At 38.1% G+C, this 144,179-nt stretch overlaps 1 protein-coding gene across 1 annotated transcript; it reads left to right on the top strand.

The window, feature by feature from the left end:
* The first annotated feature begins 86,260 nt into the window (after window positions 1-86,260).
* MEOX2 (mesenchyme homeobox 2) lies at window positions 86,261-141,504 on the top strand. The gene is made up of 3 exons (XM_037386749.1): window positions 86,261-87,065; window positions 126,152-126,324; window positions 139,190-141,504. Exons 1-3 carry the CDS (start codon window positions 86,555-86,557, stop codon window positions 139,412-139,414), a joined length of 909 nt encoding a protein of 302 aa, XP_037242646.1. The 5' UTR covers window positions 86,261-86,554; the 3' UTR covers window positions 139,415-141,504.
* Window positions 141,505-144,179: the final 2,675 nt, after the last annotated feature.

The raw sequence follows: 144,179 nt of genomic DNA, 5'->3' as shown, positions 1-144,179 counted from the left end.
GAAGCCTGGGTCAAATGATTTTTCTGTAAATGTTTCTCTTTATGTCTATCTTCCTCTTTATACACGAGAGAAACAGAGAGAAAAGATCGTTAGGAAGTCATTACTGAAGGAAAATAGAATTACTGCTGGGAGGAGAGCTATTCTTCGGCTATCCCCTTGTCATGACTTCATTTTTTTGCTGTTCATTAAAATTGGAATATTTTACAGTTTCTAGGGTACTGTTAGGTAAAAAGTTAAAGCTGCACACAATGCCGAGAATTCCTCTCAAGAGATCAGGAAATGTTACCTTCTTGGCTACTGCAATGAAACCTGAAACTTTTGTTTTGGAGTTGCATTTCGCAGACTCCAGTCCTGTTTGATATTTGGTAAATGTATCAATCTGTCAGTTAGGCGATAGACCTTGGCAGCAGTTTCTCCTAATGAATTCCTATTAAAACTAATGCAGAGAGAGTAAGTTTCTGCTCATCATGAATAAGTAAGTGTACCCCAGTTTGATCCTAAATTAACTGGTAGCGATGTACTTGCAGTCCTTCCCAGCTGCTGACAAAGACCTGACTGAGCTGGCTAAGCCAGGCAAGGAAGAAAAGAACTTAAATTCTCAAGAGCTTGACTCATGGAACATAACTTTAAAGGAAAACACTGACTGGAGGTTTTGAAGGAAGTAGAAAGATTTTGACCACTGTTGCTTAACAAATATGCTGTTGTCTGTACTCTTCCTGCTTATATAGAACATTTGAATTTCTAAATTAGTTAAAATAAGAGTTTAATAAAAATCTACTTTTGGAACGGCCATGCATGCTGCAGAGTTCTGATAAAATTCTACCTACCTTGACTCAGACAAGGATTTCAAAGGTAGGTTCATTTGTTGTCAGTTAAACTTTTTGGGACAAAATTAATTGGGTTAATTTGGCACAGCCTTAAGTTCTCAGCATCTGAGAACAAAATTAATTGGATTATTTGGGTGCAAACCTAAGTTCTGAGAGCATCTGGCACTGTCTATACAGTAGAAAGCATTGTCTGAAATGGGTGCTGCTCTAAGCTGCATGGAACAAAAAAGCAAAGCATCTGACAGGATTGTGATACCTTAGGGAGGCTTTTTTCTCACATTCGCCCAGCTGGCAATCAGCATTGTACCTCCTGCAAGACAGAACAAAGCAACTAATGTCCCTCATTCATTTTTCCCAGAATAAGAATCTATCAATCTGAAGAGATAATATTCAGGTAAACAGGGATCTTCAGAATTTTGGCTCAAAAAATGTGATAACTGGAAAAGGGTACGTTAAGAGATGCAGGAATAGCACTGAAGGAGAAAAAGGTGGCTTTCTAAAAATAATAAGAAACTACCTTAATTCTAGGAGGTCTCAAACCCTTGGTGGTTTGAACTGGTCCCAAATGTTGTTTCCGTCACTGTCTTGTTCATGGGCAGCAAACAGTTGTTCATCTGCTGAACAGATTCACACTTTTCATTCTTACAGTTAAGAACAATTATTTTTGGAAATCCTGGGTAAGGATCCCCAAAGCATCTCAGTGGCTTTGGTTTACCATTAAATATGCTCCCCAGGTGCATTTTTTAAAAATGACAGGAGGTGTCCGAGTTACTTAAGCACTCTTGAAAACCTTATGCACATCTGCCTATCACTAAAGTGGGAGATGTTCTGTTCTCATGTACGACAGCAGGATGGTAAGCACAGCGGATATGGGGTTTGGATGAGTCACCATGACAGCTCCTCAGGGGACCCAGACCATGAATAACCCTCAATAAGCCAAATTAGGTAGCAGTGAGGGAGGACCCTGTAACCCAGTCTGTTGCTATGTTTCAAACAACCCAGTCTGTTTCTATGCTTCAAGCACATACTCCCTGTTAATACCCTGGGCCAGCTACATATTTCACAGTTAGCATCACAGAGGAAGCGTGGTTACTAATTGGATGTTACTCTCTCTGTCCCTTTTGGGTAGTTAGAAAGAAAGAAAACAAAATTTTGTATTGTCGACCCCCCCAAATTTTATTTCTGCTCTTAGTACAGATTTAATGACAGTCGACTCAAAAATATGAAAACATAAACAAATTATAATAAAGGAGCCATCCTGGGATTTCAGCTATGGTCCGTTTATCCACAGCATAAAGCATCACCTCCTATGCAAATTGCTGTTAACTTATAATTTCTTTTTAGGACCAGATCTGTAATATCTCCAATGCTTGTGTTACTCAATATGTTCTCATTTGGACTAACTGGACAACTCTGCCTGGTTTTCAGGAGCGTATCAGACATCAGTTTAGAGGCTTTTAGATACTTCAATACTTTATGACCAGGAAACTTAATATTCAGAGACCAAATCTCTCCCAGATCATGCAAGCTTTATCAGGTTTTATCTGATGATCCATTTTGCATTGTTTTTATCCATGTACAACATTTTCAAGGCCATATTTTAAAACACAAAATTAAACATTAGTCTTCATTTCTCTTTCATGGCCCTGAATGCCTGATTTCTCAACCTCACTCTTGTTCCAATCTATTTTTGAATCTCTTTGCATACTTCGATGATGTATTATTTATGAGATAGTATGAAAATGTAGTTTTAAAAATACCCACTCTTTTGGGTCATAAGGGTTTTTTCTTCTATTTCGCTTTTTGAGGTGGGTTTGGGTTGTATTCATTTAACAGCAATTGCTTGAATTGCTGTGCTTCTGTCACATACTGGACCTCACATCTCTAGGCTGACACCTGTTATTTTTGCAATAGCCACTTTTTATGTTCTTTGAAGTTGTGACAGGTGTTGCAAAACATAGGGGTTTTTTATATCATGTTGGCTTAGTTCTTATTAAAACCAGAAAATATCTTTTTTCAATTACTTGTTCTACTTTAAAAGACCTCCTCTTCCCATGGTACAAAGGAAATGGATATTTGTTTCAGGGTTCATATGTTAAAATTAAGAAGAATCCAGGTCTACTAGAAACACAGAAGGAATGACCCCTACTTTTCCTGTGGGTTTTTTTTTTTTTCTGTAGCTGAGTTGTTATCACACTGGAACATGAGAAGGGAGTCATTGTATCTTGGTTGAGAACACTACTAGCCTTTGGGTCAGTAAATATTTTCAGGTTTTTTACACTGTACAGTTCCTTCATAGCTGTCACAGTTCTTGCAAATTTTCCTTGAATAGTTTGCTAGGCATGTGAGCTTAGCTCAGAAATCTTTCAGTGTTCTTTTCCCTTAGCTTATCTCACTTTCTTTCAAAGTCAAATTGGAAAGCAAAGTGGGATGAAGTTGTTTTGACCCTATTCCTGCCTCCTCCTGATGAATAAAACTTGCTTTTATTTTTTTATTTCATTTGTTATAGATTTGATAGAAATAACAGAGTACTTGTTTACAAAGAGGAGTGATATCTGTAGTGTGGAAGAGAATAAGGAAAGTTTTCTTTCTGCAAGATCTGAAGCACAGCTAACCTAGAGGTTCATGTCCTCAGCTATAAATTCATAGGCAGATCCTTGGGGACTGAAAGACATTACTTTTTTTCTTTGTGATTTCCTCAGAGTTCTACTGTTAACTCCAGTCTTCTCAGAAACATGGCCTAATACTCCCTGGGTGCGTTCCCTGGTGCATTTCCCTTGCTTCTAAGTTCTTGAAAAATCATACCAGATCATGTTGCTGTAACATTTTAACCTTGCCCCACTTGGGAGTCAATATCTTGCTCCCAAACACCAGTTGACATGACATTGGTCTTGTTGACTTTCCAGTGCTATGAATTACTCAGATTTCTTTGACAGGCTTTTAGAATAATTTCAGAGCAATTTGTAGAACAATTGCTTGCCTTGCAACTGCAATTTAGGTGAACAGTAAAGTTCCAATTCCGCAAAGTACTTAAGCATATGCTTTAATTTAAGCTTTTTTCTACACATTCATAGCTTTAATACTTGTTTAGGTACTTTACTGAACTTAAGGCCATTGGTCAGCATTTGAACTGGTGAATTCCCAGAATATAAATAAAAATTTAGTGTAGTTTGTTGTGGTAATACAAAAGCTGTCAGTAAAGCTGTTAGGTGCTCACTGCTTCATTTACCTCTTCTACTTCACTTTATGGCACGTACCATAAATGAGGAAGGATATCAGAATTTAAAAGAAATGCTGGCCTCTTGACCTTGTTTCTTTTACAGTGAAGGCTGGATATAACTGCATATCTAGAAAAACAAACTTTTAAAAAAAGCCATTTGTATTGCTATACATGTTTTTTACAAATGGATGAATTTCAGAAAGATACCGTTACTTTCTTCAATTTGATTTCTAAGCAGCATTCTGCATACAAAACAACTTTAACTAAAAAGTCACTTCATGAACTAGTTGGTAGATTCTTAGCTAGCATGTGTGAAGGCTGGCTGTGCTCAAGTCGATATACCCTACCTCTCAACTAAACGTGCCTGTATAGTTTTTGCTTTGGAGCTGGATTGTGGCTGGGCTGGATCAGAGTCACAGAGGAACTGAGGGGACTGCCAGCACCTGTCTGCACAGGCATATCTGTAGTTTGACTAGGTATAATTCACCTCATAGGGCTGGAAAAAAGCCCACACATTTTTTAAATCCCACTGGAGCCTGACTTTGAGGACTTCCTTGATAGAGAGGTTTCCTGATACCTATATATTCAGAAATAAATTTTACTCATTTATGAATGCATATACTATACCTGTGTGTTGTTCTGAGGTGCTACCCATAGGTACCACATTCTTCTGATAGCTAAAGCAGTTAATTACACTGTTAACTAATGGAAAAAAACTAGGTGCCATTTAAACAGATGTTATACCTTTCATCACTAATGCCTGCTGTTTTCAATCCACTGAAAAACAAGGTGTTTTCTGCACCAGGTGATACAGAGCAATCACAGATTAAGCTGATATAAACTCATCTACAAGAAACAAATCTACATTGTGACATGAAATATTTAAAGTTCTGTAAGATTTTCTGGTGTGTTTCTGAAAAGGAAAATCTCTGAATGTGGGTTAGCAGTTTTGGGGAGGTTGCTGTGGGGGACAGGAGTGGGGAAAACTTTTTTGTTTGTAAAATGGTATGACACACGTTGCTGCAGCACTTTGATTTCAGCATTGGGAAACTGTGTTACATTTACAGCCTTCTCTGAAGAAAACTGTGTTTTATGATGTAGAGACAGAAACAGGTTCTAGTATTCTTCTTAATAGTGTGCAAACATTGTGGTCTCGGTAGTGTTTAAAGCAGACAATACTTTTTTTAAAAATTTGTGTGGGTTTGGGTACCAATGTTTCTTTAGAAAAATTAGTATTTTTGGGTTGTGAAGGAAATGCTATTTATAAAGGTGACTTTGAACTTAATCCTGTGAGGTGCTGAGCCTTTGTAACACCTATTAAAACAAAGAGAATTTTCTGGCTTAGGCTGGCATTCATTAAGTCAGCTTTTACGTTGCACTAAGGTTTTAATGAGATATCATTTTGAAGTGTAGTTTCTTGTGACTCTGAATTTCTCCTGCACTACACCCTGTTGTTTTGCAACCCAGCTGGCATATTCAGCCAGTAAGTGGAGTTGTTTCACCTGTGCATGGAGCCACTCTTACTTATACAGACAGAAAACCTACTTGGAGGAGCACCTGGACATACCTTTCCTTAGCTTTGCATGGAAACCAAACCTATTTAAATGCAGGAGCCCTTCACTGACCTGAAGCATGTGTTATTTGTACTTGCAACTATAAGCACATCTACTGTTCAGGTGTGTAATGACTTCCTCTGGCTTTTGCTGTCACAAGCAGTGGTCCAGCCATTAGTAGCATCTGTTCTTAACCACCATCTATCTACTTCTCATTACTGGCAGGAGAAACAGTCTTTACTTACATGTAGCCTTTATATGAGCAAAACTGCTAAAATAATCATGTGCCACTGGGAAGCAGAGCCCTCCTTTTGAAGAGTTAAAAGAAAAAAAAGGCAGAAATTCTTCAGCAGTGCTACGTATTGTTTTCTTTAAAAGAAAATATTAAATGAAAGCAGAAATCTCCATACACCAAAACAGTAGCTACAAATGAACAGCTTCTGCTACACACAACCTGTCATGTTTGTGAAACAAAGATACACCTTCTCTTTTGCAGAGTATGGTAAGTATAAGTTACCTTTCCATTTAAAAAAAATATTTTATATTTTAAATGGGTGCCAAGGCAATACTTGTTAACAGGAGAAAAGGAGAGGGTGTGAAGGGACAGGGAAGTATTTTCATACTGTTTTCATTTTCTAATACAATGCCCTTGGAAAGAAAGGCAGAGGATGACATAATAAATTTGGAATTCCAAGGTCACAAACAGGAATTCAGACAACAAATGGGAGGATTTAGGAATGTACATTGTAAAAATAAATCTATCAAATTTAAAAAGAAAAAATAGAAGTATTGAAATGTGGTGTTTCCAAATAGGTATTTTATGGTAAGTGCATCCCTTTCCCTAAAGGATGACTTGATAAATTATCTGGGTGTTTTTTTTTTTAATATTCAATAATGTGAATGCATATATTAAAAGATTTTATATTTGTCTTGTCTTTTTTTTTTTTTTTCCTTCCCCCCTTGGAAAGCTACCACTGCTCTCTTAATCTTGATATTTATCACTCCACAGGAATGCTTAATGTAGTTTTGAAGTTTCATATGATACAGTAGAATTTTCTGCATCTCTGTAGGTAGCAGTCAGGGACATATATGTAGCAGTGATAAAACTTTATTGAAAACTACATAACAGGAAGCTTTAGAGATGGAATGTTGAAACTCTTTTTTGGAAGGATTATTAGTACTTTTTTTTTTTTTCTTTTCTTCCTCTCTGCCTTTGTACCTGGGGTTTTGGCATTAGGATGACCTAAACAAAACCTGGAACTGCTGCTTCTTTAATGAGATTTTTCAACATTATTTTTTTGTATTAGATTGCCCAGACTACAATCATAAAAATCTACTGTATCGTATAAACTATGCACTGTTGTTAAAAAGTGGACTTTTGCTTTGTAGGCTACCGTACCTATTTGTTCCTGTTTCCTTAATATTGTTTTCTCCAGATGTTGGAAGTTAAAACACCCTTGTTATTTTTTCCAGTGTCACTCTTTGTTACTTTCCATAGGCAATGTTCACCAAAGCCAGGCAGTAGAGGAAATAACAGATGTGTTAGCCTCAAATTATGGGCATAAAAATAACCTTAATAAAATAGGTATTAAGTGACAGCATTTTACAAAAATCCAGGTCTAATTTACTCTAGCCTAGAAAGCAATAACTTAAGGGGACCTCAGACATGCATCCACGGACTGCAGATAGTTTGTAGCAAGCGACAGTAGCTTGAATGATGACAATCCCAGCTTGCTGTTGGCGGCGCGTTCCAGGAGAGGCTGTCAGGGTGTGTTTGTGCTAGACACTTTTCTGCCTGTAACACTATTGTTTGCTCATAATTAATATTCCATTAGAGACCTGCTAATTCTGCCAAGGAAACCCTCCCTCCACCTTAATAATGAATAGTAGTAACTACATAACTAATAATTAAAAGATCAGCCACATTCTGACTTTGAATGCAGACAAAATTGTCACCCTGGGTTTACTCTCCTTTTACCAGGCCTTTGGTTCCTGCTGTTCACAGAAAGCTGCAGATGGCTGCCTCAGCAGGAAGCCCTTCCCCCTTCCTTAATGGAACTCGTGGGAATGCGGGGATCCTGGAACCGAAGCCCTCCTTCCCTTCCAAACCTCCTCTCCAAACCCCTACTGAGTAAAAGGAAAAAAATCCCCACATCCCTGGAAACATTTTTGCCAGCCTGTTTTTCAGTAAAAACTTAAATTAACCACTTCACTCCTGATTATAATAAAGATTTGTTATTGAAACAGCTTCTCTTTAATGTACTGAATCATTTCCACCCGCTTATTGAAGTCGTCCATTTGGGTTGAATTATAGCGTCCCACTTCCATTATGTAATAATTTCAAATAAATGAAAACAGGTTTGAATTCTCCAACAATTAGCAAAGTTTTAGCACGTTCCCCCTCCCCCCACTCCTTCCCAGACACCCCTCCAAAAAATGAGATTAAAAAAACTCAAAACTTTGGCGAAGTCACATCTTAAGTTTTCAACTGTTGTTAAAATCTTCTCCCAGATTTGCTCAAACACATCATATGGGTTAAGTTATGGCTTTCCTTTCCATTTATTTTCAAGTGAAAAATAAAAACAGCTTAAGCATTGTGATTTGATATTAAGAATGAAAGAGTTAAATGCCTGAACAAAGCACTCCATTTATAATTTTTGTTAGGAGTTCCACACTGAGCATTAGAGTGAGGTGTGTCTTATAAAGAGGGTGTTTATATTGGATTTGATATAGTTAAGAGATTCAGTTTACATATAATAGTCTCCTCTAAGAAGCAGCATAAAACAGAATGAGTTCAGTGGGATTTGCTGAAGTATAAAATATAGTATAAAAGTCTAATCTTATAGACTAGTATCAAGCACAGAGGAATTAATCTCTTGCAAAACATCCACTGCAGAAAGGGAAAGAAGAAAATGGGGCCAAATCTTTAGCTGTTATTTTCAGCAATGGCCTTCAGGCCTCCAAGATGTCCTACGTTTGCTCTTCTGACTAAAGGTTACGTGGGCAAATCAAGGGAGTGCAATGGGGTCCATGGTTCGAGTGAATTGGAGTATGTTCCCTATTAAGAAAACCCATAACTAAAAATTGCCCGCTATATTTGTGGTGCTTTAACGAATTCAAATGGTGTTTGGCTTAGTCCGGAAGCAAATGTGGAAACATCACGATGCAGAAAGTGAAATAATAGAAATTTTAGGTGCGTTTGTCTGCTGTAAAGAGGGTGGCTAGTGGCTATTGCAAAGCCTTAGGTAATAACTTGGGTTCAGAATTTGGAAGTCTACAATAACTATGTTGCTTAAATAAATGATAGCTGGAATACATGAAGGATCTTTGTATTAGAATGGTGAGCAGTACAACTTAAAAATGTCTGTTAATAAAGGAAGGCCATCCTGGATGGCTCAGCTAATTGAAAGGATGCTGGGCAAATGGGGAAGAGTGGGGGAAGAACTGTTCTACATCTGACTTAGGCAGATTTGGCTTCAGTTCCACTTTCAGTGTGATACTGAAGGTTTTAGTTTCCCTGACGCCCGTAGAAAAAGCAAAGACTCTTGAACTGGGACGTTATAAATACTGCAGAAGCAAGGAAATAGAAAGCACACTGAAAAAGAATCTTAAATAGTAAGGACCATATGATGTACCCTGAAGGCCAGTGGGGATTAAAGCAATGGTTTCATTAGCTTTGCAGTAAGAACAGTTCAGGGAGGACTGTGGAGTGGAAAAATAAATATACATCTGCACTTAAATACTAGCCTAAAAAGAGGAACATATGGTAACCTCTGGGTGCCAGCTTATCTTAATGAAGGTTGCAAAGCCTGTTACATTTGATATAAAGTCTGAATGAAGACATATAAATATTACACAGCTTCTTAGAACTGATGGTATCACACTCCAGGGTTGTTACTTTGAGTTCATTTGCTGCCAATAGGGCTGTGATTCAAAATACTATCAAAGGCTGAAAGTTTCCAAAACTGCATCTGTGTATGTAATTGTTAAGGAATCTTTAGAAGTACATATTAGGAGTGAGAGGGCTTAATGGGAGGAATGGGAAGCTTCTGAAAGCAGTTGACACTGCTCGTGTCAGTTTAGAAAAAAAACCCAAGCAAGTGAGTACTGTTTGGTGACAGATATCAGAGCATCGCCAGCAGGAAAACGGGAATGAATAGAAAATCACTAAAAATAGAAGCACTGAAAGGGAAAACAGTATAATTTTTTTTTTCCTCTGAAGATGAATGTTATAAACTACCCAATAATAAGAAATAAGTGGCGAGTGATGTCGTCATACAATATTCTTGTCAAATGGTCAGCATTTGGGCTTCGTGGTTTTCAGAGAAGGATTTATTACCCAGGATGAGAGGAAAGTTCTAAAAAATCCACTGCATAAAAAAATGTTTTTGTGTATGATCTCATTCATTATGACTTTTACTATACAGCAGAACGAGAAGTGATCATAGTAGAGATACTTGAAAGATGAAATGTGACCAAATGTTGCTTAGATATAATAGATAAAACATGAATTGCATTTCAGGAAAGAAAAGTAGTTACCCTGGAAATACTTTAAATGTTTGCATGTGTAATGGTTCTCCAAGACCCAGCACACTAATGATGGGCCATTGCACTGAGCTGAAAAGGAAATCCATTCCCATACACTGCCCCTATCCAAGTCCATTAAGAAATAATGGTTGTAAGATGAAAGTCTTGTTAGGGTTTCAGTGAAAATGTTTGGCACACCAGGATGAAAAGTCAACAATCTGCTTTTAACGAGAGACACTGGAAAAACTTTGGTTAACATACCACTGAAAATATTAATTCTCCTTAATGGCAGGATGCAACACAGCTTTTTATAGTTTTTGATCCATGTCGTAAATTTGGCCATGACAAAGGAATACTCCAGCTTTAGCTCACTGGCAGGAACATTAGCTGTTTCCCAATACTAAAAGGTTAGTCCTTTGGATTCTCTGTAATGCACCAAAGGGCCAAATTCTTTACGTGGAAATAAAATGACATAGGCCAAAGAGTGAGAGGGAAAAAAGAAGCATAGTCATTGTGTAAGCTGTAGCAGATTTAATTTAGCATATCTTTTTTGCATCCATCATCTTGCTAAGGGGTCTGAATACAATACCAATAGGAACATTTATTTTAAGATGAAATGTAGAGCGATGGTGACAGTATAAATGTAGATGTTCCAGCCATTTCCCATCTGTTTCAGGTCAATACTCTAGTGGGAATGTCTAGCTCTCCGTGCTGTTTCTCTGTGTAATTGTATATTATCATATAGTAAAGGGGGGAAAGTGTTTCTTTCATCAGTTCAGTGCAGTGAAATTTGGAATTCCTTCTGAATCCAAGTCTCTTCTCTGAAACAATGCTCGATTTGTTCAGCATGTGAACCTAGAGTTGCCTCTTTAGTAAGGCTGATATAAAAACTTGATAATTTATTACTTCAATAGCAAAGGTGCCTACTAGCTAATACCACCTTTGGGCCTGGTACAATGCGATCCATTTCCTTTACAATAAATAGAAGCAAACAATGGAAATTACAAAGCAGAAAAAGAATTCTTGTTCAGCTACCTTGCAAATTCCATATACAGTGAATTTCAAATAGAAAACCCTGAAACTTTAGCACACTGTGATTGATCTATGCATAGACTAAATTTCACCTCTAATGGCTTTGTCTACAACAGAAATAAGACACCTTTAAGTAGCATATTGACTTAAAAATCTCCAAACAGTTTACAGAAATATCCTGTCCTGAGACCTATTTTGTAGATCAAGAAACTTAGGCAATCAAACCAAGTTGTTTGCAAATAGGTGGCTAGAATTAAACTGGAGATTCTCTGGATCCCAGCACAGTGCCGTAGTAACTTCTCCTCCCTAAGGGCTAAGTGTCTGCTGAAATGCCCTTTTTGATATTTGTCTTAAATGGCCCTTTTGGGTTCTTGTCTTGTTTTTCGCCCATGGAATTCCATATCCTTCAATTATTTCTGATTGGTGAACTAAATTACCACCTTCATTGATACCAGTCTATGCTGCAATCTGCTGAAAAGCAAAATACAGCTCCAGAAACTAAAACTAGACAGTGACTTCATAGTAGTCAACGGATTCTGGTCACCACAGGTCTCCAGCAGGAACACTGAGATTCCTGTGACTATAGCTGTCACTGGAAATCACAGAGACAATCCATTGAAGAGATTATACAATCCTAGAATTTGCAGATCTGTGGGTAACTGCCACGAAATCAAAGGGCATAAATATTAGTGCCATTGATTTACCCATTCTTTCATTTTTTCTAATTCTGACCTGGGGCTTGGAAGCACCATCTAAGTGAGACATTTGTGAAGAGACTATCATGTCCATGCATTAAAACTGCTGGGAATAAAGCAAGCCATCGTTTAATGTTTGGTCCCAGAGTCTAATTGTGATTCTACCCACCGCTTTTTGAAAAAGGCTAGTTAATCATATTATGCTGGGAGGCTTCTTTGTGATTCTGTCCTTAGGATCAAAATACTCCCTTATTTCTTACAGGAGCATTGGTTCTTAAAGATTAATAAACCCCTATAATGTACATGTGTGATAACTAAGATCTTATGTCACTGAACTTATCTGTCATTGTGGTATTTCCTCTCCATGTTTGAACTAAGACACAAAATTGTTTGATATTTTCTGCTTATGTTCATTTCCCCCCCATTATTTCTCTTATGAACTAGCACAATGCTGAAAACTTGACTGTGGAGAAAAAAAATCTGAGCATTTTCTATTAAATGAAAGAAAAAGGGAGAACTTTGGTGCTGCTTTAATAGCTTAATTTCCATGAAATATTGGGGGTTTTCTTTTTTTTTCCTTTCAAATCCTGCTTTTTGATTCAAATTGGAATTTGTAAAGCAACAATTTTTGTCTGGATAGTATTTTTTTAAATTTACTCTGTGCTGTTAAGAAAAGGGATGTAGATGGGAGAGAAGGAAAGAAGAAGGAAAAAATTGAGACTAATGTGAAAGTGGGATCATTAGACGAATCAGTAGCTAAGTCATTTATTAATGAAAGTATTATTCTGTGTTTTGAACAGAGTGGGGAACTTGGACTTGGCCCATCTTGTGACCTCCTTCCTGGCTTCCAGTTGACATTTTCTGAGAGACCTATGCTGTTCATAGTAGTAAGAGGGAGGAAGGTGTTCCAAGGAGTGAGAATATAATGCAATAATTAATAAAAGAGCCTGAAAGATGAGTAGGAGCCTAAGAAGATACCCCTTGGCACGTTCTGTTATTTACATGCATCTTTCCAGGTATCAGTGCTTCCAATCTTCTCTCTTCTTGTGACTTCCTGTGATTGCTGTCAAAAAGGTATAAATTATGAGTCCCTCTTACACTTCAATTGTGATATTTTTTTTTTCCTTTGGCTTCTTAGACTATTAAAGAAACAAAGGAAATTAGATGATAAAAATCAAATTAAAATAACTTCACTGTTTCCACTGTGAAATCTGTCACATTTTGCCAAGTAATTCACTTCATGTGGTACAGTATTTGATTCTGCACAGAGATTACAAACCTTTTGTATGTTGCATCATGATTACAATGCCTAACAGTAGCCTGGGAAAAGGTTTCAATGGGCAGAAAAGGACTTAAAGCTGGTGGTTTATTTTATTAGTTAATCGTTACTTTCTCATGCATGTTTTCTTTTTAACAAGTCTCTGGAACAAAGATAGCGAGGGAAGCACAAGCATTTTTTGCCGCCTGTTGTTCTCTCAGAGTACTATCAGGCTCATTGGTCTGTATCCTTGGGCTGGAAAGAAAGGCATACTACTGAGATTTCAGGTACTCTTTGAAGATTCAAAACAGGTCCTGGAAAACTGCAGCTGTCTGAAGGGGTTTGGAAATTGGCCTCAGTGGATAGGGCCTGGACGGGACTTCCCTTGGCAGCTTCAGCTCCCCGAGGCCAAAGCTAAAGCTGAGATTTCACAAATGGTGGCCTTTTATTTTATTTTTATTTTCATTTATTTTTAGTTTAAATGGCCCCACTGGGGACTGTGATCGGCATGCATGCTTTGGGCCTGCCTGGGCATTGTAAACTAGGACAGAGTTGGCCTAAGAACTGACAGACCATCACTGGTTTCACAATCAAATAGTTTAGACCCTACTGTTTCAACTTCCTTTCAATAACTGTTGAATTATTGCCTCCTGTTCACAGACACAGACTGGCTGACTCTGTTAATCTTTGCCATGTCCAGTTTCTCTGGCTGAGAGGAGGCAAAGTGGGGTCTACAACCTGGCTGACTTAGAGCTGAGAAATGAGATGTGGGCTCAGAAGCTTTTTAGTTAATTGTACAGGGACTCTGGCAGAGCGTGTTTTAGAGCAAGGATGTTGCATCACCCAAGAAATGGAGGAAAGAAAGCAACTGCTTTTCGCAGCCAGAATCTGTTATTTTGGCTAGTACAGGAGGGGCTTAGTATCCTGTTTCTTTTCTTGGCTCTCCATAAACATCTGGCAGGGATGCCTATGTTTTCAGTCCTCCCACTAAATTTCTTATTTTCTCTCCTTGGTCTGAGAACAGTTGCAGAGTTTGCCTGATGACTTCTCTAATCAAGCAAGTCAGACACTAATCACTGCCACCCTGCAGCAGCTATGTATGGACACTCTGTTTTGTAAAATGGCAGAATCATCTTGGATTCAGCCCATGCTAAAAGCAGCCATGGGGGAGTTGCTAAAAACCCTATTACACTTCACTCATTCATGTGAACACACTCTTACTAATCCAGAGAGAAAATTTCAGGGTTTAATTCAATGATGTCATTACTCAAAATGTATCTGATATTGCGTGGGACACAAGAGGTGTGTGAGAAGGGGCAAGGAGGAAGCTGGGATAAGGCATCCTTGGCCTTGCGCTGCTAGTGATGACTGCCATAGATCTCACCCACCCCCTTACAGCCCTTGCAAAAAATGTTTTGATTCTCAGCAGCAAAGCTGTGTGAAAGAGAAGCTGCATAAACAGCAAATACCCTGAAGTGGTACAGAATTGACTGAGTTAAAAATGCTGAAATGGTCCTGGTAGGTCAGCCACATGTCATGTAAAGGTCCCTGTCAGAGTGCCACAGGAAACTACTGCTAGACCCAGTGCAGGGCCCTGTGCGCGCTGCCAAGCCTGATGGTCCCTGACCAGCCTCCCCCAGGGCTCCCTCACTCTGCCCATGGCCCAGGAGCCTGCACCAGCACCCTGGGTCCGTCTGTCCCTGCCCCAGTGACACTGCAGCAAGGCTGGTCTCAGGCTCTCCACAGCCCTGCCTGGCCATGGGCCTCACTGAGCTGGGCCCGCCCAGCGGCCCATGTCCTGGCCTGGCCCATTCCCTAGGGAGGTGCCCAATGCCCGGGGCTGCCCCTGCTGCCCTCCAGCTGCCTTGCTCCCAGCTGTGGTGGTGGGACAGGCCTTGGCTGCTGGGCCCAGCCCTGCTGCCCTGGGGAGCCCCTGGCCCCCAGTGTGCCCTGACACCCACATCTGTGAGGGAAGGAAGGGGCGGGGGGGGGGGGGGAGAAATCATGCTATGTAAAGCAAAAATGGAATAATTCTTCCTGACTTTTATGTGAGGGACTGAAACCTTGAAGCCTGAAATGTGTCACATAATGTGGAGGTGCAATATTTATGTTTGTACTTAAGGCGACGGGGTGTAGGAGATAGGACATCTGAAAGGACCATACTTCCATTTGGCCCAGTTTCCTCTCACTACTTCTTCATCTATATCAGCACACTTATCTGTGGAAGAAGAGGCCAAAGAAAATTTCCTTAAACTCAATGAGAGCAATAATTTTATTACACAGAGTTAGTTTGACCTTAGAAACTCAATCCCATAGTCCCTGACTTTTCTGATATTTAATCATCTTCAGAGGTAAGCTGTTGTCATGTTTAGGGATTGAATTTTACTAAGTTAGTGTTCAGAAACGAGCCTTGTAAAGTCCTTGTCAGAAAGGCTGAAAGGCTTCTTGTTATTTTGCAGAATTTCTCCCTGTGTGTGCCTGTAGTCTGCGCTCGAGCTTACGCCTGATAAGCAGCTCTCCTTAAGTCTTGATTGAAAAGACTTGTTTTCCAGGCCCTGTATCATTTCTGTGACCCTCCTCTGAACTCCAGGATTTGATATCCTCCCCAAAGCACAGGCACAAGTACGGTCAAGTACTTGCATTACGAGTGCCGTGCATAACAGCAGCTGGATTACTCCCTTCTCATTGCTTAATATTCTCAGTTTTACACATCCGAAAAAAGTATTTTTTAGTCATCGTATTGCCCTGACATTAAGCTCTTCAGAATATCTTTTGTGGTAACAAAAATTCCTAACAATCTCAACAAGGCACAGATTTCAGCCTTAGTATTTAGATGTTAGGCAAGCCTGCAATTTTCCAGGTTTACAGCCTCATGTTCCACCTGGGGAATGTTAGAGCTTCTGTTACTACAGCCAATCTCATTATCTATGGTTTGAAATCTATTCAAAATAGATTGAAATGAGAAGTTCCAGAATAGCTATTCCAAAACTTCCAAAGGTGCGCTCCGTTCATAGGAGTACGTTGTATTTCAATCATTGCCCCAGGCCTGGAAGGAAAGTGGGTCCTTCAGATGCAGGGCTTCAGCAAAATGATAACACATTGGGTGATGTAAACCAGAAAGGTAACTCGATATGTTTGGAGTTTCCTTGCTCTTTTTTTTCTGTATTAATTAGTTGCTTGCTTTCTTTTCTCCCACTCCAAGAAGAAAGGAGGGCTGGAACCGAGTAGATGTAAGAAAAACATAAAACTAAAAGCTAGAAAAATAATTAATATCAAGACTTGATAGGGCTAGTTTTTGGATGAGCTGCCAGGTCAATCACTGTCATGCTTATGTACAAAGAGAGCAGAAATAGGAATTGATTCCAGCTTTGCCAAACCTCAGTGTTATGAGCCTGCAGAAATAGCTGAGGTACATCTTAGATTCCTATGTATAAAAGGTAGCTCATAAATTATTTGTTAAATACTTGGAGAGCCACTGACAAAACACAAAAAGAAATTTGTTTTACACAATTTTGCTGCAGCATAAATGTATTCCTGTATTTTCAAGATATTCTTCCTGTTTACTACAGAAAGTAATATAATTGTAATCTGGACCTCAAGCAAGCCCTAAGCCCTACCAGCAATTTTGTACTTTTTTTACAGCAAGCCTGTATTATCACACCTGTTTTGCCTTTGTTTTGCTATTGTTTTTTAAATATATTTATTCACTTGTGTGCATAATATAGTCAATATAGTGGGACTGAAAAGCACGTTTTCAGTCTGTGTGCTGTAGTACATAAGCACGCAATAGTTCTATATATTCATGTAGAACTGGGTGGGTCTGCAGCTTCAGGATTCCAAATGTCCAGGGATGAGTAAAATGCTGAGGAAGACTGCATATTCCCTACACTTGGTTCATGTTTAGCTATAAGATTGTGCAAATGTCTGTGCTGATATTTCAGCATTTTGAGAAAAAGGTTTAAATTAGTACTTGCAGCTGTTGCAGAATTTTCTCCAAACTGTAACGTGAATCAGTTCCCTTTACTTGAATACCTTGTTACTTTACAAGACAAACTATGCTGTATATAACATACATTTTGCACAATTTACTGCAGTTAGAGTTCCCAGATCTTCCAATATGGGGCAGTAGTTGCCAAATCCTGGCATAGGAGAGTCACTTATTTCCATCTGTGAAAATATAGTCCTCTTTCTCTGTGTAGGCAGAAAGAAGTTACTAAAACAAGCCACTGGGAATGTGGAGGAGATGGAGTTTGTTTTATTTTTTTATTTTTTTATTTTTTAAAAAAGTTGCTGGCAAAGAAGAAATAATGTGGTCCAGGAATGTTTCCATTTCTTACATTCTTTATTATGGTGAAACCTACACGTTAATCTTTCATGTGATGTAGTTTCTGGTCAAAACTGTGATTCATCCTTTAATTACTGGAGGTGTTTTTAACTCTTCTGAGTTGTTTTTCTAGATAATTCAGTGTTCAATACCACATTGGAATTTCTTCCCAATAGAAACTGATGTTTTGCTCACTAGATGCCACTATGATATTTTAAAAGACTTCTGGAATGTATAATTTCTCTCTTCTCTCTCTTTGCGGAACTTTGTTCCACCCTTGGATCATATTTATCCCACACTTGGAGGTATAACAGATATATGTGAGGCTTCTGTATCTGAAAATATTTTTGTTCTTGGGTATAGCAGTTTAGCAGCATTTGCTCATACTTACTGACAAAGACAACCTAATAAAACAAACAAAAATGATGATGATTTTGGCTAGATCTTTCATGGTTTTGACTAGATTCTCTCACTAAGCAAATAGAATGTTAGCTCCAAATTTCTCCTGCTTCCTCCCATCCTCTGACAGTCTTTTCACATATGCCCTTGTTATCTTTGATTTGCTTTGTTTTCTACGCTCAGTTCTATGTTCCTACTTAAGTCTTAACTACTCGGTCCTTAAAAAAGCATGGGACTGAAGTTATGTTGGCCCATTCTGCTCTATTTTGGGATATCTTGCCTACTTATGCTTAATATTCATACACTGCCTATCAGAATGAAACATAAATAACCATAATAATAATCCTATTGATTGAGTGCCTGCTTTTGAACAAAGCATTGTTTTATGGTTTTTTTTCTTTTTTTAAGTCTGCAAAACACATTGCCACATTTTCCACAGGCTCATCTTCTGCACCTATCAAACTGCAGCTGTTATACAATCAGTGTCCATTTGGTCAGCCAACAGTAGAAATGTTTTCATTGAGACCTACATTGAACTCAGCATAATAGCAAACAGGTGGTCAAATTAGAAGAAAAACAATTTTCTAAAAAATCAGTGAGTGAAGCAAACAAATATTCAGGTCCTTAAATGTTGATCAAAGAGAGAATAAAATTAAGCTTATATGGACACATGCTTTGGGAAGAGAGCTATTGAAACAGTCCATATCTTGTAAGAAGGGCTCAGTCACTGATGGAAGTTCAGAGGGAAAACCAGCAGGTAATTCAGATTAATATTATTTAGTCATTTTCTGCTTTCAGTATGTCAATGGAAACGATCAGAACTTTTGTAGATGTATGTAAATGTATTTAGCGGATAAAAAAAAATCCAAGCTGCAGTGTGCTGTCTGAATCTGGAAACTCATATTATGTAATAACATTACTTCTTGTTGACTGGCAGAGGAATAGCATGGTTTTACATCTATCTTCTCGTTGCATGAGCATTGTTGCTACATCAGAATATAAGCATGAACAGTCTTACTTTTATTGGACAATTTAAATATATATATTTCGTTTGATTGAGCAAGTTTTAAGCTTTCTTTTCTCTGAGTGTTGAATGTTAAGTGAAATAATTGTTAGAAAGGAAAACAACTATTGCGCAAAATAAATACCACCATCATAAATATAATCTAAATATCGCAGATAAGCACATTGCAGAAGCACATTTGTGCCTGTAGCATATCCCAGATGAAACAGCAAATCACTAACAACTGAAAAGAAAATGGCAACATATTAATAATTTCTAATGACAGTAAATAATAAAAATACATCTGTAAGGGTAGAAATAATGATCAGAGATAATAATTTTGGCATACAAATACAATCATTACTCAATAATTTTATAAATTTTTACAAAAATGGAAAATACTGTGTCATCCCAAAGAAGGAACATGAAAAAACCCTCATTTACTTAGGTATGGCACCATATTAAGAAGCTGGCATAAAACTGAGCTTTCACAAAGCTTCACTGATGTTTGTTTACAGAAAAAAACATAATGAAAAGTGCTTAAACCCAGTGCTTTGGCTGCAGTGAATGAACCTCCCCTATAGTAAGCCTGCAAAACTTATTATTTATTAAAAGCAGTGATAATTGCAGTTAACTATTTATTTAAATGTTAACATTAGAAGTGTTTAACAAAGGGAGAGGAACCAGGAAGCTCAGTTAAAATTGCAGATCTGTTCTGAAATCTCAGCATTGTTCCTTTTATTTTTCTCAGCAGCATGGGTTCAGGATGGAGTTGTTAGGTTTAAGTTAGAATTTCCTGGCTTTTTTTTTTTTTTTTTTTTTGGTTTGTGTTAAACCTCAGTATTTTTAAACATACTTTCACAAGGGATTCCACTGGTCAATTCTCCTGTTTTCCTTTTTCCCAAAGGTTTTTTTTATGCATATGTAATCATTTTTCAGATGGCATACAACAATTCGAAACAAGCTCTTTCCAAGCTATCAGTTCCAAACTAGAATAACCAAATTTAACTAGTATTTTCTGTGTTGTTGTTCCAGTGCTTTTTCTGAGTTCAAATCATACTGCCTTTTCAGAAAAAAAGAAGGAAAAAAAAAAAAAGCAAGCGCTTTTTTAATGCTCTCCAGGAGATCCAGCCTCAGGCTGACTTCTGCAGATAAGAAATGATATCTGGCTTCCTCTCCTGCTATCTGCATGCTACTGCTGTATCATGGTATTCCTCACCTTCAGTGGCAACATACAGCTGCTGCTTCTCTTTCCCTTTAGATCCACTCTTATAAATGGTACTAGATGAGAAAATGAAAAAAAAAAAACCCCATACTGCAGAAGCAGGTTTGTTTCCTTTTTTAAATTCAGTCAAAATATCTCCTTAATTAAAAGAAGGTGGATATGAGGAATCCATACCAAAATATTGAAGTAGAAATGTTGAACTTGAGTCAAAATTAATTTTTCCTGTTCGTAAGAAGAAGAAAACCAATTTGATTTATGTTTTTATTTATTAATTTATTTGTTTGATTCATTTATTTATTTTTTGTTTCCCCAGCTCACTAGGATGACTGTAATGATGAGCTGAAGTTCCCACACTTTCTTTATGCCAGACCAGGCCATCCTCCTGTGATGTGCTGGGCTCTTTTCTTGTGGCTGAGCTGCCTTGGAGCAGTCTTGCAGTAGTTTATGAAATGGAATGCTGAAGTACAGAAGGGTGACTGAAGTGGGAAGTTTTAAACCTTATATTTCTTGAATAATGTTTCTGTTTTCACTCTGATTCAGAATTCATGTCAAAATAAAGGAATTGGACTTTTATACATACTCTCACTGCAGTGAGAATATGCTGCCCTTATACAAGTATTTCACAGGCCCTACTTTCAATTACATGCATGAAATTCGTTGCATGAGGTAGCTAACAGGTGTTGCTTTCTCCACCCTGGTGAAATACTCCTTAGCGCTCCCTGGTGTTGTGAGGACAGTTGTCTTTCAAACATTACTTTGCAGAAGGGGTCATATCTCTGTCTCTGGTTCTGGCATTTGTTCCCTTTTTTCTGTTCACCTTTTCAGCCAGCTCTCCTCAACTGTAAGAAAGGAGGACTTATTAAAAGAGAGAAAAACAGTTGTAGCTTTCAGGAAAATCAGAAATATTTTTGAGACTATTGATAAAGCTGTAAGATTTTAAAGTGACTCCATTCCTATGGTATGAGATATTCGATCTTTTGCACTGCACGTTCAGAGTTACCGTAGGCACATTATTTTCTGTGGTGAATTTAGTGATAAGCTCTCAGTCAACTGGTACAGGTATGTAGCCACTTCCTAGAAGTGGTTTTGGAAAAGCTAATCTTAATTTTCTTTCCATAAACAATAGTAAAAATGAAATGGACCTATTTTTAACTGCCTCTTGACTCACAAGTTGTTCTATTATTCCTCTTTTACTAGTATATTAACCATGAGATCTAAAGCTATGTATTATTTAATGTGTCCATACTGTGTAACTTTTTCTCAAGAGAAATGTAATGGTATGTATTATTTAAAATCAGAAGTGAGTACACCATGTTAAGTTTCAGCAGCAGTTCTCACTTGAGAAGTGTAATCATATTCTGTGGTTAAAGTTTCTTGATAAAAGAATATATATATATATATATACATTCTTTTGCAGAATACATTTGTGGAATTTTCTTGCCTTTTATCATTCTGGCGTCTGTGTGCACCATGGGGATCTGTGTTTTACAAATAGAAATTACCCATCAGATAGATGGATAAGATTATCCCCAATTCATGTTAAAAGGAGCTAAGCATGCAGATCATTTGGATGTTTTCAAATATTTCAGCCAAAGTGGGTATGTGGTCTAACTTTATTACTGTGGGAAAGCCACAGGCAACATTCTCAGTTGTGTAAACTGATCCAGTAACTTCAGCTTTGCTGATTTATGTTAACTGATGATCTGACCCAATGTTTAAAGGATATTAAACATATCAGACATACAGTAAAAAATATTGATTGGCTGTTTCTTACAGAACTCAAACACAGAGAATGGACATTTAAGCCTTTTGTAGTCATTCAATATTTTAAATGATGGTTGAATGCAATAGAGGTATTCTAATCCATGCCGGCTAAGCATCTGACACAATAGTTCTGAACGCTGTTAAGATCATTTGGCTGTTTCTGTTTACTGTGGCATAGTATAAGAGTAATGGGAGAGCTGGCAGACTTAAAAGGCAACAAGGTTTCTATAGATAAACCCAAACATTTTCAGAGCACATAATTTATTGGGGAGTATCCTGCCCCCCAATATTTTAAGGCAAGAAAATTAGGAATACAAAATCACTGTCTAGGATAAAAATATAAAATGGTCCTGAATTCTTCCATTTCATTTCCTGAGCTGAACAGAAAGTTTCTGCGTGCTAGGTACATGCTTTCTATTAGGCATAGTGTTGCTTTGTTTTCATTATGGATGAGCACAATGGTGGTCAGGGGAAGAAGATTCCGTTTTTCTTTGAATCATTTAACACTTTTCCCTGTCAGAAGAAATGATCCTGGCTCAGAGGACTCATCAGTCTGACCAGAATTAGCAATTTCCAAACCATTAAGTCAATGAAGGGATTTGCTAGGTATCAATTCCTCAGCCTTTTAGGCAGTTTAAAAAGAACTCCATTCTGGCATCTTTCCAAATTTTATATTGTGCCTGGAATTTCAGCCTCCAGCTTTTCACTCCAGTTCACTGGAGTTTACCCAGTGATCATTTGATGTTGATGTTTTGCTTTGACACGGTGCTAACATGATGTGCTGAGGATGGAGAAAATATCAAAGAGCACAAAAAACTCTTTTGCTGTTTAAAAATATTTGAAACCAAATCTAAACTTTGCTGATAGCTAAATCCTTTCTTTTTGTGATTTTTGGATCAGATAGGCTTTTTATCCAAACTATTTATCCTAATCAGCAGTTGGAGGAGAGGAATGTTAAATAAACTATTTTATTCTGATTCTTTCTCTGGATGTTTACCAGGCTGTTGACAAAGGCCAGAGAATGTTTAATGACTTGGTGGGGAGACTTGAAACAGAAGTGGGGATCACACTGGATGCTCCTTATTTGCTTTCCTTCACAGTGCAACAAAAGGGAAATGATGACAGACCACCTCTTGATACCCAGTTTGATTAAGAAAATTTATCATGTTCCTTGTCATGAGTTCAAGTCTCCCACATTGAATAATATAAACATTCTCAAACAAAGCCAGAAATAGGCAGATAAGACTCAGATGTCTCTACCAGAGAATTTTATTCAGTCTAGAAACATGAATATGACCTCAAAATAACTCTCATGTAGAATAAGGAGGGTTTAAAAGTACTTGAAAGCCTTCTCTGTGCCACCAACTCGAGGCTTCCAGTTTGGTGAAAGGAAAAGTGGTCTCCTCCATTTCTGAAGTCTGTACATTCCTTGAGCTGACAGTAATCAGACACATAATCGGGAACTCATTATTTCCTGGAACTTTGAATTTATTTTCATTCTGTCAGTTCTCATATAGAAAATTATCCCCCAAATTAGAACAGCATTCTGGCAGTCACATTAGAGAATGTTACAAAGGAGATAAAAGTGGCATAAAGCAAAATATATTTAAGACTGTGTCATCAGATTTATCTCACCAAAGCAGGAAGATTATTTTTTGACATGAAGAGCTACATATAAACAAAAACTGTACACATTTGTTATTTAAAGAATTTGCTCTGTTTGTGATTTTGCACACTTCTGAGCTTGCACTCCAGGACATAACCAAAAAAACATTTCTTTAGTGGCTTACTCATGGAAATAATACATTTTAGTAGTGTATTCTGTATACACTTCTAATAAGCAATAGACACCTTTAAGAAACAAAACTCAGAACTTGTACTTTCATACAGAATGCCGTGTTTGTATGAGTGTTTCAAGGAAGGAATAGAGAGGAAATCTGAGATGGTTTTGTGCCATCTGAAATTGGGTTGCTGTAGGAAGACTGTAGAATGAAGATATCCTCTGTGTCAAATAGTGGCAATCTCCCCAACTGTGACACATCCATTTAGTGGAATCCTTCCAGCTGAAGCCAAAACTTTTTAGAGCTTCAGTACAGCCAAACTGTACTTTGAATTTTGGACAACAAGGAAATAGAGGAAGGATTAAATTCAATAAACAACTTGCAGAGGCAAATAGTTTTTCCAGCCCTAGAATCAGGGCTTAGTACCCTAGCCCTTCATCTCTGGAGACCTCATTCTTATTCCAGAGTAGGTAATAAATAACATGCTTGTTTAGTCAAGTGGTTATCTTCCATTTGCCAGCTTTTAGCATTCTTATTGTATATTGTAGACTGGGGCTTTTCACAGGTTGATTATCTTCACTTTAGAGTAAACTCCCAAGCAGAATTTTCAGCACACTCTGGTAGCTGAATAGTCTTTATAGGTGGGTGGTAGAAAAATAACCTTTATTTTTATGCAATACATATGGTAGACATGTGGCAGAAAACAGAAAATGACAGGGGATTTAAAACACCATCAGAGAAAATCAAAGGGATAAAGTCAAATGGAGCAGATGGGCTTATGATGTTAGTAAGAGTTGATATGAATCTTCAGATATAAATTACATAATAATTTTGCTTACTAGATCTCTTCTAGTTTAGATGTAGGATTTTTGCAATAAAAGGTATGTCTGGTCCCTGAAAATTCCAGATGCAGTAAAGAAAATCAGGCAATACTTGTTTAGGTAAAAAAAGCTCTGAAGGATGGATCATAGCTTAAATCTAGGGAATATAATTTACCCAGTAAAATGACTGAGAGTGCATTCATGCAAAAGTATGTAAGAGTATTTGGAAAGGTATTTCCACATGTAATATTGGATTGTTTTGTTTGGAAACTTTTAAATCTGTAACTATTCAGAACTTTGACCTAGGGGTGAGAGGTCAAACAATAAATACGGGTAAATGGTGAGTATTTCTGGTCTACAGATATTTCACCTTGAGATACTCTTCTTGTATGAATACCTTTGTATGTATATGCTCTCAAACCTGGGGTTTTTTTTGTCACATTCCTTAATTCAGTATCTGAACACCCTAAGTAAGTCAATGAGCAACAGCACGGGGTATTTGTTTTTGAGATCTCATTCCCATAGGGAAAAATATGTTTAAATTTGTTCTGGTAGAGCATCTTTTGATTTGTTCTATTCTTTTTACAGATACAGTTATGTTTTTACAAGTCCATCTAAAAGAAATGCGCTTTGACCTTGGAGCAAAAGGTGGTGAGATTTCTGAAGTTCATTACATGGTGAGTAGGTCCATTTCAGTTTTGAAAGGTCTGTGAGAAAATCTTGCCTAGAAAAACACTTTAATTACTGTAAAAAGTTACACTGTTCCAGAGGAAGACAGTTATTAAATATAGTCCTCACCCCAGACTTGAAGCAGTTTTATAAATGCCCTGAGACATGGACTTTGGAAGAGAAGGCCTGACTGAGATTGATGTAATGATCTGTGATAATGAATTTCCTCATGGTGATTTCATATTCTTTGCCTAAAACTTGTTTTAAGTTGATGCTCCGACCAAGACAGCATTTTCACTGTGTATTTAGATTTAAGATCTGTTGGTAAAAGACTGGGATGTAACAGGATGCAGAATGATGTTGAACTGTATAGGTGCTATGAAAATCCTAGGGAAGACAGCAAAGACATTACTTACAGAGCTTTTTGCTATTGGTCCATCCAGTTTACACTGTAATCTCCCAATATGACCTAATTGAAATCAGCAGTACCCATATCAGGGAATTTTTTTATCTGTCATTAGATCTTCATAAAGGTGTGTAAAATTTTACTCTCATCTTGAACAGTATTGTCTTCTGATATTTGGGATAATGACTGAAATTTTGCCTTTGTTCTTGGCCTGTTTTAATTGTCCATATTCCACTTTTTTAGTCTAGGCTATTTAGTCTCTTATCATGTTACCAAACATCAGTTAGATAGGCTATACTGGAAAATCTCATTCCTGAAGAAGCAGGTTGTTTTCTGGTAACAGATACTTCATGAGTCAGCAGTGACTTCCGTATTTCTCTCTTTATCCCTGGGTGGGACAGAAGATAAATGTTTGGAGTCTGGATTCTTATTTCTTCTTTTACATTTGTTGATAGTTCTTGGTGTTTTGAACTATAATATAGGGAAAGGAGTATGGTATCATGATGAGTTTAGTTGGAAAAGTATCTGTCTCACTTATTGGACGTCATAGGAAGCGAAGGCTTATTTGGTATTATAAGTTGTGTGGCTTCAAGGTATGGGTTGAGTTGGAGTTTGTGTTTTTGCAGGAACTGGAAACATAGGGGCATAGCAGAAATGAAAGTAACTTCCTGGTTTTCAAAGCAAATTTGCATTGGATTGAAGACAGATTTGAGGTCCTTAAGTATTAATACAGAAATGTTGGCTCTTGTAACAAGAAGAATTTAGGAAGGTTGCATTTAAATAAAAAAACAGATAAACTTCAGAAAATAAGATCAGTGAAAAGTGTTGATCAGATTGTAATACCAGAGGCCAGAACCTGTGGAAAATCACGCAATTATTATCCACTTTAGCCAGGTCCAAACTGGGCAATGTGGTTAGATAAAGAACATACAGAATTGTATAGATTGCAGGGAAACAACACGTCAGCTGGGCATCTGCATTGTAAGTACAATGCAAGGGGAATAGAAAACCAACAGGAAACTAAATTGTAGAAGACTTTTCTAGTTAAAGACTTATTCTACTGTCTAATACACTGTGCCTACAGCAGTAAACAAGCTTTTTCACTAGGTAGCAGTGCTGAATAAAAGAGAAATTACTTGTGCTGAATAATACATTTATGGTTATTTTGTGTAGTTATTTCAGTGGAGGTATGAATATTTCTGACATGATAGTGTTCTGATGACAATGTGAATAAGTGTATGCTCCCAGATTCTGTTGACATGCACTTTAAAGACATAAGGCAAACATTTAAATCAGAGATGGAAGTGTGTATGGGAACAATTTTCAATTTTATAACTCCATGCAGATTTGGTAGTAATGTTCATTATTCATGTGTGTGTAAAGCTACAAGATCCGATACACAACTGCAACATCAAGATGGCATGGCACAACCAATTACATTTGGAAGTTAGGAAAAATGTGTTCATGCTGCCATCTTAAGTTTTGGGAGGCATTAGTGAATCTAAGAAACACAAAAATCAAGTCAAGTCAAGTGATTTTGATCGGTAACAGGGAGTCTGCATCAATCCCTGCAAACTTGTGGGGTGGTAATCAGAAAACTTTGGGGACTAGGAAGCCTGCTGTGGCTTGCAGTAATTGTTACACTCCCACCAAAGTTAATGGGATATGAATATACATAACTGTCCTTTGCACCTTGGGATGTTTTTTGTGCTGCTGTTTGCTTCTAGGACTTTTTATTATTTTATTATTATTATTTGTAATTGGGGACAGTAAGTTTAAAGGGCATTACAATGATATTGGCATAGACTATAAAACTTATCAGATGTTCACTGCTTATAAACACAATACACTCCCTTTCTCACTCTTTGATCTTATAACTAGCAAAAAAAAAAAGGGGGGGGCGGAGTGACACTTAGAACCTTTTGTTTAAGGCTTTAATTTAGCTTTATAACACCATCAGATTGCATACTGCTGTATCTATTTAGTAGATCAAGAAACTGTGGAACAGGGAAGTTAAATGACTTATCCAAGTTGCAACAGAGACTCAGTGACAGAACTAGAAATAAAAGCCAAATGTCTTATTTCTCATATCTTTTGTCCAAGTCATCAGATTCAAGTTTAAAAATCAGACAAAACTCAGGAGCCTGGCTGCTCAGAACGCTGTTAAGTTGAATTCAGAGATTCTTATGCTTACAAGTAAATTTGTAATTCAGGTGCCAAGATAATAGATGAGAGGTAAATTATAATGCAATTCATACTTTTGCATGATTATTTTTATTGGAAAGTGCAGAAACCAAATCAAACTTTTCAGGGAAACATGTTAGTTTCAATGAATTTTTTTTCAGGAGAGGCTTTGCAGGTTCAAGATGGAATTTCTACTTACAGAAACCCAACCCAGAAACACTGGATGTGATGACAGCTAAGTAGTTGGGGTGCTTATCCTCAGTTTAGGCAAAATAAGCTCATCTAGGGACATCAGTTATTCTGGTGACAGTCTCTTGCTGTTTTCTCTCTAAAAAGACAACTCTAAAAGTTGTCTGTTTCGTCCAAATACTACATATGAAAATCTTCAGAAAATTCATTTGTTTTTCTATGAAAATATCCTTTCTCACCCAGGTTCTAATATAGATCCTTTAATAGTCTGTTAGTAACATGTTCAAAGTTCAAAGCCAGCAGTGATCTAAATCATCATTATATAGCATATACAAAAGATCTGAGCCATCAAGACCAGGTGTTTACAACAAAAAAATCATTACAGTAAATGCAACACATTTGCATTAATTTTTGACAGTTTTACTAAAGCAGCCAAAGCCTGAATAGACTTGGAGCCAGAATACCCTGCTTGATTGTAGAAATTATATTTTCAGGCCAGAGGTATGTTACAGCAGAAGGCAGGGGCTAAGCACCATTGTGATGCGGAGAGAGGAAGGAGTGGAGCTCTGCAAACCATATGACTGTATGTGACCCAGAGTTTGTGGTGTGCTAAGTGATGCTAACTGGTGGGGAAAAGGAAAGAGAGTACTATAGCCCTCCTGTGTTTCCACTGCAGTCTACTCCTAGGAAGAAGCCTGCTTTGTGTGTTTAATGAGGAATTCTAGCCTTCAGTACTGTTGATTATGTTTATTTTAAAAAAATTAAATGATTTCAAAAAAAGAAACTAATTGGATACTGCATCCACAAATCCAACTTTGTAGTTAACATATTGGGATGCTTGGACTGGAGCCAACTCTGTATTTTACTTTCTGATTTTTGGAACATTATGTCATGATGAAACCAGAGAAAGTGTGTAATAGATCCATCCTCTTGTTATCTGTGATCTTACTAGTTCCACAGCTTGCAAATCCTCCAAATTAGGTTCACATATCAGCACTTCAGTAGTCTTCAGTAACATCAGCTTGACACAATATAACAAGCTTTCTGATATTGAAATGAACAGTTGCCCTCTTAGCATTAATGGTATAAACTGGATTTCACTTTCTTTAATGACTGAGTAACTTTTGTTCAAATGTTACAGGAATTTCTTTCAAACCCTCCCCCTGCTTTCTTGTGTGTGTGTCTGTGAATTAAAGTTTGTCAGTGAACGGCCTTTTTCTCTGCAGAAACCTTGAGCCAGCTGAAGTCTTATCGCAAGTACAGAAGTCCTACTGACCTGTATGTAAAAGAACGTTGCAAATTTACTTCTTCAAAAGTTAGAAAATTATCATTATGATTTTATAGATAACATCATCTTGGTCTTCTGCATGAGAACTGCAATTAATGTTTAATGGCATAATTAGATGTAGATTAGAATTGTTAGAATTAGATACATAGATGACATTTTTAGGAGGCACACTGAGCGCAGGATGAACAATCCTTTTCCTGCAGCCTTTGCCTCGTTTACCGGACACCTTCTAAACTGTGCAGTGAGCGAGGCGCGGGACTGATGGACAATGGGCTCATTCACTGCAGAACACTGATTCATTTCTGCATCGCCTTTCACTCTGTGCAGTGAATGAAACAGGGGGTGGGGGCTGTTCTCTGTGGAAAAAATAGCATGCATTTTGTCTAATTAACGATTGTATCATAATGTACAAGCACGGGAGAATTGTAGTACAGTTGAAAAGACATGCTTGATGTGTGGATTTCTTAACTGCTGCACGTGTGATGTTAAAACTGCCAGAATGGGTGATTTCTTGTAGTTGTTTGTTTTTGTTGTAAGGTATTTGTGTACACATTTGGAAGTGCCTGTTCTTTATGTTCATATAGAATTGATAGTAATTTTAATGTGTGAGGTGATTAAATTTGAACAGGATTTTCCATGTCAGTTAGTCTGGATTATTCAAAATAGAAATTTTCGTAGGAAAACATACTTTATTATATTTTTTTTTTTAATTTTCTGATGATTTCACAGGTCTGTCAGTCTTCAATTTCTGCCTCAGCATAAGCTTGGCAATGACATATAGAAATTGTTGCTTTGGATCTTTCATGCTTTTCTTCCCAATAGGAAAGATGCTGTGCATCTGGACTATGTTTTCCATACTGCATGGCAGTCAGTCCCTGGGGATCTATGCTAACAGAGAGAATAGATTCTTTTATTTCACTTTGGATTTGACAGATCAGATAAAATACATTGATTCAGGGATATTGAAATAATTCAGGTAAAAAGCTGAAAAAAAATAAAGAGAAATTTAAAACTTTTGTCTTAATCATATAAAATAAGTATCAGAATTTCAGACTTTCCCCTGTGGTAGAAAGTTCATTTTTGATCAGCTATGCCATTTACAGATTAGGCAAAGCAGATGGTTATATTGCAAACTCTGATTAAGACATACCATGTTATTTTTATCTTTTTCTTTTTTTTTTTTTTATGATTTATATTCTATTTCAGGCTCTGTGTGTGGTCTGGACAGGGCCTCAGTAGAGCAGAAACTTCAAGACTTGTGCCAAGCTGTGCAATGTTATGGTGGTCTGATAATATGGGTTGTTGCTATTTTCTATTTTAGTAACAACTGTTTTCTTTTAACATTATAAAGCTGGCAATTGTTAGTGTTTTTAATTGAACTAGCCTTTAAGTGTGAATGATAGGTGGAGCTGGCACAAAGGATGATCCATAATGAATTAATAATATTAATAACAGGACTGGAGTTTATTTCGCCTGCAGAAAATCCCTTCGCTGTGACTAGCCAATAGATTCAGCATTTGTGTGTATGTGTCTCCATCACCACCACAAGCCTTAATACTTTGTATAGTCTGTTTCCCTTTAAATGCTGCTTCAGGCTTGAGTTCACATGTCTTTCCTTAGCTCATACTATTTTTGTAGCAGAGCCAACAGCCTGACAGCACTTTTAAAAAAGAATGAATGGGGTTAAAGTACCCAAGCACCGATACACTAGTTTTATGGCTGTTCCCCATAGTTTTGACTGCTGAGTAGTCAAGTATTGGTAATTCACAGAGAACAAACGACTGAAATTCAGATTGTTGTCTTCCTGTGAACTGCATCACAATTTTCTCAGTTTAACAGTGAAATATTTCCTTTCAAGAGTCCCACCTCACAATGTCACTGTCAGGAAGGTTACTCTGGTCTGAGTTATTCCAGCCCTGCCCACCCTAGATGGATTAATTTACAGAGGTCGCACTGGTTTCAAACATACATGTATCTGGCCTATGCTGTGGTGTGCCTACTGGCACAGCAGCTGCAGCTCCCTGAGCCAACACGTGTGAGAAGAGCCTTGGGAACCTTGTCCAGGCCAGGCCAGTGGGCTCATTATCCAGGCATCTGGACCCCAGACTATTACAGATGTGACATGTGCAGTAAAGGCTGCCACACAAATACGTGTTATGAATTTAGCTCGTTTTATTTTGTGTTACAGAGTTTTGAATTCATTCTGTTCCTTCATCTACAATAAACAAATACGTGTGCATGTACACACACACTACTGCCTTTATATGCTGTACCTACCTGCTTGCCCACTCACACTCTGATTAGCTTAACTGAACTTGCTCCTGTGAATGTCCATTATTCAGCTTCCGCATGCTTCACCTCTGTGAGGTTGTTATTTCCACTCTTATCTCATACTGGCCCTTCTGTCTTGCTGCTTGACTTCAGCAACGTTTACAGTGTTCCAGGAAGATGATTTTTCTCTTTATCTTTTTGTTACATGAGTACCATGACTATGTGTAGGGGGAGAAACCTGGCAGTTCAAGAATGGGAAGCAATTGTACATCATACACCCTGTAGCTTTTATATTTATATTGTATATTAATGATTGCTGTGAAATGAGAAGCCAAGCCTTTGAACAAAGAAATATATAACAAGCTGGGACAAGTGTGGTGAGGCAAATATTCATGTGGAACAAATATTTCTATAAACTGATTCAAGAGCACAGGAGAATTTTTAAGGGACTCATTTGCAGGACATAAATGCTGACCTTATGTAGTCTTTATGCATAGGAACCTTCCTCAAAGTTGCACTGTAAAGTACAGACTAGAGTTGGAGGAATTTGTTTATTTAGAGAGCTGACTCCTGAAGCCTTGTCTTACCTTAATCTCTGAACCGCTAGTATAAGGGATCTTTTGCAGATAGCCACACTGTCTGACTTTGGGCACTCAACAGAAGCACCCAGCCTGGAAGACTAGCCTTTCCAAACGCTTTCTATGTACTTAATGGAGGATATAGACTCATCTAGAGACCGCTTCTGAAAAACTGCCTGACAACTGCCTGTGCTTCTCTACCCGATGTGGAAGTATCAGGGAGGAAAACAGAATCCTAAGTCAGTAGGCTAAGGTACGTGGTGTGAGATGCCTGTATGATCCACACTGTCTTCTGTCAGTTATAATATATTTTTCCACGAGTTTAAATTACATGAAGATGTGGCAAAGTGGTTTTTTTCCAGCTTAAAAAGCACAGGCACATACAGCATTGCATGTATTTTCAATGAGCCCCCTCCAGTATAATACCTGCTGTACAACTGTTTGAAACTGTGAAGGAATGGATGACTTGAATCCATACATTACTCTAGGCAGAACACAGTACAGCTACTTTTACGTGTCTAGATCACCATGTGAAAACAATCCATTACTCTGAGGAAACTGAGTTTACTTAATTGTATTAATTATTTACAAGTTCATACATCATGGGACTCTGCATCCTAAAACAGTAACTGGATTTGTTACCGAATCTCTATTCCCTGGCTCCTTGCTTTTTCTCTAAAATTTTTCTTTAAAAAAACCTTTTGATTTCTGGTAACATTTTTTTCTTTCCTTGTAGGCTTTTTACTTGCTTCTAGCTCCTACTGTTTCTTAACTTGACTCTCATATTTCCTTTTGACTTTAGCATAGTGCTTTCTCAGTTAACCACATTTCCTCAGTATCTCTTTGGCCCCCTTTCCATGTAAGTTGAATATAAATAGGTACAGATTGCCATTCCAGTCATTTCTGTTCATAATCATTGCTTCTGGTGTCATGTTATATTAAGGTCAGATGCTCTTTGAACTGGTATTGTCTCTTTGCTTGTGAAGTACCTGGCATGTTTTCTCATGCTAGAAAAATAATAAAGTCAGTTTGCAGAAATTAGTTTCAAACGTTACCCCGTATTCCTGTCTGACAGGATAAATGGACCTCTTTCTCTACATTTAGATAGCCATCCAAATCCCTTTTGTCTCAGCCCTCTTGTGCATCTTCCTGTGGACAGCTCAGCAGATTCATGTGGACCATCTCCAGGTCAGTCCCTAGGTCTTGCTGCTTTACAGCTCCTAGTTAAGAAAGATTATGGAAAAAAGGGTCATTGTTGTCTCTGTTCCCTCTTGTTCAATTTGGAGGATGTTCTGGCATGCAGTAAGCTTCAGTGAATCCCAGTGATCTGGCACTGGGTCTGGGCTTTGCTTACTTCCTAACTTAGGCTTATAGGCCAGGAAAATGTTGTAATGTAGTTTCTTCTCTCCAGTTAGTCCTTGGAGATTCCTCCTCTTCAGATTCAACTGCAGATCTTCACATATTATTTTCTCTGCTGTTTTTTAGCTCAGCAGATTTCTTGTAACTTCCTGCCTAACGGGTCCATCTCCTCCTCTTCACTCCTTATATGAGCACAAGGTCATGGTGAGGTTGTTTACTCATAAGTCTGCTTCCAGAAACCCTTGTCCTTTCAGTTTGTAACCTTTTAAACCCTTGCAGGACTTTAAACATTTTTAGATCAGTTGATTCTTTTCTTCCGAGTTTTCAGTTTATGTGATTAATCTTTATTTTTCAGTGTGTGTACTTGAGTGCTACAAGATTCCTATGCAAACACAAAAGACAAGAAATAAATATCTTGTACAAAAGGCAACTGGATAGGAATGAGAAAGGATAACTTCAGTTTTAGCCTAACAAAGAAAGGAAAGAAAAAGGGAGATGTGATCAGGACAGCAAGGCTTGAAAGAACAGAAGCTAGGCAGCTTCAGGAGTTTCACAGTTGGGATTGATTGATTGATCCCAAAGGACAGCGTTGTAAGATTGTCACATTGAAGTTTGACACTCATGCTCTTTTCCCACATCTGTACATTTGTGGTCACAGTTGACAGTGGGTACAAAACTCTACTCACAAATTAGAGTTTGAGCTTAGAAATTAACTTTTTCTCTCTTCTGTGTTAAAGAAAGCCTGGAAACTTAGAGTGAAACATAGACGTTGGTAGTAATTTAGAAAATTCTGGGCATTGCAACATCAATAGGTAATTGTTCGCTGATCTTAAGAATATTATCTGAAAGATTTACCAGTGGTTGAAGAGCTGAAAGATAACACAAGGAGAGTCTGTCAAAATTATGACTATTAACCTTTGGGCATTTAAAAAGTAAGCACATGTGGATGGCTGACCCCTCTGGTACTGGGGGAGAGGAACTAGAACACAGCAGCCTAGTCTATCAAGTTATGTTTCCAGATCAAAGGTAGCTCACAGCTGCTGGAAAGGGAAATAGGATAACTAAAAATGCAGACCGTTGGACTGATATGAATCAAGTTAATAAAAAAAAAAATCTTGAGAGGAGAGGAATCCTGAAACAGCTGATATTGGAAACCTAGTACGTACACAGGTTTTGTGAATTCAAAACCTAATTACCTTTCAAGGTCATACAGATAGGCATTTGGGGGCTTGTCTTCAGTGTAATGTCTAGGTGAGTTCAGAAAATATTCGAAAGTTAGGAGTAAATTAAGCATCCTGTCCAGGACAGGATAAAGGTGATGTTGATATTCACACAGCAGACTCACTGTGAGTGAGACAGGCATATTTAAATGAAGGATGCATCTCCTCTCTGAAACAGAGAAAAGTATCTGAGAGCCAGGATAATGGTTAATACAATGTATTTAGAGTTTGGTGGGTCATACATAAAAAGAGGTTTGGAACTGCCTCCCCCACCACCACTACAACTTGAAGGAAATTGCATTTGCAAAATTTTTCTCCCACTTGTCCAGAATTAGGTGGAGAACTTAATTTTGAACAACAAGAAAAATAAACTCCCTATCTCTACCCTTTCACTCTGATAAAGGTTTGGAGAATGGACCTCTAGGCTGATAATTATGTTGTTTTCAAAGCTGAAATCTGTTTTAATGGAAATATGTATCAAATAGTTTCCTACTCATTGAAAATGCTTTTCATTTTTAAAAAATTTAAAGTGTTTCAGGAAATACTTTGAACTTTATAGTTCCACCCTCCTACTGACAAACCCATACTAGGAAAAAAAAAATATTTCCAACTAAGCATCAACAATTGCCAGTACTCATAGAACTGAACACACTGTTTTAGTAATATCTTGTCAACACTGATACGGTTTCATGAAGCAGATCTTTACTGGAATTGATCTTCCTTTCTTTTCAGACATATACTGATATACTCAGATATATATGCAGAGAAAGTTCTTTTTCTTAGCTGCAGTTTTTTAATGAAGTGTAGTAGGATCTGTGCCGTAACCTCTCCCAGCCAGAGAATCTACTTCCTAGAACGCTCAGAAATATAATGATGTTTGTAGTGTGTGTGATTAGCACTCTTCCTTTACTTTATTAGATCAAGTCATAGTATTGAATTTATTTGCACACTTTGGATTGTGCAAAAAGGTGAGAGACTTTGGTACATTGTCAGCTCAGGTGCTGTCTATCAGTGCTCGATAGACCAGGCTGAATTCTGGAAATTCAAGCCAGAGCTCCAGTGTGTGGTACTGATTCCCAGCCAGCGCTGGGCAATGCCCTGCCATGTGGTACAATGTAATTAAAAAAGAATTTTGAGCGATGACAGTGATCATTCTTAAGAGAAATGTGACATGTTGTCTTGCAGGTAAGATTTTAATAATGGGAGGGTTTTGCCAATAGGGATGATGTTTACTGTTGAAGATAACCTCTCCTCTGAAAGGAAGCCTTCAGAACATAGGGAGGGAGTGACCATGAAGAAGTTCTTCACCTTTTCTTTGATGATAGTTGCCAACAGATGGGATTTCTGAAACTAGAGTGAGAAGTCTTTTGGGGAATTACGTGATGGAGAGGACAAGCCTGAGTCATTTGTCATTGGAGGACTTTCTAAGGCTCTAGGACTTGATGTACCTACTAATAAGAAACTGAGAACCACCTAATAATAAGAAAGTAGTAGGAAATATGGATGAGTCTAACTTTTACTTTTGTTCTCATAGCCAGTTCATGTAATTTTCTTTTTTATTGATTTATGGTGACTTCATCAGACTACTCTGGGTTCCCATGAAGTATAACAAGCATGAAATGAACATCAATGGACTGAGTTACTTTGCACCCAAGCTCTCTGAACTGCCTTTTGTTTCTTGAATTTTCTAAGTGATATAATTCAGAACAGAACTACTATGAAATTGCTTTTATATTGATAAGTAAGATTAATTGAGGCATGTCTACTATAATCCCTGCATTTGCATTTATTGGTCCTGTAGATGTGAACTAGAAAAATCTTATTTACAACAAAATTGGCATAAAAGAGATGACTTTAAGCATACTGACCACACACAATCAGTTAAAGCAGATGGGGTTCATCTCTTCCAGAGCCTTAAACATAACTCTTTGCACAGGATTCTTCTCCTAGGAATTCTTACATGATACAAGTTCCCTAATGATTTACTTAACTACTATCAAATCGTGGCCTAGATTACACTTACAAGTAAAAATATAGAACGAGACCTTCAGTTCCCATATTTCCAGCTCCTGCTTTGATCAGTGTGAGTTTGAGGATATTCAGGGCTTTCCTGCATCAGATATGTTATATGACATTCATTTTTCTTTCACGCAGGACTCTTGAATAAATGCTAATTAAAATTAAGCTAAAATGTTCAGCTTTTTAAATATGTATCTCCCCACCCCCCCTTTTTTTTTTAATGTACTTTTCTTCTGGATAACAAATGTGAATACAGACTTATTTCCTGCCTAACTTACTTTCCCATGCCTGTGTGTTTTCTTCTTTTTTTGTCCTTTTTTGTATGAAGGAAAGGAATAGTTTTATAGAAAGTTGAACCCACAAAATCCACTGGGTATTGTTCTATGCTAGAGATTGCTAAGCATAGTATGCTAACAATGGGCCAAACACTGTACTAATTTCTCTGGGATAACTTTTGGTATCTGGGAATTCTGCTTATTGAAGGAGTATAGCCTTACCATACAGCAGAACACCCAGAACACTTTCCGGAGCTCATTTGTCTATCCTGCTGCATAAGGTTTCTCTGTGCCACTGGTCTTTCACCTGGCAATGTAATGTAGTAAGACCTGAAGTTTTAATGTCTTAGAACTATACAAAAATGCTAATTCACTAGGCCTTTCTGTTAGTACCCAAATAGCTAGCCAAAATCTGATATTGTTATCTAGAATAAGAGAAAAGAATTTTTCTGATTACGTTCCATTTTGGCTCACCCTTAAATCTTTAAACTGATTGCTAACATATCTCAAATACACACTTCAGACTTTCTGCTCTATGTTGTGTGACATTTATTAATTGGAAATAAACATTCCAATGCAGTAAACTGAGAGTCAAACATGGAAATGTAAGGGCAAGATAAACTCAGGGGCTAGTAAGAGTATTTATATGACTAGTGCCTAAAGAGCTGGTTAGCTCAGGGACTTGGGTCCTTAGTGAAGAGAGAAGTTTGAAGTTGATGACAGAGAAGAGAAGAATGATGTGATATTATGGTGTATGGTAGGGGTTAGTTCTGTTTTTAAGAATGGGCTCAAACTTCTGACTGACGCTGTAAACATACCTTTGTGTAAGGCTACAGAGTGCCCTCTACATGGCTGTGGAGATGGCGTAATGGGGAGTATGGAAAACACTTAACAAATTTCTCACAGAACACTTTTGTCTATCTCAGCATAACTTTTCTTTGAAGTCCAGGCCAGAGTTTTCACTTTGCAATTTCTTGGAAAGTACTGCATGGAGTCAGATAGGGGTTATGGCATTTATAACCCTAAATGTCATTATTAGTAACAATTTCCAGTTGCTGACAAAGGCAAAGCACTGCACAGTTGCTCCATAAACAAATATTTATGTATAATACATGGAAAGTGTAAACAGCTTTTACAGTGTTTCTTAAATAATTTCTCAATGTGATCAAGAAGTTAACCTACAAGTGTTTCTTTCTTAACAGACTAGTACAATCTGTTGTTATTACCATATACATTCACAGAATTAAATTTGTATTGTAACATTGACTTATAATGTAAAGAATCAGTACTGCATTTGGATTTCAGTGCTTTAACAAATGTATATAAGGACATTCTTTCCCATGTATTCTCAATTTCAGAAATTATTTCAGTCTGGGTGGCCTGGAATACAGAGGTACAACTTGGATTTTTTTTAAAGCTGGCAAAAAGATTTTCAGTGCTTCTCAGGCCTTTCCAAAATGCTTCTCTTGTCAGCAAACAAAGGTTTGGCAGAGCCTTATAACTAGACATATTCGGCCCTTTTGTCATTACTTGCTTGCATCAGCTTGTGTGTGGGCAAAGAAAAAATCAAGTTTTGCCAAACCTGAGCACTCAAACATTATGAATTGGGCTCCAGAAATTCAGCAAACTGCTTTAAAATTCATAAACTAAAAAAAAAAAAAATATTGATGAGAAGTGTCTTTCCATCTGCTTTGTGATGGTAGAACATTTTGACTCATAATTTAAAACTTTCCTCTGCAGCCAATACAAACCTAAATCTATTTTAAAGGGGAAAATTGCACTTAAGTTTATGTGTCTTTGCAAGATTCTAGAAGTTGGGCTTTTAGGAACACCAGCAAACAGCAGACTTGCAGTAAAATTATAGTAACTGCTGATGCTGGAAGTGTGTAATCTGCAGCAACAGCATTGCAGGTTTTGAGATGAGACCTGACAGCAACATCATTCTTTCTCTGTCATCCAGTTTATCCTCTAGCCAAGACCCTTGAGCTTCCAGTAACACCTGTGTGTATGACTAGAACCGGGCAGAAAGCAGCACTCCCATTTCACAGAGTATTTGGATATTTCTAAATATAGTTTAATTCACACAAAACTAAATTTAGACATTCTCTTTGAAATAGTGTGCTCATCTTCACAGTTTTACTTGAACTCCGTACTCAGGGGATCACTTTGGAAAATGGCATTGGCCTCAATGTGTCCTTCAAACACTCCAAAGAGCTTTGAGTGGAGTAATCAAAAACACTTCAATGCACCAGAGTTTCCAAAGAATATGGTGTTTTGTCAAAATGGAAGCTTTTAGAAATGTATCAACTTTGTTTGGTTGCTTTTGGGAGACAGCAGGGAAGAGAAAAAATATTTGTGGTCCAGGTTAGAAAAAAGATACAGGTCCCATTCTGGTTTTGTTGTTCTATGGATGAAGAACTCTGAGTCAGAGCAAGAATTTGAATGTCTGATGTCCCAGGCTTTTGTAACAACCACCATGTAAAAGCCAGTTGAATTTCTCCAGTGTAAATCTGCCGTGCACATACAAATTTGAGAAGTTTTTTTTTCATTCCAGTATGAAAAAGACTTTTGCGTTTGGTTAAAAGAAAAAAGATAAAGAAAATGAAGTTGTTCTGGAGTCAGTAGTACTCTGAAAGCCTTAGGAAGCTCCAGCTCATAGGGAAGTCTGCCTGCCCTGGGCCCTATGGGATAGGGAGTGTGAAGTGAGGATCCTCCAGCTATTCCTTGTGGCTCCTGATTCACCTGGGGGTGCTTCTGCTGGGTTGGATGCAAACACAGTTGAACAGGAGACCAGGGCCTGCTCCAGAATCTAGCTGGTATCTGGCACAATATTGACAGATGGGAATTAGATCTCTAGAACTATATACTGATATAGATGTCTCTCAAGCTCTCTTTCTCTGCATATGTACTTAAAGGTACTTACGCATATAAACTTTAAGAACTTAATTTTGACAAACCCCAACTGAATAAAAAATTGTCTTCTGAAGTTTTGTGACTCACTTTTGCTGACCAGGCTCCTCGCTAACTTAGCTCTGATCCTTTGAGAGTGTAAGAAGTGCTAAACAGTTAGCTTGCACCGGTAACTTATTCAGGAAAGACCCCAAAATGTGTGTTTAATTACCTTACACTCTTCTAGGTGAAGTCTTTACTTCTGTTGTCTGCATGTAGGGAAAGACCCCAAAATGTGTGTTTAATTACCTTACACTCTTCTAGGTGAAGTCTTTACTTCTGTTGTCTGCATGTAGGAGTCACATGGTTCAAGCAAAACATGTTTCTTCCCTTCTTTTTTAGAAATAACAAAATGCTGACATTTGACACACAAGTTGTACAAGTAACAAGGAAGCTGGATGTGTGTGTTTTTGAAAAGCACCAGTTTTGCTTTTCCCTCTCTTTGGGAACCTCCCTGAAAATTTGACTTAGTTCCAATTTCTTCAACAATTGGCCAAGACATAATTCCCAAATTTCCCTTTCCATCTCTCCCCACAGAACAATATTCTACTTCCCCTGACATGTCTGCTAACTTTTCTGGGAATCTTTATACAGACCACAATAAGCTCAATATTTTCAAGATTAAAATCCAGAGCACCTTTTCTTCTGCCATCCTCTGACCATCAGCTTTTCAACGCCAATGTTAATGTCAACCGTTCTCTTCCTCCATTTGCAGCTGAGTTGCTATTTACCTGCATCCCACACATCCAGACCGTTGTGTACTTTTTCCCTCAGTCTTCAGTCTGCACCCCTTTCCTTCATCCTCCATTGCCAAGATTCTTGTTCATGCTGTCCTTATCTTATGTCCTAACTGCACTTCTTTCCTAGTTTACCCCTCCACACTACACCATAAAACCATTACATATAGCTCCTGAGAAATCCTTCCTGTATTTTTTCCTGACCACTCAGGAGGAGTAGAAATCAGGTGAAGATGTGAAATTCAAGCTCTTCTTTTCCATATTCCTCATTTCTCTCATTCGGTTGTCTTCTCCTTTGCCAGATCCTAAAGCCTCTTCTAAGCGATTTTACAGAGGTTTCCCTTTTAGTTATTTCATTCCCATTTTATTCTACTTCACAAAATCTCCAATTATACTGCTGTAAAGGATTAGTGACTTTTCTGCTTATCTTACACAGTTGGCCCTGTTTAAACACTGCTACTAACTTATAACAGAGAGAAGTTTTTTATTATATTTTGGTGCAGCCAATGATGTGCATAGAGAAGTCTATTTATACAGAATTCAAGCGGTTAGCTCTTATTACCAGACTACATCCATCAATCATCCATCTCTACATTCAGAAACTCTCTGTAGCAAACACTTTTACCAATAGGAAACATTTATTCTCCCTTCTTTCTTTATGAATGCTCCAAAAGGAATAAGTGAATTGGCTATACCAAATACACTTTTTAAAACTGGAATTACATTGTTCTTTAGCTATTACACCATCTGGCAAAATGACATATGAGACTATGTCATTTCATCTCCCTATATGCAATAATGGTTTACGCCTGCTCAACTGTTATGCTTTGTGGCCTTAATTCCTAGGCAGAACTTCTAGAATCTGCTTTCTGAGATTAGCAGTACCCTCTCGCCTGATTTTAAACAAAAAATAATTGGAAAGGCACATGTACCAACTTCCAGTTTATAAGAGTTCATTATTTGAAATCCCCTGAGCTCCTCCAATTAGAAAACAACTTTTTGACTTAATATCCTTCAATTGTTAAAAACTTGCGTCACTGAGAGATCACAGTGAAACGTAAAGGTCCCAGCACATTGGCACTTGATTGTGAGGGGATGTGATTGTTCCACATTTAGACTGGAAAGGGTTAGGAACTCCGCTTCCCAATGTGCTTAATGAATGAAAGGAAAATTGGACCCTTGAGCCAGAGGCAATGACCTAACTGAGTGAAAAATGTTTGCAGGTTAACAAGGGCAACTGTTCCTTGCTATAATTCCCACTGGAGGTGAATGACAAAAAAGGCCAATAAACCTCAGACTTCGGATTATTTATTAACCTGTTTTCTTCCTAGAAGAAAAGACCTTACTGTAGATCTTGGAAGACAGAACTGAAATAGTGTCCTTTTACAAAGGGTAAATTAATGACCATGTGCACTGCTTAAAAAGAGTAAGGTGTATTAGTATTGTTGTACTGTCTGTGATCAGTCAGATTTTAAAAAAAGTAGCTTCATTGGGACTGAAATGCAAAGAGAGTAAAAATAAAGTTGTGATTAAATGACAATAATTTAAGTCATATTACAACAAAATGTAACTGGAAATGACATATAAGCATTGTTCACACTGAATCAGAGAAACGTATTTTATGTCTTTTTACAAGCATTGCTGCCTAACATGCTGACACAGCAAGTCTGTAGCTTTCCTACAAGTACTCAGAAACTAGGGTGTGGTAAGATAGCCAAGTGTCCTGATGCAGACTGGATCCTCTCTAGTTGGAAGTCATGCATTTCACTTCTCACCCCGGAGGGCAGGCTTCATTTCAAATCTAAACCGTTTGTCATGAAGTAATGGAAAGATTCCTGTTGTCTTCACTGTGATCAGGTCTGGAGCTTAACACAGAGGCAATGGAAAAAAATTGCAGGGTAAACACAGAACAATGTAGGAAAAGTTTTAAGATTAGTAATAACCAGTAAAGCAGCTGTCAAACTACCTTTACAAAAAATCTAAGTGATGCCTTTTCAGGAAACAATGTAGACTAGTCAGGAGAGAATTGAAGGGTATGATCCAAAGTTGAGCTGTTTCAGTGGGCTTTGTATTGTATTAGTCCCTAACAGAATATACAAGTAACGTATTGCTTCCTGTATTTGAAGTGCCAAAAATGAGACAGTTGCAAGCATTCTGCAAACCATATGTCTGAAACAGTCTGGGGCTGAAGCAAAAGGAAGGACTATGCATTTACATAATGCAGCTCTTTCTGCAACATAGATATGATACCCATAATGCACAGATGTATTTTCAGTAACGGGAGCTGCATTTAACTTCCGTGTTAAAACAGCCCTCCATTTTTCAAAATGCCCTTTCCTTACCTTGTTGTGTACCTGCAAATGAAAAGATGAACACCATATTTACTTATTGCTTTCCTCTCTGAAGAGCCTTCCTGCTCAGATCTCTTTCTGCAACTGTATGATTAAATTTGTATAGTCTTCAGCTGTGTGTTTGCAAATCTAATTGACTTGAAAATGGCTATACATTTCATGTTTTATTATTAATTCTTAGCTAAAGAAAATGTCTGAGAGACTCATAGAATCATAGTATGGTTTGGGTTGGAAGGGATCTTAAAGATCATCTAGTTCCAATGCCCCTGCTGTGGGCAGAGACATTTTCACATTCTGTCTCAATGGCCTTGAAATGATGCAGGTCATGGTACCTTTGTAGTAAGACATAACTTCAGTTGGAGTTCTTATCTACTATCTTGCATGAATACAGAGAAAAATAATAATTTAAGGATGGATTTTATTTCTATAAATTAAGATTCATTTAAAGTCAAGGTGTTCTAGCACTAACAGTTCTTTATTTATTTCTTTTAAATATTATTTAGCTTACACTATTACCCTGTCTTGATTCTTAAGTTGAACTTGCATTTTGTGCAGCACCTGTGTCAGTCCAAAACTAAATGTCCAGTGACATCTGCTACCAATGAGCACACGGAATTTTGCTTCTTTGGGACTCTGCATGTGCTTTTCTGCCCCCTTACCTAAACTAGTAAGCACTTGAATTCTTAATAGCCTTTTAAGACTTAAAAAAGGCTGCTCAGGATTTGTAATAGACTAGGATTTGAAACAGGACAACCCACATCATTGAAAACAGTTTTGTAAATAACTGAGCATGTAACAGAAGAGGCAAACATTTGTGGTAGTAATAAGGAAAAATAGATGAGTTAGATCTGGACAAAAAATCATGTATGAGAGCTAAAATTTAAATGTGCTTGTAAGGCTAGAGACGCAGACACACAAAGTAGACCTTGCAAAACATCAGATATGTTGAGAGGGTACCTGTGGCTGAGTTGGGCCCAGAATGGGTGATGAGTCGATGACTCGCGTTGCCATCTTCTTGTAGACATTGCTTCTGTTCTGCAGGGTTTCACCTATAGGAAATGAGTTGCTTGCAGGAAGGTGTCATCTGTTTTGCTGTGTTTTCCTTGCCATGGAGAAGGGAAGGCAATAGTCATTAAAAGTCTTGGAAGGTGATTGCAGGTCCCAAGTATTCTATAACTTTAGTATAAAAGTTGTTGTTATCTCTATTGCAGTCAGTAGAACTGCCCCTGTATAGTGCAGGTGGGTAAGAATTGTGCTTTCATAACTGAGTGCAACACCTGAGCTAAACCGAGAATCTTCAATAGTGTAATAAGATCAGCTGACTTCAGGATGCAGAGACCAGCTTGAGATATAAAGAATCGTAGATTATTTAGGTTAGAAGAGACCTTTAGATCACTGAATCCAACCATTAACCTAACACTGCCATGTCCACCACTAAACCATGTCCTGAAGTGCCACATCTACACATCTTTTAAATACTTCCAGGGATGGTGACTCCACCACTTCCCTGGCCAGCCTGTCCCAATGCTTGACAAACATTTCAGGGAAGAAAATTTTCCAAATATCTAATCTAAACCTCCACTGGAACAATTTGAGGCTGTTTCCTCTTGTTCTATTGCTTATTACTTGGGAGAAAAGACTGACACCCACCTCGCTACAATCTCCTTCAAGGTAGTTGTAGAGAGCAATAAGGTCTGCCCGAGCCTCCTTTTCTCCAGGTTAAACAACCCCAGTTCCCTAAGACACTTCTCATACGTCTTCTGTTCCAAACCCTTCACCAGCTTTGCCGCCGTTCTTTGGACATACTCCAGCACCTCAATGTCTTTCTTGAAGTGAGGGGCCCAAAACTTAACACAGTATTTGAGGTATGGCCTTGCCAGTGCCGAGTACAGGGAACAATCACTTCCCCGGTCCTGCTGACAGTGCTGTTTCTAATACAAGCCAGGATGCTGTTGGCTGCCTTGGCCACCTGGGCACACTGCTGGCTCATGTTCAGTTGGCTATCAACCAGCACCCCCAGGCCCTTTTCTGCCAGGCAGCTTTCCAGCCACTCCTGCCCAATCCTGTAGTATTTCATGGGCTTGTTATGACCAAAGTGAAGGACCTGGCACTCAGCCTTCTTGAATCTCACACAATTGGCCTTGACCTATTGATCCAGCCTGTCCAGATCCCTCTGCAGAGCCTTCCTACCCTCAAGCAGATCAACACTCCCACCCAACTTGGTGTCTTCTGCAAACTTACTGAGGGTGCACTCCACCCCTCTATCCAGCTGGTTGATAAAGTTACTGAACAGGACTGGCCCCAGTACTGAGCCCTGGGGAACATCGCTTGTGAACTGCCGCCAGCTGGATGTAACATCATTTTACCACTCTTTGGGCTCAGCCGTCCAGCAAGTGGTTTGCCCAGCAAAGAGTACACCTGTCCAAGCCATGAGCAGCCAGTTTCTCCAGGAGAATGCTGCAGGAAAAGCTGTCAAAGGCTTTACTAAAGTCCTGGTAAAAAAAATCCACAGCCTTTCCCTCATCCGCTAAGCAGGTCATCATCTAGCACCACTGAATTAGTGGGTATTACAGCTGTTTCTCACAGTCTGAGGCCTGGTTCAACTGTAGGGAAGTCTTCTCACCTTGAAGTTGTAAATACTACAGAACCTCTCTCCTATCCTTTCTTTATGCAGAGCTCATGCTCCTAGGTTGGGTGCCTAAACTCTTGATCCTATGTCTTTGTCTAGACAAGCCAGAGTTGTGATGTTAAGAGGAAATTAAGTGAAAACTTGCCCATTGTTGCTGGACATTGGCTGCAGTTTCATCTCTTGTCTCTTTATTGCATATTCTATAGAACTGCGAAATTCTGCATAGTGAGTAAAAAAAAAAAGGGAAAAAATAGCAAAATAATTAAAATGAGTAAATAACAAAGAAGAAAAAACCCCAAGTGGTGAGTAATATTTAGGTTAGTAGTAAAATGCTTCTTTGGGAAAGTAGCCAAATTAGTAACTATAAAAGGGTAGGAAGAAAAACTTTTGGTGCCATGAAAAATTCACGAGTGAGTAGGAGGTCAGAACTACAGTGACTTGTAATTCAGCTCAGTTTGTATTAAACCTGGATGTGAACTTCTGAACTTGATTTTCTACTACTTTTCTATGTTGGTATATTGGTAAGAAATCATTAAATATATGAGTTTATTTCTGAGTTATATGAGATATTGGTGACTCAGCTGTACTGGTCAGAGATTTGAAAAGCTTGGTGCTCTCAGTTATAATTTACAGTTCTTTATACCTATATACTCCTGTTTGTAATTTAGGTTCTTCTATATGTATTGTTTCAGGGTTTAAAAATTATGATTTTCTTCTTTAGAGTCCTTTAAACATGGATAGACATTTTTCTCTGTAAAATTCTAAACAAGGTAAAATTAAATTGCAGTAAAAAGTTGTTATTTAATAAAATAAAGATTTTTAATATCAAATTTTTGTTTAATTTATGCATAAACTCTGTTTTGTTCAGTAACTCAATTTTTGCAATAACTCAATTTTTTTCTCCCACTTGACAACCACTTTTGGATGTTCTGCAGCAGAAAAAGTACTGGACACATACTGGAGTTTCAAAACATAATCCATGTGTAGTAAATAAAGTTTTTGTATTTTTTCCAATAAAAATGAAATCTTATTTTCTTTACTTGGTACTTTTCCCAGGCAAATAGTGTGTAAACTGAACAGCCCATGAAAGTTCACTGACACAGAATCCCATAAAGGTGTTATAATGACCCTAAAAGCATACTTATACACCAGTTGTTTCATACAATATTTGTAAACCTCACAAATGTTACTATACATGCTTGCATTCATATCATCATTGGCTATGATCTTGTCTCATAAATTAAGTAAGGTTATGTCTTGTCTGTTCTTGGATAGGAGGCCTCCAAGGAAAACCCAGATGGTGCAGGCATTGATAGTGATTCAGTGGGAAGACCACCTACTGTGTTAGTACTCATTTTTCTTCTGGACTGAGAGCATTGGGTTTGGAAAGATGTTGGTTTTATCTGTGATTAAAAATTAAGAACCTCACAAAAACTAAGTATTTCAAAGCATCATAATAATCCTACCACATCTTGCATAAAAATATAGTAGTTCAAATATTGCCAGCTGAAATCAGAAAACTGTTAGTTAATTGAAAATGTCTTTTCCCCCTTATTTTTAATTCTCTCTTCATTCTATGTCTATCCACCCCCTCTGTGAAATATTGACTGATAACTAAGAACTAAAAGCAATTTTTATCTTCATCAGCATTTCCTGTAAGCTTTTGTAAACCAGTCAAAACTCAAAAAGCGTGACTGTTACAGAAACTGGGAGTTCCCTCAGCTTGGAACTTGTAATTTGGTTCTTATCTTATTATTTTCTTCTGTGGCATAGAACAGCTAAAATATTAAAATGTAATACGTTTTGCATGACTCCATTGACAAATTTCATCATGTCTTTTATCTCCATTCACTCCTGTGGGCTAGAATACCTGGTTACACTGTACCTCTTTGGCGGAGTGGGGATGAGTGCAAGCATTAAAAGATGGTGCCTTAAAACACTGGGCCAGGTGCACTGTAGCAAGTGGAGCACTATTTACCGTGCGCTGTCTCAGTAGCGGGTACATTCTACTTACCATGTCCCAAAGTGTTAAATTACTATTACGATGTGTCATGGCAATTCTTGTTTAGGGGACAGTTTGGGGTTTTTTCCCATTTCCTCCAATATTCTTTCTAAAAAATGATTTTTTTTCACTGAACACAGACATTTGTCATGAAAGAGAGTTTAAAACCTGGAAATTGGATGAAAAGCAGTTAAAGTAGAAACAAGGTGTAATCAGTCCTGATACTATTCTGCCCGCATGCAACTTATGATTATACAAGCCCAGGGCAGCACATAAAGATGCTTTTGAACAGGGTGTTTGTTGACTGTTGTTTTTTGCCCTAGATAGGACTGTGGTTTAAGGAACACCAGATATCCTTGTGGGCAAATATAGACTTCCTCACAGCTAAAATCTGAATGATGTAATTGTGAATTTTGTATTCAGATTGACAAGATTATAACTGTTTTCTAAGGTTTAGCATTAGCATAGAGAGAGATTTGCAAAACCTAGAAGTTTCACAGCTTTAGGAAAAATATCTTTGACATTGACAATTGGGCAATGTATTCATATCTATAAATAATGGGTTTTTTTCACAGGGATTGTGACGGACAGATTTGTCTTTTACTCTTGGAGCCTAGTTGTCAGTGTGCTGTGTCAGAGAGTGTAGAGTGGAGAAAAATTCCCATAGAGTTGCAAATATTCAGTCTATAGTAGATTCGTTGAACTTGATCTTAATTCTTCATAAACACAAAATAGTTCTCAAGTCAAATAGTATTTTAAGGGAAAGTCACAAGGAAATTACTTGTTCTAAAGATGCCAGCAAGAAACCACGACCAAGGAATAAGAGTAGATGCTAATAATGTAAAAGTGTCTACTCATTCTAGGATTTTTTGTTGATGGGGGGAGATGAAAGAGGAGGAAAAGGAGAATAATTGTTTTATTTTGCTCATAGTTTCTGAACGTTAGAGGTTATGGAAATATACTTAGATCTTTATGCAGCTGTTATGAATAATTTGCTGTTTGGAACTTGACCTGTGGGATGGTATCATCTTCAGGTTCCAAGAATTCATGTTGTTCAAAACTAACCTGGGTTCCTGTAAAGTGAAATGCAAAATCTCATTTATTTTGGTAATGTTTCAGTTTTAGTAGCTGTTGTGACAGGTATGTTAAGAATATTCTCACTTTAAATACTATTAACAACACTAAACTTGAATAAATTAAATTCTGTATATTCACTATATGTCCTCTGAAGATGTATCAGTGTAACACTGAGCTAGACTTGACACAAGGCCTGCTTTTGGTGGAGACATCAGAATAGGGTGTCTAAGAATAATACTGGATCTCTGCTCACCATCGAGAACGCTAGTCACAGATGTTGTGCTCAGGCATAAGACTACTGTCTTCCAATACAACTTTGTAGGATGCCAGAGGTACTTCAGAGTCAGGGAGAGGGCTCAGATGAAGGAATGAAGCAGCATTACAAAGCAGCAAAATGAAGGAAAGAAGCCTTAAGGGAAAAGAAGTTGTGGGTTTTTTTGTGAGAGAACGCATTCTTCCAGAGTCTTGAATGAGTGTTGAGTTCCTAGGTATCACCATTTCTTCTCTGACAGCAAATGAAACCCTAGCACAAATCCTCCTGTGGCTGCTGGCTCCTCTGTTGGCTCCTAGCGGCTGAAGTCTGCAGAGGATGTCAGTGTTCCAACCCTGCTGTTAATCATGAGGTTGATAATACGATACTGATAGATTTTTCTTCTGATTATCTGGTTTGCACTTTTAAGAGAAAATAGCATGTACAAGCAACATAAAATAATATTATTGTGGTTCTGAACTTCTCAAAATTTTTGTTGTACCAGAGCTGAGGCTGCAGATAGGTTACAAAGGTTTCCTTTGGTGGCAGGGGAGGAAAATGTACTTTTATGCTGCTGCATGTCTTTGCTTCCCCATTTTCAAAATGAAATGCTTTGATATTTCTTGTCATCTTGTTTCTTATTTTGAGTTAAATACAATATTAAAACCTAAAAACAGTTTTTAAAGTTGAAATCAAAACAAGCAGATCAGCTTCAGAGAGCTTTCTTTTTTTACCTATTTGTGGGGCATGTTCAACATTTCCTAAATGCACAGTTTCCTATGGAACACAAAGAGATAATTTAACATCTCTAATTATAAAAGTCTTTGCTTACCTGTTTATCTACTACTTTAGCAGAAGGAAATATTAGTTTACAAGGTAAACTCATTAGGGGTTGAATCAGGATTTTGTAGCAGTGGGAGTTGTTCTTGCTTGTTGCAGAGGCTGGGAGATGTGCTGAATAAGTCAGGAACTGCAGAAGGTAGAAAGAGCATCTTTCATGTACAGCAGCTCCATGATGTCCTAATGATCTTAGTTCTCTTCCTACCTCTGCTTCCTGGGAGGTGGTGCCAGGTGACTCTTAAATTAGCTTTTCAAAGGCAGTCAGAAACTGTGTGCTATTTTCTTTCCGAGTGTCTGACAGCAGAGGCTATGGAGGATCAAGCTGCAGAACCACTCAACGCTCACAATTGTAGCTAAACTGAGCAGGGAACTGTGATTTTAAAAGCTATAGAATAGTTGCAGTGACAGATTTTTTGCAAAAATCATTCCTACACGTGTGAAATTGTCTGTCAATTCTAGCTATGTCTGTGTTTCTGTTACTTCTGAATAAGAATGTGGATGGTGATTTCCCCTGAATTTATAGAGGTATTATCATAATTTGTAGCTGATCAAAACACTATACAAATTAATGCCATTGTGAAATCTGAGAGAATCAACATGAATTCTTCCTTGAGAGTAAGACTGAGCTGTGTACCAAAACGTGATGTGAAGTCACACCTTGAATTACATAGATAGAATTAAATATTCACTAGATGCTTACTAAGAATATCCCAAATAAAACAGTCACTCTAAGAAAATCCAGTACGAGAACACCTAGGGCAAGACGGTAATTGTCATGTGTATATACTTAAGGGGACTGAATTAACATTGGTCAGGCAGCAATATTAGAAGTTGTGTATTTTGACTGCTTTGCTATAAAACCTCAGTGTGCTTTCACTGTAAGGATGTATTTAGGTGTGTGTAAGTAATACGTTGACTAGGATGTTTCAGTAAAAAATAATTGTGGTTGGTACAAAGCTTTATTTATATTTCTTAGAAGCTGAATCCAACTGGAGTAAACTTTGTTTCTTCTGTGCTGTAAGTTTTCCCTTTCTCACTGCTAGTGAGTTTCTGTTTATACTTCAGCCTTATCATCAAACTATGAGGGCATTTAAGGACTGCTGAAGACAGCGTCCAAATGAAGAGTTCTTCTTCCACAATCTTAGCAAAGTGGGACTAATCCACTTACACTTGCAGTCTGCTAAACTGGAATACCCAGCTCAAAACCAAGCTTTTCTACAACTTTGGGGTTTGATTCCAGATTTGTTAAGGCTTACTACCTCTGGGAGATTTTTAAAAACGAGACTTGTTGCAGAGTCAGCAGAAGGGCTGACTTATTCAAAAAGCACGCTGACGTAATGGGAATTAGGATGGATTAAAAACTCTGATGGGAGGGTATAAGTAGACACACTGCATATGGTGCTCCCCAGATTGCCTCTTTGTCTGGGTTTCTTGGTGAGATGCCCTCTCTTCTCTTACCAAAACCAGGTTCCTATGACAGAGAGAATTTTCAAAGTTAATTACAGACTGAATATTTTCAGGTCCTGAGTGTTCAACATGAAACATTGTTAAAGTTGCCTAATATTCAGAAAGTGCTCAACACCTCTTTTATGAAAATCTGTTTCCTTTAAGGCAGGTCCATAAAATTATTGGTCACCTCAGAACATATAGATCACTCTCTTTCCCTCCTAGCAAAAAAATCCCATCTGAGCAATGCTGCTGTTACTTCTATAACTTACCATGAATATCACATCTTGGCAGGATTTCACTACCTTCAGTTTCTTCCACCAGTGATGAACAACAGTGATTAAATAAGTTCTGTTCTTCTTTGGAATATGGCCATGATTTAAACTGCTCAGAGGCAACTGAGTCAAATCAGGCTGAGTACTACCTCCAAGCTCAGACCCTTTTCTCAAGCCAGTTTTCCCACCTGGCCTCTGTGGTTTCCTCTTTGCAAAAAACGGCTCTCCATATTGCATTGGTTTGCATTGGTTTGCTGCTTCTGAATTTGTGTGCAACATGATGCAAAGTAGCAGATTCTCTGGCCCATAGGTTATGTCATTCTACAACCTTAGAAGGAAAATTATTGATAGATTTCTGGTGCTCCAAAATAAGTGGAATATTTACAGAGTAAGATCTGGACACAATTTTTGCTTGAGTTTATTATTCTGCCTGTTGCTCCCCCACACTTCCCATACCTCTAGACAGACTCAGTTTAATATCCATCCCAGATACATTGCCATCTCCAAGCTTCTTGCAATCATTGTTATCTGTCAGACTGATGTGCTACACAGGAAAATTTGTCTGCATTTTTTTTGTGGAGAAATAAAAAGTTATTGGCATAGGTAGTTTGGAAGACAGAACAGCTTTCTTACCCAGTGAGATATTACTGTGTTTCAGAAGCATCTGAAGGGAGTCAAACCTAGTCCACACATATGTTCAATTTCACATGGTGTGTTGAGGCCAAAATTTGGGGCCAGCTGCTCCTACGTCTTTGGCATGTGCTTTTCTTTAACCACATTGAGCAGTGCCTGTGTGTATGTGCTTGCACAGTTGTGGCCTTCAGAGCTTAGCCTAATGGTATCTTTTTCAAAAAAGTCATTTGGACTAAAGACTACAAAAGCAATTTGCTGTCTTTTGGCTTATTAAAATGCAGTAGTACCAGAAAATATAATGTGACAACTACCACCTGACTTTTGCATCTATATGGGATAGATTTTAATATTGTTTTAAAACTTAGATGATATAGGAAATGAAGCCTCAAAACTCACGTATTCTCGTTGCATGTAAACTGGTACTTTTTTGTCACACATGAGGACAGACATTAAAAACCACTTTATAAAGTATTTATGAGGTTTTGATTTACCACAATTATTTTCTCTGGCTTTTAGAGTCTCTGAATAGTATCTTAATGCTAGATTATATTTTCTGACAACAGAACACCAGATACACTGTAATGATTTGGCATTCAGCCTTTTGGAATGAAGGCCAAAACTGGCTAAATAAATCTTTTCCAATAGCAAGGAGAAATGATTGCATTGTAAACTCTGGATAAATCTGTGATATTACAGAAAGCAACTGTTTTGCAATAAATTGACTTGAAAAAAAGAAATCTATGGAGAAAATTTCCCATACTGGAAAGATGCCAAAATGGCACTATGCTACCAGAGTCTTCTATACTGTTGCAACTGAACATTTAATAATGTGACAGAAAGTTTTTTTTCTTTATTATTACACTCAAGGTTGGGTGAGAATCTCAGAAGGGAGTAGTATTTAATAGAAATGTTAACTTTATTAATAACATATAAAACACATTGGGATTCCTAGTAGTCAATTGTACACATGGTTAAAAAAAGGCAGGTGGTCTGTGAAATAGCTTGGGCTCATGCTATGCAAGATTTCCATCGCAACAGGCAAAGCTCTGAGTTGCTTTGTGTTCAGCTGAAAACAGTGGAGTAAAATATTCACCGATCTGCAATTACTGCTAGTGGTGTATATATGACTGTAGGTCTTAGAAGCGATGCAAGAGATCAGGGCTGTTGTGCTAAACGCTGCAGGTGTGTAGATAGGCATCATCCTTACCAGAAGATTTATAATTTAAAATACAGATGCCTCAGACCTGGTGGAAAGGGAAGCAGCTGTTTAAGCGAAGCAACTTATGGAAGCCACAAAGCTGCCACTGGCAGCAGTGGAAGGAGGAGCGGTCCTGGAGGCTGAGCCCCATGGTGTGAGCTGTGACTTTCAGTCCACGGGAGGCTGGGTTTGTTTGTTTTCCTTCAAAGTTTCGCGTGTGAGAAGACCGCATGGAAACACACAGCTGCACATGGACACAGCCGTACAGGTCCCTCCAGCAGCTCCGTGTGTCTGTTGGACAGGAGAAACAAGGGGGCCCCATGGTGCTTCTCAGGTCAGGGCCTGGGAGCGGAGGGGCTGGTGCCCTCTGTGACCCCCTGCTGTCTCTCTTCTTGAGAAACTACCCCCGTTTTGCTTTAAAAAGGGCCAGAACCAGCTGAACAAATGTATGGCTATTTGGTGTAGCGTTTCCAGGCAGTTCAGGTTAATAGTTCAGTTACAGTGCAAAGCCTAAATCCATGTTCTTCAGATAGCCTTTACCTCAAAAGAAATAATAATAACAACAACAAAACCCAATAATAATATCACATTAAAAGCTAAAAAAAAGAAATATATCCAGGCAAAGACTGTCAGCAAAAATGGAAAGGGAAGGACAGTGCAGGACACAGAAGGCCACGCTGAAGTGCAGTGAAAGCTTTCAATGGCTCGTAAAGCTCTGTGACAGCAGATTTTAACTCCTAGGGCTTTATTACGACCCTTTGCTGTACCATTTGGAGCCATTGCAGCAGCCACAGTTAAAACTCAATCGAAATGAGCCCTTACCCTCCCCCCCCCCACCCCGCCCCTTGCCGCCGCGGTGTGGCCGCCACAGCTGGCCAAGGGGCAAGGCACTGTCCCGGGGGGCAGGCGGCAGCAGGGGGGTCATGCAGGCAGCGGCTAGGGAGGACTGCAGTATATGCAGGCACGCAGGAGAGGAGCCTTGGCATCTATCCAGAGTGAAAATCTGAGAGTCTTAGCAGCTGAAAGATGTCGAACGCTCTCTTTAGGCTGCGAAGCGTCTGGCACGCTACCGGGGAGTGTGTCGGGATAAGACTGGCACCGTGCACTCCAGGGACTGCACAGAAAACCTTACGATTACAGCTGTAACGTGGCCACCTCCTGAGTTATCGCCTTCGGTTTCAAACCTCACAACCCATCTGAAACGTAGCGATGTCCCAGCATGATGCACTTAGCACATCTGATTGTTTAATTATTATCCTCCCTTCCACACATGTAGAATCACAGTTTCACCTGCTCATGTGGCACCCACATGTGCTGTCCTGAACGTCAGCGTGTGAGCGGCTTGGGATCACTGCCAGTCTGGTATCTTCTCCTGCCTTCAACGCTCTTCATTCGAATCGTGGCTTCTGCACGTTCCTCTAGGTACCTAAATATAAATGCAGTAACAAAATCATTGTGCAACTTGTGTAATATTTAGCAGAATCTCTGTTAACCGCTTTGAAAGTGAAAAGTGCCTTCTAAATAAAAATAGCTAAACAGAATCCCTGTGCAATAGCAAAACACTTGCCAGGGAAAGTAAATACAGGTTTTGAATTTTACTTTTTCAAAGGCTTCCCATCATTTAAAGCCACATGGACTTTAAGTGCTGCCATGATGGCTGTTCAATGAACGTACATCAAGTATCACTCAAGAAACATAACAGCATAGGTGTTCTCTCAGAGCTATGTCAGAAAAAAAAATTCTGAAAAATATACACTCCAAATGTTTTCACTGTCATTATGTAAATTATACATCCCACTTCCTCATACTATAATGTCAATCTGAAAAAGGCTTCAAGAAAGAGGCAGAGGCAGGAAGATGTAGGTAGGAAAAAGGTTTGAGAAAAGCTGCCAGTAAATGTATGTCTAGCAAATGAATGCAGGTAAGAAGGAAAGGAAAATCCCTAGTGGGAAACACAGACAGACTTCCAGGAATCAGGTACTTGCTGTGTGTTTTAATTAGATTAATTTTCTCATGGTCCAAACCAAAGTACACTAAACAATACAGAGAGAGGAATCAGTGATATGTGTTTTGTTCCTGTTACAGTCCAGTTGCATTGTTTGGGGACTTTGTGAGCTGTTTTTGTCACAGAGGCTGGTTTCCTCCACCAGTCTTGTCCTCTGGCAGGCTGGCAGCATGGTGAAGCATGGATAGCAGCGTTGCTTATGTTCTTGTACCAAAGCTAGGGTTTGGCCTCTGTGTTTGATGCTGTGGCTCTGGGTTCATGTTATAATTCAGATATTCAAGGTAAGGGAGCCAGAGAGCAGGTAAGCTTTTTTCCCAGAAGCTGTTTGAGTTTGCAATGCATGCTTAAGGTACCACCTGATCAGAGGCAGAGTGATTTAATAAACTAAAAGCTGTCTTGGGACTTTGCATCCTTTCCTGTCTCTGCCATTGCTTTTCCACTGAATAAGTGACCTTTTCAGCCTAATGCCTCAGTTTCTTCAGACATAAAATGGATGCAGTAAGCATTGCAGAAGCAATCAGTAAAGCATTTTTCTTTCTAGAGAGAAAATGCGATATATAATAACTGGGCATTATTTATTTTTATGTGGGGTGTTTTGAAACAGAGTGCAGGTTTCATGTGGTCCCATTGTTTCCTCACGCATCCTTGCAGTACTGTAAGAACGGTATTACTGTGTTTTTTATTATTTCTGTTTGGTTGTTTCAATCAGTTCAGAATAAATGAGTATCCATTTGCCTTTGGGCCAGTTTTGAATGCTTCTTCCTTAACATTGTCTCAAAGTTGAACATATATGTGAAGTGAAGTCCTTGTCAGGGCAGAGGGAGCTGGCAGTCAGGCAGCAATTGGTCACAGAGAACCAAAATTAGAGATAGGGAGAGGTGAGAAATCTTGAGTCACTGTTTGGGAGATTTATACATATGCAGAAGGAGTTGTTTAAAAAGCATTCCAAAACTTCAGTGTGCAACATTACATAGATACTTATTTTAGAAAAATAGATCTTAAACATAGTAGATTGCTCTGTATTTTTGTATCAATAGTGTATTCAATATTTTCAAGTAATAGCATGTCAAGATCGCAAACATGGAGCCCCTGTCTAATAGTGCTGACTAGTTATTTCTAATGTGATAATAAGCAGTGAATTGGTTAACACTGTTGGTACTTAAGTGTGCATGTTTATGCTTCAAGGCTGACACTCCGGTAAGATGAATGGGGGAAGTTAACTTTGCTTGATGCTATTGTTTTAGCTGGTAAGGATAAAGACTCAACAAGATGAAAGTATGTTGGTTTACATTGTCAAGGCTATCTTCACAACCAGAAGCTAGAAACTTCCTTTATTATGACAAAACAAACACATAAATTCTGGGAAATAGAATAAAACCCTCCATTAATCTGCATGAAAGCCTTAAATCATTCAGATTCATAGATTTGCTACCTATGGTAATCTTTTTCTTCTGCATCTGGAGTAAGAGTTTGTCATGATCAGACAGCGTCATTGCTTGCATCCACTGATGGGCTAAGAAATGACAGTAGTAAAAACAGATGCAGAAGGCCAAAGTTTTTTTTGAAATGTAGTTTTTTGGAAATGGTGAAGAGGAGAAAGAATTGCTAACAGAATGGTACCCGGTTCTATTGAAATCTGCTCAGAAAAATAAATGAGGTTCTGTTTTGGCTCCCTTTGTCTTGTTGAACAATATAGATTAATTCATTTGATCTAACTTTACACCAGCTTCCCAACCATGAAACAAGGATGAAGGAGTTAGTTACACATGCTTTCTAAAAATGTTGAGAAATGCAGATGAAAAATTATTATGTAATCCCTAAACACCAAATTGGGTGACCTGCGTTCATATTGAAATAATGAGGACTATTTATACAGTAACCTACCGTTCACCGTAAGGATGACAGAATCCAAGCTGGTTTCATCTTGGCCCAAAGAATACTTCTGAAATGCGGTTTTCATTTTTACAGGTTGTACAGTTCCATTTTCATAAGATTAAAGGGACCTGAAAATGAATAAAATTGCAGGTTAGTGAATGATGCTGTGTGTTTGAAGATATTCACACTCTTACTTAATCATTGAATATATCTCTGAATACCAGTATCTCATCTGTAATATTACTGTTGGGATTTTCAGAAAAATAGCATGTAATGTCAACTCTGTACTTAAACTGTAACCAATAAACTCTGGGGAGCTATCAAGTTATCAGTCTTCAGTACTGAAAACATAACACCGGTTTAAGTATAGCTACTCAAAATGGGTTGAGTTACAGCTGTGTTATGTTTCAGTGAAATAAAATTAATAAGGTATTTTAAGCCAAACAGGCAAATTTATAAGAGTAGGTATTTGTAACCAAGATCCTGATTCTGTAACTCATTTTCATTTAACCCTGTGAAAATTGGTTAGGTGTACACACACACACACGCAAAACCACTTGTGAACACTGAAGTTCTCAGTTCTTTGTTGCACAGAACCTCAAGCTGGAAATGGAAACACTAGCACTTCACCATTCAAATGTGGATCAGATGCTAAGATGATTTGGTTTAGAGTTTGAACTTTGGGTACTTTAGAGGCAGATGTTGCATATTCTGATCCGAGTTTAAATATGTGATAATTGGTAGGAAATATCTTTCCTTTCAAAACTGAAACACTTGTCTGTCAGGTGTCTCCATAAATGTTCTCTCTTTCTAAAAAAAATAAAAATAAAAATAGGGATTAGGAAATAAGAGCTAAATGTGAGCAAGTCACTTTTGAAGCAGCAGTAGAGGAGGTGTCTTCGGTGGCTTGGGTAAAACAATTCATCTTTATCCCATGTACACTTAAATGTGTAAAGACAAATTTGCTTGTCGGATCAGCAAAACTGAGAATCTGAAGGCTCAAAAGCAGCTGAAATACTGCCACAGCAGCCAGTATTTCAGAGTTACCTTCACTGTTTTTCTGTGATTCTGTAAAGATCGTGTCTCTGTTTTCTCTTGAATTCTACTGGTGAATCTCCAAGAGACAGTATGAGTTTGATCCCAAGTAATTGGGTCTTTTTTTTCAAAGCACATAAATTATTTCTGGACCATTAATTCTGGGAGAATATAATCCCAGTCAATGTTTATTTTGGAAGGAATGTTATGCTCTTTGGCCTATTTAGCAAGGTAGTCACATGTCTATCTATATAGACTCTTTAATACATGCTTCAGTCAAATTAAAGATCCAGCCAAAAAACTCTAAGCTAGCTTAGGTATTTATATACTTCTCTCAGCATACTTTCCTGGTCATCGCATAATTTTGTGCTTATGCACATAACATCTATCTATGTTAGAAAACTGTTATTTCAATTTTCCTGATGGGAAATTGAGGCACAGAGAGACTAAGGACTTTTTTCAGATCACAGAGGACATGAGTCAGAGCAAGCTAAATAATATTGCATTTAGGGTTAACTTCTAAATTACTATATATCTTTTCTTAGCACAAATCAGTACAAGCAATGAATTAAACTGGTAAATGTTTGTTTGAAAACCAAATGAAACATTATTAATTTAGTTTAGTGAGGAAAAAAACCCCCAAAATCCAGAATATTCCTACCATTAGCCTTATTTTGATGTCTGTTTTGGGGAAGAGAGGAGAGAGATTGTAATTTTTTTCCCATTAGAGACACCTATATAGCTTGCCAATATCTGCCTTGGCAATACTTTACCAGTAATGTATATATTTTGCCTTTTAGAAAACTGGTTTTCCAAGGCTGAGAAAAACAGTGAGCAAAATTATGTGGCAGGAAACATTTAAAAATGAAAATATTAAATATAATTCAGATGTTATAAACTCAGTGTCAAAAGAGTCACTACTTTGCAATACTTAAAAGACATCTTCAGCCTAAAAATATACTATTGATTGAAAAGAAAATGAAGGCAGCAATAAAAATTCACAAAACCAAAACCAAGAGTAATAGCAGTGACTTTAAAACTGACTCTAGGGAAACATGGACAATTGATACAGGAAGCTGAAAGTATTTTTTAAAAACTCTGTAGAGGACAGAAAAAAATAAAAACCAACACTTTTAAGTATATAAAGAAAAAGATCTTAATAATGATTTAAATCCAGTACTCAGCAAAGATAGTAAAGACATGGATCATGATGTGCAAAAGGCAGATGTGCTCATACACATCTGTTATTTTAGAAAAAGACAGGAAGATCTATTTCTGCCTTGAAGCTAATGAAAAGTATTTTCTATCCCATCAGTAGCTAAAACCAATGATGAACAGATACTAGTACATTTTTTTTCCAAATTAGCTGGATCAGATACTAGTCTTGATGTGAGGCTAAGGTAGTTTATTTCAGTGTAAATATTTTTTTAATTACGGAATGCTGGGGAACTTGCAGAAGACTTAATTGACATTGAGATTTTCAATTTAAAATCTGTTAGAAGTCATACAAAAGACTGGGTAAAGTGGAGGTAGTGAAGAAACAAGTACAGATGTAGAATGGTCATGTAGGGAAAAATATTTCTAGTGTGGTCTCCTGGAGATCTGTTCTTTCTCCAATGCCATTCGATATCTTTTGCGAAATCTGGAAAGTGTGAGATTATCCATAGCAAAGCTTACAGGTGACAAAATCATCTGATGAGCAATTAACGATGATGGAATGGGAGTGAGCTAATCTGGAGTGCTCATTACAATAGATTTATAAAATCAAGACTTTTTTGCATAGCCAAACCTGAGGCCAAAGGACAAAGAATTTACATAAAACTTATTATTGGGGAACTGAATCCTCTGGAGTGTGTACTCTAGAAAAGACTTAAATAATAATTTGGAAGTAAGCTACCAGAATGATTCTATTATTAAAATGTCAGATACAATCCTTTCATGTCTAAGCAAGGGAATATGGATAGAGAGGGTGATACTCCCTCTGTGTATGTCATTAGTGAGAGCATTCCTGGAATACTGTGTCCAGATCCAGCGTTTACACTTTGATGAGAAGGACATTGACAAACTAGAATGGGCTCAGAAGGAAACTACAAGAAAGGTATGAGGTCTGGGAAATATGCCTTATAATGAGATACTGAAGAAGCTCGATTTACTCAAGGCTAGAAGGAGACTTCATCACAGTCTGTAAGGCCTTTCATGGAAAAGATGTTCTTGACTAGTTCTGTTTAGTTAACTAATAAATTCTTTTAAATTAATTATTAATTATTTTTGTTACTTGATCGTTTTCTGATTAAAAATAAAGATGGAACTACTGGAAATTTAATTTTGACAATTCTGAGCTGGAAACAGAGCACAAATATCAAGTGATAGTAATTAATGTTTGGAACAAATTCTAACATAGCAATGTGCTGGATTTTCCATCTGTTGCAGTTCTTAAATTGAGCTGTAACATATCTCTCAGAAAGACACCCAGTCTAAAACAGATATTATGGCTGATGCAGAAATTGCTGGGGCTGTTCTCTAATTTATATAGCAGGTCAAGTTAGAAGGCCAAAAGGTATCTCCTGGCTGTAAGTCAGGAAAAAGTAACTAAGGTACACTGTGGTAAAAAAGACAGCATATATATACTCCAAATACTACTATCACAATAAAAAATACAGTGGAAAGGGAAGATTATGTTAAATGACAGAAGAAATGAATAGCTGACAATTAAAAGACCATATTTCTGATACTGAGCCTGCTCCTAACTTCCTTACTTTGTCCAATTAAAGTAATTTTTGCTAGGTACAGTCTTATTTAATTTGCCTTGTAATTTCTACTGATGAGTCTGAATTAAGTTTAAATCATGCAAATCAAACACAGTGACCATCACAAAAAATACTTGTTTTGATATAACAAGAAGGTATAGAGAGCTTTTCTTTAGCTGTTCTAAAAATAGCTGGAGTGCAGATGGATCTGACTGAAAAAAATGTACAAATAGATCACATGTGTGTTTATGGTCTTCTGTCCTTCTTAAATCAGGTTGTCCACTGGCACTTCATTCTACTCCATTATTAAATGGGTGTATTAATAGCTACAATATTTTGCAAAGAAAAACTAAAGGTATTAAGGTTTGGGGGTTCTTTTGTTTGTTTTTTTTTTCCATAAGAGAAAGTGTTAAGGTTTGTGATGAGAAAGTGCTTTACAGCAGAAATGGTGCGTGTATTCATTTAAGAAACTTAAGTCCTCTAGTGTCAAGTAGTAATCTTTGAGAAGGCTCATAGGTTCAGATGTGCATTATATTTTGTGTTCTATACATATGGGCCAAAATGCAGTTCTGTGGGCTCGTCCATATATAATATTATCTTATGCACTGTCTTCATTTCCGCTCTAACAGGCACACTTCTCTATATTGACCAAAACCATATATGTTTTTATGCTCTGCTTCATTTTGAGAATATGCCCTTGTTTCTATTTCAAGCCTTGTTATCAAAACACGTATGTCCTTCTTGAGCTGGTTACCAAAACAACTTCTTGACAGTCTTACTTACAGACACTTTACAACTTCAACAAGCAGATAGTGTTAAAATTGAAACCTTCTTCAAATAGGCAGCCACTTCACAGTTCTTTACCTGAGAGCTTTTGTCATTGACATCACTTGGTCTTTTCTCTGCTTCCCCTTACCATTCTTCTGGCAGTGTTTGGTCTTTGCTAAAGTTTCACCTCTATTTAGAATATTTCTTGAGCTTGGAAACCTTCCAGGGTAAAAAAAAGCTTTCTGTGAACTTTGGTAAATTATTTTGTTAACAGTGAAAATTTGGTAATTTCAGTTCTAAATACAGGATACAGGGACTATGTGATTTTGTTTGTTTGCTTGTTCTGCTTTTATGTCCCAGTAAATTATTCTGCACAGGTTTTGCTCATTTCTGAACAGATTTGACCTCATACAGAAAGTCTTCAAGGATTTCATCTATACCATTAGAAAATACTCCAAGGGTGGGAACATCTGGAAATAAACTGTATGACCCACTTTAGCATACTTTGCACCATGAAAGCTTGTATATTATTTCAGTGGCTCCTGGAGCTGCTGTTCTGGACAGTTTGGCTCAGCCTGAACCTTGAAATGACCCCTATCTTCTATCCCTTGCTCCCCCCAAATAAATTTATAACAATGAAGACATGATGGAGGATTGGGGGCATATTCATGTATAGATCACTTTTGGCTAAAGAATACTTTGCCCAGTATAGCCTGTATTCTTCCATTTCAGGGCCTCTGTCTTCCAGCACAGCCATGAAGAAATCACTTCCTTGTCTTACCAGGAGAGTCATGATGGCAAGTACCTTGCTTATTACTGCTGTGTGGTGTATTAAAGGCATCTGTATTGAATCATTCATTTGTGCATGGCTTAGTGAATGAAGCAGTGAATGAAGCTAATGAATGAACATTCCTACTTAAAACAGACGTATATATCTTTCAAGTTGTATTCCTTCATCTCGATGGCATACCTCAGCCCATTGGCTCAGTCCAAAGTAAATCCATAACATGTCATAGCTGGACAGACCTCTGATGAGATTCTTTTCAACAAGTTAGCATACTGTTAAGTCATTATTTTCAAGGTCTCTAACACAGAAGTCCCTTGTTGAACAAGTTTGCTTTATTTGGCCCACTGTGTGAAGGCACGTTTGAGTGAGATTTTTAATTCCCATTTCGAATATTATTCCAACACAAATGTAAATCTTTGTAAGCACTGGAATACTACTGTGCATTCTAATAACATATGGAAGATAATACTGTGCCCATTCTTAATGACTTAGTTAAAATAATTACGGGAACAACTTTATATAGCAATGTGTAGGTCTTTTTTTCTGATAAATTTGTGTGCTTAGAATGAAGCATAGGGAGGGATTTTTACTGACTTGTCAATGGTGGTGAGTCTTAAAGCAATAACTTTAGTAACAAGACACTATATTCATTCCCAGTTGGAGAGAGTCTGAAAGAGGACAGAGTGGAGCAGCGGTGCAAGCTGCTGGCAGGGCTTGCCGAGGGAACTCCTGGCTCCATGCTGGAGAGGAAACCAGGGAGAGAGTGTTGGTTGGCTCCCTGAGCTTCCTCGTTGAATCTAACCTGTCATATTTTTAAAACACCCAAGCAACTGTGGGTGTCTTTTGGAGGAAGTAATTGCTTTTAGCATTCTTTTCCTATTGCTTTCTGACCATCTCAGTACTTTTGTAAGGTGTTGCCCTTTGTAACAGGAATGTGAACTGTTCATAGACCTAAAGAAAATTAACAGTGACTCAGAAAATGAAAATTATCTGGAAAACCACATTCCTCAGGAATACAGTATCATGGAGACTTGATTATTTCTTCTTGTGGAAGGGGCCAAGGTGTTTTATGATACCATACAGTTGTAGCTGAGATTGGCCTGTAGCCCAATCAACTAGTCATTTCTTTCTGGTGTGTTTCTGTATTGGACTTAGGCTGAAATGCCCACAGGAGATTTGGGTAACTCTCTACAAATGCTTTTGCAGGTAGTGAGTGTTAATATAATTTAAAAAATCTGTTGTTTTCCCACCCCTCTCCTACTCTTCACCTCTCTTTGTGAAAAAGGTAAATCATTCAGAGCTTGCTTTCAGCATATGCCAGTTTGTTGAATTTACAGGAGAGGCTGCAGTTCCTTTATTCACATGATGCTTTCTGATACATCACAGGCATCTTATATAAAAACCACATAAAAAAACAAACAAAAACCCCCCAAAAAAAACCCCAAAACCCCCACACCAACCCACATGAAAACAAACAAATGCCTTTCCTCCCAAAATAGTCACACAGGAAAATGCTATGTAGCTAAGTATGTTAAAATACAACGCTACCAGTAGCTTGTGTACCGAATCATGCTTACTGACTTGTGGACATCCTTTCTGAAAATGAGGGCGTAAGACTCCTTCTTTCTTCTACCAGCACAAGCCGAAAAACCCAGACGTATTTAGCCGTCAGCTGCCTAAGGAAATATCACTTACCAATGTTTAGGATGATAGATTGCATCCTTTAGATCTACCATTCTCTCTCCTTCCTCTCCAAGGAGATCCATTCTCAAATTTTTACCCTTAAAACCTAGAAGAATCATAACAAAAGCTTCTCACTTAATTCATCATTTCCACTTCCTCCATTTTGTGAGCATTTACATAGCATGAAATGTGGTGCTTGTGGCACTCTACTCTTTGCCCACATGTGAGCTTAGGGTCAGCTATGCTGGTCAAACAAGTGGAACCGCTTTTTAAAAAAATTTTTTAAAAAAACCCCTGTCTCAACTGCTCTTAGACATACCTACGTGAAAAGGAGTTTGTCCCCTTCTCCCACACGTAAAATTACTTCTGTAGTGTTGTAGCAAGTTTTGGATTAACAGCATTCAAATAAGACCAGGAAAAATGAGAAGTCTAAATCCACAACTTCCTATAATCTGTGATTAAAAAGGCTGCAATATTCAAATTTATTCACAAACCTGCATAAACTGGTATGGGGAATCCTCTCATGGCCAAGATCAAATGGATAGCTGTGAAGACAGCCTGAGCCCAGCTGGACCAGCTCCAAGTCATGATAGTGACAGATATTCCTCCCACAGAGCTGGTGCTCTCCAGTGTGCTGCACCACCACTGGGCTCGTTATGCTGGGGTGCAGCACCAGCCCTAGGGTATTATTTGCAGTGTCAGGGTATTGGGAAGATGAACCTTTTGAGGCCTTCAGTTTCACAGCACTGTTATCTCCACTTCAGTGCCAGCTAAACTCAGTGTGGACTAGACTCACTACATATACGCTTTTTGGTTATAGTTTATGAGTACTCTCCATACCAGAAATACGTCTCTGATCGATCCTGAGTTCAGTCTGAGTAGCCGTGGGGCTGTGGCATCACAGAAATGAGCTAACACTGCTTCTGCATTTGAAGTATCCATACAAGTAATAATACATTAGTGCTCACCTGTGATACGCCTGAGCTAATTACTCCTCTGGATCCAGACATGCCAGCCCTTGCCTGTCTGTGCCTATGGCAGAATCAATAACTGCCTGCTGATCATGGTGTACTGTAATGGACACTTTGGACATATATGAAGAGTCAATTCAGTCAGGAACCTTCCATTCATCATCTTGTACAAATAAGAGGAAAATCAAACCCATCTTAACTCTTTATTGCACTTTTTTTTTTTTTTAACCCTGATGTTCTATCTTCAGCTAAGTTTCTAGCACATTTTATGTTCTGTACAGAATGCATCAGTGTCAACCAGACAGAGTAGAAAGCTACTGAGATTAGGCACTGGCCTGAGAAAAATGCTACTGGATCATATCAGAGATTCTGCAGGTCAGTAACACACTGCTGAAAATGGATGGCAAGAGAGAGAAGGTAAAGGAGAAGTGAAGGAAAAAACCAAACAGACAAGCACATATTTGATATTTCCGTAGACTACTCAGTCTCCAACAGTTTGTGGCTCAGGAAATTTTTCATCCACAGTGTTGTCTCATGTTTAATAGTCACTGGTTATTGCCATGAGTTTAGCCAGTGACTGCGGCAAACTTTTGGCATCCACAGCTTCTGTTATTCCATTTGCATGAGGAGCTACCTCTCTCTGACAATTTTGGAACTGGTACCTACTACCTTCATTTAATTCCCACTAGTTCCTAAACTGGAGGAGAAAAAGTAATTCCTTATTTACCCTTTTAACATCACTCATCATTTCATAGGCATGCATCATACCACTTCTTTGTTCTGGGACCTCATTCTAATTTGAAAATTAACCATTTAATTCTGTCTTGTCCCTTTAACCAAGTAAGCTCTGAAGACCTCTCTTATCGCAAGGCTGTTTAGTTTTTTTAAGAGGTTTTAGTGAAAGATCTTTTTTTTAAAAAAAGTAAGCTTTATCTTTTTCCTTATATTTGAGGAATGCCTTATGTAATTTAAGTTTATTTATCCACTAATTTTGCTGTTTGCTGTAGCTTGTACTCATTTTTATACAGGATCAGTTTATTGACCTGCACTTCCACAGATTTCTTACTTCTAGGTATTTGGTATCACATTAGCTGCCTTCTTATCTGTCAGTACAAAGGCATTTTTAAGAGGAGGCATAGAACGGGACTAGTACAGGTTTAACTCCTGTTAACGTGATGAAAAGGGACTCGAACACACTTCTTGCCTGGCATGAATGGCAGCCCTGATTCTGTGTAATAGTAAGAGTGTGGGTTCTCCTTCAGTTTTGTGAATCATGCCCCTTGTTTCTTCATCTTTTAAATATCCATGAAAATAAACTCTTTTGCTTCAATGGAATGCTGTGTACATTGCATCACATTGGGCAAGAGAAAAAAAATGTATTTTGATTTGACTAGAATAAACTGTTGTTTCCAGGGTTTTTTTCTGGTCTGTCTTGAAAAAATAAAATCTCTATTTGCACAATATAACTGCTTTCCAGGAAACAGATTATAACATTTGATTCTGCTCTGTAAGTTTTGACTTTTTTTTTTTCTTTAAACTCAATTTGATGTCTCAGTTCATACATCTGTGAGATCAAAAATGCATAGTTCCAAAGCACCGGGTAGGAAATCTATCAAAAAAGCCCAGGTGTCTGAGGAACAGTTTGACAAGCAGAGAAACAAAAGGAACGCAGGGAAAGGAACAATGTCAGAGAAGTGTGAAGACAAAGGGTCTGGAGGCAAGGTTCATGCTCAGTGTCACAGGGGAAACAGAAACTCCACCGGTGTCAGTTTTCTCTCTGTAATGCATCTCTGTCTCAATTCATGCTAAATAGATTGGCATGTACTGCTGACAGCCTATTATTTTACAACCCATGTGTTTTTTTTATATATTTAGATAATAGTTCAGTTCAATCCCTTAGCTAGATTATCAATAGGATGTAATGACAATCCACATATTTATAGATTTATTTTACAGTAGTGTAACAGTGAGAGAAGTGTTGTCTTTTCTGGGGACTCTGGTGACAGCATTACTCGAACGGAGTGGCCTCTTAACTGGCCTATCCTGCTACCAAGAGCTGTTTGGAGATTGAGTCAGTGGAGACTAGGGAGTGGTTTAATCTTATATAAAGTAGATTGTCTGCGAAAAGTCAAATGAGTTGTGCTTGCAAGTACCTTCTTCTTCCGACTGTAAGTTTGTGTATTATAATTTAGGCTAGAAATGGCTTAAGTTACACAGGTGAACCTCAGTTCAGGGTGCTGAATCTTTTAACCACTAATACTACTGTATTATTTAGCCAGCACAACAATATCTGGTTCTACATCTGAGAAGAGAAATATTTCAGGAAAAATGTAATAAATTCCAGAACAAGCTTTATTTACAGTTTGTCTAGCTCCTGTTATTTTGCTTTCACTAGTTTTAAGACAGAGGAAGTTGGCAAATTTTCTATCTGTCCCCCCTAATATAACAGCATAACAGCAGTTATCGTGAGATGACAGCAAAAGCCAGTCCATTCAGCTTGTTGTTTCCAACATCTCACTTTCAAACACCATTTCACATCCCCCCACCCCCAACATATCAAGAACAGCGCATCAGGACCGTCCATGTATGAGGGCATGTGTAGATGGCGGGTATCACCTGAGGCTTGCTTGAGCTGGGGGTCTTGTCTTTCATTGTATGAAGGAGATAGCACTAACAGCTTGTGCATGTATAAATTTTCCACCAGAAAGGGCAGATTGCCTATCTCTAGGCCTTGCTTAACACATTACCTTTCTGTCCTATACTGCTTTTTCTTCAGTGTAAATTCCTCATACTTCTCCAGAGCTACCTCCCAATCTACAGCCAGTCAAATGGACAGTGACACAGGTGGCAGCTGCAGCCTTTGCTGGTTGAACTCACAGGTTTCAGCCTTTTCCACAGAGAGGTGCAAGAGCGGCATTCCCACAGGGCTGAGAATCAGGCTAATTGGGGTGATTGGACCGAGCCATATCAGCATAAATTTCCTTGATTTTTAAACAGAATTCTTTCAAACAAATATAAATCCTAGTGCAAGGGGCCTGGATACAGATTCAGTGGCTTGTTCTGCTTTAAATAATTAATGAGGGATGTACTAAAATAAATCTGGTTTTAGCAAAACTCAAAGCCTATCCAAGAAACTGTTTTCTGTTTGTTTTTAAGTGGGCTTAATTAAATAAATTGACATTTACATCTGGTAGAGACAAGCTATAACTTCGATATTTTATGAAGAGATAGTAAGTTTCAGGTCTTAACTTTATGACAATATTAAAAATATGATTTATGATCAAAGTTTTACTAATGTGTCTATATCCAGCTGTTGAAAAATGCTGAAAACTTTTCCAGCCAAGGCCTTATGGATACCTTCATTCCATGGCTGCTTTTTTAGTCCATACTTTTTTCCAAGATGCAGTATAAATCCATATTTTAGCCAAAGACTCCAGTCTCATGCTATATAGACTGTCAGTTGATTCGTTGTCTTCCTGCTTTTCTGCAGCATGCCAACACTACTTCTTGCTCTCCAGCTTTCTTTTGGAGAGCAATTTAATTGCATTTGAATGCCTGGTCCCTGGACTGTTCTGTGGAGCCAGGTAGCTGATGATCAGGAAGCCAGTCTTTGGAGTCCAAGATTGCAGCTGGAAGTTGCTGGAACAGGCTAACCAAAAAGGAGCTGCTGAAAAATAGAGCAGCAGCAGAGACTGATAAAGATGAGCTGCAAAAGACTATCTTCTAATTCTCCCTGTGGAGGGAAGCAAGTGCCAATCCTGGCTGTATGGAATATCTCGAGACCCCAGATAATTTTGGGGTTTATACTATTAAAAGTAAAATGTAGGTTCTTGTGGGATCTGATGCTCCCCCATACAATAGAGTAAACGGGGCTTCTTGGCAGTTTTCCTTCTGCTCCCACAGAAATAGCTGGAAATCACAGCTGATCTGGGTGTAAACAGAATCTACATAAAGTTCACCTGGCTTTTCAGCTGAAAGCTCACAAGGTTTTTATCACTGGTCAAAGATTCCTTCCTGTCTTATGCAGAACTTTCTATTAACCATATAAGCTGTATTTTTCCACACTAGCATATGTTCACAGAAATATTAGAACTGCCATACCTAATCAGACCAGTGGTCCATCTAGGCTAGTATCCTTGGCTCCAGATGTCTCAGAGGAAGGTGCAAGAAAATTCGTAATATCATATCCCAGGGGAAGTAGCTTCCTAATCTTTGGCAGTTTTTGTCTAGCTATTGCCCTCAGCATGAGTGTTTATATTCCTTATACACTTTTATCCGATCTAAGTGTCATCTATCATGTATGTTCTATTGTTTGAACTATTCTCTACAGGTTTAGGCATAAAGGTCACAATAGGACAGAGGTCATAAGTCACAGTAGATCAAAAGCCATAGCGTGTCAAATGCTGTAATATAATTCATGCTCATGTATACAGCACATATATAAAGTGATAGCTCATGCTAAGGTATTGCCTCACATTGCTCTTACAGCTACAGCTCCCCTAAGAGCATTATAATATGCTATTGACTTTCTTGTGGATTCATCGTGCTGTGAATTATTTCTGGCCAGTGGAATGCATGGAGTTACCTTTTGGGTATTACTTAAGCAGGCGTCTTGTGATTTTGCCAGAGATCTTTTTTGCAGGAGTCAAGGTGTGTATTGTTTCCCTATTTTGTTTTTTTTTTAAAAAAAAAAAAGAAAGAAAGGGAAAGAAACTGAAGATTTACACTTTGGCTTAAAGATATATTTGGTACATGAAAACAGCTCTTTTTTTTTCTCTCTCCCATAAAAGAACTGATCCCATGGTCTCAGCAAGGATATGTATATGAAGCCATATTCAATAAACCTTAGGTGCCACAATTTTTCTCTATTTCCTCTTAAACCAAAGAATAGACAACTGCCACATACCCTTTTGTCCTCAGCATTCAATCTTTTTAATTTCCTACATGAAGTTACTCACTTCACACACACACACACTTTTATTTTTTCTGTTCCTCTTGGAACAAAAAAGAGATAAAGAATAAAACAAAAAGCACTGTAAATGATCCTCTTCCTAAGGACCCTTTATTCCTTCTAACTGCTTGACTTTTCACCCTTTGGGTGCTTGGTGGAAAAGCCATTACTTGCTTGCTGGGGAAAAAGCATTTAATGAATCACAAAATCATTCAATTATTCTTAAAAACACTTCACATCACACATCTTTTTCCAAGTAAAGTGTGCATTTTTCACATTTAAATGGTCCATAACTGCCTCATACAATGTGTCCCTAGAGTTAGAGACATTTTAACAGAAGGGTTCCAGGAGCATACAGAGCATTTTGATATATATTAACATTAAAGGCCTTGCATTAAAGATGCAGAATTTCCTCTTCTCTCTTCACTGTCTTTCAACAATACTTGTGCACAATTGTCTTTCTGCTGTTGTGAAACGTCTAGATTTGTACTGAGCTGAGATCTGCATGCTTTGCTTGCTTTGGCGTGCTGCAGTACCACACGATAAAAATGAACTAACTATACAGTAAAGCTATTATCTAATATGAGGCAGCAAAGCATTTAGAATGCTTTTTAAAAAAAATTACAATTTATTTAGGAAAGGAAGTAAGAGACTTCCTCAGAAAGCTACGTTATTTTCAATCGTTATTGAGCCTGATGCTGATCTCTCACCACTTTTTCTCTGCTTTTATAAGAGAAGTGCTTTCTGCAGACTGCAGTAGCTGCCATTTCCTACACAACTTTTTAGGTTTTTTTTTTCCCCTCTGAGATTTTTTCTTAATGGACTTAGATTGTAAAATGTTCTTTTCTGTATTTTATGAAAACGTATGTGCTTTAGCCAGCAGAATCAGGTGGCCGACTTGGTTTGTAAAACCAGCTTGAAGGCTGCACTTTTGCTGGGGCAAATGGGAACGAGCCTGTTTATTTGAATGCCACTATATGAACTGTACCAGCTAAGGAGCTGGCCTTGAATTTGTAAACTTTCCTGCACTTTTATATCCCTGTAATTTAAACAAGTAATTTTTTCCATAGCAATGATTTAAAAAAAAATAATAATAGGAAAGAGTGGTATTTATACAACGGCTTTAGGCTAACTTAGATATCTAGCTTAGGCACTGTTTTAAGAACTAAACCTAGGTGTTTGTACTTCTCTGCATAGCTGGCAGAGAGACAGAGGTGCCGAGGGGCTGTAGGCATGAGGGGGCAGCTGCAGTTCAAAACACCTAAATCAGATGCCTATAGTAGACAGTGTGAATAACCCTGTAGATGACTGGAATTATTGGACCGCATTAGAGAGAGGAAAAAAGTGAGGCTGGCATATGGTGAGTGTCCTACATATGGTATGTTGTTTATATGTGTTTTTTCCGTTAGCATTTCTCTTTCCTTTGCTGCTCCACCTCCTCCTGCAGTCTCTCATAACGACAATGTGAATTCAGAAACTTTTGTGGTTGAAGGAAAGTTTTTGGACCTATGCTACTCTCAAGAGCACAAAAATCAGGCGAAATGAGTTAGCTTTCTCTCCTGTACTCTGCCTCACTTAAACAGTGCTCTGCGTGTTTGTGCATAGTTTTCTATTTCCTTCTATTTCTCTGGGGCCAATAAGGTGTGTGAACGGGTTAAAATCACTCTGCCATAAAATTTACCATATCTCACCCCTCAAGAGTGTTTTATGTTCACTCAAATATCAATACATTTTGCAATGATTAGAAAGGATAGGTGTCAATAGGATAGACACACACTCTTCATAGCGTATTAATTCTTTCAGTCCGGTCAAATCTTGGTCTTATCCAATGTAGCTTCAGGGGGAAGCTCTCTTGTGCTGCAAAAAGCAGGCTCCACCTGGTTCCGATTAACTTTGCACTGGTTGGATCTGCCCAGTGATGCCATAAGAAAATACGGAGCAGAGAAGCCTGCAATTGAAGCCATAGATTCATGGCCTATAAAACTAAAAGGCTATTATGGTCATCTACTCAATCTGCCCCCCTGTGTAAGGGGCACCAGAATTTTTCTGAATTACTCTTTTTTTTTTTCCTTGTGATTTTAATGGAGAAAAGCATTCAATCTTGATTTAAACCTTCCCAGTGTGTTTCTCCGAATACATCTTACCACTGGCTTCTGTTATACCTTTGTCAGTGGACTGAAAACTCTAGTGTTATCAAATTTCTGCTTCTCACATAGTTATTTATAAGCTGTGATCAAGTAGCCTTTTAAATGTCTCTCTGATAACCTAAATAGATTGAGCTCCTTGAGTCTTTCATTACAAGGAATGTTTTCCAATCCTTTCATCATTCTCATTGGTTTTCTCTGAACCTTTTCCAATTTTTCAACACTCTCTCTTGAATTGTGGACACAGTATTTCCAGAACTGGTTGCATCCGTGCCAAGGACAGAGGTAACACAACCGTATTGTATATTTCTCTGGTGATGTGCCCATGGGTTGTATCAGATTCATGTCTACCCTCTTGTACTCCCAGCTCTTCCAGCTGATTATCTGCTTTATAGGCTTTTTCAGATTAACTTCAGTCTGTGGGCAGGGTCCCTACCTTGTAGCAGTGACATATAGTCTTTGTTATTAGAGCAGTGTCTTACGTTTATCTGGATCAAAACTTAAAAGTTTGTTTAACTGTAGCCAGTTTCCTGAGCAATCTGGGCTCCACAGTGACTTAGCTTGCTCTTTATTTACTAATCTTCCAATAATTTCAAATGCAAACTTTCTAAATATGTTTTCTTATCATTGATAAAAGAGTCACAGATTGAAAAGAAAATATCACAGGGTCATGCATTTGTGGGTCACTATTAAAATAAACACCACTGCTTATTTTTCCCCACTTACTACATGCTTGAGACTGAGATTTGACTCTATTTAATAGGTACAATATTGATTTTAATAGATTTTTTCTTCATCAAAATATTATGATTAACAACTAAAAGACTTTCCAATATTCCTTTGCTTATTTAATACTACTAAAATTACCTTTATACTACCAAATATATACTCTTATTAAATGATATCTAGTAAGCTTTGCCAAGACAATTTTCCATAAAATTCTGTTCTCATTGCTTTGATTAAAATTAACTAATATTCCTAGAAGTCATTCCTTATTTTGCTTGAGATCAATGTGAGGTTGAAATGCCTACAGACGTTTAGGCCATCATATTTATTCTTTTTTAACTAATCACAAAAATTTCTGCACAGTTCTCTTGAACCTCCCTAGCTCTCCAAGACATACTAAAAATCCTCACTAACCATGCAGACAGATTCTCTGCCAAATATATTAAAATACCACCATGCAAATTATTCAGGTCTACTGATTTTAAAAATGTCTACTTTTATTAGCTGCTATTTAACGTTCTCCTGTGCTACTACTGAAATAGAGCTTCATCATAATCATCTGATACAAATACATCACTTGGCTTTTTCCCAAAATATAGAAGAAAAGTATTTGAGAATGCCTTTTAAAAAAAATGCTATTACAAAAAGTCCTAGTAATTTCCATTTAATAATGGAACAAGGCAATTGTTAGGATTTTTCGTTCCTAATATAATTTCAAAATGTCTTCATATTGTCCTTATCTCTGTTTCTCTTTGTGAGCTTTGGCTTTTTTTAAAAATGCTCTATAATTCCGAGCTTCTAATTTATATTAGTTGTTACATTTTACCCTGCTCCTCCCTTTTGTTTTTGGTTTTTTGTTTTGTTTTGGTTTTTTTTTTTAGTAGCTGCCTTCACATACAAAGTCATTTATTGTTTTCAACAAAAGTATAGGAGATTTATCCTTGATTGTGACTTCTCTGAGGTCAATTAGAACCCTTAGAACTCTGTGTTTAGAAGACTGAAGTTGTCAGTCAATTTTTTCCTGTAATATTTTCTCCAAATAATTGGTTCACACTGTTAACTTTGTAAAAGCTGACTGTCTTATATCAACAAATATAAATATTGGATTTTGACTCATTTGATCATAAGAAATATGATCAAGTTGTAGCAATGTACACATAAGCAATTAAGTTTTAATTCTCTTATTCCTCTGTCGCATTGATGTCTAGTAATTTCCAACATGTTAGATGCAGTTAGGGAAATTATCATTATTTTGTTTAATGTATCTGATGTTTTGTTATGGACACTGAAGTTTCTAGCTCATGTTAATATTATTCCATATCCCATAAGCATTTTTTTCAATTTTAAAATATTTCATGACCTGTATGGAACAAATACAGACTTTAAAAACTATTATTTAAACATGACAGCAATGAGAATCTTTCAAATGAAACATAAAAAGTGAGATATAAGATGTCAGTCTGATACAACTGCACCTTGAGTTAGTGCTTCATAATAGAGTGTGGTTTTAAAAATATTGACACAGTTACTGAGAGGTGTGAAAGATTTAAAGTACAGAAGCCGTTTGGGTGGGTTTTTTTGGTAGAAGTAAAGTGTAAATGTGGATTCACAGTGTTATCTCGCAACCCCTTGTTTATTTACAGTATCATATGCAGATTTCTCACTTCAATGCTTTAAGCAGAAATATATAACATACCAAAAATGCAGCTACAATTATAACAATTTATACAATTCTGGAAATCGGGTCTGAAATTCCAGCCTCTTTGAAGTCAGTAGCACTCAAACCATTCTTAATGACAGACCTGAACTGAATGTCTATGGTATATGTTTCTAATTTTTGGTATAGTTGCCTTATAATGACGCGGTTTCATTTATTTTACTCTATATCTTGCCTATTTAGATGAAAAACTCTCCTGTTCAATGCACAGCACCTGATGCAAAAGGGAATAGATCTCCACAGAGATCCTATTAAAATATTAGTGATAATTCAACTGATCACCTTCTAATATTAATTGCTGAGGGAATAAGTATTTTGTTAGGAAGAACACAAGTATTACCTATTTTCAGCGATTTTATGCCAGTACTTTGTGAATGTATAATACTGACATGTATATGACAGTTCAGAAAGGAAACACCAAACATATTTGGAGAATATAAACAGTATTAAATGGATTAATGATAGATTTGGCTTCAATACAATAAATCCAGAGAGACTCTGCAAGCACAGGAACTAAATAAAATTTCTACACAGATGTATTTCCTACTATTTAATGCACATAAAACACATGAATTGAATTTGTTATTGGTAGTCTGTACCATGAGGAGAGTCAGGAAAAATCCCATGTCACCGTGCATGACCGTAATGCTAAATATGAGAAAATAGCGTACTATGCCAATCGGACAAGTATTCACAGCAAAATGGTTGTTAGGGGATGTTCACATGAGCAGGAACACTTCTTTGGTTTGGGAGAAGCCAAGGCTGATGGGGCCCGGTGACTAATACACACTACCACCAGTACAGAATAATCCTTGAGGTTATGTATCTGGGAAAAAACTTTCTCTGCTCATGCTCTTTCTGATCAGACTTGTCTTCTCCTGGCAGATTTTGCTAGCAATCAGATTCACTGGAACCATAAAAAAGAAAATGATTGCTGAGGTTGTGCTGAACAAGCGGAGTGTTATCTTTCTTCTTGCTCTGTTTGCTCACGTGCACAATGAAAGGAAGCTAGCAGAGGTCCTGGTCCAGGAAAGGAATCAGGGGCTTTATCATCAGACAATAAGTTGAGCAAATTGCAGACCACAAACTACTTCTCTTCAGAGTACTGCTGAAGGACTCGTGGCTGAACTTGGGGCCTTAGAGGTACTAGGAGGAAGTACACGGAGGTTGTGAAGATAGTAAGCAGAAAATGAGGGATGCTTGTGCAAGGTCTGCTGTTGAGCAGTGGGCAAAGGACACAGGAAAAAATTCTAAAATTCTAGAACCCAGAGGTCCTGGTCATTTTAATTGGTTTCAAAAGGTGCAATAACCCGTCATACATTTTACCCCAAAGCCTTTGGTCATACATGTAATAATCTTCCAAAGGAGAGCACATTTGATGACAGATTATGATAATATACCTGTATTATCAAATATGTATAATGAAGCTGGTAACTAAGAGGAGGACTATTTGTTTAATTGTGGATCCATTCAATATAAATAAATGAAAGAGGATTTTGAAAGCAAGGAGTTAAAAAACCAAAAAGACTTCTACAACCAGTCAAATAAAAACTTTCTGGCCTTAGTCATCTTCGTTATCATGCAAGCCTTCCTCAGATTCTTATCCAAGGGTTACAGGGGAGGGGTTTTAATAATGTATCCTGTAAAATTAAAGATCCTAAAGCAGGACATTGATAATAGTGACTGAACCCCTTTGAGCTTTTGAGCTGGTCTTTGGAAACTTGGAAGGAGTCCAGATTTTTGCTAAGTCTTTGTTTTCAATCCAAAATAATCTGGAACTAATACCTGTAACAGGAATGATATTAATGTATACCTGTAATAAGGACACAAACTGTTGGAAATATGTCAGCTTATTCTCTTCAATAGTGATATGAACCCTACCTTAATGTGATCATCTCACACAAATTCTTTCAAATGCCAAATGGTCTGAGTGTCATTTAAAGGATTTCTTTTTTTTTTTTTTTCCCCATTATAAATTGACACACACAGAGAAAGAGAACTGAAGAAGACTGAGCAGAAAACTAAACCACCAAAAATCTTTATGGGTAAACTCTTCTCCTGATAATTCCTTGATCTATAAATAAGATATTTAGAGAAAATTGTTGGAAATTCTTACAGAATCAGTACTTCTGAGAATGCTGCAAAGCTGACTGGTTAACTGGTTACGTAAGGAACCAGGGATTCAGGAGCACTGCTCAGTTTTCTGAAGTGAGAGGCTTTCTTCTTTTCTCTACCCCTAGCTTGAGGATCAAATTTTCCATACAAATTGGCATGGTGTGGTAGATTTTCCCTCTGCTATTCCATATCCCTGATATTCTCTGCGTGGGGAACTGCCACTAATGCCAAAGGGATGCTTGGCTTGTGCTCTTCTGATAGCTACTTCAGAAATGCTGTTAGATTAAATAGCAAGGGACAGCAGCGTTTTAGTCGTGATCCATCAGGCGGATCTGAGGGGAGCCGTTTGCCCTGAGAGAGGATAGACTTTCGAGACATATGGTGCTATAATGGGGGGGTGGGGATTTTTCAATTCCAATCCACCCATTCCGGATGAGAGAGACTGAGCTAATACCCTCGTGTATGGTGCACTGCATCTAGCTACGGAAGTAGCGTTAGGGTGGAATTTATGGACTCTCTAAATTGTTTGCCAGGAAATGTTTACTAGCTATGCACAATAAACGACTGTGAAAGCGTATTCCTGTCTTTAATATGATATGGTTATTTCCTTATATTTGGGTCATACTATTATGATACCAATAAAGGAAACTAAAAAAAAAAAAAGAAAAGAAAACAAACAAGCAATGTATGTTCATATTCATGGGACTTCATTTGGGAAAGTCTGATTGACTACAAATCGTACAGGGTAAACTTACTGCATGCACCCCTGGATATACACCACGCCTGCTATATTAGAAATTAAATATGTGACTTATTTTTAGAGCAAAATATTCTCATCATCAAGTCAAGGTATGTTTTAAAAAAAGCCTTGTTACCACAGCTGCTGCTTACCAAATTACTGTACACGTATAAGGGAAGACTACCTACCTACTTTCCAAAATGGGTACACAGCTTCACAATTCAGAAATTAAACAGGCAGTTTTGGATTGCAGCCTGAAATCTTGGGATTTTGTTCTGGGATGTGACCTTTTCTTCCATACAGCTCACTGTTGTACCAGGGACTACTGTACAGTTTTATAGGGTGTGTTAGATTAGATACATTCCCAAACATTTCACCCTGCTAGGCAGTGGTCAGAACTTTGTCTGGTAATCGGTGCAAAGAGTTTTTTTCTGCTCCTTCATTTGCTTTAATGCGAGGCTTTCTATTTTTGTATAATGCATCTAAGAATTCTTCCTATTATTAAAAGAAAGCAAGACACTGACCTAATTTGTTTTAATCATACATTAAGTGTTTGAGCCTGGAGGTATGCTCGTATTTTTGCATGGTTGAACACTCTTTCAATATATGCATATGTGTATTCCCACATCCAGCATACTGTTCATGATAGGATTTTCGAAGTTCAGTATCTTTGTAGTAATGCAGTTTCTCAGTTTCTACTTTTTTTTTCTGCAAAAATGAATAACTGCAGTAGACAGGCACACTTTCTCCCTTGCTTACTATGAATATAACAGAGGAGATTAACTGATAAAAATGAAAGAAAATTTAAAATCAGATGTCTCAACTTCTACAGCAGATCATTCAATGGTTTTAGTGCAATAAAAATTTGAAAATGTGTTAGTAAAATATTTTATTCACTAGGTCTCTTTCATACACATTTGTTTCAAAATGCAATTTTCAGTGGGGATTTTTTTTTATAACCACAAGGAACAGTATTTATGTTTAGCTGCACTTTTTAAAATTGCTATTACAGTTTAACAATGAAGTTGATCCTGAAAGGTCAATGGGGAACAGACTCAGCACTTCTTAAGGTCAAGTTTGAAGACAGTTCATGTTGTAAAACGTTTAAAGGATGAATCGTTTCTCTAAAATGTTTTCAGAGTCTCTACCAAGGTGATCACAGTAGTAACAGTATATGAAGAATACATGATCTGTAATACTAGAGGTAAAAAACAGTAATAAGACAGAGGCACTACAAATACCTTGGTGACGGCAAACTTTGTTTCTACAACTGGGAATTTGTATGTTTGGATGCACTATGAACGCATGATTCATACCATGGGATATAGTTTTCATTCAAACTTGATTGTTTCAAATTAAGGAGCTTTAGATAAGATTTTTAAAAATATTGTAACTATCTATCTCAGCTTAATCCTACTGCCTGCAACTAATGAGATGAAAAATCCAAAATGCTTTCAAGGCAGTTTACCTGGACAACGTCTGTTTTATTAGTTTTAATCAGAGTTGTGTTGGGTATCACAAAGGAAAAGGCATGGCTTTCAGTGTAACATAGTCAAGAAGCTGACATGTCTCGTGCCTTTCTCTTCCAGTAGAGACATGCTATGCCTCCAGATGCTGCAGTCTGGATTTAGGGACATATACTGCTCTTGCACAAATAAGAGTTGCATATGTTATGAGTTAATTCAATTTTGTTGTGTTCTCTTGCACATGGCGTTTTGAAACAGTTAAATGGAAAATATTTTTAGTTTACCATCTTGTATTGAAATATACTTGGATTATTAAATAAAATCTAAATTCCTAAGTGATACATTCTACAGCTCCAATGCACAAATGCATAAAGTTCTTGGACAAAATGCCTATGAGGGAATTGCACAAATCCAGACAGTGTCCCCATGTGCTGTATTTTGCATTTGTGTCTCAGTCAGCTGTAAAGTATGCCAAATAATATACCTCTTCTTTGCTATATGGCTGAGCTTCACTGAGCCCACGGTACTAAACCCATTTCATTTGGAAAACAAGGGGTAGGAACAAATAGGCTTCACACTTTATTGTGGGCATCTGATTTAAATGAAACATATGAGGTAGGCACCAATGAAGAGAGAAAGGTGGCTCCTGAGGGTGATTCACTGCACCAAAGTCCAATGCGTATACTTAGATGTTGTAAAAGTACCTCAAAGACAGTCCCTCCTTACTGGAACACTTTATTGAACCCACCCTGAGATCTATCTGCATTGTATCAAAAGACATGCAAGTGTGATGCCTAATAAAGCATAACAAACATAAATATCTTGGAAAGGTTCATTTCAAGAAGTAGTGCAATATATCCACAGCTCAGCAATAAAGCTACATTCTATTTTAGGGAAATAAAACAAAAAAAAGAGTTTATGCAAATCTGGTTTTAGAAGGTGTCAGTCTCCTTAAGGCATGCCACTTGGACCTTTCTTCAAAATAGTTAAGCACTTGCCAATTTTTTTTTTTTTTTAACATCAGTAGTGTCATTGATGCCAATAAACTTAAAATAGTTTCCCTAATTAGAATCTTAGAGACAGACAGGATTTTGTCTTTTGGTGATATCTCTCCAAACTTAGCTCTTGGCATGTATTTTTTAGGGACAACCTGGGGTTGTTTGTTTGTTTGTTTGTTTTCTTTTCTCATTCTTTCACAAGCCATAATATCTGCATCTGAAAAAAAACCCCAACTTAATCTAAAAATGATACTTTCAAACAATTGTTACTTTGTATTCAGTTTCTCCTATGCAGTATCTGTTAGTGTTATCTGATATTAGGCTTTGAGGGGCATGATGCAGCTATGCATAAAAAAAGTGCATGTAATTTTTAGCTCTTTGTTTCTTACAGCTATTATTAATTAAGGTTCCAATCCTGCAAATGCTTCTAGTCAAGCAGATTGCCATGAACGCAAACAGGACTCTGTAAACAAGAGTACTCCCATGTGAAACTGGTGAGATGAATAGAGCCTGAGCTCTTCAGGGCAGTGAATATCTTTCTGTTCTGACTACTAGCTAGTTAGGGGTTTCTGCTCCAAGTCTAGAGCTCATCACACTATAAATCATAAGCAAACACACCTGCAAAGTAAGTGACATAATCCCAGCAGCTATTAAAACCCAGATATTTTGTAATTATTTATTCTTGGTGCCTATATATATGCATGTGTCTTTTTCTCCCTCCAGAGCAGAGAAAATCAGAAAGTACTAGGAATACACATTGTGAATAGTATTTTACTTATTAATGTGCAAAAGAGGTGATGAAGATTAGTAACTTATCACTGTCCTAATGTACCCTGATGGAGGCAGAATTATGACATATGCCCCCTGCTGCTAGTCCTGCAAGGGCTTGGAAATATCAGCTAGAGGACAATAAGTATTTCAGGTAAGGGTAGGGTTGTTTTCTCTTATTTCGATCTTTGGTAAGCGTACTGCATATTTACCCAGTAAAGGGGTATAAGTCATAGTGTAAAATATTTATTGCACAAAGACTCGAATCATCTGTATTTTTTATTCTGGGAGACTAAAGCTTGAAGCATAATCAGCAAAATGATAACTGTGCAGCACAGTAAGAAAAAAATCATTGTTAAAAATACAGAGTGCTGAAAGTACACTTTGCCTTTCTTCATGGCACAACCGTGTCTGTATTTTCAATGGAGACTCTGGTAAAATGTCTTTCGAATACACAGACAGATCAAAATCCACCATGCAAATAGTATCAAATAATAATATGAATAATATGTAAAAATACAAATAATAATAAAAAAGCTTTTTCCCCCTCTGTGATTAGTAATTTTAATAGGAGAATGGTCTGAGTGTCGTGTCTAACTGTTAAGATCTGGAGAAAATGAAATGGAAAACATATTTTTCAGGCATCATTGACTTGCCTGCACATGCACTTTGAATACATTTCTAAATACAAATGAAAAATACGTATTATTAAAGTATATAAACCCTACAAGGCTCGTCATAACGGGTTTTTTTAGTTCAGTATTCTTAAGTGGAGATAATACTAGAAAGAATGAAACAATTGTTAAATTGCAATATAATATGCAGATTGGGAAACAAATAGTATTGTGCAAGATGGTTCAGTTTGCAAATAAATTGTTTAAAACAAACACACACCAAAGTTTTGAAGAGACCTTGTTCTTGGACTTTTGAGTATCTAACATGGAATGCAATCTTCCCATAGCTTAAACTCTAAAAGCATTCTTGAAACACCATAGTTCAGGTGTGAAGCCTCAAGTACATTAACCATTTTAATATTTCATCAATTTATTTAAATCAAATAGGAAGCATAAGATATTTTACTGGTTAGAGTGGGCTGGCAATTCAAGTAACTTTTAATGATGTAATGCAAACTTGTAAATCATTTTCAGTGAGGGCCTCATAGTTCAGCACAACTTTTATGTAATATACTAAATTTCTGGCATAGCTTTAAAATTTGTAATACTTGGAGATCAAGAAAATTAGAACAGAATCCATATGTATACAGAAGAAGTAGCTGAAAATATGGATTCAGGCTTAAAGTTTTTATAGATACGTTGTAGTCTTTAAAGCAAAAATCATGTCTGATAAGTGTTAAACCATGGCACATGTAAACGTTAAAAAGAGTGAAATGGAAGTAAGCCACAGTAATGCAATGTTAAAGTTATGTGGTACGCATTGTGGTAGTGCAATTTCTTAGAAAAAATGTTTCCATGGCAAAGTGCAGTGAAGATACTGGTACACCGTAGGTTTATGAGTGGTAAATGTGATTATCAGCCTCCTTAACTAGTCAGGGATTCAGTATTTTTTACAAGTCAGTCAACAAATTACTCATTTTCTGTGCAAGGATTTTCAGTTAAGGCATTCAAGCATCTCTGAAATGATGCATAATCCCCAGGCTTTATTATTGCTTATATCTGAGGGTTTCTATTGCAGCACAGGTATCAAGAGAAACGAATTATATTGCTTCTATGGGAGTTAAACAGGCAAAATTTAGGGAAAAAAAGAAAAGGCTGAAAATAAACATACATCTGTTGTGAATCTGGATTGACTCTAAGGTTAAATAATGATGCCTGCCTTCACCAAATTGCCATGGAAAAATACGAACTGATCATAATTACAGTAGAATAAAACCTCGTCCTCTTGCTTTGGTAGGCTCTTGAGTACAATAAAATCTTTGGCTAAAATAAACTGAATTCTTATCTGTAAGCTTTCGCTTTGACAGTAAGAAGAAGGTTCTTAAATGGCGTAAAATTGCCATCTCTTTGCTGACCTACACAAAGTTATGACGGTTTATACCACTGGAATGGTGGTCCCCAAGTATGACTAGCTGTCTGTTTTTACTGTTATACACATTTCAAATACACAAACCACACACTAGAAAGAACTTTTCAAGAATCCTACTTACATTCTGATAAATATTCAGGAAGGTGGTTCTTTTAGCATCCAACATAAAAAAAAAATGAGCAAGACTACAAAAGTCCTGAAGAGGAGGAATTGTACACCGGTTCATTCAGGTCAATTTTATATGAACACTTTCCCCATAAATCATAAGTTAAAAAAAAAATAAAACCCAACCACCACCACAACCAAAAAACAAAGCAAATGGCAATATTAGACCATACACGAAAATATAAATGATGTTCCAAACTGTGTTGGCTCCAGATGTTTTTATGAGTTAAATGGTTTACTGTTTTCATATATTTAAAACATTCGATTTTTTCACTTGATGTTATAAGCTTTGGGCAAACTTGCTGGCATTGATTTAAGTTATGCTTTTGTACCACATGTAGGTCAAAAGCACATTCTGAAAAGATACAATACAAACAAAAATTCAATCAGTAATATTGAGAGGTAGTAACTGCTTACAGTTTCTTTGCTAATTATTTCAGAGAAGCTTTGCACTGAAGCTTTCTTTAACTGAAAGGTTATAAATTTTTACTAAGGATGGTATCATATAGCCACAGTTATTTGATAACTCTGCACAGAAACTTTTTGAATCAATTCAGTAGGCGTTTGAAGTTATTTATTTGCCTTAACATTAGTTGCCTGTATTTGCATTCTCCTTATATAGTTTAAAATGAAAGCATAAAGCTCTATAGAGATTTGTATTTTCAATTATTACGTGATTGAAACCTTTTATTAAAGAAGTAATAAGAACACTTGATGTAGGACTTGTGAACTTATTAGGGGGCTCAGGAGCCGAAGGAAGCACAGACCCGAATATTGAAGTTTGATAATGAAGCTAATGGCAAACACTTAGCTGTGCCGTTATAACTTGGCTATTGCGTTCTTCTTCGGGTTAGGTTTGGGTTTTTTTCTTCCTTCCTTTTTTTTTCTTCTTCACCTTTTGGAGCCTCTCCTACCTCTCCCTAAAAAGTGCTATTTGGCTCCGTCTCTTATTTCTCTTGGAAACCTAATCTTTCTCCCTCCCCCTCGCACCCTCTCACTTTCTTCATTGTGCTTCGCTTATTTCACTTTTTTTATCCTGTGCGCGAAATCCTGTGCGGCCATCCCCTAGAATTAAAAAAAAAAAAAAAAGGCACTTTTGCACCGGCTCGGCTTGGGACTTCCCCGGCCCCTTCGCAGCTGCGGCGCTGTCCGGGCTGCGGCGGCGGCCCTTGCAGGAGGGGTCCTGGCACGCCTGCCCCCGGCCCCGGCCCCCCCGACGGCGCCTGGCCCCGGGGCCGGGCCGGGCGGGCTGACAGCAGCAGGTTGGACGGCCGCGGCGGGGAGCGGTGCGGGCCGCCGGGGGGGCCACCCTGCCGCTCGCCGCGCTCCCACCTGGGGCCGCCCGCGCCCGGCCCCGCCGCCCGCCCCCGCCGGCCCTCGGGCCGCCGCCGGCGGGGAGACGGGCCGGGGCCGGCGGGGCCGCCGCGGCCGGTAAGCGCCCCGCAGCCGCTGCTTCGTGGCACTGCCCGTGCCTGGGGGACACCAGCACCACCCCTGCGCTCGCAGCCCGGCGAGTGAGCTAACCCAAGAGGGGTTCAGCCATTGAGTTTTCTTTGTACTCCTCTCTTCCAATATTAGAGCACATATTGAAACGATAAACACAATGAAAAGCACAAAATATTTCATCAGTGTTGTAACTGTATATTTCCTTTATTCCGAAGAAATATCAAGTTTTGAACAGTGCACAGAGGCAGCAACTTCTGCTTTGGACGCCACTCTCTTTTTAAAGACCGCATTGTTACAGTTAAATCTAAAGACAATTTTTAAAAAGCATTAGATGTCAGAAAAGGGGGGAAAATCTTACCGTCGAAAGACTGCTGCAGGTTCCAGCTCAGTCTGAAACTGCAGGGAAAAGCGGAGCAGCTGCTGAACAAAAGTTTTAGATTTTTTTTTTTTCAGAAAGTCTGCAAAACTAATTTCCCACAAAATAGGACTCAATTTCCGTTTAAGAAACTAGCTCTTGCAAATCTCATACAATTGCTGATTTTTTTCCAATAGCAATTGAAATTCATTTTATCTTTCACACATGGACCTAAAATTTTAGACTTAACTTGCAGGAGCGCGATGGTTTTCCTTTTCGTTTTGTTTTATTAATCTTTTTTTTATTTTTTATTTTTTTTTAATTCTGATTTGGGGGGGAGGAGGAGGAAGGTACAGCGTGGACTAAGGAATGAGAAACAAAACATTTCCGCAGCGGGCACCTCTTTGGTCGGTGATCAATAAGTGCGTTACCCTAATTTAGACCAGTTCACAGCCGCCTTCGTGACTGCTCTTAATTCCGCTAGACTCATGTTAAAAGAAAAAAAAAAAAAAAAAAGATTAAAAAAAAAAAAAGCCAAGCTCTCTGGGTCGTCCCTCTTGAGCCGCTAAAGACCGCAACGAAGAAGATGAAGATATAGGGAATAAAAATCATGAGACTTCTCCTTTTGAAGGGGCAGGGGGCAGGAAGGGGAACTTGTCTTTCTGCGGCCGGACGGGATCGCCCGGTGAGCGCCGGCCGTAGCCTTGCAGAGCCAAGCCCCCGGTGCAGGGGGCACGGCGTGCGGGGCGTGCGGGGCGTGCGGGGAGCGGGGCAGCGCTGCGGCTCGCCCCGGGAGCGGGGTCGCGGGGCAGCGGAGCGGGGGAATGCCCCGCACCCGCACGGCGCTGCTCGGCGCGGGGGGTGGCGGCGGCCGGCCGCCGTGGCCGCCTGCGCGCTGCGCCCGCACACCTGGGCGCGCAGGTGAGGCGCTGCCGAGCGCCCTCCGGCCCGCGGGGAACGGGGAGGCCGCAGCCCCCGCAGCCCCCGCACCCCCGCCCGCCACCCCGGAGTGAGCCCCGCGATTTCGCCTCACGTCTTTATTACGCTCCACTGCCCGCTCCTCGGGGGTCGGCGGCACCCCGAGCGGGCCTCGCCGGCCCCGACGGGGCGGCCGCGGGGGCACGGCCGGCACCCGCCCTTCCCCCGCCCCCCCCCCCCCCCCAGATCCGCCCCGGGGGGCGCGTGCGGCCTTGCGGGCCCCGGGGCAGCCCCGCCGGTCGCCGCGGCGGGGAGGCGCGCTCCCGCGACCCGCCCGGGGGCAGGGAGAGGCGGGCTGCGCCCCCGCGGAGCCGCCCCCCCTCCGCTGCCGCGGGCGCCCGGGGCGCGGGCGCGCAGCGCTACCGCCCGCTGACGGAGCGGCTGGGCGCGGGGACGGCGCTGGCGTTTTGGAGGGAGTTTGCATGTGGTCAGTGCTGTGTTGCTAAGCCAGCCCCCAGCTCACATTACACACTACTGTATTTATAACCTCTCGGAGCCGTTTCCCCCTTCGAGCAGTTCTCTGGGACCACCTTCTATTGGCTTCAACCTCTCCCACTTCTTGACATCTGAGCAGCTCTGAGAAAGGCTCATCTAGGTCCGAGTGTTTATGCAGCGGAGACTGGCCACTAGGGCTAAAGACCTGGATTATCTGAGCTCAGCTGCCTGCTGCAAAGTCTGTCGTTGCCGTTTTGGAAAAAAAAATCCCAACCCCGATCTGTTTACAGTGAAAGTTGACAAAGGGTGGTGAAGTTGGATCTTTCCTAAACTCTCCTGCCTGGAACCTGAGACTTGCATGCCATGGATCACACACTCTTTGGCTGCCTGCGCAGCCCCCATGCCACTGCGCAGAGCTTGCATCCTTTCTCCCAGTCTTCTCTTGCCCTGCATGGAAGATCTGACCACATGTCCTACCCTGATCTGTCTTCTTCTTCTTCCTCTTGCATAATAGCGGGATACCCCAATGAGGAGGGCATGTTTGCCAGCCAGCATCATAGGGGGCACCACCACCATCACCACCACCACCACCACCACCACCAGCAACAGCAGCACCAGGCTTTGCAGACGAACTGGCACATTCCTCAGATGTCGTCTCCTCCCGCCGCGGCCAGGCACAGCCTCTGCCTTCAGCCCGACTCAGGAGGACCCCCGGAGCTGGGCAGCAGCCCCCCCGTCCTGTGTTCAAACTCTTCCAGCCTGGGCACTAACACCCCCACGGGGGCAGCGTGTGCGCCTGGGGACTATGGCAGGCAGGCTCTGTCCCCGGTGGAAACAGAGAAGAGGTCCGGCAAAAGGAAAAGCGACAGCTCAGGTAACGGCTCACGCTTTCCCCTGCGGGGCGGGACCCCCGGGCGGGGGGTGCCGGGGGGAGCTGCGCTGCTGGGCCCGGGTCCCCCGCCGCGGCTCGGCTGGGCTCGGCTGGGCTCGGCTGGCCCCGGCCGCCGCCGTGAAGCCGCCGCCCGCGGACACCGGGCCGCCGGGGCGCTCCTTCCTCGGCGCGCTCTCGGGCTCTCCATCACCGGGGCGAGCTTGATTAGGGCTGCGGGGGGGGGGGGGGGGGCGAGCGAAAAGTCAAAATCCAGCACGTGATAGAGCATGAAATGAAGGTGGTGGCGGCGGGGGGAGAGTTTCCTACGGGCAGGGAGCGAAACGTTCCCAGTTTAGGTGAGGATTTTCGCATCTGGCCCCGCGTCCCCCTCCCCCCGGCCCGACACGCCACCTCCGCTTCAAAATTCGGAATATAGCGCGCTCCATCCCCTCCGCCCCTCCGCCGCGGAGCTGCCTGCGGTTCCCAGGCGATTGCACAACGCTTGGAAGCTGCCTTGGAAGTGGGATTCGGGAGAGGAGCCGGTGCCTTGCTGCTGCCCCGTATCATCTGGGGGCGCCTGCATCAGATCCTCCGCGGGGAAGGGGCAAAAGGGGGAGCCTGGAAAGCGGCCGGGCGCGGACAGGGGTTTCGGAAAGCCACCGCACCTCAGTTTGCTGGTGGCGGGGGCGGGGGGAGGGAAGGAGCTGCCTGCCTTTTAAAATCGCTGCAGTTCTTGCTTCAAGACGAGCAGAAAAACTACTGTAGACTCGCAGTCATTCCAGGGCGATGATTTGGCATCACTGAGCACGCAAAAAAACAGCTTGACATAAATCTCCGCTTTCTAAAACGGCAAAGCCTGTCACAGCCCCGCTCTGACAAAAGCCACGCGGCGGAGGCAGCGCGACAGATGGCACTTCCCTTAGGGCACACGTAAACCGGGGGGGTGGGGGGGTGGTGTCATCAAAAACAGCGAGGCAGGCAGGAGGCACCTGAGAAAGAGAGGGCTCAACGGTTTGGAAACACAAGAGCAAGCGCACCAAATTGTTTGTTGTTGAGGAAGAGAAAGTGAAAGGTTATTCCAGATATTTATGAAGTTCACAAGTGAAACCATGACCTTTTCACTTGAAACGTTGTGAACTTGGTAAAGTGGTAAGCAACAGAAACTATTTTAAAAAACAGCCCTCAAGGATATCATCATTTTCTTTGTTGTCCGATACATTAAGAAACGTTTACAAGTAATTCAGAATGGGTTTAACTGAATTTAATCTTACGTAGCTGGTCTGCGGGCTGATAACTCTTCCAAGATTAAAACCCGTATTTAGTTAAAAATGGTGGCAAAATCTATTGTTGCATCTTCATTACATTTTATGAGATAAAAGGAAATCTCTGGTTTTGTGAGGTGTATGAGAAACGCTAAAATTTGAGTCCTCGTTACGGCTGGGAACATAACTGGATGCCTGCGGGTGTAAGGACTTACTGTATTTGTCAGTCGATCTAAAGCTGAAGAAAGAAAGGAAATTGGTCCCTCTCACTGTCAGGGAAGTATCTGCATCGCTTTCTGTTTATATCATTTTGCAAAGCAAACAAAAAAACCACCAGGAGGGAAAGTCCCAAACCTTAGCCTCAAAGTGACTGGAGTCTTCCACTGGATTTGGGGACAAGGGTTCGGAGCCTTTAGCCATGGTTAGGCTTTTCTTGTGCTCTACTCCGAATCTCACTTTCTAAGACTTTCTGAAGATAAAGGCAGGTAACTATTTCCTCCTCCCTTTCCCTAAGAAAAAAATATTATGGCTGTTCACACAATCGTGGATCTATCAAACTGAAAACGGGCATCTTTTGACGACAGCAACTGTTTAGCTGCTGTATCTTTGGTTTTTCTTCAGGGAAAGCCTGAGTTTTGGACTGAACATTTAACCCCACCCCTTTATGAAGCCTGAGCTCTGGTGCTGGATATTTAATGCCCTTCTAATGTATGGCAGCAAGAACTATTTTTAAGTCGCTGCATTTCTGTATTTGTCATCCATAATTGCCCCTCGTTTGATTAAAAATCACCCCCTTTATTTCTCATTAAGCTGTTTTTTTAAAACAAATTACTGTACTTGAAAGAATTTAATCCACGCCTTCCTCACTTTTGGGAGACATATTCATCACACTTGGATCTATTTCAGTAAGCATTTGTATAAAGTCTTAATAGTAAATAACTAAGAAGTGAAGAGAGACTGTTTTAAGTTTCCGTGCCAGCATTCTGAGACAATTATTGATGTTCTTGCTTATTTACAGATATGTTTCCTCTTTTTAAGCATATCACTTAAAGCCACAGAATGTTAGTGTTTTCTTGAGCACTGAATCTGTTCTGCATTTCAGAGCTGAATTAACCTTAGGCTACCCCTTTCTTGCACTACTCTGCTTTTATTGCTGGATGTTTAAGATCAGGAACGTTGATTTGTAAAGCTGAGTATACAGATCGTTCAAAGAAAGTAAAACGTGAGCATTCCTTGTGTCATTTATCTCCCCAGCTAGTAACTGTTGCTCAGCCATAAAGATACTCTGAAAATTGACCACCAGAGATTCCCCATTTTACTTATTTGTTACGATGGCGGGAGTGTAATTTTTAAAAATTATAAACAAAAATCCAGAGGGCGAGCAAAATTTTGGACAATAGGAACTGTGTGTTTGTCCCTGTGCTAGCTTGTTTCCCCTGGAATTAACATATTGCAGGGGAATGGGAGGATAGAAACATTTTGCAGTCTGCTCTGTTACGCTTTTGTTTGGGATTGAGAAAGCAAGGTGAAATGTGCTTTCATGGTAGTTTTATAAGCTGTCTGACTTACAGTTTTCTTTTGCCCTAACCCAGGTTTAAGCAGTTTGGGAAGTTCCCTTTGAAGATATTGGATAGGCTGCTACAGAACAGGGTGAAATTGTCCACTGTTCTGGTTGTAAAGGACTGGGAAATACTGCTTACTCTAGTCATCAACCCCTGCCTGCTACAGCTGTCCGCGTCTCCAGGTTTTGTAGTTGCTCTCTCATTATCTTCAGAACATTCCTTCCAACCTGCGTAGGCCCAGAAGTGGGTCAGTAAACTAGCCTGTGAGTTGAGAAGTGATGCACACAAATCTTTAGATGTTAACATTTTGCAGTGAATAATGGCATCTGCATCCTTGCCTTTGTAACTCAGCTCTGCATGTGTCAAGGATGTAGGAGTAAAAAGACGATACTAAATTTGAGTCTAGGTTACAAATAAAATTGCTGATTTTAAAGTGCACTAATGGTCAGAATTATCTGTGTGCTAATGAGGTGCGGATGAAAACCATGCTGAGTGTATAAAAAACATATTCTTGGAGTGCTTTGTTGCTTTGTGGTACGAGTTGTTCTATATGGAATACTTTGGATTTTTCTAATGCCTCCTCTTCTCATTACTTGCCTGTAACTTTTAGGGCCATTTTATTTCTGGGTTTTATAAAGTAGGTTTTCGCTCTGAGATGATGCGGAACATATCAAATGCAAAATTACTACTGCGGTTGTCTAAGTTGGCTCACTTAAGTCCAAGTTTTCTTAAAACTTCAGTCAGGAGAAAAGCATACCAATGCCTATATAGGAAGTGTAATCTTGGTTTACTAAGAAATACAAAAAGAAAGTGAATCCGGTAGCCCTACGGAAGCCTAAAATCCTATGGCAAAAAAAATATCTGCACTATGCTGAAAAGACCAGGGGGAGGCTGAGTACTGTTGATGGAGTTCTTCTAAGCACTATAGCTATTCAAACATTTAATTGCGATAGATAAATGCAAGTTATAAGCAAATTTGATTCCAGTTAAAGTTTAATGTAATTAAACACATGTCCCCAGGCATGAGAAACCTTTTTTAATTTTTATTTTCATTTTTATTTTTATTTTTATTTTTTAAAGTTTGACATGGAAAAATGTTTTTATATGGTGCAGATTTCCAAGGAAAGGCTAGCAGGTAATAACAACTATTCATATTTTTGACTCTATTTACAATAGTATAATACAGAAACACTGCTGTTAAACCTACAAAAACAATTCAGGAATCCAGTGTTTCAATAGCTGTTCTGCTGGTTTTTGTTCACTAAGAAATCAAATGGAAAGAAAACAATACTTTTTTTTTCCAGTGTTTTAACATCTTTTACAACCTACCTATTCTCAGCATGCAAGCAGTAAAAAGTTACATCTCCAGGGCATTTATTTTAAACAGATCTATATATCATAAATCATATGTACTTGTTTGAAATGGTTTCTAAAAAGCAGGTCATTTTGATAAATGATTATAAATACTGTGAAATCATGGGTTTTGAGGACTTCTGATTGGTTTCTGAAACACATCATGAAGAAAAATGAGCTGCACACTTGTAGTCAAAAAGAACTGTGTAACTGATTCATCAATATGTCTGTGCTTTTCAGCGTGGTTGTAAACGGAAGCAAGAAAAAATACATGATAAAGCATAGTTTTTCTGGAAAGAGTTAATTTGTTTGGTAAGCAGTGTCAAAGCATCACTTACCATTAAAAAACCCCATCAACAACAACAAAACACCTCTGTAGATTTCAGAAATGAAACAAGTTCAAAATCCAGTGAATAATGATCATACTTCTAGGAGAAAACTTTTAAGGGTGATTGCTTAGCAAATGTTGGCTAACAGGCTGCTTGCTGGATTGTTTAATAGTTGCAAATTTGCAGTATGTTCACTTTTGCTCTCAGGAAACACAATCAGGAACTTTTCTAGGACTGCAAAATTTTTAAACACTATTTTACTAATACAGTTTCAGAATTCTTTGCCCATAGCCAAAGAGTAATTTTGTGTAGACAGAAATAAGTATGGCCTCTAATTATGTATTTCTGTCTGTTTATACATATAATTCAGTAGGATTTACACTCACACACACACCCCACCCCCCCCCAACCTGCCGTCCCAATCCAGACAGGAGCACAAATGTTTTTGTGAGAAGGTCTATTGACTCTAGTGTAACTATTGGAGTGCTCAAGGTTTTTTAAGCCATTAGAGTTTAATTGTATTACTCTGTTTTAAATCTTCAGCACAGAAATGTAATTGCATGTTATTCTGGTATTATTTTGTATTAAGCACTATCAGGGATCCCAGTCTTCAAAGCAAAGTCACCAAGGGGTCTGGATGTCTATGAGGTGTTGTACTAGAACCAAATGTAGAAGGAGATACGGACACGTGGGGCTTAAAGATCCACATATTCTGGCAATATCTGGAGAAAATGTCACAAAAACTTTTCAAAAAATTATAGTTGTAGTTACATTTCAGGATTTTTAAACTGCTGTTGCATGGTAGGGAAAGAGAAATGCTTTATAATTCTTGCATATATTGATGGGTAAAATGTTAGGGTTGCCTGCTTATTTGAGCATTGCCAATTCAGCATTATATATATAAATTTAATTTTAATTTCATTGGTCTTAGCATCCTAGGATAAAATTTGTCCTAACATATCTAGAATAACTTCTCTAGTATTTTGCACAGTAAGTAACCAGATTCTGGATTTTTTTTATCAGAGTTGTTGCCCGTTTTAGACTTGCTAATTATTTATTAAGTGCTTTTTTAATGAGCCTGTTCATCTGCATATAGTTTGCCGTTTGGAAATACTCATTCTTTAGTGACATGATGACTTCATATGCTGTATCTCTGAAATCCTCAAGAGCAGGATTGAGCTCTGTGTCTTGAAATTCAAGGGAAGGTGACAACATTATCTTTGCTGCTGTCTGCTAATAATCTGGATTATTGCTTTCAGCAAATACAATATTACACAGCAGCATGAATGTTTGCTGTAGCATGTTTCAGTAGCAAAATGTATTCTACCGAGCAGTTTTCCCAGTCTCTGGAAAGAAAAAGAAAGAAGTCTGGTTTCATTGCTAGAATGAGAAAAATTTAAATCCATCAGTAAAATGTAGTTATGGTGGGGTTGGGTTCAATCCTTATTTTTGCTATGTTATCCTGTGTCCTTGTTCTAATACACTTAAGAATGCAACTTGAAAGGCTGTGAAAGGAAAGTCATATTTTTTAAATATAAATACTTGCATATGTCGCTAATAAGGTTTCTAACTAAGATAGTGTGGGTTTAGAGAAGTTTGATAAACAGTGCTTGAGGCCACTTCATTACATCAGTGCACAGCTGGGCACTTAACCCAGCCTTATGATCTATCTCAAACTTGTGTCCTGTCCTTTTATATCTGTTTCCTCAACCCATACAATGGCTACAGCAGAGCTTTCCTTCCATTTGTAAAGTACTGTAAGTTTTTATTAAATGAAAAGCTTTGTGTGAATGTGTGTGCAGGCGTGCTTTTCGTAGTAGGCTTTAAAGACTCACAGATCTGCATCACCATTTCTCAAGCACTGCTGGTGGCAGAGTAGGAGCGAGACAGTGTGCAGCCACCCCGCAGCAAAGAGCCTTCCTCCCACTTCTCAGCCAGGCAATCGCATCACCTTTACCAGCATGAGTTTGTGTGGCTGCATAGGTGTATGCAGCAAGAAGGCGTTTGACTTCTCGGGTGAGTGTCTGGGGTCTTTGATGGCTGGGTAACTGCTTTTCCGTTATATTTCATGAAAGTTTCAATTGAAAAATAGCCTGGTGTAATTGTGTTGGATGCACACAATCTAGGCTTAAGTGTTTGAATAAAAAAAGTTACTAAAGTTTATAAACACACATTCTAAGGGAAGTTTCACCTGGAAGATACTGATGACAAAGCTCCCACTGATTTTTTGTAGTACCAGATTTTAAGATGTCTGTTCTTAACTGTGAATGTAGCTTAGCTTGTGAGAAGGAGATAGACCAGTTAGCCATGCTAGAGCTCATGTTTTTTGTGCTGCGCTGTCTTGCATGCTTCCAGCGGCAAACACAGCAAAAGAATGCTTGTTTAAAAAAACACTGCTGCCCTTGGTCTTAGTTTTCTAGCATTTGTTGTCCTTGTTATTTATGAATATGTATTACAAAGTCTGTGTCCTTTGATAAGTTTACCTAAACCATATCCATTTACAATAATATTTTAATAGACAAAAATGTAAATCACACTGATGTTATTCCATAACTTCTAATTTTATGTATTAATCTGTAATATTGCTAATGCAGAGTTACATTACTGTATCCTAGCATTCACTAAGTGATGCAGAGTGGGCAAAAAAATCATTAATATAATGGGATATAGTAGTAGACAGTTCATTGTCATACATGAAAAGTTTCTTTTGAAGTCTTCTACTAGTGTTATAAATAGACAACTTGGGCTCTTAAAATTCTGCTTGTTAACATCAATGATATTAAAGATGTAATATTCATTGTAAATTAGGGAGGATGTCCTTCATTTTGAGATCTTGGACCTACAGAAGACAGTAACATACCGCCTATTTGTAACATGAGTTTATTTTCCATATGGAATGTTAATTTTACAAATAGTTTTGGCGGTAGGTTACTTGAGTGGAAGTTGTGCATATTACTAAATAGGCATGTGATTATACATCAAAAGAAAAATCAGAAGTCACATTTGGAAATTGGCTACTGAATATTTTGTTGTTTAATGATGAATGTAATCATTCAGTACCATGCAGTTTAAAATCACTGGAGCTTCTTGCTCGATACAAAGAAAAAAAAGCAGTCTGAACCGTACTTTGAAAGTTACCTGTGATGAATAAACCTTGCAGTAATGGGAAAAGGGGCCCTTAAAATACATAAACAGAAGAAAACAGACATGAAAACTTAATGGTCATTTGAAGGAAAGGTTATTTTGTATTTGAACCTAAATTTCCTTTTATCTTTCTTTTTAACTAATGAAACAAAATAATTGACAAAACAGCAGAAGAATCAAGTCTCAAAGGAATGAGTCACATCTTTCATTTATGATGGAAAGGCATAGTTCTACTAAACCAATAAAATCCAGTGGATTATGAAACCCTAACTGGAAGCCAAGTGATCTTTCTTTCTTTCTTTTCTTTCTTTTCTTTCTTCTTTTCTTTCTTTTCTTTCTTTTCTTTCTTTTCTTTCTCTCTCTCTCTGGCTTTCTCGGTCTTCTTTTCTCTCCTTCTTTCTTTCTGTTCCTCTCTCTCTTTCTTGCTCTCTCTCCTCTCTTTTTATGAAGCTGCCTCTTGAACTAGAGAAAAATTGGTTGATTGAACATTATTTTATAGCAAATAGGATATGAAAAACTAAAACTGAAACAGATTACTGCAGGCTTTTAAAAGCTTTCCTTCTGCATGCTCTCAGATCTCTAATAAGTTTTTTTTTTATTTTTAGCAAGTGAGCCTGAACAAATGCTGCCTTACATAAACTGCGTTAGATGCACTTCAGTAGCCTCTGACACCGTTGTGGGTTTTAATTCTTAGACTGTGGTCCCATGATGATGCCAGCATACATTTAATTTTGTATGTTGGGAGATGAATGAATTCTTGGGTTTGCTTAAGTCAAAACTAACTATTGAGTGGAGCCAGGACTTCACAGCAGAATTAGTCAGATAACTTTGATACAAATACACCTGAAGTTAAGTGTATGTTTACACATTGATGAACTGGGGGCATTAGTCACTTAAATTTACCAAGCGGAAAAAACTGTTTCCCACTTTGGTCGTTCTAAAAATAGATTCTAAAAAATCTGTTGGACATATGTGGACTGACAACATAACTCTGAAGAGAGTTGAATGAACCATGGGGTTTTCTACCTGCCCAGCAAAAAATGGCATGTTATAGAAGTACGCAGTGTACCCTGAATGTGCATGGGGGCTTCTTTGAAAGGGGATGTTTTTACAGGGTGAGTGAGTCTCCTCAGGCACACAGGTCTCAGTAGTTTTTCAAGCCTTTTATTTTCTTCCAGCTGGTGCAGAACACCAGAATGCTGCAGACCCCATCCTTACAGGGTATGTGGACAAGCAAAGCCTACTTGTTAAAATGTGCTTATTACCATAAAAAGAATGGTAGGAACAGTGACTAGATGCCTCCTAAATTCATAAAAATATCAGTTAGTTTAGTGAAGGAGAAAGAACTGAAGTCAGATCTCTTGATAAACTATACAAAAGCATATTTTGAAACGCTTTGGTACACTGAGCTGGTAAAAATGGTGTGAATGGAAGCCTGGGCAGCCATCAACTGCTCAAAGATGCATTGTAAAGCTTTGTGCTTAGAATTCCAGACAGTATTTTCTGCCAGAAGAAAACAGCAGTCTAAAGGGGGGGTAAGGCATCTTCACTCCTTTCAAACTGGTATTTTCTGAACTAGACTTTAAAGCCTAGTAAAAGTCCACAACTCTTACTTGCCTTACAGATGGCTTAGGGAGAACTGAGAATCTTGCAAGTCCTCTGCACTTTGGAATTACTGATTTGATTGACTCAGAAGTGATGTAGCAGCATAAAGCTTTTTTTTTTTTTTTTTTGCTTTTTTTTCTAAATTCTTTTTATATTCTTTTTTTTTTGGGAGTACCACAATAACCTCAAGCCTCAGCTGTATGCTAAGTCTTTGCGTTCCTGAGGACATTAGGACAATACACACTAATGGTCTCACTCCTGGATCCCTCTCCCTCCCTCTTTTTTTTTACACAAGTCCATTTCTGAAGGAATGTATGCCTGTATATCCTTTCAATTTCTATTTATCCTTGCAGAATGAACACTTTATTGCAAAACAAGAATACCACACTTTAATCAGATTTCCATTAGATGTTTACCTACAATATCTTAAGAACTACAGTGATCTGCTACATAAAACAGTACTTTTAGGTAATGTTAGTCTAATTGGTAGGCAATGCAAGATGAAACAGTTATCGATCAGTGGAGCAGAGTCAGATAAAAATAGGAGGCTTCATTAGCAGTTATCCATAAGGCATCTTGAATCTGCAGCACTATCTTCTCTTGTATTATTACCACTCTTAATTTACATGATTTTCTAATAGATTATATTATTGGACCAATAAAAAGAGTGACTATTTTGCCTGTATTACTTGTTTTTATGAAACAATATATTAATATTAAAAGTAGTGAATAGAACAACATAAATTATAAATAAAAAAAATGATGTGAATACACAAGGAGAAAAAGCTGGAGACAAGGCTGCAAATATTTTGGATTGGTTTACATTATGAAGAAATATGCTGCCAAACTTTCCTGTAGCTTTGGTTTAACTTTGCATTTTAATTTTTTTTCTCTGCTCATTCTGACCCCTTTGCTTTTTACACGTTGATACATTGCTACAACTTTACAAGTCAAACATCTTTACTGCTTTAATGTGAGAGTATGTGCAGAACTCTAACAGTATTCAAACACTATAAAGCTATCTTTATGTCACTGGTTCCAAACTGAAGTTTAGGCATGCACAGAAGGTGCCAGTTGAATTTGTAGTCTGCTGGCATGAGAAGTATCAGAGATTTAATATTTTTGTATTTGCAAACATATCGGGAGAGCTTTGCCAGACATGACACCAAAACAAACACTGTTTTTTGGATACAGATTGTGTGTTTCAAGTACAGTAGCTGAATGTGTCCAGCCTTTTTGAAGTGTGTTTGGTGAAATATAACTTACAGAATGACCCAGTCCTTCAAAGTTCTTGGGAAAGCTGTTTCTTTCCCTCCTGCAAAAGTAACTCAGTGCTTTGCCAGTCTGTACACTGATGCTCCCATCCTGTCAAAACTTAGGTTACAGTGTGTAATTCGCTTGAAATTAGCAGTATGATGTTGAAAAAGTTAAGCACAGGCGTGTCAGTTGCTAGTCAGTCATTGATTCCTTCAGCTTGATGGTGTGCGGCTAAGAAGTGTTTGTTGTTCCACAACATATGGGTAGATACCATAAAAATATTATTTATGAAGACTCTGGCTTGCTTTGTGTTTTTCAAGCATGCTTCCACAGCTAATTGATAGTCTTAATTCACACATACACGAACTAAAAGCTGCATCCATTTTAACCTTGAAACATGTGGCTGACTTGATTATGTGGATAAATTGAAAGCTTGATGCTACCCATATAGTGGAGTCTGGCTACATGTTATTGCTGGTCTATTAATTAAAAGGACCTTGTTAATGTATCAGCAGAGTCTTACTAAAAAAGGCAGAGGTGAAATCCACACCAAGCTAGAAAAGCAGGAAGTAACTGCTCTTATCTGAGGTATTCACATGACCCTACGTGGACCCTTACTAGATCAGAAGTTATTTGCTGGGGGTATGTGTTCCCTAAATACTTCTGGAAGAGTCCTTCTGCAAGTTTGGGAATGGAAGCAAGTCCAGGGGATGTGTAGCATGTTGCACAAGAAGCACAAAAATCTCACTAATCAGCCTTTGTACCTTCACTGCCATGCCATTTAATGTCTCATGTATCTTGGCCCTGCATAAAGCCTAAGAGCTAGCTTTATGCAGTTAATTTCAAGTTTCTTCATAAAAGCAGACAGCATTTCCTTTGCTTCCAGGGCAGGAATGCACAGACATAGGAAAATAATGCTCACAAAAGAGACCTTGGGGAAGCACAAAGCATCTTTTTACAGGGCCAAAACAGCTTTGTCCTTGGTTTTGCCAGTACAAGGCCATGGGCTGCTGCTTGTTCTCCTCAGGGTGAGAGCTATGGTTTAGAAGGTCATATTTTGCCATGAGAGTTTGCATGTTGCTTTTATCAGATTTTCTCTCCAACATGTTTTCAGACTGTTTTGCAAATATTTGACTTTAAAACCACTTAGCAGACATCAAATCCTCTTTCCCTACCCTGGCCCTCTCTTGGCTCCTTTCTGAACCTTGCCAAAACCAAAACTGATTAAATGATCCTACCGTTCAATCAAACTCTTTTGAAATTCCCTTCCCAGAATCGTTCTGGTTCCAGCTTATCCTCTCAGAATTAAACTTATTACCCTGTAAGGCATTGCCAAACTGCTGCTCAGCCAGTGTTTTGGATCCGGTTTCTTATCTACCTCAGTGTTTAATCCGTGTTGTCTGAAGGGTGTCCTTTTTCTATTCACACTCTTCTCTGCCTTTGGTATGGCTCATGTACATGCAGGAAACATCCAGAAGCAATATTCTGTCATTATCCCAATGGCTTCAAACCATCAACTGTTTACTGTGAACTTACTTTTGGTACCTGTCAGTCAGTTATGGCTTTTGTATGCATTTATGGTGTGTCAGAAAAGTGTGCAAGGCTGAGAGTAAACGGGAGAAAAGAAAAGAGAAAAAAAAATATGTTTCATGTGCTCTCGTCTTCTTGAGGTCTTAACTTCATAAGGGCGTGCACCACAGAGCAGATTCTGTACACAGCTATAGTGGAAATCCAGCACAACCCAGACATAACAGTGCTGATGGTTAATATTTAATACAAGTGATATACCCAGTGTTGAGCAGACCCTTGTGTAAAAAGGGAGTACTGGAAACTAACCCAAATTGGTGAAAAAAATATGAATCTAACATTCTTAAGAGGCACTCTTAATTCCAAGACTTTAGGTAATAATTACTCGTGCCAGAAGGAATGTGCTTCAAGGAAAGTAAAGTCTCATTTTGAAGGGGCCTGTAAACTCTTTAAATAGCATTGGCAATTTGTCCTTTCACTCTAGTTTTCTGTAAGAATTTTGAAAACAGTAAAATATTTGTTTGTGATTCCATATCATTGATATAATAGCCATGAACATACATTTGGTGTGTGTGCAAGTGTGTGTGTGTGCATGTGTGTATCAAATCTAAAATAAGGGCAGATAGGGACCTGGATAGTCCACTTGATTTGACTGGACCAGCACTGGGTTATGCTGTGCTATGTCATTCCTGAACATATTTTAAAAACAGTTTGGAGAGGATGAGGGAGCTGCAGGCAGGGAGAGAAAAGAAAAGTACAGGAGCCTTGCTGATACATTCTGAGCACTTGGACTTGGCAATTTTGCAGTTATTTTCAAGTATCTAGAGTTTTTCAGCGTAGTATCAGCAAATAGAGTTCATGGTAAAATTACAGAAGATATTAAATCTGAACTCTGGAGACATAAATTCACATGAGGATCAGATCACAGGATTGGCTGCTTTCCGGCTAGTCTCCAGTGGGCTTTTTTCCATATCACAAAAATCACCATACAGTTTGGCACAACCTTCAGGCTCAGTGAAGAGGGTTCTGTTCCAGGACTGAAATAGCCAAAAGCACTAAATGCCAGAATTGAGGTGCATTTGCAGTGTAAGACGGAGACAGTTTTACAGCTTTTGTCTCAACTCTTCTTTCCCTTTGCTAGGAATAAATCTCTGGGTTTTGGTAAGAGTTCTATCAACTTTATAGAGGAAGGAGGGAGGAACCAGACACTAACCTTAGTACTTGTGACTTTATAACTAATGAAAACTTAAAAGCGTGTTGTGTTAGTAACTCACATTTCTGCAGCACACATTAGAATCTAATAGACAGTATTTGAGAAGATTTAAAAAATAGGTGAACAGATATATTTCTGGTCAAAATTAGAAAAAAAAATAAACAAGAAAGTTACAAACTTCTGAAAGTGATGGAGTCCTGCTCCCTTCCCCCACCTCCCATCAGCAAGCTGATGTTTCCAGCAACTTCAAAAACAGAAGACTTCTCTGTAATCCTAAATGTACATAAGGAACAGATTAAAGTCCTGATTTGTGAAAAAATTTGAGCATATGCTTAAGAACCATTGACTTCAATGGGAGTTAAACATGTCCCCACACACGCTTCTTGAACTGGAGACTAATAAGGATATTAAAAAGGATCAAGAGGCTGCCCCCCTTCAGGAAATGCTGCAAAACTGTCATAGCTGAAAGCTTTTTTTGTCATAGTCATATCGACTTTCATCACTACCCTTCTCACTTCACTTCCAACCTTCACAAAGCGGAGAAAATCACTCTTCCCTTCTCTTCCCATCTCTTCTCCATGCTACTTTATGCCAGGCTAAGATTTCTCTGTCTTCAAAAAGGACAGGCACTACAGACTGCACTGTCCAGTAGCGATGCCTTTATTTCCAGTGTAATGAATGTGGATGACGATCAGATGGCACAGTGGATGGTGGTTGAACAACCCCCCTGAGCGAAATAATTATAAGATAATTATTTACATTGCTATCTAGCTATGCGGACCTAGGAATGATTGGAAGGGCAGAAAACACAGTGCAACTTTAAAACAAACCAAAACACTTTACTAAAAAAGTCACACGTAATTTACCTGAATGAATCTTATCCTATTTACAGGGAAAAAAGATACCACCCACCAAACAGCAATCCATATTTATATTCTTTTATCAGATGAGTGACAGATGGAGTGAAGTAGTGATGACTAAAAGGCTTGAGTATGGGCTGATTTCTTTCAGTTTGGTATGACAAAACAGGTTATGTATATGGTTTGTGAGTGTGGTACTCATTTATTAAATGCCCATTTGGACTTTAAAAAATAGCATGCCTTCAGTAGCAGTCTCAGGGAACAGACTCCATGGTGTAATAAATCTCATTTGCAGGAATTTTGGCCTGATACTCTTAATATACTCTGACCTTTCTTTTTCTGAACCTTGTCTCAAGCTCTACTGCACTCCTAAGTAATTTATCCCTTCTCTTCGTCATCCAGCTTTAGAAGGCAATTATCATGCATACTTATACACAGGATTAGATAATTTGGGGATAAGTCTTTGTTCTTATCTTCAAATCATTTCATTCCAAATTTCTTTATTTTATTTCCTTAATGAAAACTCTTTCTACAGCTGAAGATCAAAGGTAACTTTGACATAATGGCTGTTTAGGATAGTATCACTTTTAGAAAATAATTTATGCAAGAATCATAAAGCAGTAGAAACATAAACCTGAACAGAGTTTGGAAAAGAAAAACTAATGAGAAGAAAGGTCGTTAGGTATAGGAAAAGCTGAAAATGGACTGTATGTTTCTTTCTGTCTCCCATATTTTATTAAATTAGCTCATGTAAATTAGTAAAGATGTTTCCTGCTAACTCTGTTTATGTGCTTCTTGAAGCAGCTTTCTTTCATTCAAGTCAGAAAAACCCACAGATTTCCATCCGTGGTTTTATGTTTTTACTAGTTGCTTTTTCCTTTGCTGCTATGTGTGTTGTAAAACTAAAATGAGATATCCAGTTATTTTTTTACTTTTGTCCAGTGGTGTCTACTTATCCATGAACCTTCTTGAAAGTGTTGAATGTTTCAGTATTCATTGTGATAAGCCTGCAAAATTTCTGTGTTCTTAAGTAGAGACTTTATTAAAATGTTTGAATTGGCACATTTCTGCAGAATGGGTTTTCCCATAGTGGGAAGAGGACTGGGAATGGACCTTTACTCTCCCAGGGGCACTACCACCTAGTTATATTTGCCTGTCTGTCTCAGTAGATACCCTCTAACATTTAAATACAAAGACTTATGACTACTTAGCACAGCTTTCAACCATCTTAGGATGTATCAGAGTCCAGGCGCAATGATGTATCCTGGAGTCTTGCAGAGCATTGCAGCTCCTGTATCAGGTTCTGCACCACTGTAGGATGGACATCATTGTCCTGAGCAGCAGGAATTACGTAGCCTTAAAGCTTCCCTTAGCATGGTGTGGTACAGCACGCATCGGCATATGTTCTACTTCCACATCATGATGTGATCTCCCTTCTGTTTTCTTATATAATTTACTTGGTAATTTTCTGACTGTTTCTGCTACTGTGTTTTGTTTTATGCTGATTTTCAGTCTGCTCTGTCTTCAAATCTGTAAGTTCATCTGTGATCACTTTTTGATGGCCAAGTAAGATGGATTCATATTTTTTAAAATGTATTAAACCAAAAAATCTTGTTCCAAAAGATACTGTTTTGAAAGATATATTTTTACAATGACTTTATACAAACTTCATGTCTGCTAGTAATAAAAAAGAAAATATTGCAAATAGTCCCTAACTGGGCAGTTTGCTAAGTTAGTGTTTTATTCATCTTATTATACTAAGGAATTTAAAAGCTAGAAAAGCTGGCATTAAACTGAAAGGGCAATGGAAAGTTGGTAGCCTAAACATTTGTTTTGATTCATATGGAAGGAAAGAATTTGGACCAGATGCTTGAAAGAGCTCAGAACCCAGCAGCCCCCATTGTTCTTCATTTAGGTGCCTAAATGGTAACAGTTGGGTGTGCAGCTTTCTTGAAAGCCGATCCTTTTGTGTTGAGGCAGCTTTTAGGCTTTAGCCTATCTCTTCCTGGCTGTAGAACTTTAACTGTAAACATTTTATTCCAGAATTGTCCCTCATCTATATCCTTCAAGCATTTGCTTATAGTTAAGAGATCTATTGTTAATATTGCAGGGCTGCAACCCCTTCAGCGTGTCCTGAGTTTTACAAATACGTCCCTCATGTTGCTTTTTTACTGGGGACTTCTCTGCATCTAATGCTTCGGTAATACATTTTCAAGGAGTTCAACCAGTGTACGGACTCTTAAAATGCAGTATATTCATATAATTTTGTTTGCTTTAGGCTGGAAATCATGTAAAATGTAAAATATTTTAAAGAAACCAGGGCTGTGCACTTTCTCCTAAAGTAAGCTCCCAGTCCTAGAAAATGTCTTGAATGAGGCTAGTGAATAGGACACTTGCAAATCATTGTGCTTGTACTTTAAACTTGCTAATATACAGATCATCATAATATAAGTAATTGCAGGATTGGGTTAAATCAAGATCAAACAAGGCATCTAGTGTGTCTTCTTATAGTTAAAAGAAGGATAGGAAAGATTAGCTCTTGATTTTACCTAAGTTCTGTATACACACCACATACACTCTCACACACAAATACAAACACAGTAAAAATACCATTTCAACTTCTGTTGTGCTGTGGGCTGTATAAAATGTTGCATTTGATTCAAAAGCACCTTTGGACTTCATTCTTGGATGACGAGTTCTTAAAATTTAGATAAAATTGCTAAAAGGAGGGGACTATTAGTAGGCTTAAAAGACTTTAAGACCAAATTTTAATAGATAAGCCACCATGACACCCTGCATCCCAAAAGTAGAGAAGATGGGTGGCTTTGAAATAAGACATGGGACAGAAATCCAGGAGAAAAAAGTTGAGTTTCCAGCTCTGCCATAGACTTCTGTCTGCTAGAACATTGCCCAGAGCCACCCAAACAGTCTCTGGGGCTGGAAGTTAGCATATATGGGTCAGCATCATGGTTTTGCCAGGCAAACTGCCCCTGCTGGGAAGCAAGTATACTATTTTGGGCAAAACACCCTGACTGTACTCCCTATAGGAGTCCCTGTGTAGGCCCACTACTTTCATTTCCTTCAGAGTAATTTCAATAATCTTTACACAGTGCTGTAGTTATTCCATACTTCAGATCTTAGGCCTGTAAAATGGGCAAAACTAGCTTACAGTTCCTTATGTATAAACAGAGCTAAACCATTCAGGATGTCACACCAAACTTCAAAATGCAGTGATGATTCTAGTTACTAAATGCTGGGTGAATTACCCATCAACGTATTTTTGGGCAGGTATGTGGCACCAAAGAATAAATAACACTTTTTATTTTATCGTCTTAAATGGAGGCTTTTTTATCATTTTGATGATTTTTTTGAGCCAATTATTGGCAGATGTGCTTTAGCCAACCATATGTATAGAGGTGATGTACAGATATATTTCTCTGCCTCAAATATTCCAGCTTCTTTCCAAATGGTGTGTTTATTTGGCTGATGCACGACCTCAGCCAGACATTTTTCTGAAATTGAATCCAGATCAAATGGAATGCCCTGCTGACTGGCTCGATCTCAGTGCTTGCCTTGATCAATGTTCCTCACCCTTACAGAAAATGGGCAGTTGTCAGGTTAGCTGCAATTTTCAACACAGGTTGCTATATGTTATCCATAAATCTCTTTTACCTTCTTTGATAGATGCAGTTATCACATCCAGTTAGCATTTGAAGACAGTAGCAACATAAATTTGATAGTGTCTTGCTCTAGAATGTTTTTATTTATTTATTTTTCACACTGAGACCACACAGTTCTCTGAGTAAACCTTCACATGTTGCAAACCTACCAACTTCTGAAAACCCTGTGCCTTTTCCTCTGGTTGGACTGAGTTTGATCAGCCATATTGCACAATTTATATTGGGTCTCACCCAAGTTTCATATCGATTTTCATGTTTTATTGCTCTGATGTAAAATTGTCCTCCACCGGGAGCTGTCGTGAATTGCCATATTGTGAATTGTCTCTCCAGAACTAAGAAATTCTCTTCTGTCCTGAGATGTAATTGGAAGAGATTGGACACCCAGTTGTTTCTTGCCTGTCCCTGACTGACTCATTGCCAGGAGATACGCAACAGTCTGGCTCCTTCTGCTGTGTTTTCCAGTCTAAATGTAGGCTGTCGATATACCTGGATATTTTTCAGTACAGTGGTTATTACATTTCTCTACAGAGCTCTCGGAAATTGTGTGAAGGGTGCTATATAAATGTACAGATTAAAGTGGAGTGGATTAAATAGGACTGGATTTCTGGAATGCATATCACCCTTTACTCTGAGTTCTCATAGTGTGGTTAGAGCCAGCCTGTACTGCATGAACATTTTTTTGTGATGTCCATTTAACCAATAAATCTGTCATCACTGACTGGTCTCCATTTCCTCTGAAATAAACAAATCACTATTAGGTTCTTTGAAGCAGCAGACTGCCAGGAAACACAAAACTCACTTCTGCTTCATCCACGGAGATAAAGTAGTTAGTAAGTGGAAATGAGCTGCAACTGAAGGAGCCTCAGTGTTCTCACACCTGCTAGAAAGTACAGTAGATTTCCACACAGCAGGAATTCAAACAAACCTCAGATCACTGTGCGCAGTGAAAGTGAGCTTGCCTAGCCAAGAAATGAATTGCAGGCCCTTGGAAACTACTTAAAGAAAGCCAGTTTCACAGGGACAGAGGAAATTTGAAAGAGTCCAGGAAGCTCTTCTAGGTCTGTGGTGTCCGTTGTGTCCGCTGTTGTTTGCCTGATGCCATATTTCTGACCTCCACACTTCTCTGGCTCCCTTTTTGAGCTAGAGGTCCTCTGCTCGCTGCACTTGGTGTTGCACTCCGCAGGGCACCTCGCTCTGCCTTGGCTGCCTTTAGCGCCCAGTGTTTTCACGTGTAAGTTTGCATCTGCTTTTTCTTTACTCTTGAGCTGGGATTTATTTCACTGTAGTCTCAGTTTCCCAACAATCTGTGGCTTACCTTTCATCCTTTACCTCTTTTCAATGTGAAAAATTAGTCTTGAAAAGCTAGTAAAGTCCTTAATTCATTCTGGTTGTTCTCTGCTGTACTGCTTCCACTGCTGAAATAGGTTGTGGAAATGAAGCTTCTGACAGGCGTGTGTAGCTGTTGTGAAGGGGAAAAGATCTTGGGTTCAGGTTCTGTAACTCATTTTTAAGTTAAGTTGTGTAGTTCACTTCTTCATAAAAGTGAAGGAAAATGTTCCTGTTAAAATTTGCAGTTATTTTCAGCAAAGTAGCTTTAAGCTTTCTTCCTAATAAAACCTGACTTTTCACCTGTACAAATGTCTGTGAATATGAAAGGTACAAGAAACTGCTAATGGAAGCTGAACTTAGGTCAGGGAGAATCAGTAACAGAAGAAAGATGACTTCTTTCAGGAAAATCAAGTGAGTCTTCATTAGGGATAGACTCCCGGCCCAGCAAAAGTTAATGAGAATTTTTAAATGGTTCACCTTTACATAGTTTATAGTGGTGAAAAAAAGTTCGTATTTCTTTATCCATTCCAGTTTTTTATGCTTGTTTCAAAATCATTTCTTGCTTGTTAAGAATTTTAACATCAGTATTTCCAATGACATTTTTTACTTGTTGGAAAACAGTGTTATTACAGTTTCAGTAAAAGTTCTATCTTGGATTTGAATCCACAGCCAGTAATTATTTTTGTCTTTGGTCCTATAAATAAAATATTTAATTTGTTCTTATCCAAATCCTTTAAACTGACTTATTTTCAGACTCATACTGACATTCCACTCTATTTTTTATTTTTAGCAAATTCAATACTTCACATTTTGAACTCACGATAAGGTAGAAACTATTGTTATAATTACTGCAAGTATAAACACAGGCTTCAACTGTATCCTGTCCAAACTCTTTTTCTAAACCATGTATTCAGATTGTCTTCTGTTGCTTTGTGTATATACTGAGTTTTATAAGTGAATATGGACTTTAAATAAATTTACATGTTTATACCAGAAGTGACTTAAGGGGACATTCCTGTATCTGTCCCTCTCCTGCCATGAGCTGGGTATTTGCATGATCCCAGCACAGTGCTGAAGTGTCTCTGTCTTCCTTGGCGGAAAGATAATGGAAGGTTGAAGGGAACTGGAGAGAAAGACAGTGCTGTGTGGAGCCAGGGAATGTGCTTCACCACACCCTGTCCTGAGCCAGGAGCTTACCCCATCACACGACCTCGTGTGAGGGTGGGATGGGGCTGCCCTTCTTCCTTTCTTTCTTATTCTCTGGACTTATAATTGCTTGCACTAGTGATGGGGAGATGTGAAAACAGACCCATAGTAAAATGGTGTAAAACTAAACCAAAAGGAGTATGGCACTTGCCGTGGTGCCAAATGTTAGATCTAATTTGGAAAACTTCTGGAAATAACTTGGGGCTCCAGTTGACAATATATATTTTCTGGCTCGCGATTAATCCCACGTAAGTGGTGCTTTTGTCAATAACAGAACAAAAGCATGGAAAAGAAAGGCATGTATCTGTCTGCCATACGTATGACAGTTCAATTCCTACAAAACACGCTACTTGTTTATAAAAATGGGATTAGTTTCCAAATTACAGTTGCCAAAATGTCCTGAAAAGAATCCATACACACTCTGAAAAAGTGTTTAGAGATGATTTTTCAAATGTGATTTTGGTAGCTTCAAGTGCTGAAAAGGCGTGTTTGTTGAAACTACATAACTGTTTAGGTCCTGATGTAATCTGTGATCATTTGGAACAAATAATGAAATGGTGGGAAGAATCAGAGAGAACAAGAAAGGTTATATAAGTTGAACTTGCTGAAAATACTATAATCCAATTCTAGCTGGTGGGAATATAGGAAATAGGAACTAGAAAGTACAAAGCCTGGTCATACCTTTTTCTTTTCTTTTTAATTTTTCTCACTTCCAGTTATCATCTTTTTTTGTTTGTTTGTTTGTTTCCCAGAGAATTATGGCCCATCATTAACAATAAATGTTGACGGTTTTTCACATGAAGAAGTATCTGCGCACCTGTATCTTTGTATCAGTCAGGTAGCATGTAGCCTTCTGCATAGATGGAAATCCTGTTTTTTTCCACTTTCAAGCTGATCTATTAAAAAACAAAAAAAAAGAGGGGCAAAACCCCCCATAAGATTAAATAAGCACACCTTAAAGTATGTGTGAATGAAAATTGCATAAGCGTTCTTGGTTTATATCCTTAGATGATTTATTTATGTAACTACTAAAGCACCTTGTTACAGGAAGAAGGAAAATTTGAGGGCTACTAAACACTTAGCTCTACATTACAAGAACTTCAAGGAATTTTAGTTACATGACAACTGTAAGGATGTTTTTACATTTTACTCAGCAAATAAAGGGTGACTTTCCCTGTTGATTCATTTAATATCTCTGAAATTGTAAAGAATGCAGTGAAGAAGCAGATTTTTTCCAGATCAAAATATAGTAGGATAAGGTAGTGCTAAAATGGAAACTTCAAGCCATTTTAAATAATCCTGAAAATCAAAACTTTGAAACTTCTGTGTTTGGTTTGATAGCTAGTTTTGTAACAGTTAAATGCTTGGGAGTTTCCTGTTTACTTTGTCTTCCAACAAAATAATGATAGGAAAAAAGTGGCATGCAGACAGTATAAATTCAGTCAGAAAGACAATTGTTTTCTAAGAATTAATGCAGTCACATAAACCTAAGTGTGGAATGATTGTGCAAGCCTCAGGTAAGCATCAAAAAATTTCAGGCTTTTTTCCCAGAAAAAGCTACAGCAAATTTTTCAAGGCTGGTTCACTGTTTTTATTTATGCTAGTAGAGTGTTTCTAGTACGTGATGAATTGAAATAATAAACAGTTTTAAGCTACTTTACGAGAACCCAAAGATGTCATGAATTCTGTGTATTAATGTGGCAGAACAGAATTAACTTCTTCCTGTGTGTACTACACAGCTTTTGTTTATGTTGTGTGTATGCATGCGCATAACGTATTAAACCAGAGTTAAACCAGCTTTTCATCTGCTCCTGTAAGCCATGAATTCTGGAGCCACACTTTTCTCATGGCAATGGAGATTCATACTTGTGGGGAAAAAAGACCAGGCTCCCTGTTTGTAAGCCTCTTGCACTCTTAAGTTTTTTTAACTGTTTCAGTGGGACACGGTTGTCCTGGAAAAGTCATATCTTGGAGAGAAAAAGCTGCCAGGTTGCTCAGGCCATTTCTGTGGAGGGCTTTAAATAGCTAGAGAGAGACCTTGAGGTGGTCTCTTTACTTCAAGGGGGAGCCAGTGCAGTGAGCAGCAGAAGAAAGTGGTATGTCATGTGAATCTTCATGCTCAACAAACTGCTTGTGTGTTTATCTAATCAACTTGAGCTTTTTTTTTTTTTTTAAGGATGCGTGACTTAATACCTGCATATGCATTACATCAGTTAGCAAGGTCTGCTTATTGGTGCCTGCTTTGTTTCGGGTCGGACAGGGCATAATCTTCATCATCTGGAGTGAGAGTTAAGCATGGTGTGAATCAGTCCAAGCAATCCCCCACGCAGGGGCTAGGCAGTGACAAGAGCATCTGCCTGCACGTCTTAACATCAGGAGGAGGGGGGTGAGGCGGAAGGCATTCAGAGAGAAGGAAGCATTTCAGACAAGTACTTTGGTCCTGTCTAGAGTCAGCTATGCCTTGTCCAAGTGATGATTTGTACCGGATATAATGTTGCCATCTCCTACATTTTTCTTAATATTGATTTAGAGTAAATGAGGAGCTGAACATCATTTTTAGCCTCTCAGCATTATTGCCTTTCTGGTTCTTAACCACTTTTGTAGAAATATTGCATGCTTTGAGAAAGGAATGGTATAGATATTCCAGTACATTGTATTCGTAATGATTCACAATGTTCTGAATCTGAGAAGAAAGTCTCTGTGTAATAAACAGTTAAAACCGGGATAGATAAATCTGATGATCAATAGCAGCAGAACATGTAGAGAAATGACTAATCCAGAACAGCATTATGGGTCATTGAAGGTCATTTTCTTAAAAAAAAAAAAAAAAAAAAAAAGGGTACAAAAGGCAGTGTACTTTTCTGAGCACTTTATATCACTTCTTTCTTCTCACACACACATTTCTGAGAGTTGTGAAACAACTTATTGTTCTTATCCCGTATGAGTGCTCCACGGGATTCTGATTTGTAAACAGGTTTTCAGAACTGGATTTGAGCTAATGACTTTCATACACTATGTTTGTTCTTTTACCAAGTTTTAAAAATTATTTTGGCTCCCCTAAACGTCTCTTGTGTGCAAAGGGAATTTCAAAATGGCTGTTTTCTAATTATGCTTAGGAACATAAAAGTCTAAATACTAGTAAGTGATTTTACCCCTAGGCAACTTGACATATGAGTTGCCTAAAAGTAAATGTCTGATTTTCATAGCTCTTTTATTGATAAATCGTCATCATGCATTTGCAATGATGTTTCTATAATTTCAGAAATTATTTCCACCCTGAAACCATTTTTGGGTGATTGTGGCTTGTATTCCTGCTTCATAAATATATTTCTGGAGTTTTAGGTCATGTTTCTATGTATAAGGACATTGCGTATTACCAGTTTGTCATGTAGAAGATATGTTGATTTATACCCACAAAAAAATGGTGCTTTCAGATGTTAAAGCAGCTGAATTACTGTGTAGCTCAGTGGACCTGAGTATCTGTTGACACAGCTCTCACAAAAGGTTGCACACCTTCTCACAAAAGTGTACAAAGGTTTACTGAGAACCATATATACATTTTCATGTTGCTTTTGTCCTTTCATTCATGGTTTAGACCCCAATACGTTTCTTTTCCTTACCCTTTTCTGAACATAAGTCTAAGGACACTGCATTTTTTGACCTTTTCCTATGATTCTTTAATTTCCTGCAACCTTTGATATAAATTATACTTTTTTTTTTGGTCATAAATATATTGTAAGGAATTTCAGAATTGGACCACTTAAGAAGACCATTTTGATTCACAGAAACAGACCGTGTTGCTGTTGCCTCTGCAGTTGTACCTCAGTGGGATGTGACCTGAACATCATCCTACGCCCTGTCTGCACACTTTTGACTAGATCTTACATAATCTCATTCTTCCTTGCCCTTCTTTTCCCCCAGGTCTATTATTTAAAATGTGAGGGGTTTGTGATACTATTTATATGCAAAACAATGTGTAAATTCACAAATTTGCCCAGTTACTGCCACACCTTACTCAAAAAAGGATCAAAGTCTTGTTCAAGATAGGAAATGTTGTTTTCAGTTAGATGAATTGGGAGACTGAGCTGCAGGATGTCACAATTGTAATGTTTTCCCTCAGTTTTTCCTTAAAACCTGCTCTGATGATAATAGCTGGGATTCAGTGATGAACATTTTGACTTGTTTGTTACCACCATGAAGAAGTGAGGTGTAGCACATGATAAATGCATTGCCAGCTCCTGGGAGCATGGACTTAGATTTGTTAGTATGCAGCGTCCAGTATAATGAAGAGGCCCTTTAAGCAGCACAGCTACACTAATATATCTGGATAAAGAATAATATATCTGGAGATTTCTCTGTCTCATCTGTGCATACATGTCTTCGCTCAAAAAAAAGAGGAGCTTCTGGGCTCTTTCTGCAGTTTTTGAACTATACAAATGTCTTCTTAGCCAGGGGACTAGCCTTCCTAGCTGAGGTAGGTATTCATCAGTCTTTGATTGATTTGTAGTCTTTCTGAAGTAGTATTATAAAATTGTATTTGTTTATTGATTTCCCTTTAAGGCTTAGTAGGGTCATGTATTAGTGTCCTCATAAGTTCCCTTCTCTGAGAATTAATGATGAATAATTTCAAGTAGTAGCAATGGATTCCTATGATCTCTCAGTGCAAGTTAAAACAAATCAAATAGAAATGAAGCAGAATTAGTTCTTAAGTGATTAAAAGGCATGTTTGATATATTAAGATACATAAAAGCAAGTGTGGATCTATTCACTAGCTTTTTGAGGGAGGTCCTATTTACAAACACACCACCATCCACGCAAACAATCCTGTTTGACTTGCATGTTAATGTATGGGTGAATTAATCCTCATTAATACGTTGAAGGATGGGTAATTTGAACTTCTTACCTGGTCACTGTTGATGCAATCCATGAAGGAATGACTGGTGATTTTTTTATGTTCTCAGCCTTGTCTTAGCAACATTTTCTCATTTTGTCCACAAAACTGAAGATTAACTTGCATGGCAGTTACTGCAAGGCAACTTTTATTGCATCAAAGGCTTTCTGAAGGGCTGTCATGAAGGTGAATGGGGAGAGAAAGGGGTTGATACTGAGATTTTTTAATTGGGACTAGATCAACTTGAAAGAGGTGAAATTTGTGGAGCCAGGAATTATTTCAGTGAGCCATCATTGGAAAAAAATGGTTTATGTATACATTTTTATTGATTAAATGACTTAAAAGCTAATGGCAGTAAAATGAGAACATTCTGTTGTAATTACACAACTATGAGATTTGTTTCTTCAGCTTTACGTCCGGATAAGCAGCTGAATTACAGAACACCAAATAAGCAAGAGGTCTAAATCCCCAAATAAAATAAGTTGATATTGTAACCAATGAGATCTGTTACGGTGATGGTAGACCAAAGTGTCCCTTAGAAATCAGGTTAAAAGAAAACAGCAGAAGAAAAGACAGACTTTAAAGGCAAACTACAACTCTAGGAGCAATGTACTGGCATTGTCTGGTGGGTCAGGTAAAACACATGATACAAAAATCATTAATTTTTTTTGGTTTACATTTTGAGGCATGAGAAGACACAGATTTCCTGCTTTCAAAAAGAAAGTGAAAATATATGGAGTAGGAAGGCACAAAATTGTGTTTAGAAAAAAACTTAGGGTTCAGCTAAATGCACGGATGCATAAACTAAACACTTTATATGCCTAAAGCACTGTTTATATAGTAATGAGGATTTTCCATCAGTTTCTTCAGTTAACCAGTAGCTGTCTTTTTGCTGTTTAATGGAAACAAGGCAGTCTTGCATAAAAACATCAGATATATCTGCATGTTATGCTCTTTTATTGTCTGTACGAGTGCAGTATAGTCATAACCCTAACAGACCAATATTTTAATGTCCTTTCCTTTTGAATTTTTGTCTCAGATATGTGAAATTAACTGGGTTCAATTTTGCTTAAGAAGCAAGCTGGGGTTTTGGATGATAGAGAAAGTCAATATCCAGTTTTTGTTTTTGTTTTGAAAGATGGAGAAAGCTTGTTTATGACTAGGAACATCTGCCAAATGCTCTAACACCAGCATAAATTAACTATTTACTCAAACCCATGTTTACATCTGTGGAAGAAGCTATTGCTCCATGTTTCCAGTGCCCCAGAGGCCTATAAATCCCCTGGAAAACATTGCAACAATGTAAAAAAACCCAGCACAGTTATTCAATAAGTACCATTTTTGCAGGGCTGTGCTGTACTGAAGCATGCTCAGTCCAGCATCTACAGTAAATCTAAGCCTTAGTGACATCTGTTCTACTGCCCAGAGTCACTGGGGACCGCAGAAAGGAAGGGAGATGATGCAAGTCATGCTAGTTGGACGTTTTAAATAACTAGGCAGCAAGCAGATGAATCCTAAAAGTGCTGTGTTGCTGAGACGCTCTCAGCAGAGGGGTGGGTAAGAGAGGCAATGAAGTTATCCAGTACTTTACATCTCCCTCTTTGCCATAAAACAGATGGTTGAGATTGGGTGGTTCGGGTTTTGTTTTCTATCAGTAGAAACTATGACGCGGGGATGGCTGTACTGAGCAAACGGTCCCTTGTTCATACACATCCCCTCTGCCTCAAGATCCTGAGCAGGGATGCGAGAGGCTCCTTTTCAGGGTGGCTATCAACGAGTAAAAAAGACTGGAAAAGCTCCTTTCTTGGCATTAGGGTTTTTCAAAGCTGTGCAATTTTAAAATAAGATACCCTTGATAAAAATAGTATTATGTCCAATCATCTTATTTAATTGCGCAGAAACTCAGTGACTGAGTGGTTTAAAATTAGATGGAATAAAGTTTTATATTGAAAAGAGTAATGCCCCAGAGATCAAGCTCATGTCTAACTGCTATAACTCATTTTTTTGGAAAGCTGCAGACCTTTATTCCACTTCTTAATATAATTCTTGAATTTGTGCCGTTTCAGAGCCGCTACATACTCTTTTTCAGAACTGCCAGACCAGAGTTCAGGCGGTATTTTTTGAGGTTCGAGGGTGGGGGATGGGGGGGTGGGGGGGTTTTCTACCTCCGCCTCCTCACCCCATTAGCACCGGCAAATGCAGTGTTCATTGTTGCTGCATGAAGTCCAGCCCTGGAATTGCTGGTTACTGGTATATATGCTGGGATTTAATTGTTTCTTCAAGTTTCTGTTTTTTAGAGTACACTCCTACATCCTCCAGTAAGTATGGTAATAATTTCATTGCTCTTTTCTCCTCTATTTCTGTGATCTGATAATCTCAAGTATTGCATCTACTTTTACTGCAGAGCATCCAACCCTAGATTATATGGATGGGAAGAAGAGCAAAGAAATAAATGGGCAATTTTAATTTCCTAGAAAGATGGAGTTCTACATTTTCAGAGTCAAAAGGGAGGATGATGTTTTACCTCCAGCCTGCCAACCATTATTGGGCTGACAACCGATCACAGTAGAGAATGTAGGGACTGATGTGCGTTGTTTTACAGAACAACTAAATAACCTTTGTGTTTGTTTTCGGCGTTTTTAGGATGGAGAAAAATGTTATACCAATCCCACTTTTATCTTCAGTTGTAATGAATGTTTCTTAATTTTCTTATTCTAGTAGAGGTAGGTATTTAAAATGAGCTTTTTTTAAAACCATAAAACAAATACTGTCTGGGAGTATAAAACATATATAGGATATACTGTGCTTTGACGTGCACTGTCAAGACTATTTCACTAGCACATTACTTTACCAGGAAGGCCTTTCTTCTCCAGCTTATACACAGCAAGTTGTGTGAGGTGAATGATGGAAGAGTCAGGCCACATTATTTAACATGTGTGCCAAATAGACTCTCTTATTTGGGAAAATAGAAGTTTCTACTTTTGTATTCATTTAGTGATCCCAGAAAGACTTTCCGTTACTGAAAAGGAGTTGGAAATGAAGCTGGAGACAAAATGACCTTTTCATTTGACTAGCATACTGTGGAGTTGTGGTTTAATTATTGGGAATTCTTGGGGGTTTATTTTTTTCCATTTTTTCTTAAATACATATGTTCTCAGAGGGCTCACTTGAGACCTGAACTATATGTGCACACTGGCATGTTTGCAAAATCAGGTCCTTGATACTATACTTTCTCTTTCCAAATTAAAAATTAGAACTATGTGAGGACAATCAACTACTTTGGAAGTAGCAGTTCCATTTTAGACATTTAAAGGAAGCTTAGACCTCTTAGTTATTGTATATATAGTTAAAGTATAAATATAATCTCTATATATATCATACATATAAAAGGGGACAGTACAGGTATGGCATAAAGGTTTGCTCTCTCAAAAACTATACTCGAACCCATAGTTAAGTGACCTCTCCTAGATACGTAGTATTTTCTTGCACTGTAATCTTAAAATAATAGGAAGTACTCCAAACAATTATGTTGTAGCTTTCTGCTCACATCAAAGTTTAAGTTTTTTTTTTTTTATTGCACCCTGCCAAAGCTTTCCATTATGAGTCACAAACTTTAACTGTACAAGTTAGCAATCAAGAAAAATTATTCATCAAAAAGCTCTCCTAGACTGTAAAATTAATAGTACAATAGATTTAGCAGAAAACTTAAACCTGCACTGTTACTTAGATTTTATTTCTTTTACAGATTTATTTCCTTTACCCCATATACTATTTAGAGAACTATTTTGGGTTTTCTGTTTAATTATGTGAGCATTTTTCCATCCCTTAACTATTGTATTATAGTTCAAAAAAGGAAATGGTGTTAGCTTCAAACATGACAAATCCTTTGGGTGTTTTTAATGGATTCTGCCATTTACAGTAATCATTTGCGAAAACACAAAGAAAGGAATATGTGGCATGCCACTAAGTAGGAGAACTTGTAAGTCAAAACCTGCTGATAGTCAGGACTTCTAAAGTAGTCATTAGGAGGTTTCTATCTAGTATTAACAGATAGTAATAGTTTTAAGTGAAAAATGAAACTTTCACGGTCGGTCTGAAAGCCAATGGTATAAATAGTTTAAACATCTGAAAAAATTTATTTTATAACCCTTTTTATTTTGGTTTCCCCTGAAAGACAGGTAATTCCATTTAATTGCATGTGGGAAAGTACTTTCCACTGTTTTTTCATTTTTATAGTTACTGTTATACTTCAGCACAATGTTGTAAAGTAAACTGTGAATGAAATAGTAGAATACACCCAGAACAGCAACCCTATTTGGTAGGAGAGCGTGCGTGTGTGTGTGTTTCTCTGTTCTTAAAAAAAGTCTGGATGTCTACTAAGGTATGTTATGAGCACAGCTGGGCCTGTTGGCTTCATTTTAATGCTTTCTGAGGGATAGTAAGATTTACAAAACATGTCACTAAAACACATGCAGGCATATGCATTTCCACAGAAATCTATGATACTTCTTAAAGACCCAGACGGATTGCATTTGTGCCTCATGCTGAAAGCTGTAATGCCACACTAGCTAAGCCATGTCCAACAGGGGCAGCCACCAAGGCAGGGAATGACCACATGAAATTGCTTGTGAGGACCACGACACTCATCAAGACTGTGAAATGGAAGTTGATTTGTGATCCTGCAATTCTGCAAGGTGCTACCTACACTGCGGAGACCAGTTATGAGTGTTTCAAAAAGACAGGTTTTAGAAAGAGTAAAAACATTTGAGGCAGACTGATTGGGAAAAAAAAAAAGGGGGGGGGGGGGGGGGGGGGGGGGGGGAGAAAGGGCACGCTAACATAGGATTAAGCAGAAATACTGGATGTTAGATTTGCTCCAGACACTGTTTTTTTCTGTCACATGTTCAACATATATAAAATTTTCACTACATCATTAAGGAGTTCCAAATAAATCTGTTCCATGATGAATGGAAAAAAAATTAGCTAGTGTAACACACGTGGAAGAATTACACTGAAAAATACCCCTGTGAAATGGCTTCCTGTTTCCTGTAGCAGCAAAATAATTCTTAGAAAGAATTAAGTAGAATTGTTGGTACCCGTTTATATTTTCCTTTGTGTAACTGTATGCTGAAGACCTGCTTTGGAAAGATGTAAATATCGACCTCTAAAGAAACCCCAACTGCATTAAACTTCTGTAAGTGTTTCAACTTTTATTGCTTAGTATGGAAAACTAAAATCCTGGAGTCTTTGGCTTATGTGCAAACTATTTGTATTTTTTGTTTGGACAGGAGCTCACGCAGTTGCAATAAATTTTTTTTAAAAAGCAAACTTAGAAGTCAGCAAGATTTTCACTGTAAGTTCTGCATGTATATTTTGAGAAAATGTATATGTAGGAGCCTAAGAAAATACTTTTCTTTAATCAACTCAAGACTTCTCATGAACATACACAAAGTAAGCTGGAAATTAAAATGGTATCAAAATCGGCTCTGACACCCTTGGAACTGAAAATTGATTCCCCTGAAATTCATGAAATTGCCCCAGCTTGCCCCCCTGTAATTTGGGGAAGAAACTGGCCCAAATGGCACTCTTTTCTAGGCCATTTGCTCTAGTGAAGCTACATACTGTGGCACAATGATGTAGTCTGTTAACAAGGTCTACAAGAATGATAGATGCTGGTTTTTACTTCTTTTTAATGTAATCTTTTGTGTGTGAGGAGTGAGGGCAATGGCACTGACTATGTATAGCACATCAGCTAAGGAAGAAAGAGCATAAGGCTACACACTTGGTGAAATCTGGAAATTACACCTTGATTTGCGCAGACTTTGATAAGGTGACTAAAGTGACTGTGTAAAAAAATTAAAGTATATTTGTATATGGATGAAACACAATAATTGGTTATTAAAGTTATTTGGAAATTCATGATGAAGATTTATTGTAGTGATACCTGAAGTTTAAATAATCGAGATCTTTATGTGGAATAACCCAGTCTTTAACACCTCATTAAAAGTGTTTTACTCACAAATTTGATGAATAATATCCACAAAGTCTGAACTTTCTAAGCAACAGAATTATTAGCAAGAGTTGAATGCCAGTTGGGAAGCAAACATTGCTAGTCTTGCAGTGGAATGTATTTCTGCTTTAAATGCAAGAGACTTTGAATGTAAATTTGAAAGCACATAACACTAATGACCAGTTATATAAAGAAGTTAATATAGAAGCAGGGTTTGTAAAATGTATTGCTTGACATATGTACTTTGTGCATACAAAGTACCACTGTACTTTTGATTCTTATTATTAACAGTGGCAGTCTGGCTGTACAGAGAAAAAACAATGTAACTACTTTCATGATATTTAAATTCTAGATAGCACAGGCAGGATATATACGGGTATAATTTCTGTATATATTTCTTAGCAGCAAGTCACTATGACATATTTTTCCATTCCTTAGCCTCATCTCTGTTTTTGCTGGCAATATCTTTAGCTAAATATTTAGTATTTTATGTCATACAAAGTGGAGCAACCTCAACTATATTTTAACTATGACAGAGAGGCAGAGCTACCTATACTTGTGAGAAAGCACCTCCGCAAAAAACACACTGGCCAAAAGAATTAAAACAGCCAGAGTGCATTCTTTATCACTAAAGTATTTCAGGTTGTTTTTTATTTTCAGACACAAATTAAATATGGCCTTTTGTTAAACCTGAGTCCCAGAACACTGCCTGTGCTGGCTGCTCTAGTATTTTTGGCAGGACAAAGTTCTCCCTGCTTCACAAAAATAAAATAAAAACTACAACCCATCATTTAAGGGAGATAAGACTTGCTGAGAGGTGATTATGTATGTTCTGTGTGTCATATGCTCTCTTCTCTTCCTAAGCAACCACTTCCTTACAGTTTGCAGTGCTTGAGAACTTTCATGTACTATCTTTGCAGAAAAAAACCTATTTTCCTAAGTATTTTAAAGTAGGGCCCAAAGGAGTATTTTAATGCCTCTTTGGAGTTCCGATACAGCTGCTGCCCAGGGAAGGGCTTTCACCAGACTGCTGATGATGACTGAGGCACGCACAGTGTTTGGGGTGGCTTTGATCGCTCTTCACTTTTACTCTGCTTCCTTTGCGTAGGAAAGAGTCTCTGTGGGAGATGTCTAGGAGGTGAGACTCAAGAAAAGAAAGATTATATAAACTCCTATCTCAGCTCCTGTTTTCTCCACTTGGACGTCTTTGTTCTAAGAGGCTTCTGCATGGAAAATTTTTTGGTTTAATTTGTACGTTAACTTTTACTCAGGAGGACTCACTGGTAATCTGTGGGCAGATGGTGCTGGCAGCTCTTCACCTTCATTTAGTGAAACTCTTCTATGAGAAAACAAATTATGAAAATGGTTCAGTAAATAGGCAAATGTAGATATTATTCAATATTGCATTTAAGAGATGTATCTCCAGAAGTCCAAATGGGAATTGGAAGTCCCACTGGATAAAGTCCTATTAAAATGCAGCCTGTGAAGTTTCTTTAAGGGAAATCCTGTGTCTCCTTTCTAACATATGCTGTAATTATACAAACATTTGGGACTGAGAGCAGTGTCTTCCACATGAAGATCCACTAACTAGTGTAATTATTCATATGAGACAATTCATATGTTGTCTTTCATATTTGGTGGTTTGAAGAAGAAATTACATGACCACGTTATATAGTTAGATCAATCAGATGACCTGGCAGAAACACATCTTTTCCAGCATAGGTATCTTCAAGAACCTGCATCAATAGCTGTCACAGTGTTATGAATCAGTCTTTCCGATACTGCAGTATAATTTGTAGACTTGTACTTTCAGGAGGCAGTAATAACAAAATGTTGGCAACTACAACTAGTAGGTAATGGTTTAGGATGGTATATAGTGTGTTTCAGAATACCCACAGCTTCTGCTGTGCCAGTTCTTGGGGTTTTTGGGAGTGGATGTGAGGCTGTTTGAACTTTTTAAATTTTTAATTGTCACAGACTGGGTTAGAAAGCATTAACTCAATAAGCAAACAAAAGTTTGCTTTCATTAGAATGAAGAAAAGGATTCATGTAATTTTGACATCATACTTGTGCTACTGTGCAGCTTTGCCCATTTGCACATGCAGAGTTGTGAATTATGGAAATGATGATGCTGTTTGTTGCAGTTTTTAGGAAGGTTTCTCTACATATATTTAGTGAATTGCAGCTCCAGAAATACCTTTCATGACATTCTCAAAAGAGGCACTCTGAAAATGTTCAGTGATTTGGAACTCTACTTTTAACTGAGCAAAATCTGCTAAGAATATTATTTAAATGACTGTAAAGAGAAGGGAAAAAATGAAACAAAAATAGATTTAAGTCTGCAGCATTTTGTTGCATATTTTCATCTAGTTCAAATAAAAATAGGTGCATCAAAGTAAGCATAGCTATGTCAATTTAACTATTTTTGTTTTGTATAAAGGTTATACTCAGTAGTAGGGAGTAAGGATTTAAATTTGGACATGTTTTGGACACAGAGTAAGTTTACATCTTAATTCTGAGAAAGTGTGAATTGAAAATTTAGAAAAAAACATCATGGGAAATCTTCTCAGTATTCTCTATTAAACATAAAAAATATTTGAAAGTGACTATTTCTGGGTAAATCTTGCACTCACATGTAGTTGCTGGCAAAACAATAGGAATCAGATGGAGACCTTTATGCCAGCTCCTTGCTTGTGTCTCAGTAACTATTCCATTTTATCAGAAAATATAATTAACTATAAAGCATCAGAAACAAATAGATTAGGCAATTCAGCTTATACTACTATGTACTTCTAACCATTAAAAAGAGTAGTCCTCTCCATAATATCCCTTTGCAACTGCAATACTACAAAGTTGCTTATTTTCTTCATAGTACTTTTCCCTAAGTTCATATTGCTAATATCTTGGGGGGTGGGGGGTGGGGGTGGGAGGGTGGGGAAGAAAAGAAAAGCACTTTGCATTAAATCATGTATCCTTGTTGTGTCCTGTTGATGTTTAGAAGATTTTGTTTACATGTTAGTCATTTAAAGAAATGTAGAGGAATTAAGTTTGAAAGAAATACTCTTTCACAAAACATTAAACTACTTAGAAGTAACAAGCTTTTTGCATTGATTACTTTGTATAGTTTGCTTCATTTTAAAGTAAATAAGTATGTAGTAGGCAAATGCTTGAGCATCATTTATAGGAAGTTATGCAATTAAGAAGATTTTATTTATCCAACTTCACTACAAATTTATAATGAAATAGATTTGGAAATAGTTTTGGAAGGTGTGAGTGAAAGTTGAAAACCTGGACATTGAATAACAGCTCTAGGGGTGAAATTCCAATGGCATTTTTGTCACAAGTCATTAGTGGTTATTGCCACTACTCACTCTCAGTCAGGATCTGAAAACCATCTGCAACTGCCAATAGAACACTAGTAATCTGACTTATTTTTGAAAATTTTGTCTGGGATTTTACATTGCAGGTATTAACTGAAAGTTCATTTCTGTCTGAGAAATGAAGGTATGCCAGCTGTTGAACTAATTCAAGAAAAAATAGCAGGTGCTTCTTTCACATTTTGCCTGTGATTCTGACCCTACCCAGTTAGCAACAGATCTTTTTATTACAGATATTCTGACCAGTCTCTTTTCCCTATTCTGTGACCAGTCCTGTATTTCCTCGGCATGCATCGAAAGCAAAAATACCAAAATGACCACTTTTCATATTCTACGCGTAGGACTTGGATCCTGTGTTTGCTTAATATGCTTCATCTCTCGATGTAGACAGAAGGAAATTGGCAGGACAATACAGATGCTGTGATTAACAGCAATCCTTTCCTTAGAATAAAGTAGAAGTAACTTCTGAAGGTGGGGAATAGTGCAATTAGTAATGATATTTTTTGTAAAAATAAATCGAGCTATTATTAAACTCAGGAAAAATCTAAGCCCCCAAAGATAAGTAGAACAGTCATTTATAGCTTTGAATGTCTTTCCAAATGGTACCTTCTACATCGGTTACCAACAAGCGTTTTTGTCTAACAGGAGATATTAAAGATGCTGCCTGGAGTTTTTGAAAACTGATAAAAAGAGTTCTGAGAAAGAGCTATGACCTGCATCCATCAAAGCAGTGGTTAACTGCCTATATTATTTGACATCCAAAGAACAAAGGTCTGCCAAAGAGAGACTGATAAAGTACTAATACCTGCATGTAGGCTACATCTTCTGAGAGTGTGCCAGAATTTATCTGGGAGAAGGCGGAAGACAGACAATATAGATTGCTGTATTTTTCATCAAGTGGTTTGTACCACCTGTATGTATTTTATGTGTGCCTTTTGAGAGGCAAGGAGTGTAACTTAGATCCCCTTAGGCTTTGTTCTTTCCCTCTACACCTACCATTTGGCATAAGATGTAGCCAGTAGAAGAAAACTAAGGTTGTTGGGACTTTTTTCTTCTCTTAGCTGCAACAGCTGCAAAACAGATGTAGGTTGACATGAGTTCTGCCAAAAATCTCTTCCAAGTCTCCCACCCATTTTCCACCAAAGAGAAGCTAGTCTGGTGATATGAACAGAGACCTGAAGGTCAGAAGGAGATGGGAGCTCCCAATCCTGGCTCTATAGAGACTGTTAAAAAGAAAAAAATCAGAAAACCTGGATTTACTGCTTTGAAAATTAAAACACCCCAAATTTCTAAAATTAGTATTCCAAGTAGTACGATGTCGATAGGGAATAAAAGGCAATCTGTACATGAACCAGAGCAACACTGCAGCAGGGAAAGTCAGATGACACCAAGAGTTCATAACTGTTGTTCATCTAACTGGCATCCATCTAAGTATCTTTTTAGGTGTATGTCCAATATCTCAAATGCATTAAGCAAAATACCATTGTCTTGCTGGTCAGATCTTTGCTGGGATTTTATAGGATTCTGGTCGTTCAGTTGTGTGAACCTCAGTACTGAGAGGGAGTCAGCTTTCTGTGTACCTGTCTCAGGTTTCTGTGTGCCTCTCCAACTTCTGCTTTCAGCAATATTTGAACATATCATGTGTTTTTTTTTCAGAGTATTTTGACTATTACAAATGCATTCAGTGACATTCACAATAAATAAATAAAAACCTGAAACTTTTCCACTTGTGTCTGTCTGCTGGTGAAATCATACTGCTGACAAAACTGTGGCTGCCAGGCACTTACAATCCAGCATTGGCTTAAAAGCAGTATCCAGCAATGGCAGAAGTGTCTAAATAACCAGTCGTCCAAGCATGCTCATATTTGCACAGGATCTGTGTGGGCTAACATTGCTAGCAGTGCTGAATCCTCTGTCCTGGCAAAGATGAAGGACAAATGCGACTCATGCAGTTACATTTCCCTTTCCTTACATCAGTACCCCAGTAGCATGGAATTTAGATGCTAACCGCATTTGTAAATTGGGAACTCAGAACCATGAGTATTAACCTGAAAGATTACTTGGTTCCTCATGGTTTTACTGGCTGTACAGGAATTCTGTTTTCCTCATGGAACTATCTGCTTGCAGAAAAAAATTGCTTGCATTATAAATCTCAGTCACGTACAGAGATCAGTACCCTTCTGAGAGACATTTGGATGGGTACTCTTGAAGTTTTTCCTTTTGGCCATTTGTGATAGCAGTAGCTACCAAGGTTTCACAACCCTGACCCCACTTTCTTTTGCATTTCAAGGCTTATATCTTCATTTCTAGTATTTAATTTTCAATATGGTGTCATCTGTAGGTGCATTGGTTTTATTGAAGCTCACAACCTTTGGTCTGGAAACTAGTGAGCCATGGATCTTTCTTGCAGCAAGTACTGACATGGTAAGACTTCTTGGCTCACGGCCTCACACAGGCACAGATTTACCAAGACAGTTAAGAGTTCTTCACCAGTGACTTGCACGAACTACATTTCTGTGCCATACTGCAGATAAGCAGTATGCACATCCACCTGCTTTCAGACACATATGAAACACATGTCTGGTGGTGTAAGAATGGTAAGTCTGAATGCTAAGAAAAATGATTTGGGTATCTCTCTTCAGCAGTTCATTGGAATGCTGATACAAGGGTTGAAGTAAGTTCAGGTCACCTACGTAATATCTGAAGTTTATAATGAGGTGGCAGACAAGGAAATTTCAAGGAAGAAAAGCAATATGCATGTTCCTGAAATGGAAAAAGGCAGAAAGAAGTTATAGTGACTAGTTTGCCAACTAGTACAAAGGAAGAAATGTGAACTTCCAGGTTTAAGTTGGTTTTGACCTGTCAAGTTTTCTGTGTTGAATTTGGATAGTGGGTATTGACCGCACACTGTAATCAATGGGTATGCCATCTAATCGTGTGCTGTCCTAGAAATTCCCTATTCCAGTCATGACTGAACGGCTCCTAAACCCACTCAACAACTTTGGCAGATACCCTCGGCCATAAAACCAGCAGTACACTGTATATTTGAAGCAAAGTTCTGTGTGTCATGTCAGCAAAAGGTAAGAGGTTTAGTGATTTGAAGCCATTAGCTTTAAAACATTTTAAATGTAGCACTGTGTCAAGCATCACCAGTTCTCATAAAATAAAAAAAAATAAAAATATTCCCTTCCAAGCAGCATAGTGACTGACAAAAAGTGAAAACATTTTTATACCTTTGTAAAATGTAGTTGACTGTAGTTTTGAAACCAGAGTCACTGGCCAGTTGGAGAGTCTCAGGCGGCGTGTCGATGATTCATCTGACACAAAGTCCCAGGGAGTAATTTCTTGTGGGCCTGTTCAGTTGGATGTTGATGCAGGTTTCTATTTAAATCAGCAACTGAAGTGTGAATTAATCTGTGACATTTTTAGGATGGTTCATGAGGCCAGAATTTGACTAATGATACTCCTACTGATCTTCTGCTAATTTTGGATTTATAGGTGTTGTATCATACCCAAACTTATAAATGTCTGGTCTCTTTTTCTTTTTCTTCTTTTCTTTCCATTCTCTCTTCCTCTGTTTCCTATGGGGTTTTTTTGGTTGTTTTTTTGTTTTGTTGTGGTTTGGTCTGTTTTTTTTTTCCCCTCCACTTTCATCTCTTTTCGTTTATTTAAACAAAATTCACTGACAGCAACAGAATGACTATCACTAAGTTCAGTAGTTTGGCTCAGGACCAAATGTACCTGTTTCTGAGAGTAAAAGGAATCAGGAGGATAGTATTGAAACTTTCAGCAAATCTCTGATTGCGGCCAGAGTGTTTCTTAGTTAATGAGCTGTAGTGGTAGCAAATTTCCTACACTGACACTAGCTGTGACACAACCTCCCTACCTGCACCATGGCATGAGAAGGAGGAGATCCCATTATCACATAGGACATGCTTGCTATTTTTTTTTTTTTTTTGACATCTATTGAATTTCCTATGATTTTTCTGTTGCCTTTCCCTGAAAGTGTAACTGGACTGAACCTTAAAGTGTATTATTTAAAATAGAGTTTTGGCTTAAGGTATTAGTAAAATGGTAGGAGAGTGAGATTCTCGAAGTATTACTCATTAAGACACTAATCAGATGATACACATCCTGTACTGGTTGGATGCACTGAGAGTTCCCAGAAGTGGGAAGGAGTTGAAGCTTTGCAGAAATTCTACAGAGAACTGTTAGGAAATGAAACACTGCAAGGTATTAAGCTGAAGTTTGACTTGCATGAATAGCAGCAGCAGCTCACGTCTGTCAGAATTACTGCTGCTTTCCTGATTTACAGTGAAGAATCTACAGGTATGAAAGCAAGGGTGTGCTTGTTTGAAGAAAGTTTGAAGAATGTTAACTTAAACATGTTGTTATCATTGGCCTTGTTTCCTATTTAGGTGTACACTTGTCATTACTTTAATTTTTTCCTATTTTTCTTTTTTTTTTTTTCTTCTTTCTTTCAGATTCCCAAGAAGGAAACTACAAGTCAGAGGTCAACAGTAAACCCAGGAAGGAAAGGACAGCTTTCACCAAGGAGCAAATCAGAGAGCTAGAAGCAGAATTTGCTCATCATAACTATTTGACCAGGCTGAGGCGATATGAGATAGCAGTAAACCTTGACCTCACTGAAAGACAGGTACTGATGCAAAATAATGGACTTTGAATGCTTGCCCAATATTTACCAGTGGTTAGTAGCTCCTCACAGTGGAGCTCTTATTTATGTTACGTATAGATACGTTGATATATCAAATTGAATGTTTATAGCAAAATTATATACATTTATTATCTCCCTGCTATGCAAGTAATTTTTATTTTTATAATGTACCAGATGCAGATTAATTTCATCTAGTAGGCAGAGATGGAAGATAAAAGCACAAGTAATATATCTGGTAAACTGGTGCATGTCTTTTCTAATCTGTCTACACTGATGTGGCTGAAGAAGTGGTAGGTCCCAAAGCCTGCATGCACAAGCAGTTGATTTGCCTGCATGCAAAAAATATGAGCATCTTGTTTTAGTCTATTAAATATATGCAGTTGCCATTTGACCAGAGTTTCTGAACATCCTGTTTCCAGATGGCAGCATGAATGGGAACACCAGCAAAACTGGAATACAGGCATTTTTAACCACTTTATCTTACCCTGCGCTGTGAAAGCAGAGGAGATGATGGAATTTCTTATCACTGTTATTGGTTTCCTGCTCACCAAATCCTGGTCCGGGAAACACTTCTGCACATGCTCAAGTTTCATCATGCATGTTGTCACGTTGATTTCTAATGGAAATATTCATGTTAAGCATGTACTGAAGTGTTTCAGGATCTCATTCCAACACACCAAATAGGTAGTAAAGTCACATTTTAAATAACAATTACATCAACATACACATTTTAAAAATGTGTTTTAGTAAAGACGTTGAGAATACTGGACTCAAGTACACCAAATCACATGAAATACTACCCACAGTTTTATCATTAAAATTAAAAGCTTTTTGACCACTGATAAAGTCATCCTTTCTCCAGGAGTCAATATTAGATTGAGGGATTGCTTTAGATACAATCAGTAAGATGATGATATATTCAAGGGAAGGTATCAAAACAGCACCATGATTTGTCGATTCTGGACAGGAGAAGTTTTGCAATTTTCTTGAGTTTCATTTACACCTGCTATAAGTAGGCATCTCAGTGAAAATCCAGCCTTTTCTATACATATGATCACACACTTACTCACACAAGCAAATGAAACAGGTTTTTTTTTTTTTCTTTGAATGCTTCTAGAGAATGGTTGTCCTTTCTAGCTTGTTAAGAATCAGCCAGTAATTTCTCATTAGACTTAAAAAAGATGCCAGGTTCCACTGGGGTCATTTTTCAGTTACTTAAATTTGTTACTTATATTTTAATATGCACTGTTTTGTGTCAAACATTTGATAAAATTTTGCCTTTTTCATTTCCACTGACACAATTAGATTAACTTCCACACCTGATTTTGACAGCTAAGGGGAGGAGGAATTAATTATTGTCTCAGTAACAAAGGCAGAGTCGTCATGCAACTGAAAAATGATAAATAATTTTTTTAAAATATCTGCTGGCCAATTTGACAGGAATCAGTCAAATTTAGTAGTGATTTTGGCCTGGAATTTAACTATTGTCCCTTTAAAATTCTTTATTCTTTTCTTCAAAGATCAGGTTGAGTGGTACAACTAAATGAAGAGAAAGTTCAGTATACTAAAGGAAACGGTTAACTAAGAGCATACTGAAAAGGCAGACGTATATTGTCTTTGGAGGAGAAAAGGCAGCCTGTGCTACAAATGAAGAGAATTCATTTAGGTTATGGGAACACTTGCTGTTTTCTAGCTGTTGCATAGTGTTGGTTTTAAGCATTCTGCTGATAATTGTGATGATTTGTATCTAATTATGTAATCTATTTCTTCCCTGCTTTCCCCGGATTATCAGAGTGACAGCTGAGCTTCTAGAGATAACTCCTTTCCTTCCTTCCTTCCTTCCTTCCTGCTTTCCTTCCTTCCTGCCTACCTTCCTGCTTAAAGCCCCCCTTGCTTAGAAAAGGGAATCATTAAGATTTTTAGTTTCGTAGAGTCCAGTTCTGTATCTTGCCACAATAAAACAGGCTGAGAGAAATTTAAAAAAAAAAAAAAAAGCAAGCATAAAACCTGTATTGTTGATTGAAAACAAAAAGAAAATTGAGAGGAAATTCTGAACGTATGTTTCAGTGTCTGAATCATACTAAGCCAAGTAATGATGTCACTTCCAATTGTGTCAGTTAGAAATGTCTCTTTTTTAAATCAAATATATTGCTTTGATGGAAAACTGATGTAAATAGGCATGGTACTGGGTGCAGGTTTCCATGCTACATGGCTGTCTTCAGAAGCTGAATGCAGTAAATCAAAAAGCTTGTCTCTTCTTGCATACTTGTTTTACATCAGTATTCTTGCAGTGACTTAAAAAATATTACTCCAGGGTGAACCTGGTGTAATACTAATACTTCTTTTTTTTTTTTTTCCAGTTAAGAGACTGAACTCATATTCAGGACCTGTCTTTCCATCATTAGCAGAAAGAATGATTATTCTTGAGTGGGTTAACAGCACCTATTTGTTTACTTACGACTTTTATTACTTTCTTTTACTAGCTGTCCCAACAGAGGAGATTGTATTTGATACCCTACTTAAAAAGATAAAATAAAAACAGTCCTTTCTCTAAAATTATGATGACTGAATTAAAATATATTGATGGAATTCCAAAAAAACCCAAACCTCCACAGTAAGGTAGCATTTTTGGAAAACTGCTATTTCTGAAACACTTCCCTTTACTATTTCCCCCCCCCCCAAAGGCTGCATTGCAGAAAATGGTACCTGATAGGCAGTAGTTCCTTTGAACTAAAGTGAACACACAAATGATAACCTCAACCTCATCACAGGCTGTAGACCTATTTGTGTTGGAGCTCTCTTGATCTCTTGCAAAACACTGAATTTACGCACAAGGAATTGAAACTTGCTTCAGGTAATACAATGCAAAAAAACAGCAGTGGGTATTGGGTGAACTAATGAATCTGCTCAAAAACAGCTTTGAGAGCAGACCTAACCCTGATGGAATTAATTGTTTAGCATAACTGTTTTTACTAGTTTGTTTTTTTTTAAAATGACAAGCATCATATTATTCAGAGGCCAGAAGAACAAAAAATAATCTGGGGAAAGTATTGAGGGGTCATCCTAAAGTTAAAACTTTCAGTTATTTCCCAAGATGTGAGATAAATCACAAACTCTATTATCTTGAGAAAGCTCTATCTTCCTCTTGACTATAGTGATAATTTCAACCATACGCCGCAGCTTAAAAGAGGCACTGACCAACTAACACTTCATAATTACCTTTTGTGGCATTTAAACAAGCTGTAGAAAAAAACATATGTCTGACCATATTTAAAAAGTTATATGAGGTTATTAAAGTTTTCTACAGTCATCAAAGTAAGGCTGCATTTGACTTTTGAAACAACTTACAAGATCAGTTCAAACATAAATGACTCATGGAAGGCTATTTCGCAAAAATAATAATGAAAAAAAACCCTCACAACATATGGATCAGGAGAGGAGAAGTCACTCCCTAAAAAGGAAACCTGAGTTACAAGACAGGAGGATGAAATGAAATAAGTGCTTCAATTGCCTAGACATTAAGAGTGCACTTTGAGAGTGTTATGAGCACATCTGGTGGTAGGATGGCTCTATTATGGTATTGTAAGAATTCCAGCAGTATAGGTACATGTAATTCCTGCTCCATCTCTTATAGAATGCACTCACAATCCCCGCTTAGCCAGCAGTTAATAATTTTCAGCTGGCAGTGCTCTATTATATTTTGAAGAGCCAGTTAGACTAAAAACTATCTTCACTCCCTAGATATTTGTGACCTTGACAAGCGCATTCTTGGCTTTTTTGTACATCCAGATAAACTTGGAGAAGGTTCCATGCAGACTTTTTAGTATCTCACTGTGGGATGAGGAGAGGAAGCAGCTGCAGTGGGGTATCAGAGGCGTGGCAAAATGGACATTTTTATGGAGTTGGTCCTGCCAAATATAGAAGGAGTAGGAGATCTTTCCACCTCGCAAGATCTTTTTGCATGAAGCTCATCAAAAGAGTAATGTTGCAGTTCTAGCAACATTAGCAGGCTAGCTAAGGTTACCAGAATAAACTGTCCAAATATATAATGCTTCTGTTTGCCAACACAGATGGAAAATCCCACCTAGTCAGATTAAATTCTGCTGATGGCAATGAGAAGGTTTATTTCTTTTTAACTTTAACTTCCAATACCCACCTAGAAGCCACCAATCATTTATAAAAGGCCTGAAGTCATCGATTTTGCATAGACAAAGGACAAAATGTTGTCAAATTGAAGAGTGATTCTGCTCTGTGTTTGGCTTCCATGCATGTGGTACCAACGCAGGATGACTGACAAAGGAAGAAGCTTTGTAAAGCCTTTTCCTACCAGAAAGAGAAGCAAGCAACATATACCCAAATGTATTTGGGCAGTATTGGTATGGTACCATAACCCCCACTGTAGCTCTGCATTGTTATGACTCTAAAAATAATAAATGAAATTTTCCATTAGAAAAGTTTCCTCCAGGCATGGTTACCTCAATCCTTCATCCCAAATGACTCTTTTAAAAACCTTTTCAGCATTGCAGAGATCATGGGAGGCTAATCACTGCATTTTTTAGACTTGACTGGTAAGAGTAGCTCTCCTTAGTCACCTGGGTGAGAAACCAGGGAGTTCAATGTTCATCAATTAGGTGTTTCTTCTGAACCACCTCTGCAAGACTGAATGTCTCTCCATGCATCACACAGCATGACTAGTTTCCTACTTTAGGAAGCTAGATTTGTGAGGTGAAATTATTCCCCTTTACACTTTCAAACAAAATCAAACAATGGATTGATAGGACGAGCTTGACCATATCTGTCTGATTTATTGTGCTGTCACGTCTTCTCTGAAAGGCAGCTGCTCATTCCAAGCTTCCAAGTGTTAAGCCCTCTCTATACACACTATAATAATGAGCCTGTGTGGCTTGAAATCCTTTGGATTGTTTGCTTTATTTAAAGTAACACTCTTAATAGAATAAAACTCGCTAATACTTTTATATTTGTCTTGAACAATATAAATACCAGCGGTAAGAGTTACTAGACTAACTCAGTGAGTTCTTTCTTAAGAAAGAATGCTCCTGGAAAACTTAATTATAACTCATGCATAATTTTGATTTGTACAATAATTCTGTTTTTAAAAGAACATGCCAAAACTTCAAACAGCATATCTACTTTTGCAGTATTGTTTGAATTCTAATAAGCAAGTCTATGTGCAAAGATCCAAGTGCCTCAAACTGTTAGTTGCGAATGGACCCTACAGCTGCAGAGAAATCTCATGAGGTTCTGGGTAGGGAGAAACCGCTGTCTGTGCTAAGTAGCATATGAGATATGGATGGAGATATTAGCAGCTTATATGGCTGTTCTTACAAAGTGAGTAAGGCTCTACTGTCCCCTACCCCTACCCTTTCTAACACATGAGTTGGGAAAGATGCAGCTTCTTTGGTTGTCTAAGGAGATAGGAGCTTTTTAGGTTTGTCATTCATGGTCACTTCAAAAACCAGAAGAAATAAGTGAGAAACAAATGGTATTGCAGAGGTACAAATTAACATGTAGAATAAAGGAGATATTTTTTTTATGCAGGGCACTGAAAAATGGAGAATCTCTGGTTTCACTAGTTTCTTCTCGTCAAGGCAGGCCTTGCTGAAAACAACTGCAGCTTGTCGAGGGTTTACTAGCTTTAGAACTTGATGCTGATTTTGAGGCTAGTTTACCATCAAAAGACTCAGGACTGGCTTGTTTTGGAAGTCAGAAAGGTCCTCCAGATTTGAAGTCATGAACTGTAGGACTAGTTTTAAGTGAATGGAAATGAAGGTCCTTCTTACTTGGGCAGAGAGATGGCTTCCATAGTCACAGAGCCCTGGAGGATTGTCATGGGCTGGTACTCAGGTTGCTTTCTGCTGAGTCCTACTTCTTGAAATTTGCCTTGTCTTCATACTAAAGTAGTAGCAGAAAAAAGCATCAATGTACTTAGCCAAGAGCTAGTCTTGATTACCCACTGTCTTTTTTAACTTTCACACTCAGCTGACCTGTGCAATGTAGGTGCATAATAATGCATGTTAGGTTTTTCTCCTTATGAAATAAAATGCTCTATGTCAGTAATTCACACAGGTAAATTCCTATACAAAGAAGAGGCAAAGTTTAGATAATGATCTTTCCCACAAATTAGTTTTTCAGCATATTTTTCTTTTGTAGATTTATATATATATATGCAAAGAAATTGGATGAAGGTAAACTCTAAAAAGATATGTTATAGGAGAATAAGGTAGAGTGAGCAGCATCCTCACAGATCACCTGCCTTTGCCTCTGGACAAAAAAAAAGAGATACTGCTTTTATAAAAAATACTTCCTCATGGTACATACAACAAGCCAGTGGTCAGAAAGAACCTGAAATAGTGTGTCCCATTCTACTTAAGATATGTTAACCCTGCAACCTAGTTAGGAGAGGTTTTAAATAGGAAGGGTTATCAGTTTGATCATGAAATTAATTTTGAACATTACTGGTGGAGAAGGTGGTAGTTCTTTGGATGGAGTAGAGGGAGATAAACTGAGTGCTCCCAAAGACGTTTTGCAACTGGAATGAAATACTCCTGTCACTGATCCCCTCTGAAATATAATGTCTATTCCAACCCTGTCTAAACGTGGGAGGTAGAACAGAGAATCTATCACCTAAGCAGTACCCAAGCCTCAACTGACTTCTATGTAACAAAAAACTAGAACTCACTCCTACACCTTCCTGGGTGCCAAAAGCTCCAGCTGTCCTTTGTGCACCTGCCAAAACCTCCCCTTTTTCTCAACAGCTGCTGCAAAGTGCTTGCGCAAAGTTCTGTAACGTAACACGGAGCAGATTGCTTTGGATCGGTGAGCAGGTGACTTAAGCAATTTTAATCAGAAGCTTCTGGTACCACTCATTGATTTCCAATGAAAAGTTAATTTTCTCCAGTTGATGTATTTTGGTACTATTTTATAATAACTATGAAGGCATTTAATACTCAGATTTATTTAAACTGATTTTAAGCTCAAAATTTTAAGAATTTTAAGAGGTGGTTGGGTTTCAATAGAATTTTGACTCCTTTAAATTATATAAGGAAGAAAATTAAGTTTAATTGAATAAAACTACCTTAACTTACTCTCTTATGCATCCAGCATACTTGAAATCCAGATGAACTATTTAAAATCTCATGTTATCTTTAGTTACTGAAGTAAAATGATAACTCTGACTACCATTTCTGTAAATATTTTAAACTAATAGATTTGATTCTTCTAACGCTTATATTCACTCATAGTACAGAATAGGAAAAAAAACTTTTCTCTTTTACATTCCTATTTGCTTTTATAAGTTTTATGAGTAAACTACCATGAAAATGCTACCTCTATATATGCAGAAAGGTAAGTTTCAGCTTTATATTACCAGTGATTTCTGTAAAGTTCATGAGTTTGACTTTATTTAAAACTTGGCAGCATAAGTGTACTATCTAAAAATAATGGGAACATTTTCAGAGCCAAAGAAAGTTGAAAAATAAACTTTTCTTTTTTTTTTTTTTTAATTTTGACAAGTCGGGGTTATTTTTTGTTATCCATATGTTTGTCTGCACTAGAGGAAAATTGACAGATTAGAAAAAATTAATAATAAAAGAAAATGGACAATGACTGACCAGGGGAAGAATGCTTGAAAGGCTTAGTGGTTTGGTCTTCCTGACACATCATTTAGTTACAATAAAACATGGAACTTGGGATATTGACTTCAGACACATATGTAGAAATAGGCATCCCTTAGAGCAAAATAACAGCTTCAGCTAGCACAGTGCTCTTGTTTCTAATTTTTAAGATTTGTGAGATATCAGGCCTCAAATTTTAATCTTGTTTGGCATTTATGCCATTAAAACCTGGAATAGAAAACCTAATTTTAGGAAATAATCTTTCATTTCTGGAAATAGATTTTTTAAAAAGAAATGTCTTTTTTCTTAAAAGAAGAGAGACAACAGACAATGCAACTAAGGTGGTTTGAATTCAGTCATGCTTAATTTTTCAGACAAGATGTCTTTATTAGGAAATACTCATTAATTACAGAAGGTATCTGTTTAGCTTTTCTCTGTAAGTACAGAATGCTAATATCCCACGTCAAAAGGAACTCTGCATTCCTCAGAGCATGGTAGAAGTCAATTATTCTTAAAGTTAGTATGGCTGAAGTGCACTGATGAAGAAGGAGTATTAAATCAGAAGGTTAGGTGATATGCTCATTCAGAACCAAAATGGTGTGTTGATGTCCACATCATGAAGATCCATTAAAGATACACAGGCAAGACAGCATATAATGTGGTCCTCAAGCCTACTAAGCACACACACATATATATATATATATATAAAATTAGTATAATGATTACTTTAGTAACGTAAACTAACAGTGTCAACCTCCTTGTTTGGAATCTTCTTCCATGATTCCTACAGCATAGATCTTTAAATAAATTGGTCACAGCAAAAACATCCTACATCAGGAGATGCACAATGTGAAATCATTTACTCGTATCTTAAGTAACAGTCTAATCATCAGATGTGGAGATGCAGATGCTAAACGACTTGTTGACTAAGGGAAAAGAAACTGTGCTTTCGTGCCAGTGAGCAGATGTGCTCAATAGACTGGCTTGTAAGTGCTGATTTAGAAACAGCTGTTCATGCTACCATCATCTTTAATATAGTTCGTTTCCCTCCACTTCCTTTGTTTTCTGTACATACATATGCTTGCTCTATATAGTTAAGTTGTGCTAGTCAGAGGGTGGAGAAGGGGGAGTGCATTTTCATAAATAATAGACAATCAGGTCCTGATTCTGGGAGGTGGTGAGCACTCTCAGCTCCTGCTAGAGCTAACATAGGCATTAAAAACAGCATTAAAATGTTTGTAAAACCTATGGTATCACGTTTGTCATAGTAGATCTTTAAACTACTTCAAAAGGATATTGTTTATGCAGAAGTTGTAAATGTCACAAGCTAGTTCTTTCACTACAAAAACGTTCAAGATTTTTTCAAGTTCACTTCGGTAAGGGCTTTTTCTCTCTCCTTTACCTTTATGTTTTAATTTTTTCTTTATTTTTCTTTCAGTCGTTCTCTTCTTTCTCTCTGTTGATTTTTCTCCCTTTCTTTTGTTCTCTTTCCTCTTTTTTCCTCCTCTCCTCTTTTTCTTTCTTGGGGTGTTTTGTTCTGATGCATGTTCTGTGCAACACCTGTAGGTTTCAAATAAGTTGTGTGTTTGAAAAGCACAGTTTTCCATGAATCCAGATAAACTGATACTCTAAAGTACTTTGCACAAAGTTTCCTTCACTTCCTTCGTAGTACTAAAATATAGATGGATCACGTATCAGTAACAACTATACCCTCCATAGTTGACTCTTCAACTCCAAAGGAAGTTCAGAATTCCAATATCTGAATTTGATCTCTAGAGGAAATAACAAGTGAAGTACCTGTCTCATATTATTAGCACATGAGCATTAAAGTCTTCATCTAAAGTTCACTGAACCCTATGGAAAAACTCACACTGACGTTAGTGTACTTTGGATCAGGTCAAAAATGGATTTCAATACTTTATAATGGAGGACATAAAGAAATACATAGAAGAAATACCTAACGTATTGCCTCATAAAACAGTCCTGCTGTACGTTAATGCAGGAAAGGACATCGTAATAAACTCATAACATTTTCAATGATAAATTTCACTATAATTGTTTTCTAGCTTTTGAAAATAATCTTTGGCATACCAAGTAATTTCTTATTTGATGTTCTTTAAGTAAATCAGATACAGATCATTTGAAGTCATTAATAAAAAAGCCGAGAGCATTGGGGTGCATTTTTTACCTTTTTTTCCCCCTTCTTTCTTTTTAAAATTACTACCATTTTCTTCCTCCTACACTCAAGGGGGGGCATGCAAAGGTAGCTGGAGCCCTTTCAGCCCTACTTTACTTAAATGCCATGTTTCCCAGACAGTGGGTCATGTGCAGACGTAGTCGCATGCTGGTTCCTCTGAGGAATTTATAAATGTATCTTGCGCTTATTCTTAAAAAGAGAAATCATTGTCCTTTAATTGATTTTTATCCGTTAATGTAAAGATGCTGAGCTAGACTCATCCCTGCTGGAGGCATTCTAGGGCATGGCTGGATGAGCTAGTCTGAGGGTGGGTGATCTCAATGAGGAGGTATTCCCCAGCCTGTCCTCAGCCACTCATTACCTGGAAGCCGGTGCCAATCTTTCAGTTCTCCTGGGCGTAAGGCTCAAGGAGAGAGACTGCTCTCAACTGTGGTTTCGTGAAGCAAACTGAATTATAAAAAGCAGCAGCAACAAAATATTGGGGAAAAAACCCAACACCAAACCAAAACAACAAAACCAAAAAAGATTAATCTACTAAATTGGAGTAGAAAACAGTCAAAAAATGTCAGTCCAGTATATGTGAGAGTTTAGCTCTGTCTGTAAGAGGAGAACAGAAATGAGCACCTGCATCAGGAGTCAGGCAGTAATCATCGGGCTCACCTCTGTCCCCCCCGAACAGTTCCTGACGATGACTCTAGCAGTATTAGCTTCAGTTTCTCAAGAATCCAAAAGTGAAATGGATGCATCCAGTAGGTGGCTTGCCTGGATCTCTCCTGTTCCATTAGTTAAAGTAGGTTGAATCCAGGCTATGCTGTGAAATTTTTGCTTCAAATGCACTACTGCCATTTTTCTTGAAACCACTTTTTATATACGTTATTATTTTGTTTTAGGCTTTCAATGCTGTGACTTATTCTGTGAATGTTCCAAGACATGAAAATACCCAGAGAATTGCTTGGTTCTTTTAAACACCACTTCAGTCCTGTTAGTTATTTCTTACTGAATAAAATTCTCTTGGCCCTTATTTCAGAAGAAGAGTGATAATATTCTGTGGTAGTGGGTTGAATCCAAAGTGTATTATTTTTGATGTTTAGATTATTACTGCAGTTGCATCTATTGCACTGTTTGGCAACAGTAGAGCAGTGCCATTTGCGAAAGAAACTTCATTGTCTTAAAACCCCAAAATAAACAAAATGAATCTTAATTTCCCTGAGAAAGCTGCCCATGCTGTACTAATGCTGTACCCTTTTGAATAGAGTTTCCACAGACACCTCTGATACGTGACCTGAGTATGATAATTGCCAACATCACAGCAGCCAGTAATAAATACCTTCCCCTTTACACTCATTTCACTTTACAAGCCAGATTCTTTGGCTCTGATGAGTTGACTAAAGGAAAGGATGTGTTGTTCTTTGAGGCTCTTAACTAACCTGGAATCATTTTTCTCTGTTCCCAAGTGATTGGCTTTAACAGCTCACATTGGCTTTAACAGCAATTTAGAATAAAAAAAAATAATATAACTCTCTTCCTTCCCACAAACATACCTATGGATAGTGATGTTAACTATCAGTTCAATTGCAGTAAAATTTTAATCTAAAATTCAAAGTGATAGTAAAGGTTTAAAAACTGCAATGTTTCCTGGATGTGTAAGACAGATTCAGCAAAACAGCATTTTTGTGGCTCTATTACTCATGTTGTACAATATGTCCTGCTGTGCCTGTTCCTTGCTGTTTCTTTTAAAACTCTGAAACACATTCTGCTAAACGCAGCAGAGGATACACCAACATTGCAAGCTTTCTTGCTTTCTTTCCAAGTGAAAAGTTGCAGACATTGTTTATTTTTCTGTGGAACCTTCATGTGAAGAGCTGCACAGATGCAAACACATGAGATTTTTTAGCAACATTAACTCTAAATGGAGCAAACCCAACCATCTTCTATTCATACTGTTTTCAGTGACAGTATTTTAAGTTCATTTGAAATCAGCCTTTAATCCTGTCTAATATATTTGACAGATGCTATGCACATCTTTTTTTTTTTTTTTTCTTTTCTTTTGGCTGTTGAAAAAAAGTCCTTGCGGTTTGCAGTGCTGGTACTTTAGAACTGTGCAAATAATTTATGTTTACTTCCCCCCTATATATTTCTATACAGAGATGGGGAGGAGGGGAAATGAGTTTCAGCTGGTGTAAAATCTAGGGGTTTCATGTGATTTAAATACAGATAGATTTTTGATTTGTCATGCTATGAATTTCTTTTCCATTCTTATCTAAATGCTAAATGTAGCAGAATCAAGGATCAGTCAACTAGAATAATTTAAATACACGTGAAATAGACAGGGGAAGTTGAAAGTTTTGGTGGTAACAAATGCTCTGTCAGGTACTTCAGCAAGTAACACCGAAAAAAAAAAAAAAAAAAAAAGCTTTTAAAGTGCTCCACCTGAAACTCACCACGAGTTTACAGAAACAGGCAGAAGGCAATGCAAACTTTTCATTGCAAGTTCCGTTCCAAAGCAACTACCCTCTTTTGAAGGGTAATTAAAAGCACTGTAAGCCCAAGGGACAGCAGTATGGGTCCCTGCAACCAGATGGGATTCTGTCAAATGAAATGTAGGTTCTCCTGCGCAGTCCCTTGATGGGAACCATTTTGCCTCTGTTTCTTTGCCTGTGAAATGGCATTAATACATTTTTCAAGAGTATGTGAACTTGTCAGTGTTTTCTAAAGGGCTCCGAGGTCTTCCTGTGGAGCTATCTATTGCAGATAGCCCGGCTGCCGCCTTGCAGTAAACTCCTTACCCCCCTTTGCAGTCGTTACCCGCACATCCCCAGGGTTCACATCCTATCCAAAATGGGATTTCCTGGTCTTCAGGGAAGGCTTGCTAAGCTGTTTACCATACAGACCGAAAGGCACATAAAAAAGCTAAGAAAAGAAAAAAAAACCCAAGTGCTGTGTTACAGCTAGAAAGATCATTATTACCTTCAATGACCCCATCTTTCTTTCCTTGTTTTGTGTTTCTTCTGTGAAGGTAAAAGTTTGGTTCCAGAACAGACGAATGAAGTGGAAGCGGGTAAAAGGGGGCCAGCAAGGGGCAGCGGCCCGGGAGAAGGAACTGGTGAATGTGAAAAAGGGCACGCTGCTCCCCTCCGAGCTCTCTGGCATCAGCGCAGCTGGTCTCCAGCACACAGGGGACTCACTAGCGAACGACGACAGCCACGACAGCGATCACAGCTCTGAGCACGCACACTTATGATACACAGAGAGTGTCCCAGCTCCGTTCTCAGGAAAGATGCTTTGCTGGCAAGCTTTACACAGGCATCGTTTACGTATGCAAGTGACTCTGGCAGTGATTTTTAAAGTTGTTAAGGAAAATTCAGGCTTATTGTGTCTGCTTTTCTTGATTTTTAGATGGTTTACAGTAAGTGCCATGTCTTAAAGGTGCCTCAAGAGTGGAGAAGTGGAAGACAAACTTACTTTGAACATTCCAGTTTTGTTTGTCATGTTTATGACAGCGGGCAGGTATTTTTGCTTTAGCTTGCACTGAAAATTACATTGCTCTCAACAGACGTTATATTCTGAAAACCACAGTGCCACAAAATCACTATCTAGTGGATAAGAAATGTATTTTAACTCTGTATATATTTACCTTACAGCATTTTCCTGTCTTCACTAATTTTAGCAATGCATTCATATTAGCTGATGGCAATAGTCACTCATGACAAATGGCTTTTTGTCTCTTTATTTTTGTTTTGTTTTTCAAAAGACATACAATACATGCAGATACTTTTGTTCAAGTAGAGAACACCACAATAGTGTCTGCTAGGACACGTCCTTGTATGACAGACAAAACAAACCTTATGTTGCATTTACTATCAACTGCTGCTAATAGGGTATTATTAAACTTACCTAGCTCCTCAATTCTTCTTATCTTATAACTGCAAAAAATGATTTTTAGGATCATAAGGATTGTCCAGTAACCTGCCAAAAAATGTCGTGTTCCACTCATGCTCGGTGGAAATGTCCCAAAGGATTTTTCATTTCTACTTTGTCATAATTGAGTACATTGATAAATACTGACACTCTGCAGAAATGTTGTCGCTTCATCATCAGTTTAAAAAAAACAGCAGATAAGCTGAAAGTTATTATCAACTGCTTATGTTGATAGCAATCGAAATATGAAGGTAACTCAGTATTGTGTCCCATGTGTAAAATCAAGACACATTTTCTGTTTTAAGCTTTTGTGTACATACAGGCAAATACCAAACCCCAAACTTTAATGCAAACCATTGATTGTACTTTGTAAAGAAATATGTTTAATAAATAATCCTTTTTAAATACTTCTGGTCTCTCTACAGTGATTTCATTGGATACTTAAAGGGGTTTTTTTGTAAAATGCCTAAGCAGCTCTGCCTTTTTTGGATCTTTCGGAACTTAGTCTGCCTGTGGACAACACAAAACTATATTTTCAAATTTAAGCTTTTAATCTTGGATAAACCTTTTACCTTGATCCGTTTGGGAAACTCTTTCCTTTAGCAGGAAAAAGGCATCTAGCAGCTAATGATATATTCAGCCAAAACCAACAAAAGTCTGTTCAACCATTTTTCCAGGTTTAGAGCAAATATAAAGGGTTATTTTGTTGAACCTTGTTGAAATGGATGAAAAGGAATAAATATGAGGAAGGGATGCATACTTACATTATCATGCCTTTGTTCAATAAAGCTGTTCAGCAGAAAAACCCCCAAAATATCTCAAACAAAAAAATAATCAGAGATTAATTGGACTGGGTAGTGTGATAGAAGAAGCTGAGGAAGAAACGTGCATAATGTAGTAAATGCTTGTGAGCATTCGCTGAAGCTCCGCTATGTAGAGCAGTAGGGCACCATAAAAATTAAATGCGATCAAGAACTCTGTGTCTGTGTTCCAAATACTTTCCACTGTAGGTTTGATCTTTCTTGCACATTAATTGTTGTCATGATCATTTTAGTTTAAAATATCCATGCAATGGGATCCAGTGGAATCCAAGCATTTCTTTAAAGACTTCAGAGCATTTTATTGATTCCAGCAGTTAAGGGGTTTTACATTTGTTTCTCAGTTCTTTCTCAAATGTCTTTGTCCTACAAAACTGCTGAGAATGGGAGTAGGATAGAGAAGTAAGAATACCTGATATTTTTAATTTCGTGGCTGGAAAGGAAAAGTTTTTTGGGGTTGTGGTGGTGATTATCAAAACAAGAGAAAAAAACCCCAGTGATTCTGACTAAAGCTTTTTATTCTTGGCTGTTTTTTTCTCCCTCTTAAATGAAACTGAGCTGAATTTTGAAATGAAAAATTAGAATGAAAAGTTGAAAAAAAGCATCTTGACTTTTCAAAGAACATTTTTTAACAAGAGATTTAGTCAAATATTATGTGTTTTGATTGCTAGTAAAGAGGGGAGAGAAGATTATTGTCTTTCAAATACTCTTTGCAAAAAACGCCTTTTCAAGTTTGCAAAACCATTTGTTGCTGTCTTTCATAAAAAGTTTCAGACTGAATCTTGGGATCAGCCAAGTTTGAACTGACATCTTACAAAAGAAAATAGGAAGTGCTTTACTTTACCTGAAATGCACCAGCAAAGTGCTCCTAGCCCAAGGCATTCTGAGAGGTGTATTATTCTGTTAGCAGCATTGTGATTTGACTGGGATATTTAGAGTGGGGGAACAGCCAGTATGTGTGATGATGGCAATCTGTGAGCCATAACAATCTCATTACCCAGGAAGATTTTTTTTCCTATTGAGAAAGATAATAGTCTTTTTCCATTTTCCTAGTTTTAACTGAATGTCTTGAGACTTAAAGCATAGGTTGAAGAGAGAGAAATATCTGCAAATGAATTTACAGCGCTAGGAGACTTTTTTGTTTAGATAATTGAATAAGCCTTCAAACAAAGGACCAAATTATGTAACTTTATATTACAGGGTAAAAAAGATGACTAACAATTGATCACCTCCCATGCTTTAAGAGCAGCTCAGACTTTGAATTTGGCTGTAAGGTGCTAAGATTACTTGAAGACCTCTTGTGGCTTTAAACAATTGTGTTGTGGGTACACCACTGGTAAGTGCAATATGGTGCAGAGATTCCCCACTGGCAGAAGTGGAAGCTATGAAGCCTAAGCACAGTGAGCTTCCTGCTATGGTCTTGAAGGAATTTACTTACAAGCACAGCCCCACAGAAATACAGACATGCTTCTTCCAGATTTCAGCTAGCTCAAATTCAAGCCACACGTAGCAGCAACAAGCACTCTGCACTTTAGCTGCGCTTCGTGGGTTAGCAGATCTGCTCAGGACTCATCGACACAGATGATGTCTCATCTTGTTCTAAATACCCTGATTACTCAAAAAGTGGGTTATGGAAGCCCCTGGGTTCAATCACCTGCTGTAACATATGACTTTTTATCAAAGGTTTAGCACAATTTTGTGGCTGAAAACAGCTATGGATAAAGGCTTTGGAACTGTAACTTCAAGTTTTGTTTGACCTTCATTGGCTTCTATCTGTCTGCAATCTAACACAGGGTTCTTCTACCAATCTAGCCATATGGTATAGCTAAGACTATCATTTAACAGATGGACAAAATCAAGCCCTAAAAATTGTCATTTGCCCTAAGTTGTGCAAGCACTTGGTGGTAGAGTGAAATCTGGTGAAACCTAGTTTGGTTTATTTATCTTTATTAGTTCCTGTTATTAAATAGTGGCTAATCACTGTTCATGACTTATTGTCAATGAATCCTGCTTCTGAGAATAATGATGTATTTTTTGAGTTACAGTAATTTTGATATCTGTCCAGAGCCTACCTCTCTTTGATGTTCTGTTAGCATATTACTGAACCAGATACAGAAATTGTGTACCCTTATGGAACATACACAGAAAATATAACTGACTGCAAAAAGGCAGTGATGTTTAACAGTTTAATTTTCAATATGATGGATGATAAGAATTCTTTTTTCTGCTGTCTCAGGTACAAGGCTATATAATATTTGCAAAGTTTCTTTCTCTTCCCTTATAACTCTTGAGTTTTTATTTTATGTTTTTGTTTAGTTTCATTGTTTTCAGTTTTATTTTGACAATATCAGTTCAAGAAGTGTGTTTAAAATATCACCATTGCAAGCTGGCTGAATTTATTAAAACAAAAACTGGAAATAGTTTGGGAATTTAATTAAATGCTTATCTTTTCTTGACTTTTTTTTTTTCCATCAGATTCAAATATAGTCAAAGGAGAACAAGAAGGAGAGACTCTATGTCTTTCCACCACAGGCCAAATTTCAAGGCAGTTAAGTATCCTGCTTTTTAAAATGAAGGCTCTGACTGCTGCAATAATATTATTTGTACAAATAGAGAAAGAAACACCATTAGGACGTGCACTTTTAGTATCTACGAGGAATCATATAAGTTAGGGACAAAATATCAGCTTCAGCCTTCATTTAGAATTTCCTGGCTTCAGTCAGTTTATGTCTCTTGGGTGAGCTTGTATTTAATAGAGTACATGCAGTATTTAAGATTGGCTACAAGATTCAAGAAATTTTAGAGAGTAATATTTAACCAATTATGTACTGTAATTTAATATAGTTATGTAATGTGTGTGGATTGAAAGGGAGAATTCCTTTTATAGACCTGATGTCTACATTCATTTAGAAAAGGCAATGTAGCTGATAGCTGGCAGCAACTGGCACAGGGCTTCAGTGATGATGCACATTATTACCTCAGATTAATCAGGACTTACTAGAGCTCATTTGTTTTCTGTTCATTTTCATTTTAAGTCCATAGTCTTTTGACATCATTTGCAGCTGAAAGCTACAGTGTAGGAATCTATGTCAATGTAATATAAGGCCTCTGGCTGCTAGGCAGGGCCTCCATATGGCATAATAAGAGGTTATCACAGTCATCTGTACAAACTGCAAATGTATCAGAAATTTCTCAGCCATTTATTACTCCTGTCCAAGTTGTGCATGCAAATCTGCAAGTCATTGTCCTTTTTCTGGCGTCTGAACTGTC

Source organism: Falco rusticolus, chromosome 4 (assembly GCF_015220075.1).
Source record: "Falco rusticolus isolate bFalRus1 chromosome 4, bFalRus1.pri, whole genome shotgun sequence".
Lineage (NCBI taxonomy): Eukaryota > Metazoa > Chordata > Aves > Falconiformes > Falconidae > Falco > Falco rusticolus.
Note: the sequence above shows the minus strand (reverse complement) of the source record. Positions and strands in the feature narration are given on the sequence as shown.

Excerpts from the sequence above, each read along its gene's own strand:
- MEOX2 (XM_037386749.1), top strand. The coding sequence starts at position 86,555 with ATGGATCACACACTCTTTGGCTGCCTGCGCAGCCCCCATGCCACTGCG. Across the intron at positions 87,066-126,151 it reads AAGGAAAAGCGACAGCTCAG|ATTCCCAAGAAGGAAACTAC; the intron begins GTAACGGCTCAC and ends TCTTTCTTTCAG. Across the intron at positions 126,325-139,189 it reads TTGACCTCACTGAAAGACAG|GTAAAAGTTTGGTTCCAGAA; the intron begins GTACTGATGCAA and ends TCTTCTGTGAAG.